Source organism: Rhipicephalus microplus, chromosome 1, assembly GCF_043290135.1.
Source record: "Rhipicephalus microplus isolate Deutch F79 chromosome 1, USDA_Rmic, whole genome shotgun sequence".
In the NCBI taxonomy this organism is placed as follows: Eukaryota; Metazoa; Arthropoda; class Arachnida; order Ixodida; family Ixodidae; genus Rhipicephalus; species Rhipicephalus microplus.
The window spans coordinates 188,560,673-188,704,851 of record NC_134700.1 but is presented as its reverse complement, the minus strand read 5'-3'; the positions used below and the strand labels follow the sequence as shown (position 1 = coordinate 188,704,851).

Sequence of the window (144,179 nt, the reverse complement as noted above, 5' to 3'; positions counted from 1 at the left end):
TGGTACAAAACAAAAAAAACACACTTTTTTACATTGCACGCCTAAAACTTCATAGTCTGGCGTCACAAGGCTGAATATTAGCAACATCGTGCATGAAAGCTTGTTCTATACCAGCAATTGAGCCCATCTCTAACACGACGTGTAGGCTGTTATGCCTGCGAGTCCACAGCGAACGGCCGTGCCTCTGGAAAAGGCAATCTGTGTCAAGGCCACCCGCGAGCCCGCCTGACGCGATCAACAACTCAACGGCGCCTCTCTGGCGTGCACGTGCAGTGAGTCAGCCTCGGCAAGCGACCCGTCGAGTAAACAACTGGCGTCTTCATGTCTGGGGGTCTGACGCATTGCGCGGCGACCCCATTGGAGGAGTCTGCCCTGACGACCAGCGGCGCTTCTGATTGGACATTTTGGTTTGACCCGGTGCAAATAAAAGAAGCCCTGCGGCGCGTCGCGATCGGCGGTCCTAGGTGAAAGGCGGTCCTAGGTGAAAGCTGACATGTGTGTCGTAGCGGACCCGTTTGAGAGCAGACCTATGTGTTAGAGAGGAGAGCTCGGCTCTTCGAGCCTCTGTCGGCCCCAGTGCCGAATTTGTAACGCCTCTGTATATATGCTGTACATAAACCTTGCTTAAACTCACCGTCGTCTCGTCCGCTCGTCTATCAGCTCTGCGCAGAAGCAGTCGCGAGCTGAGAAACCTACGCTACCAAACGGCAGGTGACCTTTCCGGTGGAGTTCGAAGCAGTGGCGCCTTCGGGACCGTGTTGGCGTCGCCGTCTTTCGTAACAGTGGTTGGCAGCTGCGGGATCGGCCGGCGTCAGCGACATCGATGCGGTGAGTGCCTGATGTTTTCCCCTCAGTTCACCAGACTACTCTAGCTCAGGTTGTAGTAGTTTAGAGAAGGGCTGTGTGAAGCATTGAAGTGAGCTTTGATCGTTTCAAGCAAAGTCGAAGTGCTTTGAAACCAAAGTTAATGCGGAGGGGGTAAACACGGGAGTGTGAAAAATTGCTTGCGCGTCTTGCTAATAGGCTTATAGTGGGTACGGCAAGTAGATTCTTAACAGGGGCAAACAGCAAGAGGCTAGTGTGAACGATGGAGAACCTTAAAGTGAAGGAACTCATCGAAATTTGTGAGGAACTCGGCATTACTTTGGGCCGTGCGAAACGAAAGCAAGCGATCCTTGAGATCATGAAGCAGGAGAAGTGTCGGCTGAGGAAGTCGATGAGGCCTGGGTGGATATCAAAGCACGCCGCGAGGAGGCTGAAAGGCGAGAAGCTCGCGAACGTGAGGAGGCTGAAAGGCGAGAAGCTCGTGAAGAAGCTGAAAAGCGCGAAGCTCGCGAAGAAGCTGAAAGGAGCGAAGCTCGCGAAGAGGCTGGAAGGCGCGAAGCTCGCGAACGTGAAGAAGCTGAAAGGCGCGAACGTCGCGAGGAGGCCGAGAGACAGGAGCGCCTCGAGTTGAAACGAATAGAATTGGCAATCCTACAGTGTTCGCAGGCGCCTAGCGTAGCTTCTCCGACGATTAAGGTCAGCGGTTTTAGAATGCGGGACCAACTGCCACCGCTCGTAGTAGGCGAGGACATGGCGAAGTATCTCGTCAAGTTTGAACACGTCTGTGAGCGAAACGCTTTGGAGCGGTCTCTTTGGGCGCAGAACCTGTTAGCTCTTCTTCCCGGCGTAGTGTCCGACGCGATAACTTGCTTGTCGAGGGAAGCGTTTGAGAGCTATGACGAGGTTAATGAAGTGCTCTTGAGATGTTATAAGTTGTCACCCGAGGCTTTCAGGCAAAGGTTCCGGTATGCTGAAAAGGGGAATGAGTCACACGTTGACTTCGCGTTTCGTCTTAAGGCCGATTTAATTGAATGGCTCAAGGGCGAAGGTGTTTATGACGACCGAGATAGAGTGGTGGAATGCGTTGCATTGGAGCAATTCTACCGCTGCATCGAGGATAATGTCAGGCTTTGGCTGCAGGACAGACTTGGTGAAGTACAGCTAAACAAGGCAGCAGAGTTAGCTGAGGAGTATTATACTCGCTGAAAGTTGCACAGCAGGGCAGTGCGCGTTGAAAAGGATGAGAGAAAAGAGGGCTTTTCAAAGAAACCTGATCAACGGAGACCCGCTCCGCACCGTAATTTCAAGAAGGACCCGTGTCTTACGAAGGACAGTGTAGGGGAAGGGCAAACAGAAGCGGAGAAATCGAGTGAGGTTTCTACCACACAGGCATTTGAATCGGAAAACAAACGGAAGCCGCTAATCTGCTACAACTGCAGAAAGGAAGGACACATCGCGAGAAACTGCCAGGAAAAGTTTGCCTTCGCAACGATTCGAGAATCAGAAAAAAACATGCGTTTGTTGGAGCCGTATCTCCAAGAAATTCTGGTGAATGAGAAAACGTGCCGAGCACTTTGAGACTCAGCGGCAACCATGGACGTTGTCCATCCTTCATTGGTGTCTCCGGATGACTTTACAGGAGAATGCGCGTGGATCAGGCAAGTCGCCGAGGAGCAGAGTGTTCGCTTACCAATCGCCACGGTTGTCATTGAAGGCCCGTTCGGTAAGCTTCACACCGAAGCGGCTGTGTCTGCCGCGCTAAATGATCGTTTTTCTTATCTTTTCTCCAACAACTCAGAGCAGCTTCTCAAAGAGCAGGGCAACTCGTTCTTCCCCAACTTAGCGTGCATGGCCCTCACGCGATCGCAAGCGCGGAAGCTATCGCGGCAGCTTGATCTGGCTCAATGCAGTGAACTCTCAAGTGACCTTGTCGGCGGGTCGACGGAACCCCAGAAAGGAAATTTTCCGCATCAGTCATGTGAGCAGTCACGCGAGCGGCCCGTTGCGGAAGCGGCCAGCGCGGTATGCGTAGGGGGAGACGACATGGCGCCATTGATTCAGAGCGAGAGCGTTGCAACGCTCTCGCCTGTAGCGGAAAGTTGGAGCGAGCTGCCGAGAGTTGATCGAGAGACGCTCATTCGAGAGCAGCGTGAGGATCTCTCGATTGAAGCGCTAGTGGAAAGCCACAAAAACGCGGCAAAAGTGCTGTCGAAGGAGCACTACGAGAAATCTGTGAAGAAACGCGCTTTTGAAGTAGGAAGTCAGGTATTGCTGCTGCAGCCGTTCAAACAGAACAAGCTTGAGGTTGATTGGGAAGGGCCTGCCAATGTAATATCGAAGCTTCCCGATACGAATTATGAGGTGAAATTAGGAAGGCGGCAGAACAAAATTTACAACTTGATGAAACCCAAGGTTCAACATCAAGCGGTCGTAAATCAGCTGTTGAATGCTTCAGAGGAAGAGGGAGCAGAAATTTGGAGTTCTTGTGAGGTAATCGAAGGGGGATCGAAAGTAATCTGGGAGCAGATAAACCTAGAGCCTACGTTAAGTGAAGTCCAAAAGGAGGACCCGAGAAAGATTGTTTCCAAGATTGGAGACGTGTGTTCGGACCGTCCCGGAGACACGACGGTGATCGGACACGATATAGAGCTAACTTGTGAGGAGCCGATCCCTAGCAAACCGTATCGTTGTTCCCCTCTGCAACGTCGCAAGTACGAGCAGCTGTTGGTACCGCATAGGTATCGTCGCCTTAAAGTGGCCGAGTGGCCGGTTACTGAGGTGGTGCATGTTGCTCCACAGCGCAACTTTGACGTTCGCTATCAAAACAAAAAAGGGAAAGCTAAACGCTAATGCAGGTGCATTGAGCAGTGCGTTCTAGCTAGTACCTTCTCAACCTTTCGGTTTCTCGCTGGCAATTCGGGGCAAAATTTTGACCTCATCACGACCTGGGCTGAGCGCTCTCGTTCAGAGTGATCTCAAGGGGCCAACTTTATGTGGTATTCTAATTCGTTGCGTTGTTGTAAGTGTGAAAAATTCAAGTTCTTACTCTAAGAGTCTTGTGTCCCACATGTGCCTCTTGATGTAGAGGGAACAAAATTCCGATAGACACGTAGATAGGTATATGTTGTACTATACTTTGTCTGGTGTTCTGTTGGGTGACCGAGGGCACTTGCTTGTGTCGTGTGTTGTCTGTTGTCGAACCGTTCTTAGCAAGTTGCAGAACCATCGACAAGTGCTGAAACCGAAGATGGTCAGAAGAGACGAGCGAAGTTGGCCAGCAAGTTGTGGCGACAAGCCAGTGGAGCTGGGGGATCCGTCCTCAAGAATGGGACGTGTTCCTGGAACAGAGTCTGGAGCTGCATTCTCCCCATGGCCCTGGAGGCGAACCTGGAGGGACCTGGCGAACGAGCGCGCCTGTCATCCGAGCCCCATGGAAGCAGCTCGTCTTTTCGGCGCATTGTCTGGCGGCGGGGGTGCTGTTATGCCTGCGAGTCCACAGCGAACGGCCGTGCCTCTGGAAAAGGCAGTCTGTGTCAAGGCCAGCCGCGAGCCCGCCTGACGCGATCAACAACTCAACGGCGCCTCTCTGGCGTGCACGTGCAGTGAGTCAGCCTCGGCAAGCGACCCGTCGAGTAAACAACTGGCGTCTTCATGTCTGAGGGTCTGACGCATTGCGCGGCGACCCCATTGGAGGAGTCTGCCCTGACGACCAGCGGCGCTTCTGATTGGACATTTTGGTTTGACCCGGTGCAAATAAAAGAAGCCCTGCGGCGCGTCGCGATCGGCGGTCCTAGGTGAAAGGCGGTCCTAGGTGAAAGCTGACATGTGTGTCGTAGCGGACCCGTTTGAGAGCAGACCTATGTGTTAGAGAGGAGAGCTCGGCTCTTCGAGCCTCTGTCGGCCCCAGTGCCGAATTTGTAACGCCTCTGTATATATGCTGTACATAAACCTTGCTTAAACTCACCGTCGTCTCGTCCGCTCGTCTATCAGCTCTGCGCAGAAGCAGTCGCGAGCTGAGAAACCTACGCTACCAAACGGCAGGTGACCTTTCCGGTGGAGTTCGAAGCAGTGGCGCCTTCGGGACTGTGTTGGCGTCGCCGTCTTTTGCAACAAGGCATGAGGAAGAAAGTTTGATATTAGGGAATGGTAAGAACGTCGTCAGCATAATCGTACAAAGTTTGTGGCAAACAAAGTCAACTCGCCGTATTTATTCCTCGCGGACTGCGCATTGCAGTGAAACAATTTTAGATAGTCGACATGGATGGAATTATCCAGTTTATCAAGCATGCTTATATAACAAGCATGAAGAATGCAGAAAGTAGCACTGTAAAGCGTGCGATCGGCGAGTAGGCGTTTGGTCGAACATTTTTTCTTGGTAAGAACCACATGCAATCCACACAGTATGTGAGGTTTCCGTACGCTGCGTGAAAACTTTCCCTGCTTAGGCTCACGCAAAACGCCAGTTAAGTTCCCGTTTTTTTGCTATGGTCAGCCACGCAGCTTCCTCAGCCTTGGGCAAAGGTGCTCATTAACATAAACAGGCCGCTTTTTTGTAGCTGATGTCTGCTGTAGTGAAACTACTTATTTTTGCCCTTTAGACGATAGCATCTCACTCATCAGGGTTGTTGAAAACAACTAAATTTTAGGCTCAAATTGGGCACTCCACTTAGGTAACCGGTAGCAAACTTCAATGCATCTTTGCTTATCGGTTCACAAATGACGGTATATATGTTGATTCAAACATGATGTCACAGAACGAGCGCTCAAAAAAAGAACGCGCCGCCAAAGTCTCGCGATGAAGCGCCAGAGTGACGCCGCGAGGTCAGCAATAAAAAAAAAGAAAATGAAAACAAACATCCAAAGACCCCCGGGCACGCGCCTCTCCCCTCGGAAGCGTGGCTTCGCCGACGAACCTCCTCACCCCACATCGGCGGCCGAGCAAGCACTCGAATTTTCTAGATGGAAGGGGGCGCGGTGACGCCGGGTTGAGTCATCCATCGCGGACGGCCTTCAAAATGTCTCATCCCCTACCCAGCCTTCGCTGCGTATCGCGCCGACGAAATGACGAGAACTTTCTGGAATCTCGCACGGAGGATATTTAATCGAGCAGCCGAGGTGAGAGATCAGGAGAAGACGGGAATTAGCGCCAGAGCGCGTAGGGATTCCGCCGTGTAGTCTGCGAAGATTTTGTCCGTAGAGACAAAGCAGGAGAAGAAGAGGATTTCCACCTGAGGGGTGACGACTCGAGCTACAGGCAAGAGTGTGTGTTTACCGCTATCGAGCGAAGACGCGTGGCAACAGCTGCGTGTGTGAAGCCGACGTGTTTCCGGCGAAGAAGTTTGAAGCTTGCAGAGTGGCCAATTGAAAACGCGAGGTTTCCTGGAAGAGAAACTTCGGCGAGGTTTCCTGGAAGAGAAACTTCAGGGGCAGCGGAACGACAACAACGCTCGACTTTGAGTGAGTGATTCTCGGAAGAGCATCATCCAGACTTTTGTTCCAAGAACTTTGGACTGAATAGGTTTTCTATCTCTTTAGTCTTTAAGTGTCTTGGTTGTTTAATGCATGCGACTGCATTGTAGTGTGTATTGTTGTCTGTGTCCGTTGTTTCGAGTGTGGCTGATTGTACTGTGTAGTACGTTGTTTGATTGGTGACATATTGTACTCAACTATTGTGGAGGTGCATTCTTGTGTATTGTTTTCGATCTGCCATTTTTGAGAATATACTTTTTGTGTTGTTTATCAACTCTCGGTTCTGACTTGTTCTTTGGGCCACAGCCGGCGTCCGCTGGCGCGCCAAAAAGGACCACTTCTAAATTGTCCACGCTTTCATGGTGCGGTTCGGGGGGCCGATACTTCGGCCCTTGGAATTAGCCCGGCGATCGCCTTCCTAATTAACGGGACCTGTGTGACAATTAATCTGGCGTCCGAGACAGGACCTTTTCGTGCACAGTGTGCCCAAAGTAGTGGGAAAGAGCCTCGAGTTTTGGATAGTGCTATCGGAACAATTTTGTGTGTTGGTCAGTGTGATCGTTCACGAGAGCAGGGGAGTGTTCCGATAGACTGATTTAGGCAGATACTTTTTGCACGCGGCAAGGTTTTATTTGCGAGTTGCGAGACACAATGGATCTCGAAAAGTTAGTCGCTCTTGGTGAGAAGATGGGGCTTTCTGGCGCCGAACTACGGAAGTGGGTCACCCAGAAGGAAAAAGAAGAAGGAAGAGAGGCAAAGGAGCGACAGCTGAGAGAAGAAAGAGAGCAGCAATTGAAGTTGGAGCTGGAGAGAGAACGACTGGCAGCTGAGAGGGCGAGAGAAGAAAGAGAAGCGGAGATGGCTGAAAGGGAACGGCAGCGACAGCACGAGATGGAACTCGAGCGGCTCCGTTTGCAACAGCGAAGGGAAACTCCGGTCCAAGCTAGAGTAGAAAGCAGCGAATGAGAGGACCATGGCTTCCGCTTGAACCCAAGCAAGCTGCTCGTAGCCTTTGATGAAAGGAAGGACGACCTTGACGCGTACCTTCACCGATTTGAGACGATTGCAATTAGCCAGAATTGGCCGGAACATCAATGGGCAACTGCTTTGAGTACCTGCTTGAGTGGTGAAGCGCTCAGTGTGTACGGTAGGCTGACGCCGACCGATGCAGCCAACTATGAAAAGGTGAAAGCTGGTTTGCTGAAGCGATTTAGATTTACTGTGGAAGGATTCCGGGACAGATTTCGGACAGGAAAGCCAGCTGATGGTGAGACGGCTACGCAGTATGCCGCCCGACTTAGCCATTATTTCGACAGATGGATTGAACTCTCAGGGACAGCGCAGGAGTACGATGAGCTTAGAGAGCTCCTAATTAGAGAACAATTTCTTACTAGCTGCCACCCAAGCCTACCGCTGTACTTGAAAGAGAGGAAGGCTGAGTCACTTGAAGGAATGCTTGAATTGGCTGATCAATTCTTGGAAGCGCAAGGTAAAACTAATTTGGCCAAGGTCAAGAAGGAGTGTCCCGAGGACTCGAAAAATTCGGCACCCGAACCAAAGAAGCGTGCACCGGCCGGAGAGTGTTCCGCGATGTTTTCTGTGTAACCGAGTGGGTCATCGCGCGAGCAACTGTCGTACTAACTTTACAAGCCCTACGGTAGTAAAATGTTTTAAGTGGGGTAAGAGTGGGCACAAAGCAGACGCTTGTCGGAACGGAGTGAGTCAAACTCACCAGGTATCTTGTGTGCAAGCGGCACCGAAATCTGATAATAATGCCGTCACCGATGGATTCGTAGAGTTGAAGAATGGGGAGAAAATTCCTATTGTGGGTGCTGTAATGTCAAAACAGCCAACCGGTGTTGCGAAAGGAATGCCAACGCTGCCTGGAAAAGTTGCGGGCAAGAAGGTTACGGTGTTAAGAGACACCGGTAGCTCCACTGTTATCGTGCGGAGAAATTTGGTACGGGAAGATGAGTTAACAGGCAAAACTAAACCAGTTTGCCTAATTGACCGTACGGTTCGGATGCTTCCCGAAGCAGAAATTGAGGTTGAAACCCCGTATTTCAGCGGGAAGGTTACTGCTCTATGCATGACGACCCCCCTGTACGACCTTGTCATCGGAAACATCGACGGGGCGCGAGGACTGAATGATCCGGAATGTTTGGGAGAAGACCCTAAGATAGAACCCTCGCCAACCCAACGACCGCGAGATACAGTGGAGGAGCAACCCGTGACGGATCTCACTAGAGCCCAAGGTGAAGCCGCGGCGCAAGAGACAGCGGATGAGAAGATGATCGTGTTGAATGAGTTCACGTGCTGGGCAGCTGGACGTACGTCGGCACGACCTCAACCGACAGACAGTGTAAAGATGATGGAGTCGGCCAGCCAGGCCCAATGTCGGGATATGAACAAGCGGGTGAATAACCGGACAGGATTGGTTGAGCGTCATGACCCGCTAGCAGTGTCGGATGTGACAACGAGGGCTGAGACGCCGCCTCAGATACCGTCGTTGGGAGGGGCTCGCCGGAACGAAACGAGCAAAAACAATAAGAGATCGAGAGAGCACCGCAAACAGGGGCGCAAGCGCTGCTCGAAATGCACCGGATAGGTGTCGAAGTCGATTGGAAATGTGTTTGACAGTGCTTTATGTTAAGTTAATGTGGTTCTTATCCTGTGTCACAACTGTATGTCGAGTGAGTCCAAATGTTTGTTACGGTGATGTTGATTTGATTGATTGATTCATTTGTGGGGTTTAACGTCCCAAAACCACTATTTGATTATGAGAGACGCCGTAGTAGAGGACTCCGGAAATTTTGACCACCTGGGGTTCTTTAACGTGCACCCAAATCTGAGTACACGGGCCTACAACATTTCCGCCTCCATCGGAAATGCAGCCGCCGCAGCCGGGAATCGAACCCGCGACCTGCGGGTCAGCAGCCGAGTACCTAAGCCACCAGACCACCGCGGCGGGGCTTGTTACGGTGATGTGATTGTACAATTGTTGTAATGAGAGAACTTTGTACATATGTATTGTCTGGAATATGTGATGGAGTGTTGTACTCATGTACCTGTGGTTATATTTCATGTGTGCGAGATTGAATTACAATGGACAATTGAATAGAGTGATCTACTGTGAATGTGACGTGTCATGAGCAACGGACTATGTTCCAGTCTTTAAGGGTGTGGGGACTGTTCGCGCTCGTTTGTGTGGTTTTGAATATTATGAGATAATATTCTTAAAGTGGGGGGCAGTGTCACAGAACGAGCGCTCAAAAAAAAAAGGACGCGTCGCCAAAGTCTCGCGATGAAGCGCCAGAGTGACGTCGCGAGGTCAACAATAAAAAAATAGAAAATGAAAACAAACATCCAAAGAACCCCGGGCGCGCGCCTCTCCGCTCGGAAGCGTGGCTTCGCCGACGAACCTACTCACCCCACATCGGCGGCCGAGCAAGCACTCGAATTTTCTAGATGGAAGGGGGCGTGGAGACGCCGAGTTGAGTCATCCATCGCGGACGGCCTTCGAGCCGTCTCACCCCCTACCCAGCCTTCGCTGCGTATCGCGCCGACGAAATGACGAGAACTTTCTGGAATCTCGCGCGGAGGGTATTTAATCGAGCAGCCGAGATGAGAGATCAGGAGAAGACGGAAGTTAGCGCCAGAGCGCGTAGGGATTCCGCCGTGTAGTCGGCGAAGGTTTTGTCCGTAGAGACAAAGCAGGAGAAGAAGAGGATTTCCACCTGAGGGGTGACGACTCGAGCTACAGGCAAGAGTGTGTGTTTACCGCTATCGAGCGAAGACGCGTGGCAACAGCTGCGTGTGTGAAGCCGACGTGTTTTTGGCGAAGAAGTTTGAAGCTTGCAGAGTGGCCAATTGAAGACGCGAGGTTTCCTGGAAGAGAAACTTCGGCGAGGTTTCCTGGAAGAGAAACTTCAGGGGCAGCGGAACGACAACAACGCTGGACTTTGAGTGAGTGATTCTCGGAAGAGCATCATCCAGACTTTTGTTCCAAGAACTTTAGACTGAATAGGTTTTCTATCTCTTTAGTCTTTAAGTGTCTTGGTTGTTTAATGCATGCGATTGCATTGTAGTGTGTATTGTTGTCTGTGTCCGTTGTTTCAAGTGTGGCTGATTGTACCGTGTAGTACGTTGTTTGATTGGTGACATATTGTACTCAACTATTGTGGAGGTGCATTCTTGTGTATTGTTTTCAATCTGCCATTTTTGAGAATATACTTTTTGTGTTGTTTATCAACTCTCGGCTCTGACTTGTTCTTTGGGCCACAGCCGGCGTCCGCTGGCGCGCCAAAAAGGACCACTTCTAAATTGTCCACGCTTTCGTGGTGCGGTTCGGGGGGCCGATACTTCGGCACTTGGAATTAGCCCGGCGATCGCCTCCCTAATTAACGGGACCTGTGTGACACATAAGAGTGTCCTTAGTTCCGCCAGTAGCATCTACGGCGAGGCTAGAACATCGGATGTGTTTTTCGAAGGTCGCAGGTTCAGCCTCTGCCGGCGGCGAAAAATCTTTTCGTCCACTTTTCTCTCTTTTTTTCAGGCATTTTATCTTTACTACTAATGATTACCCTCTATTTTTCTTGGCCTCACTCTATTAGCTCTCACTAATATTTTGTCTAGCAACAATAACGCGCCTTTAGATATAAATTCTGTTGTGTAATAACTAAAGTACCACAAGCCCTAGTTAACACAGGGTAACAATGGCTAGCCTTGGCAAAATAGTGCTTAATCGGTAACACTAATTGTGTATTCTGTCTATCGGAACGTAATGATCGAGTTTTCTACAAATCTTTCTAAGGTACTTTTAAAGCTACGAAAACGCCCCCGAACCTTATGTTGAGTACTCATGAATTAACACATGATTTTTCGTTCCTTGTTTGTTTTAGACATTTCTCGCTTTCCCTTATGCCATAGCCATGTTTGATGCCGATGATGATGGAGACCTGGACTGTTTGTTTGTCGTAAGGCTACACATTGATGAAAATACCAAGACTGCTAGCTATATGTGGCTACTACCGCCCGTGAATGGGCGCCCTGCGTGAGTTCAAATTCATTTTAAACAATAACCTGAATGAATCAACAAGCAGATTTCTGACAAGAGGTATGCTTTAATTAAGCCTTTTACTATGAAATATCCTTCTGTATATACTAATGCTAATGCGTTTATTTTGTTTTCCAAGAAACAAACAATTTTGATTGAGTAATTGATGGAATGTATTTTGCAGTCCAGTGTGTGCGTGTGTAATTATCTTCTGGTTTGTTACAATGTAACTACTCTAAATATATTCATGTGTATAGCACCTTGGCTACAGCTTTTTGTTACGTTCCGCAGCACAAAAGAGAAAGAAAATGCATTATTTAAATTGTACAACCCAATTTCACTTTATTTGTGTGCGTAACATGAAGTACTCTACCGTTGCAAAACGTGTTCACGACGACGTTTTTCATAATTATTTCATACTTTGGGATGTTAAAAACTATCAAGTATTACAAAAATAAACTATTGGCAACTGCATAAGACATACTTTTTGAATAATGAAAAAATATCAGTCAATAAAACATTTGCACTTTGAACTAAACGTTTCATTCACTTGGATGTCGCTTCGTCTTTATTCATTGGCTCAATTATTATATGTGGCGTTTAAAATGAGATCGAGAACCCCTATCTGCCCAGTATTTGTAGTACTACTTTAATTGTTAAGCTCAAAAACTGACTTGGACAGTTTGAATGCCACCCGTAGCATCGTATACGCGGGCATGCTAACCTGCTGCCCGGCTCGCTAGCTGACGCGAACTGAAGTGGAACCGCTACAGTTACTGACATTACCAGGAGCTGGACTCGTTATGCCCACTCGCAAATTGCGGGAGATTATAAATTTCAGCCCTTTCATTTCCCTTCTTTTAGTACTTTCATATTAGGATCAATCACCATCTACATTCTCACTCGTCAGTGCTTGTTTTCTTCACATGCTTGTGAAAAGCTGATTGGTGATCACTGCGACATTCTTATTGTTATCGTTATTTCGGTTATATCAATAGACTTGAACTCATTCTTTTGAAATATACTCTCCATGGGAGAATAAAAGTAAAGTGTGGAAATGTACTACTATCACATATACTTGTCTTTTGCCTAAGACATGCGTGCGAGCATAATGTTTTGGATATTTTTCAGAGAGAACCACACCTAGTACTTGAAAGAAGGATTGACACCTGACAAACCTGTTTTCACCGCGGATGAGGGTAACTGCGAAACACGTAGGTTTGTCTGTTATAAGGAAGCCAATGTTCTGCAAGAACTTGATAAAGGCTGCACAGTTGCCGACGAGCTCACCAATCTTGTCATTTCGGCCAGGTTGCCTCGGAAGTCTCTTATAATTAGTTATAATAATCAGAGAAGACGAAGAAGTGTGTTTTGAATAGGAGCTACTTCTGCTAACTCCGACGTAATTCAGTTGTAATTTAAGTCTGTTGATCAGTTTCCGCTGCTCCCTTGGAGGGGATGGAAGTAGACCACCCCGGGCGCCGGCCGGCACCAGCCGCGTCAGCGGCGACCGCCTCCAGGAAGCGGATGGGACAAGCGAGCGACAGCGACAGTGAAGATACTCATGCTTACTATCTCAGCAGTGAGGACTTCTCAGATGACGGTTTCCAACCTGTGCTGAGCCGCAAGGCGAAGAGAAGGAACATGAGGACATCCTCATCCTCAACTATTCAAACTGTAAGTGAAGCGCCAAAATCGAACACTTATACCATCCTGTTTCTGCCTGCACTTCCTACCATCAGCATGAAACGCCTTAACAGACAGTCTGTGTCGAGGTCTCTGGAAACGCTCGTGCCAAATGAGATCACGGACATAAGAGTGAACGCCAGAAAGAATATACTGGCTGTGGACGTTTTGCACGCAAGTGCGTTGGGCGTTCTGCGCAGTGTAACTGACTTGTACGGCAACCAGGTGCGCTCTCATGTTCCCTTGGGATGTGATGTAGTAACCGGCGTGATCTACGACATTGATGTCGCTATTTCCAATAAGGACTTACAACTTCTTGTCAAGTCAACAACTGATACTCCAATTGTTGATGTCACCCGGCTAGGCAAGTCTCGCTGTGTGAAGATTGCGTTTAAGAGCGCATCACTCCCCTCTCATGTGAAGGTGGGGTACTTCAGACATGCTGTGCGGCCTTTCATTCCGAAGCCTCTCCAGTGCCGTAAATGCATGAAACTTGGACATGTGAGCAGCGTCTGCGAGAATTCGGTGGTATGCCACCGCTGCGCCGAGCACCATGAAGCGGATAAGTGCGTCGCAACTGTCAAGAAATGCTCTAATTGCAATGGATTCCATGAAGCCACATCGAAGGACTGCCCGCGGATTCAGAAGGAAATTGCCATCTTGAAGGAGATGGTGCGCGATCACTCATCTCATCGAGAAGCCGCAGCTAACATCAGAAGGCGTCGTTCACGTCGACGTCGGTCTTCGAAGACGCCCGCTACATCCTCGACACGTTTGCGTGATCCCTCATCAGAACCACCTCCTTTGCCTCCCAGACAACATGCCGTGGGAAAGGCTGTAAAGGACAAAGCCAGTGAGCATACCCTAACTGCGACAGAGTGGCCTACACTTCAAAGGGAAGCAGCATCAAGCGAACCGAAGGAGCTTCATGACGGCCAGTCCGTGCTCCCGGTTCGAGATCTTTCCAACCAAGACAGGCAAGTGACTGCAATCGTGCCGGTTCGAGATCTTTCCAACCAAGACAGGCAAGTGGCTGCAATCGTGCAATCATTAATTGCCACGATTTGCACGCTACTGAGCAGCATACAATCTCCGTCTGCTAAGAGTGCACTGAAAATACTGGATGCACTGAATCCAGTTCTTGCTAACTTCGTATAAGCACAATGGCTCAACAAAATCTCATCTTCCGCACTGAAGTTAGAAGGGCGTCGATTTTTCAGTGGAATGCCAGAGGCATGAAGTCCCGTATCTCGGACTTTCGCCAATTTGTTCGGGCCAATCAATTCCCTATACTTGTCATATGTGAACCAAACGTATCAACGCCTTATAGATTGTCCGGTTATGAAGCTTTTTGTTCAGCCGTTTGCGAAGAACGAAGCAAAGTAATTGTTTACATTCGCACAGACTTGACTTATCTCTCGCACCCAATAAGTTCAAATGACGACAATCAGTACGTGTATCTTCGTGTGAAGAAGAATGCAGTTTCGTTCACGCTTATTGGTGGATATATATCTCCGTCATCGCGATTTGACTGCAACAGATCAAAAGACATCCTAATGAGAACCGATGGGCCTTAGATCATCACCGGTGACTTCAACGCCCATCACATGCTTTGGGGGAGCACTAGGATGAATGCCAGGGGCCGGAACATTGTTACATTTGCTTCCGATTACGACCTTTTCATCATGAACGATGGTACCCCCCCATATCTGCGGGGTCTCACGTATGGCAGTTGCCTTGACCTGACATTGGTGTCACGGTGCTTCTCTCACAAAAGTTAAGTGGTTTTGCGATATTGAGACTCATGGGAGTGATCACATACCCACCTACGTGACGATCGATGGTATCATAAAAAATTTCTCTTCCGGTGTTGCAATTGGCACTGACTGGTCGATGTTTGCATCGCGTGTTGAGAACGCTTGCCAAGAAGGCCGCGCCTGCAGCCTGGAAAATACCATAGTGGAAGCGATGCAAGCGTCCAAATGTAAATTACCATTTTCGTCTAAAGTAACACAGTTTGACATTGAACTGGAAAAATTACGAGCTATACGAAGGCGTGCTGAACGACGATACAGACGCACAAGATCAATTTACGATCTGAGAGAAGCAAGGCGGCTCCAGAAAAAGATTCAACGACGCCATTACAAACTCGAGAGCGAACGCTGGAAAGCATTCTGTGAATCTCTAGACCCTCATAAACCGCTGTCATATATCTGGAGAACAGTTCGTGGTCTTCGCTCCTCTCCACAACAACGGCACCCTTTTAAAGCTTTGGCACTCCATCATGGAAAAACAGAACTCGAGGTGGCTGAAGAATTTTGCACGAGAGTTGCCGGGGATATTATGAACGAGAGCATCGACGCCATGATCGTTCCTGAGACGCGATTACCAGAAATGGACACTCCGTTCACCATGGAAGAACTGGAAGGTGCGTTAGTCGCTTCTACGCGCATGTCGTCGCCAGGTCCTGATGGTATTACTTGTAGTGCGTTGGGACACCTTGGACAAAAAGCTAGAAAAGAACTTTTAACATGCTTCAACAACTCCTGGATCAGCGGCAGTGTTCCCCGAGAACGGAAAATAAGTCGATTAATACCACTTTTGAAATCGGGAAAATCCCCATTGGACTTGACAGCGTATCTCCCTATTGCCCTCGCAACTCGCAAGCTGCCTCGGAAAAGTGATGGAAAGAATGGTTCTATTTCGTCTCGAGTGGTAGTTGGAACGATACACCAAATACCCTTGCATGGCAGGCTTTCGTCGGGGCCGCTCCTCCATTGACTGTGTCCTTGATTTATCGACATTTGTTCAACAAGAAAAAAGTCGCAAGCGCATATCAGTGGCACTCTTTTTTGACGTGAAGGGTGCATATGATAATGTAGCTCACGATGCCATCCTCACTTCTCTCGCAGCAATGGGCATTGGTGGACGAATGTTTCAATGGATAAAAGATTATATAACTGGCAGGGGTTTCTTTGTACAAACATATGAGGGTACAACTGCCCAACATTACACCTACTGCGGAGTACCTTAGGGAGGTGTTTTAAGCCCCACATTGTTCAATGTGGCCCTCATTGGTCTGGTGAAGTTTCTGCCAAAGTCGGCGTGCCTATCCATATACGCCGATGATATTTGCCTCTGGAGTGTTGCAGTTACTCGCCCTCAGGTGCGTGCACGAATACAGCGGGCAGCAACCCTCACAACAGCCTACCTTCAGAACCAAGGCCTAGATATATCAACTGTGAAGTGCGCGTTGATGGCGTTTACACGCAAACCAATGACGCCATACCCTGTTTACATCAATGGGCAGAGCGTCAAATATGCACGGACGCATCGTTTCCTGGGCATAATAATCGACAGAAGTCTTTCGTGGAGCCCACATTGTGCGTACTTGAAGAAGAGACTGCTATCTATTGTGCATATTATGAAATTCTTGTGCGGTAAAGCATGGGGAACTTCTTTGGCCTCCATGCTACAGCTGTACAGGGCCCTATTTCTGGGTCTATTGCGCTACAGCTTGCCGGTACTGACTAACACTTGCAAATCGAATACTCATTCATTGGAGAGTTTGCAGGGTCAGGCACCGCGTATCTGCCTAGGACTGCCCCGATGCGCTTCTACTTATGCCACAATCATGCTTGCCAAAGACCATCCGGTCAGGACATATATAGTTGTGGATTGCCTCAGAGCGCACATTCGACATGCTAGCCGTGTCCCCGACCACCACTTGGCCCTTCTACCTTCCGGAAGACCACGTACTACGTTTTCAGACGTCATAGCCAAGCACCTAAACAGCATTCCATCAGGATATACGCCAGCTGCGAGAACGGCATGCCCTTTGTGGTGCTTCGACCAGCCGCAAGTACGTCTAGAAATTCCGGGAATCAAAAAGAAAAGCAGTCACTCCAGAGTAGCATTGAAGCAAGCAACACTGCTATTATTACATGAGTTGTACTTATACCGAACGCAGATATACACTGATGGGTCCGTCTCACCCAGCAGCTCATCAGGTGCCGCTGTAATTCCGGCTGCAGAAATGACAATCAGGTTTAAGTTGTCGCATATGACTACATCTACGGCATCAGAGCTTGCTGCTATAAGGGCTGCTTTACAATATCCCGTTCAAGAACGTCCAGGAAAATGGGTCATATTCTGTGATTCGAAGGCAGCGCTTCAGAGTTTGCAGTCTGCCATGCGTAGGAGGAGCCATGACCAACTGGTACAAGAAATAAGACATTGCCATCATGAAGCTCTAGCACGAGGGCATGATATTATATATCAATGGCTGCCTGGACATATCGGTATTACCCGAAATCAATTAGCCGATGATGCAGCCCGCTCAGCCCATGAAGAAACCCGTGTAGTCCCGATTCCTCTATCAAGGAATGATGCGGCAAGACAACTTTACCTGCTGGCTCGAGATCCCACACGCACGTTCTGGTCGTCTACCAGCTTCCAAAGGTGTCAATTTTATGAACTGGATCCTTCGCTCAAGCTAAAGCTACCATCCCAACTTTCTCGCTCCGATGCGACACTGTTATGACGCCTTTGGTTGGGTGTTGCATTCACAAAGGCGTACTCCTTTCGCATTGGTATGGCAGACACTCCTACATGTGACTACTGCGGAGATGAAGAGATCATCGAACACGTCCTGTGCAGCTGCGCTTGCTATGACACACAGCGATGCCAGCTCCGGATGGTTTTGAATCAACTTGACCCCGGACCATTTTGTGTGCAGAAGATACTAGGACCTTGGGCATCTGCCTCAGTTGCGCAGAAAGCAACTAAAGCACTGCTACATTACCTAAAGTTAACAAACCTGAGCGACCGCCTGCAGACTGTGTGTACTCCCCGAGTGTGCTCGTGATTGTGTGTTCCTTCTCATCTCTCTGCAACCCCTTTTCTCCCATTTATCCCTTCCCCAGTGCAGGGTAGTGAACCGGATGTGCGTCTGGTTAACCTCCCTGCCTTTCCTTGCATCTTTATCTCTCTCTCTCTCTCTCTATAATTAGTTATCTGCCTCAATGTCTGGATTCATTCTTAAACGAAAATTCGGCAGATCCCACGTGCCTGAGAATTGACGTTATGCGAAGCATGCGGAGGGAGGATGACCGTGTTGCAGTTTTTTTTATTGAGCGACACGTCATAAAATGAGGCTAAAGATACGTAGAAATGTTGCATGCACAGACATATGTTGAAGAGTTGCAGATGTTTATATAAGCAGTTGTTCGCACTTGCGTTACGATGACAACTGGGACATGCTTATTAGGAACACCAGAAGCTGATACAAAGCGATGATGCTGGCCCTGGACACTGCTCCATGAATCAACTTTAGCACATGGCAAAGAACCACAATTGGCATTAACACGACGTGACAGCTGTATAAAAGGATTTGATTTGATTGATATGTGGGGTTTAACGTCCCAAAACCACCATATGAATATGAGAGACGCTGTAGTGGAGGGCTCCGGAAATTTCGACAACCTGGGGTTCTTTAACGTGCACCCAAATCGGAGCACACAGGTCTACAACATTTCAGCCTCCGTCGGAAATCAAAGGAGTACAAATGTAATGTTTATAAAATTGCGCAGGCAGCACTGCAACCGCTATTGACATTTCCCGAAGATTAGCGTCTATTTGAAAAGTAGTTCCGAGACCTTGCGTAGCTGTGCGGGAAATTGCTTCATTGCCCCGGAGAATGCTTGGGTTCGATTCCAGCTGGGACACTGACATTTATTTTTTCCATTCATGGTATCCACGCTACCGACATATACCGACGTTCTTTACGCTCGTGCGTTAAAATTGCCGATGTGTGTGCTCGTCGTTCCAGTTTATATACTGAGTGTCATCTAAGGCACATACTCGCATACCAGTGGCACATACTCGCATACCAGCGGCACATACTCGCCCATGGCTATGTGCCTCTGTCTGGCGGAAAGTGTTTGACGACGTACGCGACGGGATTGTGACATTAGTCATGTCTTGACTAACGCGTCGTATCTTCACGTCATCTTAACCTCCCTTTGCTAATTTTGGTTCACGCCAAGTTAATAGGGTGACCACGGGAGCACCCAAACGTAAGCGGATAGATAGATAGATAGATAGATAGATAGATAGATAGATAGATACGCTCAAAGTCACCGAAGTTTGTCAAGAAATGCTTCGCATTCAAAACATATTTTTGCCTGCAAGCGCACATACCCGATTGGTGAAATCGGAGAGATTAAGTACCATTCTGCAAGCGAAGCAGAGCCCTGAAGGGGAGGGGGCCCGTGGGTGCAGAGTGAGAAAACCCTGCGAAGAAGGCAGGCAGGAGTGCGTGGTAATGTGATCGAGTATGTGGAACATCGGGGAAGTAGAGGGTAAGCGGAAGAGCACCGGGTTTTTGTGGGGATAGTGTGCTCAAAGAATGCACCAAGCCCTCCTCTCGGTCACAGATTCAAAAGGATCGAGGAGAGACGCAATCGGGTGAAGTGCTGAACCGAGTCCAGCAATCCTGAAAACTTTGCCAAGTGCCAATAATCTTGTGGACAATTGCAGCGTTTGCGAATGGAAACACCACCTTGTATTTGTTTTTAAGAAAAACGACACCATTTGACGACAATAGCTCACAGTGCACTCAGAGATATGGGCGAGAAAGGAACACACAAAGACTTTCTAAATAGCCTGGTTAAAACCTCGTCACCATTTAAGCAAAACATTTACCTAAACATGGTTCAGAGCCAGTAGCATCAGAGAACAAAACTAGTATGCTCCCATAGTAACCCTCCGCCCCTCAATTTCTTCGTAACACGACAGCATTAAAAAAGTCGCTTTGCAGAAATTCCGGCGTTGGCATCGTCATGAGTGTCGTTGGTTGGGAGCTCAAACTCATCATATTGTCGGTGACCAAGAAATCAAGAAAGATGCAAATAAAATAACCAAAAGTTCCCGAGTCCGAATGGGCATTGAACCTGTAATATCTGCGTGGTACACAAGTGCTCTACCACAGAGCCACAATATTCACTGGAGCTGCTTCGAAAAACAAAAAACAAAACAAATATCTGTATGATTGTTAAGTAGTGGAAGTAATCTCCTTAAAACATATCAGACATTGCGCGGCAGAAGCGTGGAGTCACGCCATACCTCAAAAGATGTGAATTGAGCAACTAGTGGGTGTTTTAAAAGCCCACCTATTACAAAGCACTCAGACAAATTTAATCATCATCAACAACGAAACCATCGACAAAGTGAACAGCTGTGTAGGTTCGCCAGTAGTGGATCTTTCATGAATTCGCTAAATAAATAATTATGGTGTAGTGGGCACTTAGCACTATTCTTGCAGTAGGCATTCAATTTTATTTTGAAATGGCCAATGCTACTTGCGCAGTTTTTTATTTCCTTGCGCCTCAGTTGAGGCGTGCTCCAAGAACCAAATCAAGCTAGCAGTTCAGGAGGCAATCTGAACTAGGCCGGATTATACTACTGTGTTCTGCTCTTGAAAGTGAAGCTCAAGGGTTCTCTAATTTATTTTGCTCACATAAAGCAAACACCAATACTAATTCTGTCACGTAAACTAATTTATTTCTGAAAAGCAACCTTCTGTTCTCACTTTCATTTCTTACGGACAACTTTCTTCAGTCTCTTTCAATGAAGCTCTCATAAAATCGCTGCGGAGGAAGGCAGTTTATGCCCTCATGAAAGCAAGTTTTCTTGGTGAAGAGATGCGCCCTGTTCAACAATTTCCTATCAGTTTTATTCCAGAAGAAAGATGGCTTGTATAAACGGGTTCAACAAAGCTGGCCCAAATATTTATCAATGTAATAAAAATGATTGCCATCGCTTAGTCAGTTGGTTGGTCAGTCATGAACTTTATTGAAAGCTCCGCAGGAGTTTGAGCCGTCGCGGGACTCAAGAGGGACCCCGTAGCAGCCACGATCATAGGCGACGCCCTATTCTGGGTGGGAAAGTGGTCACGTTCCAACAGTTCTAGAGCCCTTTAGACTGTCCTTAAGATTGTTGTGAAGCTCAGAGCCCCTGAGTGCTTCTTCCCAGTCAGAATCATTGTTGAGAGCTCGCTGAGGTAACGCAGAATATTGCAGAGTATGTGCGAGAGTGAACGATAATTTTCTGTGCAGGATGGGCATTGGGGAGTTGTGCCGGACCTGTAATATATATTATCATCATCATCATCATCATCATCATCATATCCATCATCATCCTGACTACGTCCACTGCAGGACAAAGACCTCTTCCATGTTCCGCCAGTTAACCCGGTCCTGTGCTTGCTGCTGCAAATTTATACCCGCAAACTTCTTAATCTCATCTATCCACCTAACCTTCTGTCTCCCCCTAACCCGCTTTCCTTCTCTGGGAATCCAGTTAGTTACCCTTAATGACCAGCGGTTATCCTGTCTACGCGCTACATGCCCGGCCCATGTCCATTTCCTCTTCTCTATTTCAACTATGATATCCTTAACCCCCATTTTTTTCCTAATCCACTCTGCTCTCTTCTTGTCTTTTAAGGATACACCTACAATTTTTCTTTCCATTGCTCGCTGCGTCGTCCTCAATTTAAGCTGAAACCTCTTTGTAAGTCTCCAGGTTTCTGCTCCGTAGCTAAGTACCGGCAAGATACAGCTGTTATATACCTTCCTCTTGAGGGATAGTGGGAATCTACCTGTCAAAATTTGAGAGTGCTTGCCGAATGTGCTCCAACCCATTCTTATTCTTCTAGTTACTTCAATCTCGTGGTTCGGCTCTGCGGTTATTACCGGCCCTAAGTAGACATAGTCTTTCACAACTTCAAGTGCACTATTACCTATTTCGAAGCGCTGCTCCTTTCCGAGGTTGTTGTACATTACTTTCGTTTTCTGCAGATTGATTTTAAGACCCACCTTTCTGCTCTCCTTGTCTAACTCCGTAATCAGGAGTTGCAATTCGTCCCCTGAGTTACTCAGCAATGCAATGTCATCGGCGAAGCGCAGGTTACTAAGGTATTCTCTATTAACTCTTATCCCTAACTGTTCCCATTCTAGGCTTCTGAAAACCTCCCGTAAGCACGCGGTAAATAGCATTGGAGAGATTGTGTCCCCCTGCCTTACACCCTTCTGGATTGGTATTCTGTTCCTTTCTTTATGAAGCACTATAGTAGCAGTTGATCCCCTGTAGATTTCTTCCAGAATGTTTATACTTACTTCATCTACGCCCTTATTCCGCAGTGTCTGCATGACGGCTGATATTTCTACTGAATCAAACGCCTTCTCGTAATCTATGAAGGCTATGTATAGTGGTTGGTTATACTCTGAGCATTTCTCTATTACCTGATTGATAGCATGAATGTGGTCAATTGTTGAGTAGCCTGTTCGAAATCCTGCTTGTTCCTTTGGTTGATTGAATTGTAATGCTTTCTTTACTCTGTTAACAATTATCTTTGTAAATAGCTTGTACACTACAGAGAACAAGCTGATTGGCCTGTAATTCTTCAAGTCCTTGTCATCTCTTCTCTTATGTATTAAGATAATGTTAGCGTTCTTATAAGACTCTGGTACTCTTCCCATCAGGGGACACCTCGTAAATAGGGTGGCTAGTTTTTCTAACACAATCTGTCCTCCATCTTTCAGCAGATCTGATGTTACCTGATCCTCACCAACAGCTTTGCCTCTTTGCATGCTCTCCCAAGCTTTTCTGACTTCTTCTATCATTACTGGTGGGGTTTCATCTGGGTTACTGCTAGTTCTTATAGTATTAAGGCCATCGTTGTCTCGGCTACTGTACAGAACTCTGTAAAACTCCTCCGCTATTTTAACTACCCTATCCATATTGGTAGTTATTTTTTCTTCTTTGTCCCTTAGTGCATAAATCCAACTTTTTCCTATCCCAAGTTTCCTCTTCACTGCTTTGACGCTTCCTCCATTTTTCAGAGCGTGTTAAATTCTATCCATGATATACCTTCTGACATCGCATACCTTACGTCCTTTAATCAACTTCGAAAGCTCTGCCAGTTCTATTTTGTCTGTTGTACTTGACACTTTCATGATTTGACGCTTCTCAATTAGGTTTTTCGTTTCCTGTGAAAGCTTGCCAGTGTCCTGTCTAACTACCCTGCCTCCAACTTCCACTGCACACTCCGTAATGATACTCGTCAGATTATCATTCATTGTATCTACGCAAAGGTTGGTTTCCTCACTAAGAGCCGAGTATCTGTTTTGCAGCGACACTCTGAATTTCTGTACTTTCCCTCTCAGGGCTAGCTCATTGATTGGCTTCTTGCGTATCAGTTTCTGTCGTTCCTTCTTGAAGTCTAGGCGAATTCGAGACTGTACCATTTTATGGTCATTGCATCGTACCTTGCCAACCACTTCCACATCTTGCATGATTCCTGGGTGTGCACTCAATCTTTGTAATATATATATATATATATATATATATATATATATATATATATATATATATATATACATATATATATAATTTCAATGACCTAACTGCCGAGCTGTTTTCCTACCTTATACAGTAGATCTCTCCATAACTCCTAGGTCATGAAGCTTTTATAACGAACGTGTTAAGCAGTTCGTCTTACAGAATTGTGGTGTCGGCTTAGGTGTCACTGGTTATGAGCAAAACGTTAGCATTGTCCACGACAAAAAAATTAGAAAAATAAGTTTAAAATAAGTAGTCAAAACGTTCAGCTTGAGCGACAAGCGAGGCCACGCTGTCTGCAATGCAAAGAAGTGTTCTACATGAGAGCTACGCCACTGCTTGAAACTGCTTCAAAAAAATAATAAGCACGCTATACATATTTTATTTCTCAATAGTGTCAACTCTCTTGCGAGATTTTTTTACAGAGATGGCAAGGAAATAGTAAAGTAAAAAAGGACATCATTAGAAAATACGCAAATACAGGTTAACTGAGGATCGAGTGGTACACTTGTACAGATAGTCGTCCAAAGTCTCTTCGAAGTTTGAGAAATTGTTCTGTTGAACAACACACAGCGGCAATTCATTCCACATTTTGATTGGGCTAGGAAAAAGGGGTATCTGAATGTATCGGTATAAGTCCCGTATGCTTTAATTGCCCTGCTGTGGTTGCTTCTTGAACTTTGTGTACATAGTGGCAATAAGTATACTTCTTCGCTAATATTTAGGTTTCCGCTTAGTGTATGTAATAATAGCTTCAGACAGTTTTTCAGCCTGCGTGTTTCTAACAAGTGCAGGCCAGAAGAATGGAGCATTTCTGTAACTGATTCTGTCCTTCGATACCGGGAGAATATAAATTGCACTGCGTACCTCTAAACTTTTTGTACGCCTTTTTTAAAATAATATTCATGAGAGCTTCATGCCACAGACGCATACTCGTGAATTGACGTTACAAATGTTTCGTAAGCAGCAAGTTTCCAATCGGCTATTGCACCCCCTAGTTCTTTCGCAGCAAATTAAGCCTCCTGTATACCTTTGAACAACATTGAACAACATTGATTTGAACATTGATCTTAGATATTTTATTTCAAGAGTATTTAATAAACACTTGTCCCTAATTGCACATGAAAGTGAAAGATAGCAGTTTTTTGTAGTAGTATTTGGGTATGTCAATTCAGAATAATTAACTACCATGTTTCATTTGTTCGCACCACTCTCTGAACGCATGTAAAGGGCTGTTAATTTTAGTTGAATTGTCTTTGTTTCATGCTGTCAAATAAAATAAACAGTCATGTGCATGCGAATAGTTTAAGTTGCACATCTGGCTCCATGATAGCAATAATATCACTTATATACACCAAAAGTAGAAGGCGTCCTAGGACAGATCCCTGCAGGAGTCCCGATAGCACTGACATAGAGTCGGAGACACGACCATCATTCTTACCTACTGGTTACGATTTGTTAAGTATGCATTAACCTAGTTTCTAACAATGGCATTAAGTCAGAGTGTTTCCAGCCTATATGTTAGCTTATTGTGGCGCCCCTTATCGAAGGCTTTGGCAAAATATATGACTATTACACCACTCTGCTCCTTGGTATCAATAGCCTTAGCAAAATTGTGAATCATCTGCATACGATTTGTGTGGTAGTAGAGAGGCTTGCTCTGAATCCGTGCGGGTTGGGGTAAAAAGTTACTTTCTAAGTAAGAAATTATATGTATAGCTGTTATGTGTTCCAAAAGTTTACGAGATGGATGCGAAATATATAGGCTGATGATTATTCATATTTGTTCGGATTGCTTCGTTAAACGCTGGAATGACTACCGCACTGCGCCAGTCTTGTGGCACAGTATGTGTTTTCAGTGATGTTTCATATGTAAGTGCCGGCTGATGCAATACCCATTCAACATACCTTTGGAGAAACTCGGTCGGTATGTCATCTTGTCCGTTCGCTTTTTTCACTTCGAAATTTAAAAGCAGCTTAAACACGCTCTCCTGAGAGATATTGACGTCATCATCCAGTTGGCTATGCGTGGCACGTTGCGAACTTAAGACGACATCATTATCGGTCGCCGTGCATACTTACTGAAAGAAGCGATTAAAGCGATCTACAATATCTTTTTTGTTCACCAGCACTTAATTCTTTTTATTATTACCGTTACCTATTCCTACCTATGTGAAGGCGAAAATACTGTAGGCCCGTGTGCTCAGATTCAGACACACAATAAAGAACCTCAGCTCGTCGAAATTTCTGGAGCCCTGCACTACGGGGTCTCTCGTAATCATACGGTGGTTCTTGAAGTTAAACATTACAAGGCAATCAATCAATCAATCTTTAATTTTTCATTTTTGCTTTCACCGAAGTATCACCAAAAAATTTGTGATGGCGTCATAAAAAGGTGGCTAAGCGTGTCACTACAGAACTTTTCTTAAAAGTGTGCAGGCGAAGTTGAGAAACCTGACACACTTATTTTTTTTCTGTTTATGCAGCCTCTTAATTTTTCTTTTCTTGTGAATTATATCTATCATTATCCAGGGACATAATGGGCGTGGGTAATGAATGCCATGTAGGGAAAAGAGCGCTTTCAAAGCACGTAATATTGCGTGATAGAAATGCAGAATCTCGGCAGGTGTCAAGTAATGTGAGCTCACCACGAGTGGGTGTTATAATGGCATACCCGTTGCGAAGCGCTCTGATGTATTCAATTATTGTCGTCAACAAAACCACGACCGAAGTGACCAGCTGCGTGGGTTCGCGTGTGGCCACACGGATGTGTAGTGGACTCTTCGGTGATTAAGAAAGAGAAGAATCATGAAATTGTGATATGGTGGGCACTTCGGAACTGTACTTGCAGTAGGCACTCTAGAATAGTTTCAAATGGCTAAAGTGAAGCGCACCGACATTCGTTTCCTCAAGACGTGGTTGATGCATCCACTGAGAAGAGATAATAATAATGGTAATAAGAATTTAACGTCCCAAAACCATCACACAATTATACAGACGCTGTAATATAGGGTTTCGGAAATCTCGACCGGCCTGGGGTTCTTTGAAGTGTACCCAAGTGTAAGTACGTGGCCCACGAGCATTTTCCACCTCCATCTAAAACGCAGCCACCACGTCCGGGGACAGATTCCGTCCTTTCACGTTTGCAGCTCAGCACCATTACTACTAGAGCACAGCGATGATTCACTGAAAATTGAAGCTAGGCTATCAGTTTGGAAGCTGGTGTGCACGAGGCCTGAATACGCTATCGCATTCCGCTCTTGAAAGCGAAGCATCTTCCGAGTTTTATTTGAAATTTTTCTTTTGCAGCCCTGGTTGTCATAATAACGCCCCGGTAATCTTCCACTTGAAAAAAAGTGCTGCAAAAGTACCTAAATGACAGTCGTTATACAGGTTCTTCGTAATGTTTCCACGTATTTTTTTCAGGTGCCGATGGTGAGCAAACGGCCTATTACATTTACACTAATTATGTGAATTGCGCGGTAGCAGACATCCCGTTCAAGAACAAGCAAAGTAAGGCTGCGTAATTAATTGCACGAACCTATAGTGATTGGTCTTAGACAAAACCGATAGAAACGTCGTAACGCGACACAGATTGTCATAACAATTACTCGAAGCCAGAGGACCATGTTGTGAGGAAGATCACCATTTACTTTTTAAAGAACTCCCTAGAAATTTCTAGATAGTAAAACAATATTAAGGAGCTAGTCATTCCTAGAAATTAAAATAAACCCATTAGCCAGCACAATCAACGGCGGTAATTCTGTATGTGAGGCATCAATCCCACCCGGTCCTTAGCATACATTCGTCGTCCTTGCATAAGGATTCTGTTCAGCAAACTATAGTGCTTCAAGACAACATCACACTGAAGTTCGGCTGCTCAGCTGTATCGAAATAAAACAGATAAAGGAAAACAATCTCCTCAAGTCCTACAGATCCTTAAAAAAGTGAGAGACCTAAAAGAATGGCAGCATACCCAGAGGGTGAATGATGGAGAGTGGGGTGAAGCATCCGTCCGTACATTCGTTCTTGTTTCCGTCCGTCCATGTGTCCGTCTGTGTGACCGTCCGTGCGTCCATCTGCTCGTCCGTGCGTGCGTCTGTTCGTGCGTTCACACGTCCATCCGCACGTCTGTCCCTGCGTCCGTCTATGCGTCCATCCGTCCGTGCTGTCATCCGTTCGTTCGTCCATGCATCTGTATGTGTGTCCATTTGTCCATCTAGTCAACACTCCAAGTACCACCACCTCGCATCTTTTCATCTTATATGCATGCGTCTGTGTGACCATCCATGCCCCCATCCACCAGTATGTGCGTGCGTCTGTTCGTGCGTCCACACGTCCATTCATGCGTCCGTCCCTGCGTTCGTCCATGAATCCGCCACTGCGTCCATATAAGCGTCCATCCTTCTATGCAGTCATCCATGCGTCCGTCCATGCATCTGTCTGTGTGTCTGTTCGTTCATCTTGTCAACACTCCAAGTACCACCATCTCGCATCTTTCCATCATATATTCCGCATGGATGGATGAATGAATGGATATGGCTGTACCCTTTAGATCGTGCGGTGGCTAGCGCCAGCAAGCCGTAATACTTAATGAATGAAAAACTAGATTTTTTTCCCTTTAAATAGTGAGGTTCAGGATTCGTACTTTGCAATGAAGGGTTTAATTTTCACTCGTGCCTTGACTTTAGCTACCAATCAGATAACCTCCTTGTAGTTAATTCTACCAGCTTAAAGTCTATCTTGCCCTTCCTGTCCCTAAACCCCAGTACTTTGAAAAACTCTGCGCCATCATCCTGGACTATAGGGTGAAGCCCTTTACAGAACATTATCAAGAGTTCGGCACTTTTCTCTTCCTCTCCAGACGCACTGCATACTGTGTCTGCCCCTTTGTATTTGGCCCGATATGTCTTGGTTCGTTATACTTCCGTCCTGGCCTAAAACTGTAGAGAACTACCCCTAGTATTATCATAGATCTTTTCCTTGGCAATTTCCTGCTTAAAAGTTTGATAGATCTCTAGTACGAACTTCTCAATCATGCCCATTCTCCACATATCGGTCTTAGCTTCCTTCACCTTCTTCTTAACTAATAATTCTTTTTGGTTTGGCCCCCTGATGTTTTCTAAGTATTTACTAGTCAACTTCCTGGTTCGCTTCCTCCATTTTGTATCGACATTCTTCATGTACAAGTAGCTGAAAACCTTCCTAGCCCAACGCTCTTCCCCCATTTCTCTCAATCGCTTCTCAAATTTTATCTTGCTGCTAGCTTCACTGCCCTCAAATGATGTCCATCCCATATCACCCTGTACTCCCTGATTTGGTGTATTCCCGTGAGCTCCTAATGCAAGCCTACGTATTCCACGTTGCTTAATTTTTAATCTTGCTTGAACTTCTGACCTCATGCACAAGACCGCATTGCTGAACGTCAGACCAGGAACCATAAGCCCTTTCCATATTACTCTCACAACATCATACCTATTGTAATTCCACAGTGCCCTGTTTTTCATCATCACTGCATTCCTGTTACCTTTCGTCATCACGTATATTTCGTGTTCCTTAAGGTACTCGGTCCCATTGCTTATCCATACGCCCAGATATTTTTATTTATCTGTTATCGTTAGTGTGACCTCCTGTATTCTAAGCTCACTACCTTCATTGTCATTAAAATCATGACTGCTGATTTTTTCTTATTGAATCTGAAATTTCACCTATCTCCCTCATTACCGCAGATGTCCACCAATCTCTACAAATTTTCCTTGTTGTCGGCAATTAGCAATATCATCTGCGTACGTCGATGCTGGTAGTGCTTGTTCAATGAGTTTTCTTTGTTTGATGATAGAGAGGTTGAATCCCAGACCACTTCCCTCTAATTTGGCCTCTAATCCTTGAAGGTACGTCATGAATAATAAGGGTGACAGGGGACACCCCTGCTTAAGCCCCCGTTTTACCTCTGCAGGCTTGGATACCTGTTTTTCCCACTTTATACCTACCTTGTTATCTTTATGAATATTCTTTAAAAGATCTGTGACTACATCTTCCACGCCTAGTGTGTTCAGTATTCTCCACAATTCCTCTTCAACCACGTTATCGTACGCTGCTCCCTTGATATCTAAAAATGCTAGCCACAGGGGCCTGTGTTACGTTTCTGCTATTTGGATGCACTGCGTCAGTGAGAACAGATTGTCTTCCAACCTCCTGTGTTTCCGAAACCCATTCTGCTGTTCCCCCAGCACCCCCTCATCTTCTATCCATGCCTGCAGCCTTTCCTTTATAATCTGCATCGCCAGCCTGTACACCACTGATGTCACTGGTATAGGAGAAAGTTGTCTATGTCAGCTTTGTCCTCTTTCCTTTATAGATCATGCTCATCCTGCTAAGTTTCAATCCTTCGAGAACTGCACCATCGATTATTATTTTGCTCACTGCCTCTCTCAAAGCCTGCTTAGACTTCGGACCTAATGTCTTTATCAGCATAAATGGAATGCCATCTGGGCCTGTTGATGTACTACTAGGAACCCTTTTCTCAGTCCGTTCCCACTCTCGTTGGGAAAATGGAGCCATTTCGCCACTTGATTCATTCTTGTCTATTGTGGTGCATAAAGCACTTCTTTTTTGAAATTTTTCTGTCACCCTCGTTCTTATATATTCAATAGTTTCGTCCCCTTCTAGCCTAGCACCTTGAGCTGTAGTTATAAACCTCTGCTATAGGCTCGCCTCACTTCTTAGGGAGTTTAGATGGTTCCAAAATTTCGCAGCTGCCTTTAGTCAATTTTATGTACTTCTGCCAGCCACTGAGCTCCCTTTCTTTCAATATTTTCATTGATCAGAAGGGATGCATCGCTTTTACAGCTTAGAAAGATTTCCCATTTTCTTTCAACATCATCTGTCGGTTCGCCCAGCTGCTTAGCATGTCTGTGTTCCCTAGAGGCTTCCTGACGTTTTGCTATGGCTCTCTTAACTTCCTCATCACATCAACTTTTGGGTTTGTGTCTTCTTTTCCAGGGTGACTTGTCACGTGCCTTAGCAAGCTCTACCTCAAACAGTGTAGTTAGATTAGTGTATGTCCACACTGTTCTTTTATCCTCAGTGATTACTTCCTCAAACTGTTTAGTGGCTATTTCAATTTGCCTTTCCGAATAAAACTTTTTCTGTAGTTGCTCATATTGTCTCCTTCCCTGTTTCACTGCTCTTCCAAAACTTAGCTTGATACGTTTGTGATCACTACGCAGACTTCTGGAGGCACCTTCATCTATGTGCATTCCCCCTGAGCTTATTATACATCCTATGTGACATCAGTGCATAATCTATCGTCGACTGCAGCCTTCCTACCTCCCATGTTATTTGCCCTTCACGCTTCTCGGTACTGTTGCAAATGATCAAATCAAGCCTTTCACAGATATCCATGATCATTTTGCCTGTGGGGTCGGTATACTCATCCATATCTTCTATGTGCGCATTCAAATCTCCCAGTATAATTATCTCGCCCTCTCATCATAACTACTGAATGTCATTTGATATACACTCTACTATTGCCCGGTTTTCCTCTCTGGCCTTTGCTCCCGTCCACAAGTACACGAAACCAAGGAGTGTCATTTGCCTTGTTACTTTCCCTTCTAGCCATAAATGTTCCCTGCACTCCTGCTTGACCCTTTACCAGTCTGTGCTTTTAGAACGAATGCCCCAATACCACCCCCTTTCTGCTGCCTTTTGTTCTATTACAATATCCCCACGCGTAGTCCGGACTGTTAGGAGGTTGTTCTATGTCCCTGAGATGTTTCTACAAAACCGTATACCACAGGCCGCTCCTCCCTTAGCTGTTCTTCTATCTCTGCCTACCTCAGCCAGTTCCCACCACCCTGCAGGTTAATATACCCTATGTCTGAATTGGCTTGGCGCTGGTGGCTACGTCTATTTCTGCCCCGTACTCTACCTATCTTAGATACTGGTGCCACTTTCGAAACGTATCTGTCCATACCACCTGTCAAAGAGTCTTCCTGGCTATTTTCCTCGTTACTAGCTATCCTGCACTCCGAAGGGCCCGCCTGCCCCCCAAAACGCTACTGCGCGTCTTGCAAGTCGCCAACCCACCTCATAACCTATCCGCCCAACGAAGTGAATTCTGTCTCGTTGGAAACCCCCCCACCTATGCACCTCTCTGTTTGTTTCCACCACCTCAAAGCCTTTGTCTCGACTCATCCGCCATATCTCTTGGTTTGCTTTGACAACCGCTCTTTGCAGGTTGCTATCACACACCGGTACCTCCGGTATCGTGCATATCACTACCTGTACCTGAGGAGAAGTGGCGCGCATGTCATCGATGCCTTTCGCCAGTGTGGTTGCTAGTCCTGCTGTATCTTCATTTAGGAGATCATTTAAACCACCTGAAATTAACACGAGGTTTCTCCTATCAGCTGTAGGTTTGAGTTTTGCGCTCTCTTGCCTCATGACTTTCCAGCTTGCATCCTGGGAACGCCCCTACTGCAAGCCTCTTCTCACCTGTTACCCTCTCTTTGATGGCTTCTGTGGATATAGAATTCAGCACCGCCATCCAGCGGACATTCCAAGGACTAAACGAGAGGTGGCACACGCACACTTTCTTATGGCTTGCGCTTCTTGTATACTTCCCACCTCCAGCCCCCTCGAGTTCATGGTATATACTAGTTCATTGTATTCATGGCACTGCGGCCCAATGCTCGCTAAACCTTTTTAAAACTAAGGAGGTTGCGCCCAGTGAGTATAACCTAGCAACCCTTTCTTGTCAGATAGTGCTCAATGTACATGCCAGTCGCTGCTAATTGGGAATGAGAGACTTAAGAATGCGGCTTTTAGTTAACGCGCACAGTGCGAATTTTTTATTGTTCAACAACGCACAGGAGAAATCTCCCACCGGCACCACCTTGCAGGTCAAAGCGTAAGACTGATTACGCACTACTACTAGGACGAGGGACGAACGAGTGCTGCTTTAAGGAGCTTCACCCCTAAAAAATTGCTATTGGTCTGGTTTTCTGCACACTTTGTACCAGTTGACAGTGCTTCAATCAATCCGGATGAGGAGGCGTATTCGGCTGCACGAGGTTTGACTGACCATGTGTCGGCTAACGCGTCATCTCCTGGGTAATCCGAGCCTCTCTGCAGGTACAATGAAATATGCAAGCAACATTATCTCTCAAGAAGAGTGCTGCCCTTGCCACACTCCTAGCTGTGCAGAGCCCTAGCTGTTACTCTGAGACTGCTCCAGACAAGAACCTACCCGAGCCCAGCGGCAATAAACACAAAATACCCTGAACGATTCTCGAGACCGCATTGCCCCTTGTGTGGCGAATATGTGTACTTCGAGCATGCCTTGTGGGGTTGTGCCTTTGCCGCCCCCCCCCCTTTCCAGCAAGAGCTGATTAAGGTAAGGTCAAGGACATCACCTCTCAAATTCTGGCCGCCCAGAGGGTACACGTGAGGTTAAACACTCAGGTGAAACTTGACTGCCCCTAAATGGGCCTAGCCAGGTGACGCTGAGTTAACTCGCGTTCATTGTGGACCTAATAGAAATATTTCACCCAATCACCCTATTACCAGTAATAGCTACGTTTCGGACACCGAGAGTGACACGTGAAAAACGTGTTCTTGAAAGTTAGGTGCAAAGCCCAAAAAGTATGCCAGTGCCCATATTACCTGGACTTATGCCTGCATACAAATCATACCAGTCCTTTTATCTCTGACAGGCTTGACGGAGGTGGGGAAATATTGCTGCAAAGCAGTACGATGAGCCCAACGTTTTAAATATATTTCACAAGCCGTCTGAGTAAATGCACACGCGCTCGCAAGGCATTTAACACCTCAATCAAACAGCCAAAATGAAGGTCATTGTTATGCTTATCTCTAATAGTAACTTAGAAGCGTGTTGGTTTGAGCTAGTTGGCATAGATTGACGATTGTTATAGCGTGAGATCAGAACGACAAAAAAGTCTTCTTTTTGTCTCTTTGTCATTGTTCTGATCTCGCGGTATAACAATCGTCGTTATAGTTAACGTCAAATTCGTCCAAAGCTCTTCACAGTAACAAAAAAATGATATTACGAGCATTTACGACTTACGAAAGGAAACTCGGGTTACTCTCAAGCATAGGAGAAAAGTGTATTTGTTAGCATTTGTAAGTACAAGCATGTCTGGCCAATGTGATTGCGCATTAGAGCTTTGTCTTGAAAGTACCGCCTCATCTGGCCACTCCTACTCAAACTTTTTGACGTTTTTTGATAATTTATGACCAAAAATATGGACCAATACTAACGAAAATCATTTTAGACATCTTTTAGCGAATCTGTGACTTCAGTGACCATGTTTGCTAGCACACTATACCAGTTAGCATCAGCTAAAATGTTGGCTAGTCACAGGCGATTGGTGACTGCCATTGAATAGTATTTGCTAAAGTTAACTGAATATTGTGAACAGCAACGTTTCGTCTCTGCTGTTACAATACCAACATTGTCTTCATTCAATCTTAACACGATGCGTTAGTAACGGTTTTATTTCTAAATTCGTTACTGCTACGCAACAACAACCACACACACACAAAAAGAACACGCTATGGCCACGCAGGACGTACTTCTCATGCTGCAAGAGACGTTACTTAGAGTAAGGAGCAAAGACCTCAGAGCACAATCCTAGCTCTTGACTTAGAGAAAGCTTTTGATACCATAAGCCACGCTCATATACTACACGAGATTCAGGAGGCAGGCTTAGGCCGCCGTTTCTACGAATACGTCCGCTCTTTCCTAAGAGCCAGAACGGCCACACTTAAAGTTGGGGATCTCAAGTCACATACCTACAACCTAGGCCCGCGCGGCACCCCGCAAGGGTCGGTGCTCTCACCGTTTCTTTTCAATTTAGCCCTCAGGCAGCTTTCGCAAAAGCTGAGACACATCGAAGGCGTAGAACACGCGCTCTACGCCGACGATATTACTATTTGGCGTACTGGAGTGAGCGATGGACAAATCGAAGTGAGCCTTCAGGAAGCAGTCAATGCAGTACAAGCATTTTTAAAGCCCACGGGTCTCAGACTATCGACATCTAAGTCCGAGTTGCTGCTTCTGCCACAACAGTACGGCCGTACCAAAGCCGAACCTACCATACACCTCTCCACAATGCATGGCTCGGTTATCCCGATAGTGTCGTCGGTTTGAATTCTGGGCGTTACCCTACAGGAGAACGGCAAAAACGACTTAACCATCACACATCTCACCAAAAAAGCTGAGGCAGTCATGCACCTCGCCCGACGCGTCGCTAATAGACACGCAGGACTCACAGAAGAAAGCTTACTACGCATCTTTCATGCGTTCTTAATGTGCCACGTTCACTACGTTGCCTGCGCTCACCCGTGGAGCAAAGGCGATAAAACTAAAGTAGACAACCTCATCCGAAAATGCACAAAACGAGTACATGGTCTACCCATGTCCACAAGCACGCAGCGCCTGCTATCCCTTGGGGTACATAACACGTTTCAAGAAATCATCGAAGCACAAAGAATGTCCCAACTCATGCGCCTGTCTTCGACAGCTGCGGGTCAGGAACTCCTCTCACACATAGGTGTTCCTATCCCAACTCAAGTCAACGAACCAAACCATTACCGCAACACCCTCACGCTAAAATCACAGTGCTACCCTTCCCCATGAACATGCACCCGGTGCACAATCAGGCTCAAAGAAGGGCACGAGCTCAATCCTTACTAAAAGTGGCCAGCCTACACGCGACAGACGTGGTTTTCGTAGACGCCGCTAAATACGTGGACAAACCCTACTTTGCAGCTGTGGTGGTCGCCCCGGACGGAAAAGCTCTTAATGCTCTTACCGTAAAAACTCAGAAAGCCTGCGAGGCTGAACAAGTGGCCATTTCCTCTGCTCTAGCACTCCCTCAGCGAGACACAATATTTACCTACTCTAAACCCACTGCACTGGCATACCGCCGCGGTACACTTTGCCAGGCGGCTATAAGAGTTCTAGCATCTGTTCAGATAACTGTAGACAAGCATATCCACTGGTTCCCAGGTCATGAAGGGATAAACGTTCAACCAGGGGTCCCCAACGGTAATGAGCTGGCCCATAACCTCGCGCGTGATCTTACGTGCCGCGGGGGGTCGCGGTCCGGCTCACTGGCCAGGGACACCAACACGCACCGGGAGCCACTCCTATCATATCATGAAATTTGCTCGCACTATAGGTTATTTAGAAAGGAATTCCCCTCACCTCACTCAGCACTAAATAAAGCACAACTATTAACGCTTCGACTGCTGCAAACGCACAGTTACCCCAGCCCCTATATCTGCAGCAAATACCTACCAGATATAAGGCCAGAATGCCCCAAATGCCGAAATTCAAGGTGCGATTTAAGTCACATGCTGTGGCAGTGTCCTGTGCTAAACGCTAGCTTCGGGTCACCTGCAACAGAGGACGACTGGGTAAACCACCTCAGGAGCCCCGACAGGGCTCTTCAACACCAGGCCGTCCAGAAGGCCCAAAAGGTGGCTGGCGAGCTCCGACTCCCAGTCCCCACATGGGCGGAGCCACCGGGCTGGCCCCCGTAAGGGGTGCCCAGTCCCCTTCAGGACCTTTATTAAAGTTATTTCTCTCTCTCTCTCACTTCTGTGTCACACCTTTTGCGCACTATCCCTAGACTGCACGTGCACCTACGAGGAACCTCGACACAAATAGCTCGCTCTCAACGTCACCAATATTCAGGCACATGTCTTTATATGATCCGTCACTTCCGCCGCGGTGGACCAGTGGTAATAATTATTGCCTGTTGACCTGGAGGTCGTGGGTTTCATTGCGGCCACGATGTAAGATTTCCTCGTGGAAGCGCGCACTGCTAGAAACTCCTGTACTGTGCGATGTCAGTGCATGCTAAGAACAACAGACGGTAAAATTTACGGAACGCTTCTCTACGGCGTTTCCCAATCATATTACAGTTTTTGGACGAAAGAAGTCAGATAATAAAATTAATAATAATATTGTTAGCAATATTATTATTATTTTTTATGACGATGTTGATGATGTTTTGCTATAGTGCGTTGCAAGATTATTACGATATTAGACAGGCGGACTGAGGCAATTTGAGAGACGTCCAAATTCTTTATGAAGAATACGCCAGCAATAATTACATGATAAGCTACGGAGTTTATGATTCAATTGAGGGTGTGATTTCAATTTTGTTATCTCAATGCCACTTTTACTAATAAGAGCTTACTTAGCTTGTGTGGGGTTAGCTTCGGCTGATATTTCTCTTCAAAGAGCGTTTGGATTCTGAGAGACGTCACAGAAACTCGGGTGTTCGAAATTGAAATTCAAATGCAGTCTCCCAGAGTGGCGTGACTAACGCAGCTGCCAGTTGAGTGGGCGGCTATTTAAATTGGATACCGCATTTGATCGCGTGATGCAACTTGTGTAGAAAAAAAAATCACACAACGATAATGTGTAGTTTAAATTATACAGTTCACCTCATTCCAGGCGGCCTGCTTTCACTATATATTTCTAGCTATTCAAGCGAGAGAGCCAAAGAAAGAGTGCAGTGTTTAAGTGTAAGCATGCGGTTCCTGTTTTTCGGTTTCATAGTGATTCTTTCTGCGTTGATGCTGGACGTGCCTAAAGCGTCGGGCAAAGCAAAGCATCAACTGGAGCACGACACCCCGGATGCATTTAAGGTAGGTATGCAAGAAAGCGGGTGGCAGTAAAACGCAAATGTGTCTATAGTTAATGCTGTCACGCATGGATATTATTATGGACACTGTGGTATACACACTTGTATTTTACGTGGTTCCAATGAAGCGAATGTTTTGTGGAGGTGCCCGTGTGGCGAAGTACGCGATTGCGCAATCGGGACTCATGTGTGTTGCGTTCTCAACTGGTAGTCTCCTTCGGTTCTCGGTGCTTACCTCCACCCCGTCTTTAGAAAACGAAAGCCTGTGTGCTTAACATTGGCCCTTTCAAATTATCGTTGAATGCCTATCACAAGTACAATTGTTAGGAGTTCACTACGCCATAATTATTTTTTTTTTGTGAATCAACGAAGGGCCCGTGGCGCGTTTAGAGCAACACGCGAACCAACTAATCCATTCACTTTGTTGATGCTTCTGCTGCGGATCACCATTGAATATGTCCAAGCACTTTGTATACAGTAGATGGGCTTTTAAAACCCCTACTCATTGCCGAATTCCCATCGTTTGATGTCTCGCACGAATACACGCTTCTGCTCGAAAATATATGATGCCCTTCCCATGGATATATCAGTACATCGCTGAAGAAATGTTCCAAGTAAAGAAGAAAGAGCGCCTCTGGCCCTTTTTTATTTTATGTTTCGGTGTTTTAACGATTGAACAAGCAATCCCGCTAACTGTTCTCTAACTTGAGAAGATAGTCGCTGTTATGGTAGTAATGTTGACGACGTCGCATTACTAGTTCTATGAGGGTAATAATCGAAATAGGTAAGCGTCACGTCAGTTAAGCTACTAGTGGTACAGTTGCACGTAGTGATTGTTGTAACAAGTATAAATTAGTTATTACCACATTTATAAGTGTTCAGAAAATATTTCATGCTATAGCTTGAAATCAACAATTAGTAGGCAGGTAGGCAGGCAGATAGGTATTAAAATTTCTAGAAGTGTGAGTTCCAAATTTTTACGAAAGAATCTCGTTTCAGACGCATGAACAGTTTTTTGGGCAAATGAGTTTAAATGTGTAGTGGCGAGCAATGTATTGAAGCTGATGACTTTCTACTGTTCTTCTACACAAGTTTTTTAATGCAGGGCGAAATGTGGTAGTCCATTTGCTACATGAAAACTCAGTCAACCTAAAAGACACTGCAGTTACCATACCCCAATCACCGCGCTCACTCGTGTACTACCAGCTCTCGTTAGCACAAAGCAGCGTACGCTTGGTTTGGATAAATAGTACTTAATATTAGCTGGTGACGAATAAGGTTGCCCAATGCTTGGAATGCACTGTTTACTTGCAATACAATGCATACTTGTACAAGGTAGTAACTCATGTTTACTTTTATAGCACACAATAAAAACAAGGACTCAAGGGAACGACGCGGACGCAGTGATATGTGTTAAACAAGGTGGGCTTGGTGTCTGTGCCACTGCACGGATCACTAATCAATTCGCTCCCGCTATGCAGATGGTCCGTTACGTCATCGCTCATCTGCTGATACCTGCGCTTGCGCATGCGGTAGCGCCGGCGGAACATGGCTTCAGCTGTCCTGGAAGCGACGAAGGCAGCGCATGCCCTCTGCCTATCGTCAAATGCCTGGCTCGACCAAAAGAGGGACTCTGGGCAGCTGAGCTCAACCAAGCCTGGACGGTTGCATCATCGTCGACATCCACGAGCCCGACACCTATAAAAGAACAAGGACCTTCATCGGAGCGCTGTGGGCTTGGTGTCTGTGCCACTGCACGGATCACTAATCAATTCGCTCCCGCTATGCAGATGGTCCGTTACGTCATCGCTCATCTGCTGATACCTGCGCTTGCGCATGCGGTAGCGCCGGCGGAACATGGCTTCAGCTGTCCTGGAAGCGACGAAGGCAGCGCATGCCCTCTGCCTATCGTCAAATGCCTGGCTCGACCAAAAGAGGGACTCTGGGCAGCTGAGCTCAACCAAGCCTGGACGGTTGCATCATCGTCGACATCCACGAGCCCGACACCTATAAAAGAACAAGGACCTTCAACGGAGCGCTGTGGGCTTGGTGTCTGTGCCACTGCACGGATCACTAATCAATTCGCTCCCGCTATGCAGGTTGGTGAGCCCTACGTTGTCTTTTCGAAAAGATCTGGTAATTACTTTCTGGTACAGCTGCCAAGCCCGCATTGCTGTATGGTTATTATTGCCGAGTGTGTCCATGTAATTCGTGCACTACTAATTCTAGCTGGAGATGTTGAAACTAACCCTGGCCCTTCAAATATCTCTGAGAACCTTCTTGCTGAATTGCGTAAGCTGTCTACAGGTCAAACACAACTAATTGCAGAAGTACAGGGCTTGAAGTCTCAGCTCGGTAACACCGATAAAACAATTGGCGAACTGAACAAAAGATTATCAGACCTTGAAAGTCATTATCAGTCTCTGGTACCACTTCGAAAAGAAATAGAAGTCCTGCGCGTTAACACGGAGCAGACCTCCTGCAGAATCTTTGCACTAGAAGCCCGTATTGATGACGCTGAAAATCGCTCAAGGCGAAACAACCTAATATTTTACGGTATCCCGGACCCTTCCGCATCTGAAACATTCTCTGAATCGGAGCGGCTGGTAATGAATCTTTGCCGGGACAACCTACAGGTTCACTTAGAACCAAGAGATATCGAGCGCGCGCATCGTCTCGGTCGACATTCACCTGAACGCTCCCGGCCCATAATCGTGAAGATTGCTCTGCACAAGACAAAAACTGCAATATTATCGAATGGTCGCAAGCTTAAGGGGACAAGTTACGGCATAGGTGAAGACTTCTCACGCTCAGTCCAAAATGCTAGAAAACAACTAATTGCTTTTGCGAGAAGTAACAACAAGCCATTTTCAATGCACTTCAAAACACTGCACATGAATCAGAAGCGCTACATTTTCGACGCCGAATCAAACACCGTCAAAGAACTATCGTAGCAATCAAGCCACCGGGAAAAAAAAACGACCGCTGTTGCGGTTACTAGCAAAACTCTTTCACTTTCTGTTATTTACACTAACATTCGCAGTTTCCTACCCAAACGGGAACTTATATCTAGCACTGTATCATCCTCTGAAAGCAATGTGCTATTACTTACCGAAACGTGGTTAACTGATGACATCCGTGATGACGAAGTTCTGTCAGAATTACCAAACTTCCAGTTGTACAGGAATGACCGCGCATCTACTCGTGGTGGCGGTGTACTCATTGCTGTTCACGAGCAATTATCTTGCTCAGTCGTACATATTAAAACAGAGCTAGAAATGCTCTGGGTACTTATTAAGGCACGTCCTCAGTCCGTTGTACTGGGCGTTTGTTACCGACCACCCCGTGCTAGTTCCAATTTTAGCAACCAACTTAATCAGGCCATGTGCCAGCTCACGTCTGCTCATCCAAACGCGCACGTACTTTTATTCGGTGATTTTAATTTCCCACAAATAGAATGGCGCACCAGCAATGTGCATTCATCTACGGGTGTAGGTGAAGCTAATGCGTTTCTTGATATTTGCCTAAACTTCAACATGACCCAACTAGTCGCTGAGCCAACACGTGTATCGCAAGATACAGCCAGTGTCCTGGATCTGATACTAACCAACAATCCTGAAAGCCTGTCACGCATTCACTATCTACCCGAAATCAGTGACCATAAGACAATTCACGCCACTTTTTCTTTTCAACCGCTTAAACGAGAAACCTACAAAAAAACGATCCATCTATATGACAGAGGGGATTACGAAACGATAAACGAAGCTCTTAGCGCATTCTTCCACACTTTCCAAGCAACTTTACATCAACACACAGTAGATACGAATTGGACCCGCTTTATCGGTAAACTGACGGAGCTAACCGATAAATTCATACCTAAAGTCAGCTTCACAAGCACCTGCAACAAACCCTGGTTTACTAAAAATCTAAAACGCCTTGAAAATAAAAAGAAACGTTTATTCCGATCTGCCAAACGTGCAGGTCAACCGAGTGTATGGGATAGGTACTATGAGGCTGACCGCAATTATCTTTTAGCCCTGCGCAAAGCAAAAAACTTCTTCTATAACACAGACCTACCCAAGCTACTGCAGACTAATCCCAGACAGTTCTGGAAAACACTTAAGGCTGACAAACCGCGTGACACTGTACTAACCTTTGAATCTGGTGAAGCTATTACTGACGGGGAATGTGCGAATCTATTCAACGCTTCTTTTGCTACAATTTTTACTGATGAATCAAGCACACACTCCCGCATACCTTCACTTGGCTTTAATTGTAATCATGACATGCCAGCAATCAATTTCTGCGCAAATGGAATATTGTCTATAATAGAAAAAATGAAATTGTCATCCTCTGCGGGCATGGATGGTATCAATTCCAAAATTCTAAAAAATGTTAAAGAGAGTGCTTCGCTCTTTCTTGCTCTAATATTTTCCCAGTCCCTTTCTTCAGGAATCATCCCATGTGACTGGAAGATAGGGAAGGTCGTTCCGGTCTTCAAATCAGGCGATAGAAACTCTCCACTTAACTATCGCCCCATCTCCCTAACAAGCGTCCCCTGCAAGATCATGGAGCATGTCATCTACTCCCACATAATGAATTTTCTCGACAGCAATAATTTTTTTCACCCTTCACAACACGGCTTCCGTAAGGGGTTGTCGTGTGAAACACAGCTGGCAGCCTTCTTGCATGACATTCATACTAACCTCGACGCTAACGTGCAAACTGATGCCGTTTTTCTTGATTACGCTAAAGCATTCGATAAGGTGCCTCATCAACGATTGTTCGCTAAACTTTCCCAACTAAATTTACATCCCACCGTCATAAAATGGATAATAGAGTTCCTTACTAATCGATCACAACGCGTCGCTGTAAATAACCACCTGTCTACTGCCATCCCAGTAACATCAGGTGTCCCTCAAGGCTCCGTCCTTGGCCCGCTACTATTTTTAATCTATATTAACGACTTACCTTTGCATGTAACCAGTAATATACGTATGTTCGCAGATGACTGCGTTGTCTACCGCACAATACTAAACACCTCTGACCAGTTAACCTTAGAGAACGATCTTACTAACGTTTCGAAATGGTGTACCACTTGGTTAATGACACTAAACGTAAGCAAATGCAAAACTATGTCATTTACGCGTAGCAATAATCCGCTCATGTTTCCGTACACAATCAACAGCTTACCCCTAGAACTGACTAACTCTTATAAATACCTAGGTGTCACCGTGACTAGCGATCTGATCTGGCGTACGCATGTCCAAAACATCATTTCATCGTCTAACAAAACCTTAGGCTTTTTAAAACGTCACCTCAAAAGTGCTCCAATGCAGGTAAGATTACTTGCCTACACATCACTAGTGCGACCGAAATTGGAATACGCATCCGCCGTCTGGGACCCGCACCAAGCATACCTCATCTGCGCTCTAGAATCAGTTCAAAACCGTGCAGCTCGCTTCATTCATTCTTCGTATTCATACGACATCAGCGTCACATCACTAAAATTACTATCCAATCTTCCATCGCTCGCTCTTCGTCGGCGCATTTCTTCTCTTTGTCTTTACCATAAATTTTTTCACAGTTCAATCCTGCATCAACCATCTTACATCAAACCCGCAACACGCATATCAGCCAGGACAAGCCACACGCAGCAGGTTTCATTAATGCGCGCTCGAACATCAACATTTCTCGCGTCATTTTTTTCCCGCACAGCAAAAGACTGGAACGACCTCCCTTTTTCCATTGTCGACATAATATGTCCATCTTCTTTTGCACAACATGTCACTGACCATCTTCTAACAAATAACCTTTAAGTGCTTTTTTGAATTACATGTTGGTTACGTGTGTTATTTATTGTACATGCATATTTCCTTGTAATATGAAGAAATGTATATAGTTGAAACCCATGTATTGATTACGTTTGTTAAATATTATTCCCACCCCTTATGTAATACCCCCATTGGGGGTCTTTAAGGAAAATAAACTGACTGACTGACTGACTGACTAAACAGCACAAACATTGTTCACTGAATCTCACTATAACGTTTGGAGTGTCTCATAATTTAATTAAAGTGTTTCGAAAGCTACCAACCCTTTAAACGCTGCTGAAGCGTGACTGAGCCTTATGTTGTCGTGTTCCAATCTCCTCATTTATGAACACTTATATTTTCCTTCTATGTTTGTTGTAGACATTTGAAGCATTTCCACATGCCGTGGAAGCTTTTGACGTGGATGGTGATGGAGACCTGGACTGTTTGTTCACTGTAAGGCAATACCTTGATGAAGATAGGAAGATTGCTACCTATTCGTGGCAACTAGCGCCAGTGAATGGACGCCCAGCGTGAGTTCACATACATTACGAATAGTACACGAATGCAGTGTATTATGCAGTGAAGTGTGGGTACATTTATGTTCTGTTATGATATGACTGCTCTGGCGAGATACATGTGAATAGCATCAGGAGATACTCTATTTCTTTGTGTTCCTTAGCAAAAAAAAAAAAAGAAACGCGAGAGAATGGCTGCCCTGAGAAAATAGATATTATTTCATTTCGCTCGCGTTGGTGCTGAGACGCAAAACAAAGTTGCGGGAGTAGCTTTAAGAAACATTTTAGCCACATCAATAAAATTTATATTTAATACAAGATGTAAAATACAATAAATGAAAAAGGTGCTTATTGGTAGCAAGTGGTTGGCCCACAGTACGAGCGCTCGCGCTCTGTGCCTCTTTGCTTCTTGTGTGTATTCTTCCGCGTTCTAATTACGCTGAACGATTATATAATTGGCTCTTTGCTGCATATGCCCTTCAAAGGCGGTAGCGACGTTTGTGTGCACGACTTGTTTAGGCTAATTATGTTGACCTGTGGGCAAATAAGAGCAAGATACGTTGCTCGGTGCATTAATCAAGCATTCTTTATAGTAAGTATGTCTTGAAGTAACCTAAATGCGCTGTGAATGAATTTAACCGATTCCTCGGTCGAAGGCAATGCAATGTTCCACGACACGTTCAACGGGCCGCGTTCCAGAACCATGTTCAATAAACGTATTATTTTTCTTTTATCAGAGTGAATACAAAAAAAAACCTGAGTGCACACAGTTATGGAACCAGTGATGTGTTTAGCTTTGTGCCAAAACAGAACATGCTGGATTACAGTATAAATATTTATTTACTTGCTACTTACAATGAATTACCGAGACTCACAAAGCACAACACATTACTTCGCTTTCTTGCTTGTAATGAATATTTAGCGCATTGGAAATATACCTTGTGAATTACACTGATTCATAGACCATGAATAATATTCTGCTCCTGGAGAAAATACAGTTGTTACAATCGAATCAGAAGAATCAGAGGCTACTCAAATTTCTAGTTCTTGCTGAATTTGCGCAAAGACTAGACTATGAAAAGCCGAATGACATCTCGTATACACAGGCACTCGCTGGTCGGTCGGCCTGCTTGCAAGCTCCGCAGCGGTCAAGTGCATTGGCTGCGGTTACCGAAATAATCATGTGTGTGGCGGCATGATACTTTTGGGGCCTCACTTGTACACACACTCATAGGACGTGGAGCGAAGGGTGGCGCATGCTTAAAACCCGCGAATTCGAATTTGCCTGTAACGTGTGAGATATCGTCAATGTTAGTGTTTTGATTCCTATAACTTGAACTAGTTCTGTATTTGCAATGATTACTTGTGTAGACATTCTGATAGAGCACTTTTTTTTCTGATGGTTGTGACGAGCAGATTATTGGTCAACGGTACATTCTGATTGTCCTCGTATTTTAAGTGTACGCAATGGACGCAACCTGTCTAAATCCCCTAGCTCCTTGAGTAACAGAAGAATGCATCACGACGTATTTTTATCCTTTATGTTTGTATTTTTGACGCACACATGAAAGCATACTCTGTAAAACATTTTCAGAAAGAACCACACCTACCACTGGAGAGAGGGATCGACACCTGACAAACCTGTCTTCACAGTGGATGATGGTAACTGTGAAAATTGCGGTGTTATAAAATAATGAGACGTATTTTTATGGGGCTGAGAAAATCTGGACCAATCGTGACCTAATCACCAGTGTCAGTTTTGCCAATAACTTGTCACGGAAGACCCCATCCGGTTATCTCAGCTGCTATTGCACAATTACCTTCGAATTCATTGCTAAAAGAACGCTAACGACAAATGACAGTTTTGCAAGAGTGAAAGATCCATGTATGACAACGTCTGAAACAACTATATTATCAACAGTAGGGCCTTACCTACTTAAAAGTTAGCTAAACGTGTTACACGACGTGCTCCACCAATGAAAAATTTGCGAAATGATCCCGACGTGGGAGCGTCTGACTACAATTATTCATTATTAATTAAATTCTGTCTGCAAAAAATAGCAACTTAAAATTTTAGGACGTCAAGCTGAAACAAAAATTATTACATGATGCTTACCTAACTTTTGTGCCACATACGGCATGCAGAATACGCTGGAGGCACGCCTTTGGCCCACGCCTCAATCCGCTGGTTAAATAAAGTTTGCTCACTCACTCACAGGAGAGGGCGCAATTCGCCAGTCTGTCCCCCACGTGTTCCGTTAGAAACATCCTGTGGAAGCTGGGAATTCCTCCAATGGAACTCAAGTCTCGCTTCCGCAGCAATGCTCGCCTACAGCGAGAACTTATTTTTGTCCCCATCCTGCGAAATGTCCATCGCGAGCATAACGAGGGTAGACGGCGGGCCAGGTTGAGGCCACTATATGTATATACTACAATAGGCTCAGGAACACGCCAGGGTCTGTTGATTTATCCATGCGGCCCGGTATCCCGAGGGGAAGGCGTATGCAGCAGTGAGCATCCACTATGAGAGCGGTATCCCAAACTCCACAACGGTCCGGACGACGATGGCTGAAGTAGCAGAGCAAGTGGCGATCGCGTTGGCCTTGGTAGACAACAGGAGGTCCACAATTTACAGTCACTCGAGATCGGCGGTCAGAGCATTTGCAAAGGGTACAATACCGGGACCAGCTCTGCGGATTCTTTGAGACAAAGACATCAAGCCACACACACTTGTTTAGTTTCCAGCTCACAAGGAACGCATTGAAGGAGCCCTGTCCAATCTCAACGAGTCAGCAACACATAGTTGCGCGAGGACCAGTAAACCACGTCGGTACCGGGGGGGGGGGGGGCGGTTCTGATGTTTCGGAAAACCGGGATTCTCTCAATGCTTATCGATTGAAGACTAAGCCGACCTGAGACACTGACACTCAGACTAGTTCAAGTGGGGACGTATTCTAACCCCGCGCTTTTGCACAAGATTTATCCCGAAATACAGCCAAATAATACATGTTCTTTCTGAAATGATTACAGGGGTCGTGAAACGGTCGCTTTGGAACAAAAAAATTGCCCGCAGCTTCCCTCGGGGGAACACTGAGGAGGATGCGGAGCATATATTTGGCAAGCACCTAACGACAGTGGGAACTTGGATGGGAACGTTCACGATTTGGCCCTTGATTCCGTACTGTCCGTTGCCGTGAGTCAAGCGTCGTATACTCATGAACGGGAGTCGAGGAGTGATGAGTCGTTCTTCAACCACGTTCAACTCGGGTAGATGTTCGGGTCGGGGCGGGTAGCGGTAGCCGTAACTCACGCTAGCCGAGGGAACTCGACCGGCAATGAACGACTGCTTGCACGTAGCACACACGACGTAGTCGGCATAGTCGGTGCCCTTTCCAAACGTATCGCAAAGAACCGACAACGCTTTGGAGTTGTTCTGAATGCTGCCGATCCGAGTTAAGTTGTTATCGAACCAAAGACGATCACACACCTTGCAGGTGTGGCCGAAGCTTCGGTCGAGGAAGTCGCGCTTGAAGCGAGCGTTGGGCGTGGCATACTGCTTGGCGCGCCACGCCGCTACCTCGGCGCGCTTGCGCTCGCGGGCAGCATCGGGATCGGCCTCTCGTCGCCGACGCTTGCACTCGGCTTCCCGTTTTCGAAAGTCCGGGTCCTCTTGTCGACGCTTACGTTTCAAAGCGGCCGAATCCGGTGCTGCTGCTCGACGCTGACGTCTCTCAGCGGCTTCACGTTCTCTAAGTTGAGAATCTTCCGCTCGACGCCGACGTTTACGTTCGGCGTCGCGAGCTCTTCTCCGCGCTGCCTTGTCTTCGGACGACGACTTGGTTGCGGTTCCGCCGACACTTTGGCCGGCACTGGTCGAAGGGACGTCGATCATTGCGACCTCGGACGTCGACGCGCCGTACAAACCAACCGACGAGCGGCAACTGAGCGAGCGAGCACCGACCTTGAGTATATATACAGCGCGACGGCGCATGCACTGTCAGCTGTCGAATGTTCGAGAAGGGGGAGAAGCGCAACGGCGCATGCGCGCGCGTCAGCTGCCGATGTTCTCGAAGCGCGACGGCGCATGCGCGCGCGTCAGCTGCCGATGTTCTCGAAGCGTGACGGCGCATGCGCGCTACATTATACAGCTAGCGAATGTTCGTGAAGAGGAGAAGCGCACGCGGTGTGTAGAGGAGGAAGGGTGCACAGATGGTGGAGGAGTGAAGCGCGCGCGGTGTGTAGAGGAGGAAGGGATGCACAGATGGTGGAAGAAGGAGGAGGAAGCTTGCGGACGGCGCCGCACTACAAGCCTCGAGTATTAGATGCTCCGCATCTAAAATGCGGCACCGACGGCAGCCATACGTGCTCGAGTGGACCTGCATAGACGCTTTGAATATTCAGGAACGCGGAACTCTACGGCATATCGAGCGCGCGCAAGTGGAGCTCATCGGCGTCTGCAATACGCGATCCGCGTCCCATGGGAACGCTGCTTAAGATGAAGTCACCTGGAGAGCGCCGATTGCGTATGGCAAAGACGCTGATGGGTGTCCCAATTGCACGCACTCGCAAGTACCGAAGACTTCTGCGTTCCTCGATAGACAAAGTATTCCTTATGACGACGTCACCTAGTTAGTGCGCGTGGACGCCGGTGGTTCCGCATTGTCCTTTTAGAACCAGCGTTTCACGAGCCCTTTATCTGTGGTATGTAACGTTGCGCATACAATCGGACGAACACAGGAAGTAAAAGAAATAATGTTTCCTCTTCCTTTCTTTCAACCTTTTTCAAATTTTTGGGACGTGTGAGAAGTGTTCATATATTTACAGCGACCAAAGCAATAAAGCCAGCTGATAGCTAGCGCTCTTTTCTATTTGCGCTTCTTTAATTCCTGAGTTCGTCCGATTGTATGCACAACGTTACATACCACAGACAAGCACAAACTCGCCCAGCAAGAAGTTCCTAAATACACGACGCCTTTAAGCTAATTTAGAACACCTTTTCTGGCGATGCCCCGCGTGACGCTGTGAAGTCATCGGGCCGTCCAAATAGAAGGATGCTATTGCCAGCTCCGGACTCGAACAACAGTTATGTGCAGTAAAACGTGCTCATGACATCGCTGAGTGACTTGGTTTTTCTGTTTCGACATGGGATCGACCGGCAACGTGCTAAAGTGCGTTCTGAAAGAGCTAATAAAGTTCATCCATCCGTGTATTTATGTCTCCAATATTTACTAATATTTTTCAAAGTTTTTTACTGTTAATCCATAGCAAATAATTTTTCGGTGGCAACACAATGCTTAGTAAGTAGCTTAACATACCTTGGAATTATGTTGAATAATCATTTCAGCTGGAAAAAACATGTAGACTCTGTCTGCAAAAAAATAAAAAAAAACTTGTGACAGTCTGCTATACGCTTTTTAAATATCACCAGTACTTCGATGCCGAAATTTTAAGAACAATCAACTTCGTCCTTTTTCACAGCCAAGTTTCGTACTAAACTGAATTATGGGGCCGTATACATATGACTCATACCTCAACCACTTAGGGTTCCGCAAAAACATGGTATTCGATTTATTTGAAATGCAAACTATATTGTCTCATCTAAACCACTCTTTCGACAGTACCAGGTAATGCCTCTACAAATAGTAATAAATAAAAAATCTACATAATTGATGTATAGGTATCTAACATCCAATATCCCGCTTCACCGCTGCCTTTCTATGCATTCGCAATTACAAACAAGAGCCCATAACTGCGGTAATTTCCAAAAACCCTTGGTTAAAATTGGTTATAGAAAAGGGGGCTTAATAGTGTAGGAGTGCAATTGTAGAATCACCTACCACTGCAAGTGCAACATACTGCTTTTATATTGATGCTTAAACGTCATAACAAAGAGCTCTATTAGACTACTTATATGTTTAGTGAAATGATGAAAAGTGACATTATGTTCAATTTCTTGTATGCTGACTAGGAATGCTATTAACAGATATACAGAAATATAAATGTATTATTATGCTCAGTATGCAAACCAAAACCGTTGTGTATTAGTCAGATCTTTCTTCTTCAATGTATTCTGTAGCTGTGTATAAGTGATATGCTCCTCAAAACAATCTGCATCTTGAGCTAAAATACCATTCATTGTATAACTCTATGTACTGCCTGTAATATATCTATGTTATAATTGCATCGATTCATACTAATGTTGTGCTATAAATCCAGATGTTGCTAACATGTTATTCATTAGTGCAATTTGTTTATTAGTAATACAGTTCAAAGTTCAAATCTCCTGAGCTATATATGTTGAGCCATTTCACTGGCTTTACTGTTTCCTGTTGAATACCGTAAAATTTTGCAATATTTGCTAGGTCTTGAAAATTGTAATGTAATTTTTTTGCTAAAACTTTCTTCGTAATTAGGCTACAGTGTTCCTTCATCACCGAGGCAAGTGCGGTGATGTTACCGAAAAAGCCGTGTTTTTACACATCTCTTTGAAAATTTGTTTTAATATATTCGTTCATTTTTTTCAGGTGCCGATGGAGAGCAAACGGCGCAAGTTATTTACACTAATTATAAAAATTGCGCTGTAGCAATTATCCCGTACAAGAACAAAGAAAGTAAGGCTCAATCAAATGTACAATTCTACAGTCATTGGTGTTCGCTCAGCAGAGTGCAGGTGGGAATGTTGCAACATAACACAGCCCTCGGTAATCATCGCTGCACCGCAGTGGTCTAGTAAAAAAGGTAAAGGCTGCTGACCCGCAGGTCGCAAGATCGAATGCCGGCTGAGGCAGCTGAATTTTTGATGGAGGCTAAAATGCTGTAGGCTGGTGCGCTCAGATTTGGGTGCACGGTAAGGAAACCCAGATGGTCGAAATTTCCGGAGCCCCCCACTACGGCGTCTCTCATAATCAAATGATGATTTTGGGACGTTGATCCCCACAGATCAATCAGTCAATCATTTGAAACCATCATACAAAGTCGAATGATAATGGTGCCATCAAGACTATGAAATATTATTCGGTAATTGCTGAGTTATTTTCGGCTGTTAGTGTTGATAAGGAGGTAGGCATTGCTAACTATGAAATACAAATAAGTTTATTTGTACAAAGACATTACTGGCCACCGGGAGATGGCAATCTTGAAGAATGTGGTGCACAACTTTGTGTGCCAGAGCAGTGACAATGTTACCGTTGGTATTACAGGTATCTGCACACCCTTCCCCCTTCCCCTAGAGCAGGGTAGCAAACCGGATGCTCCATTTTATGGTTAACCTCCCTGCCTTTCCCTGATTTTATTCTCTCTCTCTGCACACCCCTAAATCGTGATTGTGAGAGCATTAGCCACCACAAATTTTGAAGGAGGATTGTGAAAAATCAGGAGGGGGAAGCATGAATCAAGCCTCAAGCTAAGCGTGCTTGCGTCACTATCGCCCACGTCTTCTGTTAAAGAAACTGTACTTCGCTATCCAAGGCGTCAAGAATGCTCGATTCTGACTTTCGGCTGTACGACCAAGAAAAGAGGAGGCCAGGCACTGGGCTAAATATTTCATAAGGGCTACGTCATGGCCGCACAGAGTGACGCGCTTAGAAATGAGCTTTGTAACTTGTGAGGAAAGCCCAACATTGAGAACTCTTAGTTTCCATATTTTCTGTTCTCGTAGATGCATGCATATTCGTTTACCAGTAACTGACTTGACCAGGGTATAAAAAAATTGCCCCGTAAGGCCAATGACGAGCCTTTAGTCAATGATAGCCAGCACTACAGTTCATGTACTGGCAAAGTGCGTATGCTATGTATAGATGTATAAAATTGGGGTATTTACGATTCAGGAAGAACCACTCGAGTAAAGCTCAAGCATAGGAAAATAATGCATTTATTAACAAGCTGTGCTACTACCATTGCTAGCTACCAAAATATCTGCGCAATGTGCTGGCGTTTTAGTGTTTATTCTTTAGAGGAATGTATTGCTTGGCCTCTTCAACTCACGTTGTTGTTTTTTAACGGCGTATTGCCAGTTCTGACAGAAAATATGCACCATTGCCAACGGCACCAAAACATAGCTCTCTCTGAATGACTCCCTTTCCTTGAACAACCATGCTTAATCTACGGCCCCTCTTTAGCATGGGCTCAGTTGTACTAGTGTTTCTCGTCAAAACTGATATAGGCTATAGTACCAGCTAACAACAAATGACGGTGATAAATGATAGGGAATATTCACTATCGCACATTGTAATGACGAGACTACTTTAATTCCATCTCAAGACCATATGAATAAGTTCTGGGCCAGTTTTTGAAGATGTTCTGTGAGCAGGAAAAGTGAAAACAGGTTTTGCCTCTTACAGGCTGTGGCTTATGGGTCGACAAAGACACCCTTCACAGCATCCCGCAAGAATGCATGGACCAGTTCGAGGACAATTGCGACATGACCATCCCCGTCTTTGACGATGAAACATGCAAAGATGTATTGAACGGCATCTAGCATCTCTTGAGGAAACGATGAGCCACCGTAATGGCGAAGTCCATGGTCAGCCTCTACTTAATTCGAACACTCTGATCTTTTCTTATCCAAATGATGATAGGGGTACTCCTCATATTCTACACAATAGAGAGTTTTAGTACTGCGTACACTGCGTACGTGGCGGCGTTGCGTACGTAAGGACGCCACGTTCTGCGTAGTGCGCATGCGCAGACCGCAACGCGAACGTATCGCAGCTGCTACGTACGCACGCATGAGATGCGTGCGTGCGTACGTATGAGGTGATCGCGCCGCTCTCGAACAAGTTCGCGACAGCGCGAGACTACGTTTTGCAAAATGGCGGCATCAAAGGCAAGCACTGACCGGCTCTGGGGCTTAAAATATGGCCACAATCTAGCTATAACACTTGGATTGGCTCACATTGGCTGTCAACAACACGTGCTTCGATTTTGATTTACCAGATGGCGCAACACACTTAACGCTCGTTGCGTACGCGGGTACTACGGCGTACTAAAAGCCGATTAGTGGCAAACGACGCCACGTAACGAAAGGCGCTTGCGTGATGCGTACGTAGCACCATTCCGCAGTACTAAAACTCTCTAATAATAAACATCATCAACCCCAAAGTGACGACAGAAGACGGAGAACACCAATAAACACTCTTTCTAAGTACACACCTTTTGTTCATGAGATCTTGTATCAGGTCCCCAAGTCAATTGATGTAGGTCAATCGAACTTTTCACCGGTGCTTGGTCTTCCTGCGGTGGTTCTGACGTTTGTTCCGCGCTCTTGTCAGTGAACTTGTCACCTTCGGTATACTGCTTTCGACGATTGCTTTCCTTTGGCAGGAAGATCTATTATGTAGGCAGACTCGTCCACAAGTTTCTGGTGTAACTGTTGCTCAGAAGTTTTCTCAGTTACTTTTTCTTGGCTGCCTTTTCTTTGAGAGCATCAGCACTTTAAACTCTGCGTTGGTCTGGGCCAACCAAGCTCGCAGATGCAGCGTCGGTAATAGTTGCTAAGCGTGCGTAACGCTCATCGTGGGAACTTGTCACGTGCTGTCGTGATTAGGAAGTGAGGAGAAAGACGTGTATGTAGTCGCGAGGAGGCGAGCGCGGGGGCCATCGAAAACTGACGCCTTGGGTGGTGAGCATTGTTCGAATCTAGTGAGCATAGTTGGAATCACCGGAGAGGCGACTGGAGCGGCGACCGGAGAAGTGTACACTGGCAATGCTGGTGTATATGCCGGCGGCCACCGGACAAGATGCGAGTATAGAAAGCTTGACCCCCTGAGAATTCAGTAATAATGAAAGAATGCTTGAAACACCAAGAATTCAGAGCTTATTACCGAATGTTGATTGGCTCCCAGTTGCAATTGTGTTCTACGTCTACTGAAATGGGTGCATGAAAGTTTATTGGTGTCAGGGATGACCAAATGAATAAAGGCAATTAGGTTGATTAAAAAACTGTATTAAATGTATTTGCAAATGACAGGAGAGACAAGAAAAAGTCAGAAATTTCATGATTGCTCGGGGATTGTTCTCGTCTCTCATGTGCGTGTCTGCTGCGCCATCTATTACTCCCGGCTCTACTTCTCCCTCGAGTTCGCCACCTGAACTTCACTCCCGAGAAAGTCTTTGCCACTCGAGAGCACTAAAGAAAGAGGCGTCGGGAAGCTGCGAGACAATGGTAAAATTATTAGCCCATTGGCTTCCACCTTCTTAGTTGTATGTGATTGTGCAACACAAAAAACTACGCTTGCTCTTTTTTTGTTTCGTATGCCCCCATTTGCGTTGATATAAACGGCATGATTTATTCGATGAAAAGGCAGTCCTTAGTGAGCAATATTTCACGAAACAGTCTGTACTTTGTTTTAGACAGTTGGTTACACCTGTATGGAGATAGCGCAAGTACACAGACTTGGTCTTCTTGTACCTGCATGCTACCTTTATCTTTCGTTTTATGCAAGTTTCGACCTAGAAGCTTCCAAATTAGCTTACAAATCGCTTTCCAGCGCTGGGCATTTTATTTGTTAAGGGTGGAAATGAGCGAAACGCCCATACGAAGAAGCGTGCGTATACACGTACGAAGCTTTCTGGAGTGACCTAGACCAAACTGAACCTCTGGTTCACTGTTCCCGAGACATGAATTATCTGCTGATCTGTACATAGTTGCGCGTCATCAGAAAACTTAAGCAACGCGTAGGATGAAAAACAAAAACCCAAGAAGATTAAGTGTAATGTTAAGGGCACCAAAGAAAAAAATGGCAGATTCCACGTAGAGTGGGAATCGCTGATGGGCGAAGCACGAATGAGAAAGGTTGATATGTCATTTTGAAATCAGCACAACGTTACGAGGTGGAGGTCAATGATGCCGTACATGACTTCCGTGTCATGATTGTTAGGTTAGAATGTGTCCTTTACCTTCGTCGCCCGCCGCGGTGGTCTAGTGGCTAAGGTACTCAGCTGCTGACCCACAGATCGCGGGTTTGAATCCCGGCTGCGGCGGCTGCATTTGCGATGGAGGCGAAAATGTTGTAGGCCCGTGTGTTCAGATTTGGGTGCACGTTAAAGAAGCCCAGGTGGTCGAAAATTCCGGAGCCATCCACAACGGCGTCTCTCATAATCATATGGTTGTTTTGGGATGTTAAACCCCACATATCCATCAAATCAATCCTTTACCTTCGTCATCCATTCACGTCACGTGATACCAAATGTAGTATATGTGGAGCTAGCAAAACGACCGCGAGCGCGCCATGAGCGTGGTATGTTGTGATGTTCCTGCATGGCATGCGTGTCAGGATTATCATGTTTGCACCAGTCATATACTTGAATGGTGCCCCTATAGATAGATCTTGTCCGGTGGGGCACGCCACCGCAACGACAGTGGTCACGAAAATGCCCTTCTTAATGCAGGTTTTCTTCCTGTTGTTCGCACCGTTGCTCCGCCTTGGCTTCCTGGGTAACCACCCGTTCCTCGACTATTGCCAAAGCGCGCCCGTCACGATTCAGTCGCTGGCCTGGAATGCCTTTTCACAAGAAACCCCGAGGATGCCGTTTCCGTCGGCCGCTCGCTTCTGCGTCTGGCAACACCGGGTTACTACAAGTGAGGGGCGGCAACATCGCCTACAAATAGCGGCACCAGACTCGAGCGCCTTGGGGCACGCCACCGCAACGACAGTGGTCACGAAAATGCCCTTCTTAATGCAGGTCAGTCACCTTCCAAACGCGGCCTGCGTGCGTTCTGGAAATCGCTGTCTTCTTGCGGTGTCGTGCCCCACTTGTGTTATTGGTACATGTAGGGTACTGTGTGAAATGTTGTGGTCTCTTTGTAACAATGCTCAGGCGGTAATTATGCCCCTATTGTTGTCGGGTGACGTCGAACTAAACCCAGGACCTGTTTAACCACCGACAATGGAAATCATTGCAAATGCAATATCCCGCATAGAAGCATCTCAAACCTCGGTCCTGACAGAACTGTCACTAATCCGAACATCCCAGTCTAGCATTGAGGCGCTCGTGACCACCCTCTGGTCTCGTGTTGACACCCTAGAAAAAATTGTGCAGTCGACTCAGTCTAACGAAACAGGTCTAAAGGCAGACGTGAAGGACAGTTTTGCCAAACTTTCTGCGGAAATCAGGGTTCTTACAGATAAGTGTGATGATGCTGAAAATCGCCTACGTCGTTCTAACCTGATTTTTTGTGGTATCCCAGACACAAAAGGCGAGTCTTGGATTCAGTCCCAGGCAAAAGTGATAAAGGTTTGCTCTGAAAATCTCGGTATCTCCATACCAGAAGACGACTTGGAGCGTGCACATCGGCTTGTTCGATACCAGCAAAAGAAAAGTAGACCTATCATAGTAAAATATGCAAGATTTAAAGATAAATAAAAAATTCTTGCAGTTGCGTCCAAGCTCAAGGGCACGACTTTTTCAATTCGCGAAGACTACTCAGCTAGAGTTCGACAGGCACGAAGGAAACTATATGACCATGGCATGCTGAGCGGCAAACCCTTCAAGCTACGCTTTGACAAGTTACTACTTGAAAACAAGCAATTTTCGTACCATGCAGAATCTGATAGCGTTGTTGAATTGCAGTCGTAGCAGTCATTTCTATATCTCAGGCATGCGCGTCGCCCACTTCCCCCCCAACCTTGCCTCGCCCCTATGAATGATCCCGTTTGTCAATGTATGGCAGTCTTAATCGCTAATGTGCGTAGTTACCTGCCTAAGAAAGACGCTGTTGAATCCCTTCTTAATGACAACAACACTGACGTTGCAATATTTACGGAATCTTGGCTTCAGCCGCACATTGCTGACCACGAGCTATTACAAGACGGCCAAGCGTACGCTGTTCACCGGCTTGACAGGGTGGGGCGGAGGGGGGTCGGAATATTGATTTTTGTTAAAGAAAGTGTTCCTTCTTATGTCATCAAAATGAACTGTCAACACGAAATTTTCTGTGTGAACATTTCACTAGCTTCGAAAATGACTGTGATTATTATTATTGCTTGTTACCGCGCTCCTAATTGTGATGCCTCCTTCATTTATGAACTAAATACAGTTCTAGTACATCTTTACTCTCGTTTTCCTTTTGCTAATTTCATGCTCTGTGGTGACTTTAATTTTCCAGATATTAACTGGACAAATTTTGAGTCAGATAACCGCCAGTCCAAAGATTTTCTTGAAATGACCCTGACGTTTAACCTTACTCAGATGGTTAATACACCAACCCGTGGGGCAAATATCTTAGACCTCGTACTTGTTTCCAACCCTGATACAGTTAAATCGGTATCATCCGTTGAAGGTCTAAGTGACCACAATTTAGTGCTATTTAACCTAAGCATCCCACGTCCTGTACGACAGCGCTCAATAAAACACATCAGGGATTACAACAAAGCCAATTTCACAAAAAGAAACTCAGAATTAAGTGAGTTCCTTGATTACTTCCGTCGGTCTGCTTCACTTCGTTCAGTAGACAATAATTGGCTGTTATTTAAGAATAAGTTAACATCGCTTGTAGAGTTACATGTACCCCTTGTACGCATTCGCGGTGACCTGGGAAAACCCTGGTTTTCGAACACACTAAAGAGGTTGTTAGAGAAAAAAAAGCGTCTTTTCCGCGATGCGAAGCAATCGGTAACTTCCTCAAAGTGGGAAAAGTATTTTACGAGTCTGCGTCAATATACTTCTGCTTTGAGGCAATCCAAAAAGAAGTTCTTCCGCCACAACTTGCAGACCATTATGCGTGTCAACCCTAAAAAATTCTGGAAAATCCTCACACCTAGTAAAAGCTCCAATAACATTTCTTTGAGTTACCCTGATGGTTCCAATGTACCAATTGATGAGCGATCAGATGTAATCAACTCGTACTTTTCATCTGTTTTCACTAATGAACCCACGCTAAACGACTTTGATCCGCCCAACCTTTCTCTTTCCGATATGCCTCCTATAATCATTACTTCTCAAGGAATCTTGAAGCTCATTGAAAAAATGAAGATTTCTAGTGCCCCAGGACATGATGGTATTACAGCCAAAATACTAAAAGGCACGAAAGTGTTCTCCAGTTCTATATTAGAAATAATTTTGACGCAATCAATCACTCACAGTTCACTTCCGACGGACTGGAAAATTAATAAAGTAGTACCTGTATACAAGTCTGGCAGCCGCTCGGATCCCTCCAACTATCGTCCCATTTCGCTTACAAGCATTGCCTGCAAACTCCTAGAACATATAATATACTCACAAATAGCATGTCATCTAGGTAATCATTCCTTCTTTTTCCCCAATCAACATGGTTTTCGGCCTAACCTATCATGTGATACTCAGCTCTTTGAATTTCTTACTGAGCTTCACTTAAACTTAGACTCATCCTTTCAAACTGACGTCATTTATCTTGATTTTGCGAAAGCTTTTGACTGTGTCCCCCACCAGCGACTTCTGGCCAAGCTCTCATGCCTACAGCTGGACCCCCTAGCGTTGTCATGGATCCGATGCTTCCTGACCAATCGTCTCCAATACACGGTTGTCGGTAATCACTGTTCAGCCACTACTAACGTGATTTCTGGAGTACCACAGAGATCCGTTCTTGGTCCTATGCTCTTTCTCATCTTCATAAACGACCTTCCTAATGGCATTTCATCTTCTATTCGACTTTTTGCAGATGATTGCGTTCTTTATCGTCGCATCGCACACCGAACTGACCATGAAATCATTCAAAGCGACTTACATCAAATCGAATGCTGGTGTTCCAATTCATTAATGAAACTCAATATTTCGAAATGGAAAGTTATGCAGATATCCCGTAAGCGCTCCAACAGTAATTACACGTATTCCTTAAACTCGATAGCTTTGTCCCTCGTCGAATCTTATCGTTATCTTGGTGTCACAATAAACAAAAAATTGACATGGTCCGATCATATCACCAAATTAGCAGCCGACACTACTAAATCACTTGGTTACATCAGACGTTCCCTTTCCTTGTGTCCCTCATCCACGCGAAAACTGGCTTATGAAACATTTATACGAAGTAAGCTTGAATATGCCTCAGCTATTTGGAGCCCTCATCAAGCATACCTCATTAACACTTTAGAATCTATACAGCACCGTGCGGCCAGATTCATCTCTTCTAGGTACGGCCGTGATGAAAGCATCAGTGCCATAAAGTCATCATTGGGACTCGAGTCATTGTCGTTCCGTCGGAAGATTGCAGGGCTGTGCTTGTTCCATAGGCTTTACTATAACTTCCCACATCTTCACGGTAAACTCTTTATCCCGCCAAGCCGCACATCTCGTCGCCTTTTTAACTCGTGCAGCGTCCAGCGTTTGCACGGTTCTACGTCTTCTTTTATACAATCTTTTTTGCCAACAGCCATTGCAGAGTGGAACACTTTGCCAGACTGTGTTGTCGTTGAGCGAAACCCTATTGCGTTTAAGCAGTTGCTCACTGATCATCTTACGCTGTAAAATTCTTTTACACTGTTCTTTCTTTTCGCCTTTATATGCCTGATTCTAATTGTAACATTTTTTTGTGCTTTTAAATAAGTCTGCATTTCTATGTATTATGTTTCAGTAATGTGATCCGATATGTTTTGTAACTCTTTATGTAACCTCCCCCCCCCCTTATGTAATACCCCGAGAGGGGCCTTTAAGAGAAAAATAAATGATGATGATGATGGTGATGATGATACTTCCGCCATCAATAGACGTCACTACCACCAAATTTGGTTTATTTGGAGTTAGGAAAATGGCCATGAGTGCAGAAAAAAGGGCCCAATATACTCCTATGTAGCGTTGACGCGTGCGCACGCTGGGCACAGCGACGCTACGTTAGCAAAACGAGAGCACTCTATAATCTGACGACAGGCGCGACCAGCGCGATCAGCGTCCGTCGGCGCGGCCCGATGGCAACAGGTGCGAAATGCCACATGCTGTATTTTGCACCGATGCGTTACCCAGACAACACTACGGCACCCTCTTTTCGTGATGGAGGGACGCCGGACGCGCTGAAACGCGCATGCGTCAAAGCAACGCAGCGCGGCACGCGCCTGCGAGTATACGGCAGGACCGGCGCTTGGCGTCGCCACGCCGGCGTGAAGCGTCGACATGAACGCCAGCGAGCACACGCACCGTGTCACGTCGAAATGTATTGGCGCCTTGACTGTGGCATGTAGTCATGTTTTTGCATGACACACATCTCACGATTATCATGTGTGCACCAGTCACATGCCTTCGTCATCCATTGACGTCACGTAATACCAAATTTGGCAAGTGTGAAGCTAGCGAAACGGCCGCGAGCGCATCATGAGTGTGGCGTGTAGTCATGTTGTTACATGACACGCATGTCATGATTATTATGTTTGTATGTGTCATTTACCTATGTCATCCATTCGCGTCACGTGATACCAAGTTTGGTACGTGTGAACCTAGCGAAACGGCCGTGAGCGCATCATGAGCGTAGCATGTAGTCATGTTGTTACATGACACGCATCTCATGTTTATCATGTTCGCACCAGGATCATACTTTCATCATCCAGTCACGACCCATAATACCAAATTTGGTATAAGTGAAGCTAGCGAAACGGCCGCCAGCGCATCATGAGCATGGCATGTAGTCATGTTGTTAAGTGACACGCATCTCATGATTATCATGCTTGCATCAGTCACATACCTTTATCATCCATTCACGTGCTGTAATACCCGATTTGGTAAATGTGACGCTGTAAAATGGCCGCGAGCGCATCATGAGCGTGCCATGTAGTCATGTTGTTACATGGCACGCATGTCATGATTTTCATGTTAGGGTCTGGCACTTGTGTTCGCTATGCAATAATGTCATACCATATCAGTTTTGCAACATGCCATGTGTACGAAACCACCGCAAGAGCTGCAGGACAATGAAATGTTGAGAGAGAGAGAGAGAGAGAATAAACATTTATTAGTAACAATTGCACACTGAGCCTTCTTTGGGTGGGGCCCTCAGTCCAGGGCTCCATTGCCTTGCGCGACCCTGCGAGCCCGCTGGACCAGCTGCTGCTGTTCCTACCGGCGTAAGCTTGAACATCACATTCATGACTTCCACATCATAATTTTCATGTTATGACTAGGCAAACACGTTCTTCAGTCATTTTACGCCATACCAAGTTTGGTATCAATACCATTATCGAAGCGGCCAGGACTGCTGGATGTCGTAGGCGGCTAGATAGATAGATAGATAGATAGATAGATAGATAGATAGATAGATAGATAGATAGATAGATAGATAGATAGATAGATAGATAGATAGATAGATACGCTCAAAGCCGCTGAAGTTCGCTAAGAAATGCTTCGCATTTAAAACCAAACGGAATTTGGCAGTATTTTCTATACCTCAGACTATTACGTGTTGACATTGTGCTTCAAGTATGCGCAATATTTGAATAGATTTTAATTAGAAGTTATACTAAATGTCTGTGATATTGGAGCACCAGCTGACTTAAAGTCATAGTGAACTGACGGTCAGGATAAGTAATGAAAAATAATTTACCGTCTTTGATTAGGATGAAGGGGAGTAAAAAGCCTTAGGCTAGGCGGACGGAGTTTCGGCTCCCTGTGTGTAAATATGGACACCTGTGCTGCCTATACTTTTCGAACTGCAACTTTTTCTAGGGACGTATATTGTTTCCCATATTAGCAGCAGACGCCTTTTTTTTTTTGCTATTTCTATTGTGTTAACCATGTAGCAACCGCTGGAATCCCTTTAAGTTCACTGATTTCACACAAATTTACTTAGTCGTAGCTTTGGGCATGCTAGATGAGCTGTCTTTCTGCATAAGCTTGGTTTACTGTGATCACCCGTTGTCGCAGGCTCTCGTGCCGATTGCCGAAAAAAATTCAGATACACCTGAATCCGCTGTTTTATGACGACACTCAAAGTTCAAGAGTTGATTGTGTGCTCTAAGTCGCAGAACTTTTGCCCTGTATATTGCAATCCAACCATCTAGAGATCGAGGTGAGGCAACACAGTGCTTAATTGTAGGTGTTAATTTCTTAGGCAGTTAACAAACGCACTGCACCATAAAATTAAGGTGTAAGTTCGAAAGTTCAAAGAATTCTTGACTGTTTTGCGAATACTTCCGGGTACTTATACTACCAAAATATGGGCGAATCTGCACAACTATGCAGTAAGCTACCGTGTTCTACCACGAATGAATCGCGAAGCATGCTTCAGATAAGCGAGAGAATTATCACAGTACGTTGTTTTCGGATACTTACCGTGCTTTGAATACGTCCGTCGTGTTGTGCCTTGAGTCGATGCTTTGCTTTAGCTGAAGCAATAAGCACTTCTAAGAACAATGCTGAAAGAATAAGTAAAACGGAAGAAAACAGTGATTGCATGCTTTTCCATAAAAGTGTTATCTTGATCCATATCAAGATAACACAAGATAACACAGAGCCAATATTATCTTGATCCATAAAAAGGATGTCAAGGACTTGAAAAATTACAGCCCGATCAGCTTACTTACTCTCCTTCTTCAACAAACTATTTACAAAAATACTAGCTAATAGAGTTAAGGCGACAATAGAGTACAATCAACGAAAGGACCAAGCATAATTTTCTACCGGCTACTTCATAACAGACCGCCTTCATACTATGAATCAGGTAACAGAGAAATGAGCGCAATACAACCTATCCCTATACATAGCCTTCAGATTATGAAAAGGCGTTTGACTCAGTTGAGACATAAGCAGTAATGCACAAACTACGGATCGAGGGCATCGAAGAACCCTACATAAACATACTCGAAGAATTATACCGTGGATCCGCAGTCACCATTGTTCTCCATAAAGAAAACACAGAATCTCAATGAATAAACGTGTAAGGCAGGGAGACACGATCTCTCCAATGGTATTCACCGTGTGTTTACAGGGGGTTTTCAGGACCACAGATTGGGAAGAGTTATGAATAAGAGTTAATGGAGAGTATCTTAATAACCTGCGATTCGCTGATGACATTGCGTTGATGAGTAACTCAAGGGACGAATGAGAGCTCATGATTAGTGAAATGAACACGGAAAGCAGAAAAGTAGGTCTGAAAATAATATACACAAAACTAAAGTAATGCGCAACAGTCTCGGCAGAAAACAGCACTTTGTGATAAGTGGACAGACACTGGAAGTTGTACAGAAATATGTCTACTTAGGACAGGTAGTAACCGTGGAGCCAAACCATGAGAGTGAAATAACTAGAAGAATAAGTATGGGGTGGGTCACATTGAGCAAGCATTCTCAAATCATGAATGTGTCGGTTTTAACACGATCTGCCACTATCCCTCGAGAGGAAGGTATATAACAGCTGCATCTTGCCAGTACTTACCTACGGAGCAGAAACCTGGAGGCTTACAAAGATGCTTCAGCTTAAATTGAGGACAACGCAGCGAGCGATGGAAAGGAAAATGATAGGTGTATCCTTAAGAGATAAGAAGAAAACAGAGTGGGTCAGGGAACAAACCGGGGTTAAGGATATCATAGTTGAAATCAAGAAGAAGAAATGGACATAAGCAGGGCTCGTAGCACGTAGGAAAGATAACCGCTGGCTATTAAGGGTAACTCATTGATTCGCAGAGAAGGCAAATGCATGAAGGGGAGACACGAAGTTGGGTGGGTTGATGAGATTAAAATGTTCACAGGTATGACGTGGCAACGGAAAGGACGAAATCGGGTGGATTGGCGGCTCATAAGAGATGCCCGAAAAATGATCTCATAAAAGCTTTCGCTTAAAAAAAAGCTGTGCTGAAAATGGCTTGACCAGTTGACGACGCCATAGAAGAAGCCCAAAAATAAAATAAAAAGTCGGAGTGGTATCAGCACAGTGGTAAGCATGGCAATATGGCAGTTCGGTGGGTGTGTCTTAGAAAAAGGCACGTTCCAAACATTGCAAGAGTGGGCTGATCGTTGACGTGTATGATTACACGTGCCGTTTTCTAAGTGGCCGCATCGCTATTGCGAAGTGTTGTCCACAATTAAAAAATAAAGCTGAGTAGTATTCAGGGACACAGAACGCTTCATACTCAGCACAGAACTCATATGTTTCTTTCCTCCATATATACAGCCCTATTGCGAATCACAACAAGTATATCACCCGTGCGGCCACATAAATGTTGATCCTATAAAGGTTTAACTATACATATTCTGTGTTTTTCCCTATTTAAGTCTGTACCATACTCTGGGCTATGTAGTCACCTGCATCGCCTGTGTCGTTGCCTGCATGGCCGATTTTGCGAGAAATTGGCAAACACCACGAATTCGGTGTAATAATGTGGCTTCGGTTGTATGGCATACGCTCCAGCTGAGTATTTGCGGATTGATTCAAGTTCGACTACTGAATTACGAGACCGCGATGCTATGCGGGAGCCTTTAAGCCGAAACCTTGCCAGAATCGAAGACCAGCTCGAGCTCTGTCTTCGAGGCAGGCCAGATCATGCAAGTGCACCCTGGGCTCCAGAACTTTGACATGACGTTGCGCAAAGACCTGACACGCGAACATCATTGTTCTTTAAAATTCAAGCCATGTCTGTCTCTTCATCCACCATAGTGGTAGAGTGGCTAAGGCACTCATCTGCTGACGCGCAGGTAACGGGATCGAATGCCAGCCGCGGCGGTGTCATTTTTGATGGAGGCGAAAATTCTTGAGGCCCGTGTGTTTTGATCTAGGTGCAGAGTAAAGAACCCCAGGTGGTCGAAATTTCCGGAGCCCTCCACTGCACTGTCTCTCATAATCGTATGGAGAGTTTTGTGCCTTACAATTACTATTATTATTATTAGTCGGCCTCTTCATTGCTCAGAGTGCAAATGTATCCCTTGTTTTGATAACAGAACCACATTTTTTCAACATGGTGACCAGTCGGCTAGAGAAGTAGCACGCACTGTTTGCATTGAAGTTTTGGGAGATGAGCGCATACGGCCCTCGTTTTTTTTCCGACCCTTTTCCCCACCCTCCTACAGGGTAGCAAACCAGTTCTTCTAGGTTAACCTCCCTGCCTCTTCCTTTTATTTATTTCACTCTCTCTCCTTCCCGGATAGGGAGATTCTGATGGAGAGTTCTTGCTGTTGATTGGAGTAACCTCGTTGAAATAGCGGTATGTTTGTATGTTGTCTTCTTGAATATAAACGTCAGCTCATAGCGCCTGTAACGGGTCTCATGATGTTATTGCTTTTTTTCTGCGGGATTCTATAATACAACACATATCGCTAAATATTAGGCTAGACTTATTATTACACGAGTTAGAACTCAGAAAAGCTATAGCTCCCCGAGTGGCGTGCAGTACACACATTTCGAACAAAAAATGTAATGGTAGAATTTTCTGACGTCACGGTTAGCAGCGTAAATCTGAAAAAAAAATTTTCTGCTGCAATTAAGCAAAAGGTACTACCAGTCCAGTGGTTATAAACTTCAATCACCGAGGTCGATGAAGAGTATTGAATTTTGTAATTTTAGCTTCAATAATTTTAGCGTCATATGGTTCCTGGCTTGCGCGCATGGCAGGACATTCGTAGCAGAGAGCGCATTACAGGGACTGTAGCATATGACATGCAACATAGAAAGTTGGGAGTTAAGGTAATAAGAATGCTAGCGTTTCTTTGTTTCATTTTTTCACTTTTGTAAATATTTAGGTTACAATGATTGGAACAAACAAATGCGCACACAAAGGTCCCAAAGTCAATGACTGAAACCGGACGTTCGAATGTTACACTATACATCACCCATCCTGCCTTTTCGTCCCTTGCGAGCCGTCTTTTTTTGTGCTCATCATTTATCTTCCGACAGTGCATCAATTCGCACAGCAATCCATTCTGTTTACACTGCCCGAGACATAACACACGATAGACGCTTCAGCGTTAGGTCCAAAATTGGGATCACAATTATAATACGCAGTACTTATACACAGAAATAAGACAACTACTGGACCGTCGTACAATTTTTCCTATCATCATTTGCCTTTACAAATCCCTTCTCATATCAAAAATGTGGTCCAGCTCACTGAATGTGCCATTCTTGGGGAGATGAAGTAAAAAACGGTAGAGATATTCTGGTAGGACAAAATGAACAAGTGTTACACATTTTTAAAATGTTTTACAGTGATTTAGCGTACCATCAACTCTAGGGGACCATCATATAAAGCCAACATTCCCCAGCAAATCATCTTAATATAAATAATCCTAAGAGGTCTAGTGAAAGCAAATGACAGTGTATTGTAAATAATAGTCGGAAGAGTAATGTCGGAGTCGACAATTGTTATTCCTAGTTACGTTCATAACGATGCGGCGCACATGTAATAGATTTTTTTTTCATCTTTTTTTCGAATGCAGCTTAGGAGGATCGTGCATTGACACATAGTTTGAGTCAGTGTGACTGAAGCATGAAAGTAGGGATATTGTATAAGGACTCGTTTTGAGTATTATACAGATTCAATCAAGCCAGCACAAAATTAGGTCAATTAAACAGAATGCAGGATATTTGCGATTTCGTAACTGTAGCATCAAACAAAAAAATTAGTTAGTCCGAGTCCCGCAGTGGCTTTCGTTGGCTCTGCTCTGGAAACATCAAACACCCCTTTCTCCAACAGAGTCAGTCCGCACCAGTAACCCATACACTCCAGTTGAAGGAAGTGTTACTTAGGAACATTTTATATGCCTTGATTGCTAGCGGAAAGGTAAGATAGTGATTGAATCTATTATTTCACTTGCGTTGAAACAGTGGGAGTGAGTTGCATGAGATTAATCACCAGATTTCGGGCTCGGTTGCTGTGTTAACTACTAGTAATGCAGTTGCAAGACAAGGTAATGTGCCCCAGCATTTGTAGCAAACCACATGCCTCCCATAATAACCATATTTGTTACTTTAGCTTGTAATATACAGTGTACTTCAGAACTTCGAACAGCGTGCATAGGCAAAAAAAAGTGGCAGCATATCCACGGAGTGAATGATGGAGAGTGGGGCGAAGCATTCGTCCGTCCATTTGTTCTTGCTTCCGTCCGTCCATGCATCCATTTGTGTTACCGTCCATGCGTCCATCCGCCCGTCCGTGCGTGCGTCTGTTCATGCGTCCGTCCCTGCGTTCGTCCATGCATCTGCCCCTGCGTCCGTTCATGCATCCATCCATGCATCTGTCTACGTGTCCGTTCGCCGATCTATTCAACACTCCAAGCACCACCATTTCGAATCTTTTCACACATATTCCCCATATAGAAGCACCACCATCCAGCGGACATTCCAAGGACTAAACGATAGGTGGCACACGCACACTTTCTTACGGCTTGCGCTTCGGGTCTACTTCCAACCTTTAACCACCTCGAGTTCATGGTAGATACTCGTTCATTGGATTCATGGCTCTGCGGCTCAACGCTCGCTAAACCTTCTAAAACCAAGGAGGTTAGACCCAGCGAGTATAACGTAGCAACCCTTTCTTGTCAGAAAGTGCTCAATGTACATGCCAATGGCTGCTAATGCGGATCGCAACGTGCGCGTTAACTAAAAGCCGAATGCTCCTGTCTCTCATTCCTCATTAGCAGCCATTGACATGTACATTGAGCACTATTTTTTATTGTTGAACAGCGCACAGAAGAAATCTCTCACCAGCACCATGTTGGAGGTCAGAATGTTATACTTGTTACACACTACAATGGCTATGAGGGGCGAACAAGTGCCGCTATAAGGAGCTTCGCCCCTAAAATCAGATATATGCATGAAAGAACAACTGAGGCCATATCATAATCAATATAAATAGGATAGTTGAGGTGGCGTAGGAGTTCTACTGAGACCTGTACAAAAGCCGAAGCAACCAGGTTGATAGAGTAAGAAGTAATGATAGCCCAGAGTAATTTGACATTCTACCAGTAACGACAGGGGAAGCAGTGAAAGCCCTAGAAGAAATGCCGATAAGAAATGCAAGTCACTGGTGAGGATGAGGTACTAAAAAAAACCTGCTTAAATATGACGGAGAAATTGTGTTACAAAAACTGGCCAGCTTATATACGAAGTATCTCTGAACAGGAAGCGCACCAGATTCTTGGTAGAACGCCAATACAATTTAATTCTATTAAAACGAAATGTCAAGGACTTAAAACTACAGGCCGATGAGCTTACTGTGCGTTCTCAACAAACTATTTACAAAAATAATACCTAACAGAATCAAGGCGACATTAGAGTTCAATCAACTAAAGAACCAAGCAGGATTTCGTATATGCTGCTCCACAATATACCATTCTCTTACTAAAAGTCTGATAATAGAGAAATGAGCGGAGTACAACCAGCCCCTATACATAGCCATCGTAGATTACGAGAAGGCGTATGGCTCAGTCTAGACATCAGCAGTAATGCAGGCAACACGGAATCAGGGACATCGAAGAACCCTACATAAACATACTGGAATATATCTACAGTGAATCCACAGCCACCATAGTTCTCCATGAAGAAAGCGACAGAATCCCAGTAAAGGAGGGTGTAAGACTGGGAGACACGATCTCTCCACTGCTACTTACCGCGTGTTTACAGGAGGTTTTCGGGACCCTAGATTGGGGAAAGTTAGGAATAAGAGTTAAGGGAGAGTATCTTAGTAACATGTGATTTTCCGATGACATTGCCTTGATGAGTAACTCAGGGGTCAAATTACAGTTCATGAATACAGAACTAGACACGAAAAACAGAAATGTATGTTTGAAAATAAATACGCACAAAACATGAGTAATGTGCACCAGTCTCGGCAGAAAACAGCACTATGCGATAGGTGGAGAGACGCTGGAAGTTGTAAAAAAACATGTTTTCTTAGGACAGGTAGTAACAGTGGAACCGAACCATGAGAGTGGAAGAACTAGAAAAATAAGGACGAGGGGGATCACATGCAGCAAGCATTCTCGAATCATGAATGGTAATCCTCCACTAACCCACAGGAGGCGCGAGAACATACCGTGGCACCACCACCGGGCCTGCCTGGGCGCCAAGGATGGAATCCCTCGCAGAACAATTTTTGTTAGTGGTGACGTTCCGCTGCTACGGCTATTCAAAAATACGTGTATTCATGATGATGCAACCACCTTTATTATTGTTTTCCAAAATGCTAAAGAATGCTTTTACTCTCTACGCAGGAATATGGCAAATGCTACCAAGAGGGCACTCGTTAGAACGTCCACCTTTCTGCTTTTGTTGGCTCATGCTCTTGGTGAAGTGAGCCACCGGTTTGACGACAACGTCCTCGATACTTTCGACGTAGGCAAACTCTTCTCTATTCATGCTTTGTGCAGGCGGAGTTGCGGGATGATTTTGTGGCCGAGTATTGGGTTACCCATATTACCAGCTTTGAGCAGCTCATGCTCTTTGAGAACAAGGAGCGAAAGAGGAGCATGCGGAGGCTCGTGTGATCAAGCGCATTTCTCTGATGTTCAATGCTGATTTAGCTTGTCAGGCTCATGCGCTTGATTGTATACGTAACACTAAATTTCATTGCTTAAGCATTACAAACTTCAACATTAAATATGTGATTGCGCGTGGTGTCTTTCCAACATAGCAGTACCTGCTACGATGGAAAATAGCACAGACATTACCGCAGAGCAAATATGGAGGCAAGTGACGAAAAAGTATTAGAATTAGGAAGAAAATTTTCATTTGTCACATGATTAGAAGGGAGCATTTCTAATACAGATCTTCACTGCCAAATAAAATCAGTGGTTTCCATTTAGGAGCCGTGAACTAAGGGCTCCACCAAACAGAAACAGATGTCTCCACGAAAGCAGTAATAATGCTTATACTTGTTAATTATCCATGAAATCGATAGTGTTCAGGAACGCCTAACACATATTTATTTCGACATGGCAAATTAGTGCTGCGTTATTGAAATTCGATGCTGTAAGTGGATGTTTTCTGTAATTTGCGAAGGAAGCCTAATATTTCCACTCTGCAGCGGCTGTTGCATTCGCATTGCGATTACTTATAGCTTTCGCTAACAGCAAACATTCATTTAAAACGAGAAGTATTTGCGGTTGTTGTGCTTATAAAGAAGAAGTCGCTTCTTAGTGCTTTCCGAAAAAGAAAACAAGCAAGAACATTAATAATGAGAAAAAGACACACGCAATGGTGACAGAGACACGCAAGTGGTGTACATTTTTGTGTCCGCGTGTTTTTTTGCTTCTCGCTTGCATGTGCCCTTTCTTCATTCTTAATTTTTTTCAAGAATGATTAGTTTGTTATGCGTCGCAAAATAAATATGTAACGCCTGAAAAAAAAAAACAGAAAGCTAACTCTTTTTGAACGAGACCAGAATAGCTATGTTTTTATGCGGCGTTTATGAAATTACGTATAACTGGTAGACGCATATGAGAGAAAGCGAGAAATGGGGAGATAGAAAATAGAAAAAAAACAAGACTTCATTTCTTTGACAATGAAACCACTTCCGGAGGTTTGTCGCCACTATGGAGCGCTTTTATTACAGCGAAAGACGAAACCGTATCAGATCAGAGCTGTTTTGCCAAAAGCATGAATTCGACATTCATGAATATGTTTTTTTTTTCTTACTTGCACTATCATTGCTCTTCATTTTTTGAAGGAGTCCGTTGCAGAGGTTTGTAGTAGATAGAACATTATATAAATGGTACGCATGGCATCTGAAAAATGTCTGACTTCTTCTATACCCCATTTTAGTGAAGGCTATCTGGGTGCCGCCATAAGCCCCTCTGGGCTGTTGATAACATTCGTTACCCCCCGAAAATGCAAGGCTGAAGCTGTGACTTCAGCTTTTGTGCTACCGTGCAATAATCCAGAAAGGAGAGGATCCTTCTCTTCGTGAAAAAGGTCTACAATGTGCATTTCATATTGCAGATATTGCGATTTTTCGACCGTGGCGTAGCCATATACGACGTGGACGGTGACGGAGACCTCGACTGCGTTACTGCTATTCGAACCGAATTTATTGAGGAACCCCTAGGAGCAACATATGTTCTGCTCTTCAAAGGCCTTGGCGGGAACCAACCGTAAGCTTAAACGATATAATGTAATGAACAATATGCATAAGTGGTACTTGCAGGAAAAAAGCCAGTTTCCCGCATAACGCCTATACTTGACAGCGATTTCAGAATGACCACGTCAGGAACACAGTGCCACCAATCAGGACACATCTGAGTATAAGATGAAGCTATGTGGACGTGTTTTCCTGAATTTCTTGACACAGTATCTCACAGGATATTTTGTACAAGCGCCTAAGATTGTTCAAACGCGATCGCGAGAGCCACATTCTTTTTCCTCCAGCCATATATCGATCCAGGACTCAGCTCACTTCTGAAAGCTTTTTAAGCCTAACGTGTTTGTGTACAGACTCCAGGATCGTAGGCATTACAAGTTTTTTCATCCTCAGATTTTTTTGCACAGGCTACAAGACCAGCCTACCCATGATCAAACAACGTCACGCGATGGCCTCGACATGTATGTGACGTCTTGTTTTGAAGTTACGATGGCGTCATAACATCATGTTATGTAAACATGATATAATTTTTTAGAACAATGACCGTACGCACGCACTTACGAACACGCACACAGACACATTACCTTGAGCATGACATGTCTATCAACTGATCATAATTACTTACTCATTGATTTATAAGTGTTGACGCCAATGCTGGCCTGGCGAAGTATTGTCACGTCTCTCCAAATCTCGAAGTTACCGACGTTAAATTTTCGTGTTTGGTGAAGGAATTAAATAACTAGTGGAGGTGAGATAATTTTGAGCATGGCGTTCATGTGCTTCACAACGATGTTGCAGTCCACATAGTGAGTGCTGTGATGGGTACAGCGAAAAAGATTGGCTTCGAGGAAGTGAATTTTTCTTCTGTCAGCCTATAGGCCTATTGGCCAGTCAGTTCTCTTTTTTTCTAAATCCAAAGAAACTAATAGAAGAAGAAAAAAGGCCCCATATCTGCACGTTACACTGCAAATGTCGTCGAAAGACGATAATCTTGCGTCTGGAGAGAGCGAACAAAACGTTTATGTGATGTTCTGCGCAAGTAAATCGGTGAATGATATTCTGGAGGCGCTACGTCAGAGTGTCTCCAGCGTGCAGCGGAGGCAAACGAGCGCATCGAGTCAAGTTACACGTGAGACATGAGCGCTATCTGGAAGTTCGCTTGGAAAACGAAGCGCGAGGCGTGTGCGCTCGTCTTGGAGGCGATAAGGTGCGCAAGGCGACGGGTAGGTGCCGCAACCGTGTCGTCTTAGCTAAAGCCCCTAAACCTTCATAAAGTAGCCACGTGCGTAGTTATTCGCGCGCCTCCTCTCTTTTCGCCATCCTCCCAGCACTCCGAGATTGGGACCGCGTCGGTATTGGCCAGGTGCCATCACGTGGGATCGCTAGCAGTGTTCGTTTGTTTACAATCGCTCGCAACGGCCATATTTGCTCTGAAGGCGCGGACTCCTCGGGGCGCAGCACATCTGTTTTGACGGATACGAACTTGTATTTCGGTGCGCGCTGTGCTGTGATATACTTTTCCCCCAAGAGTAACGTCACGGTTCGTTGCCGAGTGTAGTTGTTGCGTCTTCTGCTACATGTCACAGTTAATTGTGGAGGAAGTCGTGATCTATCACTTGGGTTTCATTAACGCTTCTGAGGGGGCTGTTTTTTTTGTCCACAATAGATGCTTACGTGTTCTGCTTGTCGTTACACGCCGACTGGTTTGAACTCGTGGTAATGCTTTATGCGCTTTGAATGTACACGGAAAGCTGCTCGAAATTCTGATTATGGAACATCAGAGATTTCGCGTTTCTGTTTTCAATAAACAAAACTGAAGTGCAGCAGGTACTTTCCATTATATTGTGTGGCGTGCTCGTATACTTCAGAGCAAATTGCTCTCTGTGGCTCTTTTACATTGACCGATCAGCCGGGAGACTCGCGATGATAGGGCACGAAGCTATGCAAAGTGTGCATGCCTTCGAGTCATTGGGCGCGTGTATCGTTTAGGAACCTTAATCATACGTGTCATTTCGTGTGATAGCTTATCTGCTATTTTGTGTGAAAGTTTATATCCGCGAGTGGAGCTCTCGCGAAGTAATCGCGTACGGTGGCACGCTAGTTCATTCATATGCTACCTCATTATTTAGGCGATATAGTTCGTATGTAAGATAGGTCCACAAGGCGCACTTCTTAAATAGAATTGGTGCGTCTAGCCACTTCACTGAACAACCACACCTGCTCGGATGCATCAACTTTGCGCCTTCTGACACAATATTAGGCCTTTAGATGCCTCACCAAAGGCGAAAATTGGCCGTCAACAATATCGCCATCCCGCGTCGACAGCGTCAACGCGAGTTGTTGCTTTCATTGGATGACAGCGCCTGTGAATGCTCTTTGCACATATTGTGTACCCTATACACGGTGAAGCTTGCACTACCAGTTCGATGAGAAAGGAAAGACAGTCCCATTGTTCCTTCGTGCGCTATCGCGCCAGGTAACAGAAAGGTTAGCCATAGCAGCTGCACATCTACGTTTGGGCGATGTTATTTATAGTGTAAAGCTTATTTGAAAAGTGCTAAACGACGGGCCAAGAAAAAACGGTTCTTCTCACTAATGATCATATTCTTAAGTTAAAGAACATACTAAAGGGTGATGCGCACAAAGATAACAGCCGGTCACTGCGATGTGGAGTGACTCGATTAAGGCCTGATCACAAGTATGCGTTGCGCATGGCACTAAACAGAGCTGATATGGGATAACGACTAACGCTACGCTCGTTAAGATAATTTTAGGATGAGTTAGACGACTGGCGTGAATACTCTCCGCCCACTGCCTGCCGGGCGCAATCTTCACGAAAGGGTGCCTGCTACTCAGGAGCAATGCAGGGGGCGCCACGTTTGAAATGCGAGAGCGGAGAAGAGGAGACCAAGGAGAAACGCGAGCGGAGGAGGAGTGTTTCACTACCTTATGAAGGCTAAGGAGCTTTAGTCTTAGCAACGCGTTGAAAACACTTGCCTTTTCGTGCAAGTGTTTCAGCGCAGCGTAGCGTGATGAACGCTACGGTCCTTAGAATTACTTACGTATGCCTTTGCTAGTATAAAGACATACATACATAAAATTTACGTGTTGTTAGGGTGCATCAGATATTCGCAATAATCGCTTTTTAATTGAAAATCACACAGGTATGAACGCTAAAACTTGAGCAATATTGGTGGGCGCTGCAGATGGGGTCCGCGGTTTGGGGTATCGTTTTGTGTCGTTTGAGGTACCGTTGAGGGTGGAGTCGAACAAAGAGACAAGTAGACAGACAGACAAGATTTTTGCGTCGAAGGTCTCTAAGAAAAACTATTGTCTTTAATAAATTGAGAGACCCTTACGCTTCGCCTTCAAAAGTTGAACGCGATAGCGAAACGCGGCTAGCCTTCTAGTGCGTTGAGATGGCATTTCCTTGAAGGGGCATAAAGAGTGTCACAATGCCTCACAGATGGCAGCACATTATCTAGCGTTTGCTGTTTGCTTGATCAACACCTCTGGAAAGGCAAGATATGTTTTCCGCTAGATGGACATAGTTGTCCATAGTTCGAGCTGTTTAAAAGTTTCTGTGTGTTTTTGGCGGCGATGGCTGCACGATCCGGGCCTTTTTCGACGTAGTTTGATGGCCTCCCGAATGCGCCTACAAATCGCCCATTGGGCTCGTTTTTGTTGTGATACCTGTCGAACAAACTGCGTTTAGGAGACTTCATCCACTACATGGCTCCATCTTCTTACTCCATATAGAGTTCATTTTTTGCCTTGTGATAGTTCTGTGCCAAATTTGGATGTTATATTTTTACTTGGTCTTCATTTGGCGTAGTATGCTATCATACAGACACTGTGATGTAAGAGTTCTATCCGTTAATGAGTGTTTCGTGGAAGCTGTTATAAAAGTGCGAGATGTGTATAAAACTACCGACTGTGTTGAAGATGTAATATCTTTGTTTGATGCGTTATCACACATGGAACACCTGCGAAGGTGATTATCAGACTAGCTTGACTTGTAGTCCAGAAGGCAATAAAGACAGAAAAAAAAACATTATGGCTTTGTGGTAGAACGCCTGCTTGCCACGCGAACGACTTGAGTTTGATCCTCAATAGGACCGAAAGTTTTGTTCTTTATTTAATGGCTTCTTAGTCGATTTTTCGCGCACGGACGAATTTCCACTCCTTACCAACAGTGCCGACGCCGAAGGCGGAATTAAGGCTATACGAGCTCTCTAACGCTGTCGTGTTAGAATGGTGCTGCCCACAATGAGATAAAGAATGTATGCCAATCGACATTCTGAAGACGATAGCTTACAATTTTTCCTTTAGAAGTCTGTAAAGAGCTCAAAAGTGTGAAAATTGTGTTCAATCGAACGTGTCATCATACTTAAAAGCGACAAAACTGTTTAATTTCTACAGCCATTATAATTGGACTGGAGATGAAAGCGGCCTAGTTGGTACACAACTAAAAAGTAAAAAAAAAAGAGCAGGGCGAATACAGGACGAAGAACTGGTACACGAGGATGGGCACTGACATCCATCTAAAACTCCTTCCTTTATACTTCCTGCATTTTTGCCTGTATACTTGATTCCTTCAAGAAGAATTTCAGTTGACAGTCTTCCATCTTCCTTTGTCTTGCGTTCCAATTGTTTTTTTTTACTTTTTAGCCATAATATTTTAGTGATACCAAAACTTTCTAAAATTAGACTTGTGTTTTCGCTATAGACAAGCAACCATAAGTCGATGTAACTGTTAACTAGTTCCTTGCTCTATAAAATAACAAGAGTTGATCTGCATAAAAATTTTGAAGATTCATGAAATATACGTGCAAAACACAGTGAACAACTGCCCGCGGTCACGAAATGCCTGCATCGCCACCCCATTATGGCACTCGCAATAATCGACACGCTCTAGAGGTGTTAAGATTCCTTAGAACTAACGGATGTTAAAATTTGTTAGCTCACCGAGCTCAGACAAATTACGTTTTGTGCGTTTAAAGTGCCACTAATTTTAGACTTACTGAATACCAGCATGTTGCTAAGAAAAGGATGCATGATCAAAGTTTGGAAACATGTGAAACGATCTCGTTTATTTTCGAGTCAGCGGATATTCACTTCATACCTATTGAGCTTGCGCGCCACGTTTAGTTTACATACACAATTTATTGTTACATTTTCTCATAATGTACACCCTGGGATGTGCTAATAATAAAATATTTTGGGATTATTTCAGACGCAACATAACGATTCACGCCACACCAGGACCGACACCTGACACAGATCGCTATACGATTGATGATGGTAAATATTGCATTCTTGGAATTGTAAAGCCCTTCGTGTAGCTTCCTCTCAATAAGTGCTGTTGTATCTATTTAGTGGTAGAATTTCATTTACGAAAACTGCAGAAGGGAATACTGGCTTTACATTTTTAACACTAGAGTTTATAACGGATGCAGAAATGTTCAAATTTTATGTACTAAGAAGAAGTGACGATCACAAAGCTATTGCCAATTTTACAAGTAATCGTTACTGTAGGGCAATACTGGTAATTAGCAAGTAAACAATAAACACGCCAATATAAGTCCAATGGTTGCACATGTAAATGAAAGGCCCTTTTGAGGGCGTGCATGGTCTTTGACGATTTCTTGCACACGTTGCTTTAAGCGTTGCCCAAGCAACGCCGGAAATTTTATTAAAAAGAAAAAAAAAGGCCCCGCAAATATAATTCCACATTTGTGGTAGTGAATTTTGGTGCAATCCAGGTAGTCAAAAATGCAACATGGCGACTCACCAAGCTGTATAGGAGCTGTCGCAGTCAAAATGCCACTCAATTTTTTTTTAATTCTTCAGCAGTATTCGGTGCGTTCATGAATATATATAGTCTGCCGAAGAGCTGATGATTTGCACCCCACACGAGGACGCTAGCGTTCTCCTGTTTGGACACGCCAGGGTCATCATAGATGGATACCCACGTGATCTTCTTTGTGAAGAGTACGATGTTTCTCTTTGGAAGCTTCAAGCTTGTGTTCAGAAAAGTTTCAGCCCTCTCATAGTTGACGACGCTCGTGAATGTGCTCAGAACCTTGCACAATTAATGTGTGATGGTGTCGCGGTTGACTCCATTTTTGTACCATGTTCTTTCAAGGCGTTTTTCAAGGCGAAATGGGCACCATGCAGCTTGTCTTTACTGCTCTAATTGTTGAAAAATGGCGCTGAATGAAGGTGGCTCGGCAATTAGAGTAGAGAAAAACAAAAGGACGAGAACCGGCGCATTCAGCATGCTGTGGCCGTTGGCAAATCAAAAGGTTTATTGACTCAGACAGATAAAAAGAAACACGTCTATGCTAGGGAAACGTTCGCTTCTGCACACCATGATGATGATAATGATGATGATCCTTGATACTCTGGCGCACACCCACAAAGGGGGATCGGCCAAGAACCGAGCGGCAGGATCTTAACTAAAAGGCTTATGGTCCACGCGTGAGCTGTCCACTCGTGCCAACGCTTCGTCGTCTTTTCTCTTCTATACATATTAAGTAAATGACAGCCCTTTTTTGTGTGCAAGGGATGATGCGCGAAAATATGACGACTTTTTAGTTAGCCGAACAATGATCCATCCATAGGGATTCGCAGTGTTGCAGCTCTATTGGTCAAGAAGCTCGGCTTCCTTGTCATGTCCGCAAGGTTCCCGTACTTCAGAGGCAATTCCTGTGGCTTGTAGCTAGCTCAAGCGGGGATGTCTTTTGTGTCTTTTTCTTCAAGGTGCCCGATTGTTTAAAAGCCTTCTGGTAATATTGGGAATACATGGAGACAGTTCTCTCAACCAAAGGTGAAGCGGTTGAACCATCATGAAAACTCGCAAGCAGCCGAGATGAATGCTTCTGAGTATGACTAGATGATCATGCATGGCCATTATTTGCGCTTCCTGAATACACGTAAACCCAAAAACGTGACAGCTGTGAGTCATCTGTGTATTGTTAGACAATAAACCTGGCGTACATACAGATAAACAATCTCAAGAAGAACACAGAGGTGTCATCTAACTTGCGATTCTGAAGTGAGATGGAGTCTGGTAAGTTCCTAGAAGAGCAACTGATTGCTTTCCAGTCAGTTCAGTTGGCAGTGTGCTGTCTGAATCCACACTAGTCCAAGACAACGATATTCTTGAGTCATCTGTGTGTTTACACGAAGTAGAAGTTACGTATATAGGGAGCAACAATCTCAAGAAGAATGCTAAGATGCCACCAAAACTATGACATTGTATTGAGGTGAAATTTAGCGGAAGCCTGTAAAAGAATAACTGAGTGACTTATTGTCAACCCCAATGGGCTGATACGAAACAGCTGCTTATGGAGCGGGCAGGCCAGGGGCCTCTGCGTTGGTAGATGACAATTATTTGAGAAAATGTACAGTTCGACACACCTTCGAAAACAAAAACCGCTTTGTTGGTGAACAGAGTTGGGCAATAAATACGTGATACATCTAGTGCTCCCGAAACTTCACTGCTTACAAAACAATAGAATTCCCACGTCCACGTGGTGTCTCTCTACCTCAGGCAGTACCATTGTAGCACTAAACGCATAATACAGTTTTTATGTATGTATAATAACAAGTGCACCAGTTTTGTCCACACCTCACGTGCTTCATTCATGATCATGCTGAAATTTTTTTTCTTTGAACACTTTTTAGATTATGATTTAGTGCAAGAAGGCCACTTTTACTTCACAAACTACAAAAACTGTGTCGTGATGGAGCATCCATATGGAGGTAAGAAAAACTGTGCTTTCCTCTTTTGCTGAAGTACAAAAAGTTTGCGTGAGTCATTGCTGTGATAAGTGGCGAAGTAGATTGATATGGATGAGGTAGGGCAAGATGCTTGTATACTAGAACACGCGTGAAACCTACACTCCTCCAATGTCAAGAAGTACACGGAATCGCATCATTAGCAAACTGATAGCACTCTAGATTCGTCCGTCATTTTGGTTGCGAAGTTGGGGGGCGTCATAATAAAGATTTTAGAGAGAAATGTGGTCTCGCGATAAGTTGGAACGTCTGTGATGGTACTTAATGGTTTCTCTGGAAGGGGAACAATAAGTACCTCCTGTAGAAGATATTCCGAGCATAATTCTCAAGGTAACTGTCTGCTATCTGACAAGATAAGAGATAGTGAGGTTTCGCTATCTGACAAGATTCTGTGACTGAAGTCATAAGCGATTGCTAACGACTTTATCCGCATAGTTAAGTGTTTACTACAATAACTCATTAGTCATATTGAAGAGGTCCACTAACATTCTTCTACCTAAATGAAGTAACTGAAAGGGCGCCAGGTAGATACTGCAAAAACGACCCTGAACGAAACGTGCAAATAAATGTTATCCAGAGAAAAAATTGACGCCGTTGCTGCACGTTTCACTGCAAATGTCGTCGAAAGACGATAGTCTTGCGTCTGGGTAGAGTGAACAAAATGTTCACTTGATGTTCTGCGCAAGAAAATCGGTGAATGGTATTCTGAAGGCGTGCGTTAGAGTGCCTGGAGCGTGCAGTAAAGGCGAACGAGCACATCAAGTCGCGTCACATGTGAGACATGAGCGCTATCTAGCAGTTATCCTGCAAAACGAAGCGCGTGGAGTGCGTGTCTATCTCTGAGGGGATAAGGTGTAGAACGCAAGGAGACCGGTAGGTGCCACCACCATGTCGTCTTAGCAAAGCGTTGGAAACACTTGCTTTTTCGTGCAAGTGTTGCATGGTCAGCGCAACGTGATAAACGTTATGGGCCTTAGAATTACTTATGTATGCCTTTTCTAGTAAGATACACACATAGAGAATATTGTCGTGTTGTTATGGTGCCTTATGTATGTGCAATAATTTCTTTTTGATTGATAATTGCACAAGTATGAACGCTGAATATTGAGAAATATTGGTGTGCGCTGTGGATGAGGTCGGCCATTCGAGATATGATTTGGTGCCCTCTAGGGTACCGTTAAAAGTGGACAAACAGACAAATGTACAGACAGACAGACAAACAGACAGACAGACAGACCGAAATTTTTACGTCGAAGGTCCCCAAGAAAGCATTGTCTTTAAAAAAAGGTGAATGAAAAGGTAACTTGCCGCTGGCAGGGACCGAACGTGCCACTTTACAATAGCACGACTGATGATTTACCGACTGATCTACGGCCGTGGTCAACCCTACGTCCACTTTAGAAAATGTATATGTGCACTTAAACATGTGAGTGTCAGTTAGCGCCACCAGTTGTCAACATATAAAGAGTGCAACACTTTTTTCCCATCTTATTGTCACGTAGCACGTGACATTTTCACTAGCAGGCAGCTGACCAATAATCCCTCACTTACTATCTGTAGGTTTCAACACTGCCTTAACGAGACTCTTGCTATGAACGAAGAAAAGAAGTTCAAATTTAAGGGCTTGTTTTCTTCGTAAAACAACGTAATAATAGAATATCACAGCCAATGATGCCGAGAAAAGTATAGGGTACAATATTAAAGGTATCTTCAATGTATGTAAAGATATAGATGTGCACAAAATGACCAAATAAGGCTGCATCGCCTCTTAGGACTCCATGCACCTTTAAGGTCATGCTCGAATGTTTCACCCACGAAGTGTCACGCAGATTCTCGGATACTGAAAATGAAGTTATCAACATAAAAATATGTGCATATGTATGAGCGGAGTAGCCAAATACATGGGGGGACGGGCATGTTGTCTCGCAAGAAAGCATTACGAGCGTGCCTGCACTGTATAATAATGACATACGTGTTTTTTCAGAGGGCACTGAAGATATTTTTCACGATAATTTAACACTGCTACCAATTTCTCGCGAAGCACACTAAAATGAATTGTTCAGGAAATAAATTTTATTTGTAAATTACCATGTTTTCTTTCTCTTGTAAAACTTGCTTTTTCTTGTTTGTGTTTTTTCTCTCCACACCTAGTCGCGCTTGTATCACAGCAAGGATATATCAATTTTTAATCAATGTTCGATAAAAAAGACGCATTTATCCTTGCCGAACACCAGGTACGCCGTTAACATTATTTATCTTTTTGTATACCATTTAAAATGAAAAAAATATTGTAAAAATTTTATCAAGAATTTTATTTTCATTATTAAACCCTAGCTCAACCAGTCACGCATCAATCGTTGGCGGCACGTTGATGTCTATAGTGATAGGTTTCCTATCACTTTCGTATCACTTTTCGTTCCGACGTTTCAACCATTATGGATTGTCCATGATAGTACTATGCTGCTCCGCAAAATCATAGTGCCGGTTATTTTGTACGCTGTTACGTTTACCTGAGCGCAATTGCGAAACTGGGTTCGATTATCTCCGTCCTACTCATTCATGGGCGGTATTTGTTTTATTCTCCCTCACAGAGTGCTTATTGTGGACCATGACGAAAACTTTTCATGACATCCCCGACGACTGCATGACCATGTACAAGAACATATGCAAGGATGCGACGAAGCCTTATGACAAAGACAGCTGCCCCGAATTATTTCGCTAGGAACATAATTTGTTGGGAATAAACTCACACTGATAAACTGTAACTTTTCAGTAAGATCAATAAAAGAGAGCTAGTTCAGCGAAATTTGAGAATACTTCGGCACAATGCTAAACCCACACAAGACAATGTAAGCGTAACACTGATCGTGTTTGGTTTAGAACCAACCAGTAGCAGTTACGGGAATAAACACTCGCGTGTTTGAATTTTGAACTTGATGAATGCCATCTCTTAACATGGTACGAATTTCGACGGTGTTTCACAATAAAAACAAACAATATGCAAGGTTGTTATCCGCAACTGAATCATACCAATGTATGGTTTGTCCTCACGTGGCACACTTTGACGTATATTTAGATTCTCTTGCATTTAGTGAGTTAATTATGACAAAATATGGATAACGCATATTATTTACTTTAGGGCCAAGTTCATTTGCTTTGCTTTTCTTCAAGCAAACCATGCCATCGAGAGAACCCTCGGTATCTCGATGACGTAACGGATGGAAGGACACGGTCATTGGATTGTATGAGTAATGTTGCGGTACACAGTTACCACGTTTGTGATTGTGTGGCATAACGGGCTTCCGCTGCACTGTGCAGAGTGCTAAAGTTACACTGTAGGTGACGCAAGAGTGCCCATGAAGACACTAAAATAGCTCAAACTTCAAAGAAAACCAGGAGAGAAAAGACTGAAGGACATGACGCTCTCACGTAGCCTGTTGCTTCGCTGTCATTTCTTTATTATTTTCGAAAAACAGACACGTCAAGTTCTCACAAATATGTCTGACAGCTGTTCATGCACGAGTGCCTACTAGACAGGTGGCATCAGTAGGGTGCGATGGCACTTTCCTCCATCCCCCGAGTGGATGCGACATTAAGAACAGTGTTTAGGATCCACCTATTTGTGATCCCCACAGCCACTACGAATAGCTGTTCGTTCTATTTTGATGTATCAATTTACACCGCAGCTTCAAAGAAGTACAATAGAAACTTTTCATAGTTATAAAAGCACCGACCTATGTTAATGTATGTTGCTTGTTTAGTGCCGTGACTGGTGGCATAGTAAATACAAACTATGTGCGACATCCCCACAGATACTCCAAACAAATAATCACAATCAGTGACGGGGCTTCGTTTGGAAGTGTGTTGAGGTTTCAATGTTCCCTTAAACGGATCGAATGATGTGCTGTTCCCGGGCTGTAGCCTTTTACTGTTTAGATGATGAGGCAAGGAGGACGACTGGAAGGATTTGACAGGCACAAATGCGTGCTGCTTGTGTGGCGTCTTTTTTACTCAGCAATGGTGGGTGAAGGATCACGAAAACGTTCTCATGAGTGAAGTGCCCTAGATGTTATCAAAAAAGCCTTTGCAATTTAGTTCGTCGAAGCGCATGATTATATTGTCGCAGTTGTCCTCGGAAAGGCCGAAACATTTTGGCGGGTAACTGTGCATCACATCATTCATAACACCCAAGTCGCAGTATGGGAAGAAAAGCAACTCCCTCTAATGTTTGTAATATTTCTAGAAAAATCACACACACATTAAATAAATTGAAAGGAAAATACACTGGCACACTGAGAGAAGACAAACAGTAAAAGTGCGTCCACTGTGTTTGGAAAATCAACAGGATATATAATTTCTGGAAAGATGAACGAGTGCAAACGCCACTCATAAACAACAATGAGCGTGTGTGCTCATTTCTATCTATCTATCTATCTATCTATCTATCTATCTATCTATCTATCTATCTATCTATCTATCTATCTATCTATCTATCTATCTATCTATCTATCTATCTATCTATCTATCTATCTATCTATCTATCTATCTATCTATCTATCTATCTATCTATCTATCTATCTATCTATCTATCTATCTATCTATCTATCTATCTATCTATCTATCTATCTATCTATCTATCTATCTATCTATCTATCTATCTGTTTGTCTATCTATATAACAGTTCAGTCTAGGTACTTTTCTAGTCGGCTCGACAACTTTTATAGTAGCACATTTTGTTGCAGGGAATCAATGTATGCCCAACACGATCATTTAAATTTTCGTAATTTCAAATGTAGCAGTTGTATGATGAAGCTGTGTAGTTGCTTTTTTTTGAAACTTCAAGGAATATATCAGCCAATAAGAGTGTCGAAACATACATTAATAAAAATTGAAGAGGTTGCTCTCTAATTCTACCTACATAATAGGCATGCATAATTTTTTTTCGAGTTTGATGAGCATGATTACGTTGCAAGACAATTCTTTCTGACGCATAAGGCCCAGACATATACTTTTGTCCTTTCCTGATACTATACGGTATCCCTTGCAATGAGACTGAAAACTATGGCTAAGGCGTTGTTTATGAAATCGAGCGACTAAACAAAATAATAGCGAATGGAGGATCTAGGCAGTCAGAAAGCTATATAGAGAGGACACGTATACAAGATAAAACACAAAAAAGTCACGGCTTTGCCGCAAAAGCTAAGCAATGAACGCGATAGCAACAAATTGAAAGGTCACGCGCAGAATGGCAAGCAGATTGAATCGAGCCCCACGTTTCTCATGCACAAATGACGCACGTCACGTACTCACAGGTACAGATGAACTCGAATAAGCGTCTCAGTTGTCACTTCGCTGTGAATAAAAAGCGCGCCCTTTTCGCAAACGGAGGATGTGCAACGATTTCTGTGACCTTTGTGCTCCCGGTAACTAGAACAGAATCGTTCCGACGAAACCCAAGGCCTAGCCAAGACGTATGATTCTCCCTACTGCAAGATAAGGGCGCGCGATCAAGCGTACACCTCCTTATTCTCTACGTGGGGCAAAGTACGCGTGAGAGATGAGAGCTACCGCGTGCTCACTGCACAATCTTGTTGATAATGCTGAAAACACAATAGTTCCTCCGCCGTGATGCCCACCAACAGAGGTAAGTGGTAGATATGAATAGCCTGCCGTTTGAACGATGAAGCAGGTATCCCTCAGTGTCTCAGTAGTGAACGCCCTGCATTGACGACGCGGAGGACCCACGTTCGATTCCGCGCGCCGAAGTCTTTTTTCTGGGATTTTTTTTTCTTTCTTGCGTTTTCATATATATAGATACGTATACATATACGGTGCATGACACCGATGTCGACGATCACGCCGGCGGTGAAATCCAGCCAAGAATGTTCATAGAAATGTTATCGCAATAAAAGCTACTGCCTCAGACCTGGATGCTTCCCGAATGTTGTATGGAATTTAGTGGATTCGTCGATACTGCTTCGAAGTGGTTTGCCTTGGTTCATAGGCTCAATGTTACATATGGGAGGAAATTCAAGCATTACTGAGGATCTCCTAGTTATCTTCCACCACGACAGAAATAGAAATAAGGAAATGTAGTTGGTGTTTACGAAGAAGTTAGAGTCGCTGGCCCAGCGCAACAGACGAAAGCACACATTGTGCGCCACATCTCGAACTGAGTAGCGCCAGGCATTTATTTTCTTTTTGCATGGTGTCAGCCATGTCGCTCTGTACCACCTGCTTTAGCCTTTTCCTTCCGTGAAATTAGACGAGAGGATTAAAGCTTCGTGCACGCATGACACAATGCGGGAGGTGCTGTTCGACGTTTTCAGTCTCGTTAGAACACGTACGACCCACTTTTTTCTCGTAATATATTGGTCATATTTTGGTGAAAATTGTTTCATACTATTTTCAAGCACGCGATTTAGATGTTACGTAGACATATTTTCTGTTGTCATGCAAAAAACATACCCAATTAAAAAAAAATTCGGCAGGTCCCACTTACCTAGGAATCAACGCTACGCGAAGCATACGGAAGAAAGGTGAACGTGCTGCAATTTTCTATTGAGAACATGTCACGAAATGACGCTTAATACATGTACAAGCGTTTAAATATATATATATATATATATATATATATATATATATATATATATATATATATATATATATATATATATATATATATATTGCACATACTTGTTACGTTGAACATACATGTATGTTGAAGAGTTGCAGATCTTTATATAACCAGTAGTTTGCACTTGTGCAACGATGCAAACTGGAACATGCGTATTAGCAACACCAGAAGTTGATATGAAGTGCTTATGCTCGCGAGGATGCTGACCTTGGACACTGCCACATAAATCAACTTCAGCGCATGGTAACTAACCACAATTGACGTTAGCCCGACGTGACAGGTGTTTGAAAGGAGCACAATTGTAATGTTTAAAAAATTGGGTTGGCAGCATTGCAACTGCTATTGATGTTTTACGAAGATTAGCGTCTATTTTCAAAGTAGTTACGAGACCTGGTGTAGCTCTGTGGTAAAATGCTTCATTGCCACGCAGAATACTTGGGTTTGATTCCAGCTGAGACCCTGACATATACCCTATGCATTCATCGGGTCGACGCTGCCGTTGTCGGGTATGTATAAACGCTCGCGCGTTACAATTGCCCATGTGTGTTCTTGTCGTTCCTGGGTACATACTAAGTGTCAATCACCTGTGGCACATACCCGCATACCAGCGGCATATACCCGCCCGTGGGTATGCTCCGCTGTTTTGTGGAACGTGTTTGACGACGCACGCGACGGCATTGTGACATTATTCATGTTTTGGCCAGTGCGCCATACTCGTCGAATCATCTTACTCTCTCTTAATATATATATATATATATATATATATATATATATATATATATATATATATATATATATATTGTGAGAATTCATTGTACGTCATCTTCCTCATCTATCAATAACCATCATCAGTCTTCAACCCGTTCCTCTTCATGATCGGCGCCATCTTGCTGTTGCTTCAATAAAGCGTCAGCTGCACCGTTGTATTTCAAGTGGTGGAAGGTGCTTCCCGATCTCTTCGACCTCTCTCCATCCAAAGCCAGCTCCTGGAGCTCCGTTCGGGACGTCGCTTGCGCCAGCAGAGCACTATGGCCCAAGAGCAAGCCCAACCGAACCACCCACCGGCGCAACCACCAGCCGCCAACCCTAGCCCGGTCAACAACCCCCCTCGGGAGCCTCCAATCTTCTCCGGTCTGCCTGGCGAAGATGTCGAAGACTGGCTCGACAACTATGACCGCGTAGGTGTCTACAACAACTGGAACGAGGCATCGAAATTAGCACGCGTCCAGTTTTACGTCTCTCAGGTTGCCAAGACGTGGTTCCTGAACCATGAGAGCGACTTCCGCGATTGGTCTTCCTTCAAAGACCAGCTCCGACGCATTTTCGGTACACCGACCGTCCGTTCAGAAGTTGCTCGCAAGAAACTGGCAGAACGCGTTCAACATTGCGGTGAGTCCTACACTTCCTATATTGAGGATGTGCTTGCACTTTGGCGCCGTATCGACGACACCATGCCAGAAGGTGATCGTGTCCGGCACCTTCTGAAGGGTATCGGACCCACCGCTTTCAACGCCCTCGTCGCACACAACCCTTCGACGGTTTCCGACGTCGTCTCGGTATGCCAGCGGCTTGATACCTTGCAGTCAATCCGCCTACGACCCGACTTCTCTGAGAACCCCCTGGCAAACAGTATGGAGCTCCGATCCATCATTCGAGCCATAATTCGTGAGGAATTGCAAGCCTACAATTTACCTCCTTCTAACAACGTTCCCGCTCAACCCGCCTCTAGCGATCTGCGTGGAATTATTAGGGAAGAAATGTCAGCGTTTCAAAGCACCCACCGTGCTCCACCATGCGCCCAACCCCCTTCGTATGCACAGATCGCTGCAATGCAACCCTCGCCGTCTCAAGTACCACCACCTGTACCTGATCACGAACATCTCGCACCTCTAGTCGCCCGTCCACCGAACCCTACCTACCATTCTTCCTGGCGGGCCCCACGTCCTATTTGCTACTACTGTGGAATTCGAGGACACCTTTCCCGGGTCTGTCGACGTCGGCAGCAAGATGAACGTCGTGGTTATGCCGCTTTTGAACGAGACGACACATGTGCTCGTCGTTACTACTGTTATGCCGACAGTCCTTCCAACCACCGATCACCGTCTCCTGTGCGCATTTCCAACACGACCAACAATACACGTGCATCCCGACCACGCTCCCCTTCGCCACTCCGACGCTCTGTTTCACCACTTCGGCCTGTCTCTCAACTGGCTGCCCAGCGATCGGAAAACTAAACAGTGCAGTTTTTGGAGGGAAAACTGCATCGCGGCGAAATGACCCAAGTCCTCCTGAACGACCGTCAAACATGTTATTGGTAACTGTGGAAGGTGTGCGGGTGTTGGCTTTGGTGGACACGGGAGCAACTATTTCAGTTATGCGTGCCGACTTGTGTTCTCGATTGCGGAAAGTGAAGACACCCTACCTTGGATCATCTTTGATTGGGGCCAATGGAGCAATAATTAGACCATCGGCCCAATGTACAGCGCGTGTCTTCATTGATGGTATTCTTCATCAAATCACCTTCGCTGTCTTAATTTCATGTGCTCATGAACTAATTTTAGATTGGGACTTTCTCTCATCAGCATCTGCATTAATTTCTTGCCGTCAACGTGTAGTCGAAATGACCGAGACCGACCACTGCAGCGAACGCGTCGACGAAAAACCATTGCGTTTCTTCACAGCTTCCGAATCCATACTGCTCCCGGGTCAAGAGCAACTCATCACCATCACTTCTCCGAATATTGCGAATGGTGACGTCCTTATCACCCCTTCCAGCAGCTGTCTAGCTCGCGGCGTTGTAGTCCCCTCCAGCCTGGTGCGGTTCAAAGACAGTGCAGCGATAATCATTGGCCTGAACCCTACCCCAGAGCCCGTCCTCCTACCCCAAGGTTCTGCAGTGTCATGTTATGTGGATACCCAACCGGTATCTTTGGTCTCTCTTCACGCCTTGACACCTCAGCCACAACAGGCCCAGTCTGTTATTTCCTCCTCCTTTGCTCCCGGGATAAATCCTGACCTTTCTGCTTCTCAGCGTGAGGCATTGCTGAATTTGCTCAGGAAACACCAGGCCTCCTTCGACGCCAATGCTTCGGCACTAGGACAGACCACAGTTGCGCATCATCGCATCGACACTGAAGGTCAGACTGTTGTACGCCGTCGTCCCTACCGAGTCTCCTTGGCCGAGCGCAAAATCATCGAGGAGAACGTGACCGATATGCTAAACAGAAACATCATACGACCCTCTACCAGTTCTTGGTCATCACCCGTTGTGTTGGTACAAAAGAAGGATGGATCGGTACGATTTTGTGTTGATTACCGCGCGCTCAACAAGATTACCCGAAAGGATGTATATCCGATGCCCCGTATAGATGATGCACTTGACTCATTGCAAGGCGCCCAATACTTCTCCACCCTTGACCTTCGGTCCGGGTATTGGCAAATACCAATGGACGAAGCAGACAAAGAAAAGACCGCCTTTTCTACGCCGGACGGTCTGTACGAGTTTAACGTAATGCCATTCGGTCTATGTAATGCTCCCGCCACATTTGAAAGGATGATCGACACTGTTCTTCGTGGCCTCAAGTGGAAAACTTGTCTATGCTACCTCGATGATATCGTCGTGTTTTCTTCCACTTTTGATGATCATCTGCAACGCCTAGATCAAGTGCTCACATGTCTCTCCAACGCTGGACTTCAACTAAACACAAGGAAGTGCCATTTTGGCAACACAGCTATAAAAGTTCTAGGACATCTCGTTACTAAAGATGGCATCCAGCCCGATCCGGACAAAATTTCCGCAGTCCTCAAATTTCCGCAGTCCTCAAGAGTGGCGATGCGCCTTTAGCTTACCCCGCATACTATCTCGTTCCAATGCATAACCCCAAACTATCTGTTTTATAAGGTAGATATGTCTTCAACCGACTCTTTCTAGTTATTGTTTTTGAAGTCTGTCTGTTTAATTTGTCTTTAAACAAAAAAAAAACTTCAATGAGACAAATTCTCTAATCTCATTCCTGGTGAAGGCCTGACTGCGGTGGAAAACTCACACAAACGTTTCCTGTCTTCTTACAGTGACTGTCTTCACCACCACTTTTGAGGATATACATAAGAATGGAAATATGGCAATAGACTTGTTCTCAGAAAAAAAAGAAACTTCCAAGTGGATGGCTTCAAAAGCCCGCTATTATGAGTCAGGTAAGGTTTGTCCCGGAAAGTAATTCGTTTCAGTCTGCTGCATGACAGACAAATGAAATTTCGTCAACGCAGCTGTGAGCTCAAATGCCTCTAAAGGTTCATTGCTCGCACAGATGTTACACTCAATTAAGCGAGCACCTCTGTGAAACAATCATGTGGTCCGTAATAATGGTACGCAAAGTTATTAGGGCAAGAGCCGCAGATTCCTCATGAAACGCGTAAATTGCCTCTGGGCGTAGGCGCCATCGGTGTCAAAACCAGCGATTAAAATTTTATCAACACGTGATGACTTCGTCTCACTACGTTCTAGTACGTCACGTAACACCAAAAGACATCTGACATCTCCATGCACAATGTGACGCCATATTGGCGTCACACTGCGTGACTTCACATGATCTCGTCATCACATGAAATTGTAGCTTGGTAAAAAGTGGACCGACCACAGATGCCATGCTGAATCCAGGTGAGATCTGGAAACCTTGAATTGGCTCCGAATTTATATGCACAACGTAGCTAGCATTTAAATGAGAATGACGCAGCGAGCAATGACAAGCAGAATGATGGGTGTAACCTTAAGGAACAAGAAGAGAGGAGATATGGATAAGTAAACAAACCGGGGTTAAAAACATCATAGTTGAAATCAAGAAAAAGAAATGGACATGGACCGGGCACGCAACACGTAGGCAGGATAACTGCTCGTCGTTAACGATCACAGACTGGATTCTAAAACAAGACAAGCGAGTGAAGGAGAGAGAGAAAGTTAGGTGTGTAGATAAGATTAAAAAGTTTGCAGGTATAAAGTGGCAGCAGCAAGCTGAAGGACCAAGTTGACGGGCGGAACATGGAAGAGGCCTTTATCTTGCATTGGACGTAGTCAGGCTTATGATAATGACGATGATGGCATAATTAATGGTAGGCCCATTTTTGTATATAGGGTATGCCATCGCTGGTTGCGCGTGAGAGCAATCAATGGGCCCTTCTCATTTGATGCAGCAAACTCTTGTTTCTTTAAGGTGGGTTGTTGTCAGGGGTGCTACCTGCTGTATTCGCGCACGCAAATGGAGGCAACTATTAGCCTTCCTGCCTCTCTGAAATATGGAGGGTGAGTAACAGCATCACTCCAGAAGCAAATGTAATCTGTGGATATAGATAGGCAGACCGACTTCAGTATAACATTAACAAGACCAATGAGGACAACAGCGAAAAATGAGGAAAATGATACGCCTTCCTGAAAAACTGAGCAGTACTTGTCATGTACAGATTTACCCTCATCGAATCGCACAAACAAGGAGTGGCTAGTTTTAGAGTTGATTGCCTGCCCATCCAAACATTCTTCCACCAATGCCTGCTGCATCGACGACAGTGAGGATGGTAATATGGGGTACATTACCGCATGTACCCTTTCTCTCAAGGAAGAAGGTGGATGTTTGTGTGTATGTGTGTGTGTGAGAGAGAGAGAGAGGGAGAGAGAGAGAGAGTGCGTGGGTGTGCGATATATAAAACTAGGACAAAATGCCATATAGGAGCATGCTTATTAATCCCAGAAATGAAATAGGGAACGAATTCGTTAATGAATACCCCGGACTCTGCTTCACATATAATAGCTCTTCTGCGTAATATTTTCTTGCATTCTCATTAATTAGGACATTTGACGCATACCTTACGTTACTATGAGTCACATGGCTTTTTTTTATTGCGAAGGCTCGGGAAATAGCTGACACCATCTCTCCAACAGGGTCAATCATCTCCAATTCATAGAATTGAAGCAATCAGGACAATTGACGTCGGCATTACAGAAAAACGCTTCATTGGGATCTACACTCAGCTTCAAGGTAAAGTAGAAATTCCTTACTACATTGACTGGCGTTGGGATACCGTAAGCATTTTGCATGAGAGCAGCTCACAAGTTTTTTTTTGTTTAGATCTTTTACTCACATTTACTATAAGTATTCGTTAATGCACGAAAGCCGCCGAAGAAATCAAATGTGTTAACGTTTAGAACCGCTCCTACTAGCTCAACGCTATGCATTTGCGCACTTGAGTGCCAAGAGTACTTCCACTCCCTCAGCGGGAATGCCTTCGTGAAAAAGGGATATACTTCACCTGTTATAAATAATCATGCATAGGAACTATTCGAAGTTTTAAGATATTGTGGTGACACTGAAGTAGTGTAACAAATAAAAACATTGTAGTTTCGTTTAGTGACTATGGTGCAATATTTATTGATACGCGGATGTAGCGATGAATTAGTGTGAGTGCTGATATTGGCTTGGAAGTTGAATGTGACATGCTAACTTGATCGTTTTTGTAGCAGGACTACACGCACATACCGCAGTATCTATTGAGAATTGCTAACCATGGGCGCTTTTCGACCTCCCGAAAGCCTGGAAAACGTGTTTCGCTAAGCAGATAAAATGTTGTCATGATTGGGGTTGCTATGAACAAAAAATTAGGTGCCACAATTAACACGTAGTTTTTTTATGGTATACACCAGGAGTCCCAAGAACGTGGCCAGTGACACACACGTGAATGTATCCGTCGCACAGCTGCATTTTTATTTGGCTAATAATTACGTTTGTGAATGACACAGGCAAGACTGACCCGAGGCATTCGTTTGGTGAAGCACCCCATGTGTTCAACATTTCTTAAAGCATAACCGTGGAACAAAATCTATAGTTCTGAATTGGTACCCAGATTACAGTGATTTGGTGATTTGTACTACAATAATAAGTCCTGGGGCCGAAGTTCCTTCAAAAATGACCCAATATCATGGATATGGGAAAGTATTCACTTAGAGCGGTAACGTTTGCTGAGAGTCACCGTTTGAGAGTCACAGTCTGAAAAAAAATTATGGCAGATTGCACATACCTTGGAAATTGATGTTGTGCGAATCATGCGGCTACAAGGTGAATGTCTTCCATTTATTTTTTTATTGAACGAGACGTCATGAAGTGGCGAGCAATATACGTACAAATCTACACACACACATATAAACAATAATGAGCCTCAAATGCTCTATATTAGCATTTGTTTGCAGTTGCGTAATGATGCCAACAGCAGCATGAATATTAGAAACACCTCCAGCAGTTAGCTGATCTGAAGCGCTGATTCTTACGCTGAGGCTCATGAGGATGGTAGCCCTCAACACTGCTACACAAGTCAGCCTCAGCGGATGACGCCTAACTACAATTGACGTTAACCCGACAAGACGGATGTATCAAAGTAGTACATATGTCATGCCATAATATTTGATAGCCAGTACTGCTATCAGAATTGCCGTTTCATGAACATTAGAGTATGTTGGGAAAGTATTTCCGAGGCCTGGCGTGACTTTATGGCATAATACTTGATTGGCACGCAGAACGCTATGTTTAGATTTCTGCTGGAAAAGTGGCATTTATTTTTTGCATCCGTCTGATAAACGCTGGCTCTGTCCCCCTTTTCTTAACCATAAAGCCTTGAAATTAACTCATCTGTGTTCTTGCCGTTCCTGGGTAAATATAAAATGTCAATCACCCGTGGAACACACCCGCATGCCAGTGGCAAATACTCTCCCTCAGACATGTGCCACTGTTTTTACAGCAAAATCTGCTATGAGATCACAACTCGGGTCATGCGCAGTTATCCGCCACCGCCGGTGTCCATCAACACATCGCGTGAAATTCGAAAAAAAAAACCCGAGGCCTAAAGACACAGTGGGGTTCGAAACCCGGGACTGCTGGGTGCCAGCCCAGTATTCTACCACTGAGCTAGCTAGGACAGTGCTTGTGACTTGTTGGCAAGCCTAGCATCAAAGACACAGTGGGGCTTGAACCCGGGTCCTCTGGGTGCCAGCCAAGTATTCTACACCTGAGCCACACTGGTGCTTGTGACTTGTTGGCAAACTTGCCTTAAGCAGGCTTGATGTCGGGAAAACAATCGCGTTAATATGATTTATAGAGCGTTATAAAACAGCGAAAGAACAACCAGTCGTCGCACAATGCGAATAGCGTAATGAGTGGGCCGTCCAATGCACCAACCCATTACAAAAAGCTTGTTCTTGTTCCAGCGAAATTGACATTTTGTGACTCCCAGCCGGCACTTCAGCTAATTTAAAAATATACATGAAACAAGTCACTGCATACAGTCCCCTAGTGTGTGACATAATAAATATGTTGAATGAGGCATTTCAATCCGGACATACCATTGCGTTGCAATGGATTCCCAGTCATTGTGGCATAGCTGGGAATGAATAAGCTGATTCAGATGCGGAAATGGCTCACAGTAGTGGCGAAGTAATATCAATTCACTTTTCCCTATATGACATCAACGCCTTGCTATCTAAAGGTATGAAGACATCTATGCAAGCACTATAGAATGATCCGGATTATCGCCACGAGCGCATTTACAGGCTTGACTGTTGTCGTGCCTTTCGGCTTCCGTTCCGAATAAGGAGAGACCAAGAAACGTATACTACATACACTGCGGCTGGGTGTCGCATACATGCGACGATACTTATGCAGGATTGGGCAGGAGCAAAATTCTAAGTGCAACTTTTGTAACACGCCAGAGGCTATTAATCACATCCAGTGTGTGTGCCCTTTATACGCAATTTAAATACAATCTCTTAAGCGCCTTAGGATGACCTTGACTGCCGACCCTTTTCGGAAGAGAAACGTTTGGGTGCTGGGAATGTGTGGATCACGCCCAACGCAGTTCAAAAGGCATGCTCGCATTTCTAAGCAAGACAGCTTTAGATTCCAGTCTTCAGAGCATCTGCTAATGTAGAGACTTTTGTGCGTGTATTACACCGAACGAGACATTGTGTGCAGTGACTCATTGTGCTATACCCCAATCACCCCTCATCATACCCTCCTCTTTCTTTGCCTTTTCCCCTTACCTCTGTGAGGAGTAGCAGGGCCGGAAACACGCTTTCAAGGCTTTCTTCTTCTTCTTCTTCTTCTTCTTCTTCTTCTTCTTTTTCTTCTTCTTCTTCTTCTTCTTCTTCTTCTTCTTCTTCTTCTTCTTCTTCTTCTTCTTCTTCTTCTTCTTCTTCTTCTTCTTCTTCTTCTTCTTCTTCTTCTAACTCTGGCGCATACCCACTTCAGTCATCATTCCTCATCGTCGTCAGCCACTGCATCAATAATTGGCACAAAATTTCTTTCAAGTGTTTAGCGGATACCATGCTTATCAGAAGAATGACAAATGATAGCACAGGGAACACCGGCCTACTATTCAAAAAATTATTAATAATGACCTAGTGCAATAAAGCAAGCTTGCTCGCAGTAGTTACCCAATGAGAGTTTTGAAAAGGCTCTGAAAGGCCGCTCTTTTAACTTTCGCTGCGACTGTGCTGCGTTTTCCGCGCCGGCCTGACATTTTGGAAAGTGTTTCACGACGTACGCGACGAGATTGTGACATATTCACGTCATGACCAGAGTGTGGTGTTCGTCAAACCATCCTAACTTATTGTACTAACTTTGGTGTTCCCCAAGTTAAGGGGGTGATCAAGAGAGCAACCAGACGTAGGCGGATAGATAGATAGATAGATAGATAGATAGATAGATAGATAGATAGATAGATAGATAGATAGATAGATAGATAGATAGATAGATGCCAAAAGTGCTTGCAGTAAGCAAAAAAATGCTTCGCATTTAATACCTTCCCTCCTTGTTTTTGCCTGCTTGTCTGTCTGGGCTTTTGCGAGACTACATCGCCTGACCGCGGCCCGCTGGCTGAGGTGAATTTCGGACCCCTGTAATAGAGCGTGATTTATTTGTCGTGCTCTGTTCGTGTGCCGTTATATTTATCTGTAGCAGCATAATCTTCCTTCTCACTAGAAAGTTTCTCCTCTACATCACCTACTCATGGCGCTTTCAAACTACATGCATTCATGATGACGTCACTGATGTTTCCACGTAGTGTTAAACAACGCTTTTCACTCTTTCCACAGGGACATGGCGAATGTAACTAAGAGAGAATTCAGCACACTTTTGGCGTTATTTCTTGTATTAGCTGAAGTCTTCGGTGAAGGGAAGGACCCCTCGGATACCACTGTCGTAGACGCTTTCAAGGTATGAAAGTTATTTGTTCTCGTTTTTATTGAGAAATAGTTGTACGATCAATTTGCTGCCTAGAGTTAGGCATGCCAGACCGAAAGCGCAGGATTTATCTTCTCTCTTCTGAAAGAGGCAGAGACTCTTTGTGCGGGCGTTCGCGTGAGCGCGTTTGTCCGTACTTTGCGTAAATGTGGGCTTGCCGGCCTTAAGCGTTGGTTCGTTAACACAAATGTCAATTGCAATGCCTCAGCATCCTAAGGCTCAGCATTAGCGAATAAAGCACCTCGTGGATTGCCAGGCACTGGTCACGGCACCTTCTAACGTAACAAATGGAAAATCAAGCGAACAGATGAATAATAAGTGATATTACCTATATAAGTCAGAATAAAGATAACAATTCTGGTTTACACATAATATGAAAAGAATATCCAACTCAAATGGCCAAGGCTATAAACTACAACATGGCTTCCATCAACGAAGCCAAAGCACTCTGGCAAGCTATAGTTGGCGGACGAGAGCATGGTGAAGAGGCTCTAAAGCCAAATAATCTCACCCCCGTATTTTACGCTGCAGCTGCTCCTTTTTATCATCCTGAAATGAATGTAAAATACTTTAAATATAGCTGCATGCAAACAGAATTTATTGAACTGATAATTCAATATAAAAGCGGACGACAGAAAGGAGTATACGCTTTCGTACTTCACTTACTCCATGACGTGTCAGCCTAGAGTTGTCTTGCTTTAATAAAAACACGGCTTAAATTTTGCTGTACCATAATGCTGTCGCATATGGCGGCCTTTGTGCCCTGGGTAGGTGCCGCTATCTCTGACAGATTCGATGCCGCGCAGTTTAGCACAAGGCGCTATGCGCACATATGCATGGTCGAAACACACCAGAAACGAAGAGCGGCTCCTACTAGAAGGACATTGAACACGAGCTATCACAATAATAATAATAATAATAATAATAATAATAATAATAATAATAATAATAATAATAATAATAATAATAATAATAATAATACACAGCTTTGCGGCAAAAGTGAAGCAATGAACGCGATAGCAACGAAGTGGAAGGTTACGCGAATAATGGCAAGAACATAGAAACGTGCCCCGCGTTTCTCGTTCGCAAATCACGCACAAAACGCACTCGCAGGTACAGAAGTTGTTACTTTGCTGTATCTGAAATGCGCGCCCTCGCCCCGCCGTTTTGGTCTCAGCTGCTTACCCGCAGCTGCTTACCCGTAAGTACTCGGCTGCTTACCCGCACGTCGCGGGATCGAATCCCGGCTACGACGGCCGGCTTCATTTTCTATGAAGGCGGAAATGCTGTAGGCCCATGTGCTTTGATTTGGGTTTACGTTAAAGAGCCGCGGGTGATCTGAATTTCCGGAGCGTTTCTCATTAATCATATGGTGGCTTTGGAACGTTAAGCCCGACATATCAATCATCAAGTAAAAGCGCGCCATTTTCGCCAACGGAGACTGTGCAGCAAGTGCAGTTATGTTTCTGCGCCCTGTAGCTACAACCGAATCGTTCCGGTGGAAGCCCAAGGCGCACGATTATCCCCACCGCGAGATGAGGGCGAGCACGCGTGAGCATTCACCCGGCGCCTCTCTCCGCGGGGCAAAGTACGCCTGGAAGAAGAGAGGGCGCGCCAACGCGTCGTGACGATCTGGCGACGCGCGTTCATTGCTCCATCTCGATGGTAATGCGTAAAACACAATAGTTCCCCGAGATGGCCATCGGCTGCGGTAAGTGGTAAATATAAATAGCTTGCGATTTCAACGTTGAAGCAGGTGCTCCTTCGTGGCTCAGTGGCTCACGCCTTGCACTCACAAGCAAGTCGACCGTTCGAATTCGCGTGCCGGAGTTTTTTCTGTATTATTTTTCTTTCTTCAATTTTCATGTATATATAGAGATACGCATACATATACGGTGAATGACACCGACGCCCATGTCGACATCGACGCCAGTGGCAAAATTTAGCCAAGACTGTCCACATGATTGCTATCGCAATAATAAAAAAAATAGACACCACGAAGGCTGAAAAAAAGATACTAGATAAGGATGCACTAAAAAACTGGTTCTGACTGACGCAGAAAGAACGGGATCAGAAACGAGTAGGTTGAAACACGGAGCAGTAGTATATGTTACCATTTAATACTTAGTGGACCGCTTCTAGAAAGGTCGCTGCCGTCAATATTTGTGCTCTATATCCACGAAGAAAGTATAGTCATGATGTGTGCACTAGATACCAGGAGATAAGTCATTCGCATTGCATTAAGTGTACGCATGTCTCAGAAGTGCGTAAATTCCTCTTATGCTTTCACATTGCAGGTCTTTCGTACTTTGCCGCACGGCACAACCATATTTGATATGGATGGTGATGGGGACCTCGATTGTGTTACCGCTGTTCGTACCGAATTCAGCGAAGATCCCCTGGAAACAACATATGTTCTACTCTTCAAAGGCCTCGGCGGGAAAGAACCGTGAGCTGCAATTATAACAATTTAATGGGGCGATAAGGACAAATTTAAGGAGAAAGAAGGACAAGAACAACAAGAGAGAAACGCAGGGAGCTTAACCATGCACATGGCCAGTTCGCTACCCTACGCTGGGGGAATGGGAAAGGGGTGTATAAAGATGAGCGAGAAAAGCACCAGCGTGGCTCAGTGGTAGAATACTGAGCTGTCCCGCAGCGGACCCAGGTTTGAGTATCAGGAGAAGAATGCAGTGAATATCAAAGGAATCATTTACGCAATCAATCGATAAATTTGACGGTGAAAATTACCTTTCATTTTATTGCTATATGGTTGAAAACTTGTTTTGCCTAATTTCTGCTGTCGGCGTCATTGAACCTGAGAGACAACTCAGCGTTGTTAGCGAGCGAAAAACTGAAATACATTCCAAATAAATAAAGAGTCTTGGTTATAGTGGGAATCAAACCGACGTCACCTTCACGGCAAGCGAGTATTCGACCATACATTCATGTCAATGCTTTAAATGGCATCGAAAGAAAGACATGTATGAATGTTACATAAGTAAGCAGTCTCAACGTATATGACATTGCGGTGCAGAAGCGTAGTCTCCATGCAGGCCTCAGTATGTGTAAATTGTATAGCGAGTTGACGATTTGAAGGCCCACTCTTTTTTACCATGATTAGTCGTCATCAACAGGAGCAACATCCTTATCAAAATATGCAGCTTCACCGCCTAGTAGGCTTTAGGCTCACGTAGTGGGCACTTGTACAGTTTGCAAAAGGAAGAATTATGGTGAAGTGGGAACTTCGCAATCGTCTCTTTATTTTAAGATAAGTTGAAACGGTCAATGTCATATGGTATAGCTGTTGTTTAAGCCCACGAAAACACTGCAAACGCCAGTCGAGATGCTGCCATAATGTTTGTCTTACAGAGCACAACTCATCTTTGAAGTCTGCAGAGGCATCGAATCTCGCGGTTTATTGCAAAGAATGAGCTTGCTATCCTGTTTTACAGGACACATGAGTGGTTTTTTGTATCAGCAATCGGCTAACCCACGATATGACCGAAGCATTTTATATAAAAAATAGCATCATCATCATCATCATCATCATCATCATCATCCTGACTACGTTCACTGCAGGACAAAGGCCTCTCCCATGTTCTGCCAGTCAACTAGGTCTTGTGTTTGCTGCTGCCAATTTATACCCGCAAACTTCTTAATCTCATCTGCCCACCTAACCTTCTGTCTTCCCCTAACCCGCTTGCCTTCTCTGGGAATCCAGTTAGTTACCCTTAATGGCCAGTGGTTATCCTGTCTACGCGCTACATGCCCGGCCCATGTCCATTTCCGCTTCTTGATTTCAACTATGATATCCTTTAACCCCGTTTGTTTCCTAATATACTCTGCTGTCTTCTTGTCTTTTAAGGTTACACCTACCAATTTTCTTTCCATTGTTTGCTGTGTCGTCCTCACTTTAAGCTGAAACCTCTTTGTAAGTCTCCAGGTTTCTGCTCCATAGCAAAGTACCGGCAAGATGCAGCTGGTATATACCTTCCTTTTGAGGGATAGTGACAATCTACCTGTCGTGATTTAAGCGTGCTTGCCAAATGTGCGCCACCCCATTGTTATTCTTCTAGTTACTTCAATCTTGCGGATCGGCTTCACGGTTATTACCTTCCCTAAGTAGACATAGCCTTTTATAACTTGAAGTGCACTATTACCTATCTCGAAGTGCTACTCTCTTCCGAGGTTGTACATTACTTTCATTTTCTGCAGATTTTTTAAGACCAACCTTTCTGCTCTCCTTGTTTAACTACGTAATCATGAGTGCAATTCGTCCCTTGAGTTACTCTGCAATACAATGTCATCGGCGAAGCGCAGGTTACTAAGGTACTCTCTATTAATTCTTATGCCTAACTGTTCCCATTCTTGGCCTCTGAAAACCTTCTGTAAGCAATGGTAAATAGCATTGGAGAGATTTCATCCCCCTGCCTTACACCCTTCTTGATTGGTGTTTCGTTCCTTTCTTTATGAAGCATTATGGTAGCAGTTGATCCCCTGTATATTTCGTCCAGGATGTTTATATATACTTCATCGAGGCCATGATTCCGCAGTGTCTGCATTACTGCTGATATTTCTACTGAATCAAACGCCTTCTCGTAATCTATGAAGTATATGTATAGCAGATGACTATATTCTGAGCATTTCTCTATTACCTTATTGATAGTAGGAATGCGGTCGATTGTTGAGTAGCCTGTTCGAAATGCTGCTTGTTCCTTTGGTTGATTGAATTCTAATGTTTTCTTAACTCTGTTAGCAATTACCTTAGTAAACAGCTTGTGTACTACGGAGAGCAAGCAGATCGGCGTGTAATTCTTCAAGTCCTCGTCATCTCCTTTTTTTATGTTTTAAGATGATGTTAGCATTCTTCCAAGACCCTGGTACTCTTCCCGTCAGGAGTCACCTCGTAAACAGGGTGGCTATAGTTTTTCTCACACAATCGGTCCTCCATCTTTCAGCAGATCTGATGATACCTGGTCCTCATCAGCAGCTTTACATCTTTGCAAGCTCTCCAAGGCTTTCCTGACTTCTTCTATCATTACTGGTGGGGTGTCATCTGGGTTACTTCTAGATATTATAGTATTAAGATCGGGGTAGTCCCGGCTATTGTACAGGTCTCTGTAAAACTCCTCCGCTATTTTAACTATCCTATCCATATTAGTAGTCATTTTGCCTCCTTTGTCCCTTAGTGCATACGTCCAACTTTCGCCTATCCCAAGTTTTCTCTTCACTGCTTTGACGCTTCCTCCGTTTTTCAGAGCGTGTTCAATTCTCTCCATGTTATACCTTTTTACATCGAATAACTTACGCCTAATAATCAGCTTCGAAAGCTCTGCCAGTTCTATTTTGTCTGTTGTGTTTGAGACTTTCATGCTTTGTCGCTTTTTATTGATGTTCTGCGTCTCCTGTGACAGCTAGCCAGTGTCCTGTCTGAGTACCTCACCTCCAACTTCCTTTGCACACTACGTAATGATACTCGTCAGATTATCATTCATGGCTCCAACGCTAAGGCTGCTTTCCTCAATAAAAGCCGATTACCTGTTCTGAAGTGAGACTCTGAATTCCTCTACTTTCCCTCTCAGTGCTAGCTCATTGATTGGCTTCTTGCGTATCAGTTTCTGTCGTTCCTTTTTCAAGTTTAGGCAAATTCGAGACGGTACCAATCTACGGTCACTGCATCGTACCTTGCCAAGCACTTCCACATCCTGCACGATGCCTGGGTGTGCACTCAGGATAAAGTCTATTTCGTTCTCATTTTCGCCATTAGGGCTCCTCCATGTCCACTTACGGTTTGCTGTTTTTCGGTAGAACGTATTCAATATCCGTAAATTATTGCGTTCTGCGAATTCTACTAGTAGCTCTCCTCTGGCATTTCTAGTACCGATGCCATAATCTCCCACTACCTGGTCTCCAGCCTGCTTCTTCCCTACCTTTGCATTAAAGTCTCCCATCAGTATAGTATACTGTGTTTTTACCTTACTCATTGCCAATTCCTCGTCTTCATAGAAACTTTCAACTAAAGCGTCATCAAGGCTGGATGTAGGCGCGTAAGCCTGTACAACCTTCATCTTGTATCTCATATTGAGTTTAATTACGATACCTACCACCTTTTCATTATTGCTATAGTATTCCTCTCTGTTTCCAGCTATGTGTCTGTGAATAAGGAACCCCACTCCAAGTTCTCTTCTGTCAGCTAAGCCGCGATAGCAAAGGATGTGCCCAGTCTGTAGCACTGTATAGGCTTCATCTGTCCTCCTAAACTCACTGAGCCCTATCATATCCCGTTTAACATCCTCTAGCTTCTCAAATAGTACAGCTAGACTTGCCTCAGTAGATAAGGTTCCAGCGTTAAACGTTGCGAGGTTCAGTTTCCAATGGCGGCCTGTCCGGATCCAGAGATTCTTAGCACCCTCTAAAAATATCTCGCTCCCGACAGGCCGCCATGGTGTATATCTACTAGATAGACACCATGAAAGACATGTTGTGACGAGTACGTGCCTTTTTTATCTCCCTGTTTAGGGCTATTCAGAAGGCTGATTTGCTCGTATTGATTTCACATACCTCTTGTTATAACGAATACCGGTTATGAAAAAGTAAACTATAATATTCATGTTACTTCTTCATGCAGAGGTTATACTGTACCATGTTGAAAGGGAACGATAAAAAACAAGATAAATTTTAAGGTCGTCCAAAGTATCACAATAGGCATGGGTTTGACCATGGTGACTGTTAAACGTACGAAAAAAATATTACTGTAATTAGGCTATGACGTGCGGCTACATGGCTTTTACCCGAATATCGTACAATCTTGGAATACGCAGTATTTATACAAAACCTCACTACTGGAATTCCCATACAAGAGAATGACTCTTGATACACTCTTATTTTTTTCTAAACCCTTAAAGAGCACGGTACATAGTTTGCTGCTTTTAGAGTAAAAATTTGTGGGTATACTGTAGCTTTAGGCAGCACTACTTTTAGGACTGAATGTTTATAAAATTACTGTATAATATGTCTTAAAATTTATTTCCTCAGTTTAAAACAGTGCCAGTCAGAAATGAAAACAAACATATGGCAGTATTGCGTGTGGCCCATACAGAGCTTCTAAAATAGACAAAAACTATTTGTATGGATCATTATTATTATTAAGAAATTGGTGGCAGAAAAAAATAGGCACCTACACAGCGGCATCTGCATGTATAAAAAAATGTGATAGCCTGAGAAGCCCGACCCAAAAAGTGAAAATTTAATCACTATTTCTTGTACTATAGGTGGGATTGCCTGAACAAAAATAATTATGATATATTGACGAACCGTCAGCTTTCACACGTTTCACTGCAGTACAAGTGCTTTTATGCACAGCAACGCTGAGATGTGGTCTTCGGAATTATTCCCATTCTAGTAGATGTGTGCCAGGTACCGAAAATTGTTGCATTGGTCCACGTGTGTTGGGTCCTTTCTTCATACGAAAACCGATCCACCGCATGACGTTTAATAGTGGGCGACATTTGGCTACGTAATTTTGCTCTACCCAATTACGAAGACGTCAAAGCAATTAAAATACGTGCATGGCAGAATAATTCCTCATCTTTTGTGACTCTGTCCTCAGCTTTTTCTCTTAAAGGGCCTAAACACTGGAATCGCGTAGTAATCTGACAACAGACTAAGTTCAACACGAGTTTTGCCTGCTACAAGAAATTCTGCGAGGAATGTTCACAGAAAACGTACAACTTGACGTAAACTTATCTTATTTTCACTTCTAAAAACGAAGCGTGCCCCCGTTTTCAGTCTCGCTGCAGTAACTAATAGAGAAAAGAAAAACAAACTCCGAAAGGCGTGACTTTGGATGTGTGCATGGCAAATGTAATGATTGCGCGAACTTTCTGTATTAAAACTCCTCAAGTGCTGGTGCAAAGAGAAGAGAACTGAAATGCTTTTCACCCTCCACTCCCTTGTGTACAGGTGGACGCCGTGTGTCGGATTTTTGCGACGCGGATCACATTAACGACATGACAGAGTTACCTTTAGACGCAGCTGTACGTTTCGGTTAAACGTGCGCCGCAAAAGCCAAGGCACACATAAGAAATGTTTTAGTTGGAACAATTTATTTGTTCACTACAGAAAACACGTACTACTTCTTACCTGACCTCGTTATAAAGCACAGCAATGAGCATGTTCACAGCTAAGATAGCAAAAATTCGTAGCAAGGCCCACTCCAGGTTAATTCTTGTGTTTGAATATGGTTTTCGTTGAGAGATCACGGTGACAGCCGTATCAAGTGTATTAAACACTGTATTTGGGGAGTTGGTCGGAGAGCCTTGGTAATATTGAAGTTCTAAACCACCAAGAAAACACTATCTTACATGTCATATGCTCAATAGCACAATTAGGACAATACATTAAGTTTGAATGCATGGTTTATTTGATATTTTCCGAGCCTCTACCCAGCAGGTTTCATTCATTATCAAAACGTTTAATGAATATTTCAGACGTAACGTATCGTTTCACATCAAGCCTGGTCGAACGCCTGACAGAACACAGTTTACCGTTGATGATGGTAAGTCAGAAAGCAACGTAATATAAATGATTGCATCTATTTGTGCACCGCTGTTACGTGCTTGTAACACTACTACAGTCATCAAAAACTCTAAAAGAAAAAGGCCAGAGATTGTCTAGACTAAGGTAACTTTCGCAGCTAATTAGCACGATTAAGGAAAACATTGAATGAAATTGTTTAACGAAATGAGTTTTACTTATAGGAGCATCCCCTTCGCTCATGATGCTCACATTAGTTTTCGGAGAGCACGGATGTAGTACATGACCTTTTTTAAAAAATTGCAGAAACCCTCGTCTTTTTCTTAGCTGAAAATTGTAGCATCAACATGCTACAATTTATTGCTCACTTGTGGCTGATCGTATTTTCATCATAATGCTGTCACGTGCGAATTTCTTTGTGGTGATCTGGTGATGAGTGGCAGAGGGTGGTTTCTTTGCGAGATGATGGATTTCCCTTCACCAAATTGAGATAGCGTGTATCCAAAGCCCAGTACAGCCATTCAATATCTGCAGTCAATCGATACGGCTGTAGGCCGATTGCCAACATGTTGGCCATTGGTGATACTTTGTAAAACGGAAGACTTTGACACACCTTGAGAGACTCCCATCTGTAGTGAACGAAGTGGGGTAATTATTAAAATAGAAGTCCTGTAGCCTGGAAACTGCTCCACTACACAACAATTGAATATTCTCATTCTTAGTGTGCCTGACCTTCTCAATCCGTCCTCCTATAGTGCCGAACACTATCGGTATCAAGGATGTTTTTAGCGAACGCACCAGTGAACTCGGCGCAATGTGGGTTATTTTCGTGCTGAAAATTTTCCTCGTTCAACATTTTGCAGATTACGATTTTGTTCAACATGCCCGTTTTCACTATACAAACTACCAGAACTGCGCCGTCATGGAGCAACCTTTCAGAGGTGTGCGGGGTAAGAACAACCATGATTGCCTTGTTGCACTGAAAAAAAAAAAGGTTCTTCTGTGTAACATTGCATGGCGTTGGCAATAGACTGGCACCGAAGAAGCACAGCAAGAAATTTGTACTACAGTGCCTAAAAAATCTGAAATACAACTTGCCTAATCAAGCAGCCCGCAGTACCTCAAATTATATTAAGGATCTTCTAAATGCGTAAAAATGTTTATAAAATGCTAATCTATTATTCTTTACCAATGGAATGTTCGATAAATACTGATGCTACAGTAAGTGTCGTATATTCAAGGAACCATGAAGATTGAACTATAAGAATACAGAAAAATGTTTCACAATAATAATGATCAACCTTTAGGTATGCAGCACTTGTCTATACACTTCATCTCTATATATGTTGACTTCTTGACTACTTTTTTGTTGTTTTCATTGCCGCTTTGCTTATGAGTGCTTGTTTATTTATTTACAATACAACTTCAAGATATAGTATGAAATGAAATTGTGAAATAAAGTCCAATGTGCTGTTTGAATAAATCTCGCAACTGCGATCCTTATATGCAACAACAAATCCGAGCCACCCACTGATGCAGTAGAAAGTACAAAACAGGAACCTTAACTAGAAACTCGTTAATATGCCACGTTCATGTAACTAAATTCTGTGATTCTGTCCAAACTTGGCAATAATATTCTCCGGTGGTCTCTTTTGCACTGAGGCGCAGAAACTGTTCCTTGCACATTTTTGTTTTGCACAAGCAAATTTGCCCAAACTATCGCGATGTCAAAAATTTCAAGAAAAAAAAACAACACACGACGTTTTAGCTCAAAGTTGTGGCCAGTACTTTAATCAGGAGGCACTGCGGTGCTCGTACAAATTTCATTAAGCTAGTAAAGCGGGGATTTTCTCCTCCATTTCGGCAGCGTGCCTGACCTGCTTGTACGTTCTTCGAGAGGCCACTTGGACGTTCATCGAGATTCCGGCTACTTTTGGCTCTGTATGGTGATGTCTAATGTGTTTCCACGAAAGACAACATTTCTTGGCACAAAGACGAATCGTCTGTCATTTTGTAGCACTTCTGCACTCCCTGTGATGAATTGAGAGACTTGCATTACAACACATATGTCCTTGTTCGTGCTATTTATGTTTTTTCTTCTATTCATTCCACAGAGTGTGTATTGTGGACTACGCAAGACACTTTTCGTGAAATGCCCGAAGATTGCATGCTAGAGTACCGGAAGAGCTGTAAGGATGCAGTGAAGCCTTATGATGAAGAAAGCTGTGCTGAATTTGTTCTCTAGGACATCCTTTGTTGTGTATTTGTCATCTGCTCTGACAAGGTGTCAATAAATTCATTGATTGAAGGCCAGCCAGAATGTACTTTATAAACAGTTAGGCACAATCAACTCCACACATGGAGCTGCAAGTGGGACAGCCAGCATTTTTGTTTAGCACTTTTAAGTGAGAATTTGAGAAAAAAATTCTGTGCTGAAAGTCTCATGTGGTGTGCCTCTCTATTTCATCCCCATACTCTCATATATGGGCGAATCCGCAAACACTCAAACTTGTAGCGTTTTTTTCTTTCGTAAAAAAGTTTCAACGCATGGTTAGAAAAAGGAAAACAGTCGAGCTGTGGATGACGTGCATTTCGCTGAATGTGATACATTTTCAAAAATCTTTTCAGGTGAATTATCGCTTAGTACAAGTAAATCTGAACCATAATGAGTAACAATGTTTTATACATATCTTTTATGCATGTGTATACATCTGATCTATAGTGAATTGTTCATCGAAGTTGAATAAATTATAGCCACTGGACTCGCAGTGTACTGAAATAGAATGGGCGCTGCAAACAACTGCTGTAGCACTTGAAGCGCACTTGTAAAACTAACACTCCTCTTTCCCGCCTGATATTTGTTTGTTGGTAGTTTATCCGCCGCAACATTCGCCGACATATTCCAGAGAGTTTGAATGAAGCAATGTGCCCATAAATGAGAAACGTGGTGGTGGCAACCTTGAATTTCTTAATCAGAACTTATTCAGGCAAAATTTTTACTTGGTTCATAGAAGCGAAGTACCTAAGTAACTGCAGACTAACATGATTTGTCTGATGTTGGTGATAATGCTGATGGAAACACTAATTAGCTGTGGCTTCAGTGAGGTGCAGCCAGGATTCGATTCCGTGACTAGCGAGTCAGCAACCGAGTGCCTTTGCCGCTCGGCTAAGGTTCCGAGTGGCTAAGGCACTCCGTGGCGAGTGAAAAACATGGTTGAGCACTCCTTGTGGCAATTGATATAACATAATTTTAAATGATGCCTTCGCAGAAACAGTCAAGTTTTTGTTATGCATTGGTCTACCGGGTGCCTCAGCTATCTTTAGCCAGAGTTTAAAAATATGCCGACACATGCAATTACGACGCGACAAAATTTGTGTGTCTGGCCCTTGCCGGGAGTTAGAGCACTTTTTGTGTTCTAAAATCTTGTTTACTTGAATAGGTTTAAATGACCAGCTTTTGAAGGAACGAATATGGATAAAAACTTTCAATGAGACAGTTGTAGATCAGTTTGCAAAACGTCAGATTAGACAGTTCAGAACTTTACATGTGTTAGTTATTGGTGTTTTTCTGCTGACTACAAATGCCCCCGAAAGACAAAAAAAATTCCACGTGACAAACCCACTGGCGCATGTACGTGCGCCGTAATTCTGGTGCCCCTTGCGTTCCGTGTACGAACGATACGCTTCTCTCGCATTAGTTCATGACCGCGATAAACAGTCACAGCGGTTATCACTTTTGTGGTCGATAGCAAAACGTGTTCATCGCAAACCCACCACCATCGTTGCAGCCCTATCGAGACAGCGCAATCGGGCGAATGCTATGGTCGTTCCTACGCGTAACGTTAGGGAGCACTAGAATCATCATGATCATTGGCGCACTGGCGGGTTTGTCACGTGGTATTTTTGTATTTAGGGGGCATTTGTTGTTAGCAGAAAAACACTAATAATTAACAGATATAAAGCTCGAAAATCTTCAATTTGGTGTTTGGCAAACCGATCTACAACTTTCTCATTGAATTTTTTTATCCATCTTCGATATTTTAAAAGTTAGTTTATTAAACAGATCTATAGACACTTTTTTAGAACACAAAAAAAAATAGTCAACTACAAGCAATGGTCAGCAACATGCATTTGGTCGCGACGTAATTGGGTGTGTTGGCTCTGGCTTAAGATAGCTGGTGCACCCTGTATAAGAGGACCACACCGCGAAAGTGATACGTGCTACTTTAAGGGACAAGAGGCTGGCAGAGTGGTTCAGGGTACAAACGGGTGTTCAGAATATCTCGATCGAAATGAAGAATAAGAAAGTGGCATGGGCAAGACGTGAGTGCTGGTGTGCCCGCCCTTTTGCATATTCAGGCAACGCGTGGTCGCTAGGTGACGAAAACGACAAGGTGCGCGCTCCCCAGTAAACAGGTAACCTACGCCTGTACTGATGCGTATACCATACAACACTCCAGGAAATTGAGAGATCGAGACCACAGCTTCAGTCATGGAGGCGGCAAGGCAGTCTACTTCTCCCTGGGATGTCTCTCGACCGAATGCTGAATTCACGAAAGCGCTCCATGTCAGCGCACCACGGGTCGCGATGAATTAACATAACCAAGAGCCTAAAAGCAATCACACTCAATCTGCTGTGTCTCACAGTGTTTCAGTTAACTTCTGCTAATCCCTTGCTATATTTAGGTGAACAAATTGCACGTGTACGACGAACAATACAGCTCTTTTTCAGGACAATTATAGTACTGGCACCTTTCACTGCCTAGTTCATTGCTATTGGATATTTAACGCTGCGACTTGTTATATTTAAGTGAATAAATTGTGCGTGTATGACGAACAAGACAGCTCTTTTTCAGGAGAACTAATAACACTGGCTCCCTTCACTGCCTTTAGTTCAATGTCATTGGATATTTACTGCTGCAACCTCGAAGGCAGAGGGAACAAATGAACAGTGGTGTTGTGATAGCAACCTCTACAGGTACTAGATGACAGACATACGTCCGTCATAACGCGATTCTTAACTTCACCTCATGTTTACATCACTAGCAATCAGAGTGCAATTATCACAGGGTGATGAACCTATTCCCCAGGAATGCGGGTAAATATTCCATACAGATTGTCACTCAAGAGGAGAACGCACTGCGGCACTCGTGTAAGCAGTCTATATCAGATGTAATCAAATGTCGGGCAATTACAATTTCGACATTTTTAACGTCTATATGCAGGAACTATCAACGTGTACCTTTCTACGAACACTATGGCAATTAGTCTCAATATCTAAAAACAAAAGCAATACAATCAGATGCAGTATTCTATTTTTTGCAAAGAAAGTAATTAAAGCATTATATTAGTTGTGAATATATGATATCAAGGTTGCCAAGTTGTAAATGAAAAATAAGCAAGGAATTGAGGGAAGCTAGTCAGACCGTAGCCGATGAAGCTAAATAACGGTAAAATTAGCCAAAATTAGCCACGCATGTGTGGAAACCTCGGTGACATTTCACTTTAAATGAAGAAATCTAAGACCCTTTTTTAAAAAAAGGAAAACAAATACACCAATGATCATAATTGAAAATTTTGTTGAAGTGCACTAAAGACCGACGGCTGACAAGCACAGCGATTGCTCTCATAACTGAAGATATGCTGGTTCGAAAAAAGGGTGTTTAAAGCGCATGCATGGGTCTTCGCGCGTGTGCAACAGAGCAGGGTGCAACAAAAGCACTCGTATTGGGATTACAATTTTTTTTGTCTTAATTGGCATTTACGCCACCGCGGTGGTCTACTGGCTAAGGTACTCAGCTACTGACCCGTAGGTCGCGGAACCGAATCTCGGCTGTGGCGGCTGCATGCAATTGGGTGCACGTTGAGCCCAAGGTGGTCGAAATTTCCGGATCCCTCCATAATGGAGCCTCTCATAATCATATGGTGGTTTCGGGACTTTGAAACTCACGTGTCGCTCAATTTATTATATTTCACAAGCACTACGTCTCCAGATACGCGTATTCTTTATTGTGCAGCACAATCGTGGCTTGACTAACACAGCCATATTCCCTCTTTTGAATGCGGTGTGATTCCACTATCTCACGCGTCAGCTGATCCTTATGTCGAAATACTATTTCTGTTTCTTTAAACGAAGAGTAACATGCACAGTTTCTAAAGGGATCTGCAAGATGAGTGTTGCGTAATGTTTTAACAGATGCGAGGTGTTCTATAAGGCGGTCATTCACGCATCTTCCTGATTGTCCGATGTAGACTTCTCCACAAAACAGTTTCCTATATACCACCCCCTTTACGCATTTTACGAACGCATTTACTACCCCCCCCCCCCTTACGCATTTTAGCGCCGCAGTGGGGGCACTAGGATGATATGTTCAGGGGAGTTAAGTGCAATAAGGGAGTTCCTCGGGGAGATGGAGGGGGGGGGGGGGCTTCGAAGTGTTCAAATTCGTGCATTTCGTTTTACAAGTACGCTTGTTGTGAAAGGGGGCCATGCGGAAATTATGGGCGATGGGACTGCTATACACCACCTCAAGGACGCCCTCTGGCAGCGGCATGTCTTGCGAGTGGTGTTGGGGACGTAATAAGCATAGGTCTTGTTAAGCACAGCCCTCAAGCACCCGTCCTTGAGTTTCGCATCGTTGCTATGGGGAGTATGATTAAGAACAGCAAAGACAGATTATATGTACACTCCATAGTGCACTCAAGCTCAGGAGTTATTACTGAATTGACATCGGGTAAAATAACGTGTTTCTATCATTCCTACTCATGTGAATGTTGCTACCTCGCACATTCACATAATCAAACCTTCCCGGGACAGTTGGTGTAGCAGTGCGCACCTGTGCAGTTCGGGTCGAGGCTTAGCGGCGTCAATGATCGAATGTTTTTGTGGTGTAATTTTAGATTAGAGGTTCTTGCAACCTTCGATAATATTCAATCTGAACGTGTACATGATGTTTTTGATATTAAAAGTGACCCCATCAAGTTATTTTGAAGTCCGCTAATGAGACTAGGCATCAAGAAAGGAATATGCAAAGAGCCACGACTGATAAAGAAACAGTAAATACTTGGCGAGACAGTGTCAGCTGACTTCGGCAGATAAATAATTCAGACAAGTCATTTATATATCGCAGGTGTGATACAAGTCATCTGGCTCGGCAGCATCATTTTCTATATAAAGGTCTAGCTTGTTGACCGAGATTTCAAAGGAGCCTTCAACCCGAAGAATCATGCAAGCTGTCGCTTTGATTTCTGCCGGCCTCTACGTACTGCCACTCGGCATTCTGTTCACTGTGGGAGACGCGAAACACGAGTTAAAACATGACGTCGCAGACGCTTTCGAGGTATGTGCAGTTCAGATTGAGCGATATTTATGAGGAATGCCTTGGCACGATTGCGCGCAGAAGACATTCTGATGTCAAATGACTTTGCATCTCATTCGCCTGGCCTACCTTGGTGGATTAACAAGTATGGCGAATAGCTGCAAAGCACGAGAGCATAATTCCTGCTCGGGAACATATATGTCATAAGTTGTGATACCCTAAAGAAAGCACCCTTGTACTATCATTTGGGCGCATTATAAAGAAGCCAATAAGGCAAAATATATGCGAACTGTCGCTCCACTTATCTCCTTATAGTCATGTTTGGTTTGGCACCTAAAATACAACCGATGTGTGCGGTCATCGCACTTCACTTTCCTGGCTGTAACTTATCATTCTTGTAAAAGCGACTTTAAGCGCCCCCGGTCTGCCGACATATGTCGTGCAAATCGATAGCACTTCATTTTAGTAGGTTGCATTTAGAATCAACCGCCATGAAGTGGTGCCATGCCTAAGGTTTTGTAATTCCTAAAAAACGCAGTGAATAACCTGATCGCCACCGCAAAGTGTAATCCGAAGGCATTGTACACAAAATGTTAGTAGTCGATCCAGAGATTGCCTAATAAGAGAAACCCGGCTCGTGAAAATGTATGTGTTGCAGCATGCCTCGTTAATTGCATTGTTAGCGCCAAGCAGTACTATTATGGCCATTTCGAGTATTCGAAAAAAAAAAGAGAGCACCCCATAGCACTGCGGATATTATGCGTGCCGAGACTTTAAAACTCACGTGTCTTGACACGTGAGTTTTGGAAGCGGTCTTGACGACAGCGACGTCCATTGATGTCCACTTTGCCGATAGTAGTGGCGACGCCTAGGCTATGGTATGTCGCCATGGCAGCGTCACCGCAAGACGAGCCAATCTGAGCCACTAGGCGCTCCGTCTCGCACACATTCATCGTATGAAGCCCACCCGTGGTAATTATGAATGAATATGTCGTAGTGGTATCGATTGTGTATGTCGAAATGATCGATAATAGTGCGAAGATTGAGAACATGTTGATGTTTCGATACGCTGTGAATTTTGGCTCAGTGTTGAGCCACGCGTGATCATCGGCAAGCACGGCAAAACACTGAAGTGACTATAAGGCATGCAAACGTTCCGCACCGGAGCAAATAACTAACCCCGCTCCGTACCGGAACGCTTGAACACATAAAGGCAGCCGAGCCACCCTTTTTAGTGGTCACCACATAAATTATATTTTTATTTGCATGTATCAATAAAACCCCAGCTATACAAGTGCATGTATCAATAAAACACCAGCTATACAAGTGGCTTGCTGTACGTGAGCTATATCACTGGGAGTGATCCAAAAAGTTTAAGGTGTTGTCTAGGAGCCCCTGATGTGTTTGCTAATTATACCCTGGCAATCGTGACAGTACAAGATACAGAAAAGAATTGAACGCGAGCGAGAACAAGTTCTTGAAACATGTGGAACGTATTCTTGTCGTGGATAAGTGACTGTCATACTGTGCGTTTATGTTTATTTATCAGAAGCACAGCTCCTTAGGCTCTCCGTCACCGTCAAAGCTCCTTGCACCGGGCAAGTGCGCTGAGAAAAACAACATGCGTGTGATTCTGGCGGAATAGAAGCATAGCCGCGGCGGCACATGGCTCTCGCCGCACACTCATTCGCTCAGTCGTTCCAGCCACTGCGTGCAGCAGATGCTTTCTCCACTCGCTCCACACTCCCCCGCCTTCAAAAAAGCCAGCAGCGAGATCAGGCGCATTCTAGTTCGGGTCCCGTTTGTAAGAAACTTCGCTCATAAGTTGTATTTGTGCACTGAACGACTGCTATTTTTTTGCAAAAACAAAATGCTTCATTTTGCCTTTTGAGCGATTTATGGTATGTGTAAACCATAAAATGGCAAGCAAGTGCCCCCCCCCCCTCATTACTACGATGAAGAGTAAGTTGACTAGATTTGGGGAAGGGTGTTTGCTTGGTCTTGGACCAATTAATGACGCTAATTTGGCGACTATTTCAGATCTACCGAAAAGAGGAGGGTGTGCTTCCTAGGCATTTTGCGGTTGTTAAATTTGCTAAAAGAAATTACCATAGTGTTGCCTTTAGGAACCATTTGTTATGCCAAATCTGTATAGAAGAACCTTCCTAATAAGAGGCTCTGTTCATTCTTTAGATGTATCGCAGTGGTAGAGCAAGTACTAATAAACAAACTTAGAAATGTTTCGTATGCATTTATCTCTTGTAATGACATAATTCTGACGCCCGATGCCACACACCAGGTATATGAGAATTTCCCCTCTGCTGTGGCCATTTTCGACCAAGACCTAGACGGGGACTTGGATTGCGTGCAATCTGTTCGGACATACTTAGACCCAGAAGCCCACGAAGCGACGTATGTCTGGATCCTCCAAGGCCTCAACGGGATGAAACCGTGAGACAGTGTTCTATTTTTACAGATGCATTTACGTTATATCAGCATACATCTTCTTTCAAATCTAGCACTTCGGGCAATGTTTTTCGATTTCGCTCATTTATGGCCCCATACTGGTGGTTTACGTATGCCAAAAATGTCGCAAATTTATTTTACCAGACTGATTGGTGCAGATATCTGGCCCACGTCACAACGGACTATTTTTACACCCATGTGTCATAAAAATAAATTTATAGAGATACTGCAGAGAATCAAATACAATTGACTGTTTGTGTTTGTAAGATCTGCAAGCAGGTCTGCGTACAATCAAAATATGCATGAGAAGGCTCACTGTAAACGTGTTCGGACAAATGCAGGCATACTGGTAAAATATCAAATGAGGTGTCACACCAGCTCCGATTTTGTTGTATGAAGAAGAAGCGAAAAGCCTACACTGTTGTAGCTGACGTTTTCAGAACGTTTGCTTGGCCGAGCGATGACTCTGTTGCTCCTGAGAGTGCGCTAACAAGCGTTATCTTCTTTGTCATTACACTAAGACAATTCGTTTTAAGGCAGACGTCTACGTCATCCGGCTTCCTTTTTTTTTTTTTTTTGCTAGCGTTTACCTCCTGTAGACCCTAAAAAATCTTCGGCACAGCATCCGAAAAAGTTCGAAACATTCCGAAGCTTCCGAACATTCGGAAAACCACGCTGCGACGTCACACCTGCGAGTAGCCTCTGGTACAGATGAACGATTTCACTGTCATTGTAGTGATTTTCGCCGGCACGCACTTGCGGAGCGTCAAAAAAGAAACAACCCTTTTCTTGCCGAGGTATGTCGCTCGCACTACAACGAGAAGCGCGTCCCCCGAGTGCCCTTTTTTGAAAACAGCGATTCAAGAATTATAGGCAGTAAAAGTATTTTGATTGATTGATTGATTGATACGTGGGGTTTAACGTCCCAAAACCACCATATGTATATGAGAAACGCCGTATTGGAGGGCTCCGGAAATTTCGACCACCATAAGGTTCTTTAACGTGCACCCAAATCTGAGCACACGGACCTACAACATTTCCGCCTCCATCGGAAACGCAGCCGCCGCAGCCGGGATTTAATGCCGCGACCTGCGGGTCAGCAGCCGAGTACCTTAGCCACTAGACCACCGCGGCGGGGCGCAGTAAAAGTATTTTAAAGAGCAACTTGAATTATAAAGAAAAGAAGCAACAAGGTCCAGAAGGGAGTAGTTAATCGTGTGAGATTTGCAAATACCATTGGGACGTTATATGTAACTAAAAGCAAAGCATACAAAGATATATATATATATATATATATATATATATATATATATATATATATATATATATATATATATATATATATATATATATATATATATATATATATATATATATATAAAACTTTTCCTGTACATTCCTTGGCATTACTGTCTGTTAGATCTTATTAATATTGTGTCAAAACACGAAAAAACGAGCTCTTAGGTATACAATTCTTTCCCTTGTATATATATATATATATATATATATATATATATATATATATATATATGGCATGAGGAAAGGCAGGGAAGTTAACCAAAAAGCAAGTGTCTGGTTTGCTACCCTGCACTGGGGAAGAAGAAATGTGAGACAGAAAAGTAAGGAAAGGGGAATAAAGAGAAAGAGAGCGGGACGGAAGCGAAAACACTCAAACAGACTAAAACGTCACAAACGTTCCACGAGGTATGTCGATCATAGAAACATTAGGAGAGGAGGGGGGGGGGGGGGCTTCGTCGCTTTTTGGCGTGAAGCTCGATCTTTCCGGCATTCAAAAATTAATTTTTCGGAAAGCAGCTGGTCGTCGAGGCGTGCAAACACTGACAGGAAATGTCTCTGACAGCTGTACTGAGGGCACTGAGACAAAATATATTCGATGGTTTCGTCAGCACCGCAATGATCACACGCAGCACTGTCTGCCCATCTAATGCGGCAAGCAAATGCGTTCGTAATAGACACCCCAAGCCACATGGGACAGAGAACGCTTGTCTCAGATCTGGGTAACCCAGAAGGAATGGAAAGTCCTAGGCGTGGGTCCAGACGGTGAAGACGGGTGTGTGGAAATCCGGGCGTGTTGCGCAGAGACCTGGTGACATTGTGCACGAGCGTATTATTCCTTTCTGCAGTGTCGCCTCTTGACAGCGGAATGCGATCCATCATGCCATTTCCGTGAGCGTTCTTTGCTGCAGCGTTGGCATGCTCGCTATGGATGATTCCGCAGTGGCCTTGTAACCACTGAAAAGTCTGAAAGCATTGAGAGGCACACACAGAAAGTATACCGCTCCCGATTACATATATACAAGAGTATTTATGTACGTACATGCTCAGGAACAGCGAAGACAGGTGTACGTGATTTTAACGCCAGACCGTTAACAAAGAGCTTACATCAGCAACGTTCACCATACGAATGCAAAAAATAAATACCAGGGTCCTAGCAGGAATCGAGCTCCAGCATTCTGCCCGACAGTCAAACAATTTAACACAGAGCTATACCAGGCCTCGGAACTGTCTTTCTCTTGGACGTTAATGCTCACGAAACATCACTTGTGATTGCAGTGCTTGCTATCTAGCTTTATAAACATTAAATATGTACTCTTATCTTACAGGCCTTACGTCAGGTTAACGTCGACTGTGGTTAGGTGCCATCCGCTGAAGTTGATTGATGTAGCAGTGTCCAGGGCTAGTATCCTTGCTAGCAAAAGCGCTCCATGTCAGTTTACCGCTTCGGTTGTTGCTGATACCCATGGTGCTGTTGGGCTCGTTACGCAGCTGTAAATAAGTGGTTATATTAAACGTATGTGACTGGTAAACGTATATCTATGCGTACAACAATTGTACGTATATTTAGCGTCACTTCGTAATTAACGTTTTGCTCAATAAAACATTGCAACGCAGTGCCGTTCCATCCGCGTGCATCGCATAACGTCGATTCGCAAGATACGCTGGATCTGTCTTTTTTTTTTTGCCCTGTAGCCGTGCAAGTTCTGGACTTTTTTGCACTAGACAAATGCACTGAAAGACCATCCAAAATTTTCGGCACAGCGTCTGGAAAGGTTCGAAACATAGCGCTGCGCCGTCACACCTCCTACTAGCCACTGGTGCATCAAGCAATGTCACTCTCATTGAAGCAATTTTCGTAGGCATACAAAAGCGGTGCGTAAAACGTGAAACCACCCCTATTGCCGAGGTATGTCGCGTCCACCTTTCCCGCCGTTCATCTTTTCTAGGCAGCGAGAACGTCGCCACGTTTTCGCCATTTCCCTTGTATCCTGACTGACACTCAGGTACGCCACCGCGGCTAGATAGGCCGCATCCTTTCTCACCTTCTGGCACAACACACTAGGTACAATGCTTGGTCGCACCTGAAAACTGCGCGGTGACTCACCGCAATATTTTGCACTGACACCTGCACCCACCTTTTCTGTCGCGTGCCCGCTGTCAATAGGTGGATGTATGGATGGATAGATGGATGCTATGAGCGACCTCCCTATAACGGGTTGGTGACGTGTGTGCCAAAAGGCTCGAAATTAAAAATATTTTGTTTTATGTTGACCTTTTCTCTTATCTACTTCGATTAAATCAGTCTTATTAAACTGAAGAAAAAAATATTAGACGGTTCTTCTCTCTGCCAATTCTGGCAGAATGACCGAACTTTCCCCAAAATTTCTGGCTTTTTTCTTTACTTTCCTACCATCAATATTCTAACCTCCTTTTAACTGCTTCTATCGCGGGCGTGTTCAGCTTTCTACGGTTCTCCCTAAAACCCAAGACTTCATGTAGGCTCGTACCCACACGTATACCTGGGTGGACATCGCCCCATTCAATCAGAACATGTTTCACCGTTTTCTTAGCTCCCCCACATTGTGTACATTGTAATTCTTCATTATTGAATGTTGCTTTATGATTACACGTTCTAAGCAACCCGACCTTGCTTCGAACAGTGAAGCGCTTCCCCTTTAATTATCATAAAACCTCTCCCTCCCTATTTTGTTCTTGCCCTTTCGGTTGTTACTGAGAGCCAGATTCTTTTCTATTACTGTCACTTAATAAACCCTCACTGCCTCTCTATACTGAACTGGACGCAGCGCCACCCCGCGGTCACCGTTTACAGCGTACGAGGCACCTCCGTAAAGTTACGGCAAAGCTTCACTACAATAAAGGTACCGAGGGAATCTGGCAATGCCGAAAAAAAAAAAACCACACGATGGTATTAAGAACCTTGCTAAGGTTCAGTGTCGAGGAAACTACGAATGGAAAACGAAGAAACATAGCCAGTGAAAATTCCGATAAAATACCTTTTCCATTGTAAACAGGAAGAAGGCTTTCTATAAGGCAAACATGTAGGACATCATAGTTTATCACAACTCAAAGATAATCGTATTTCAATAGTGCTATTGACGCTGAGCATGCCGGGCTGGCAGTGAAGTGGCTGCTGTGTGATTTGTCAGCGGAACTTCCGGTGACGTGGAAGAGATGAAATTTTTGCAAGTGCGCACCAGAACGAAATCGGACCAGGAAAATCAATCTGAATTGCTTTAGTCGTCCCGTTATTTCATGCGTCTGATGTTCCGTACTTATCAGCTTTGTTTTCAAACTTTTAAATGAATCGCAACACTATTTCCCATTTTGAGGTGTCTTTAGGAAGCGCTAGATATATGATTGGTCTTACGTGTCCGCTGACATTGCGGTTTTCTAGCGAACAGTGGGGAAAAAAAACATAAACTGCCAACATCACAAACAATATAAAGTGATCAAGCTAAATGAGAAATGGCTTGCCACTGATTGATTGATATGTGGGGTTTAACGTCCAAAAACCACTATGTGATTATGAGAGACGCCGTAGTGGAGGGCTCCGGAAATTTAGACCACCTGGGGTTCTTTAACGTGCACCCAAATATGAGCACACGGGCCTACAACATTTCCGCCTCCATCGGAAATGCAGCCGCCGCAGCCGGGATTCGAACCCGCGCCCTGCGGGTCAGCAGCCGAGTAAATGGCTTGCCACTGCACACCTCAATATATTGCTGGGTCGTTCATCACTTGTTGATCACTTGTTCTCCTTACGAGCTTTTGTTTTACCGTAATGAAGCAGCCGCACATTGAACGCACCTGGCATGAAAGTTTTCCATATGTCTCTTGAGGTTCGAGTATGAATATCTAGAAAAAAGTCCAACTTCTGAAACTCTAAAAAAGTGTGTGCTCAAGAGGGTTATTCCCCACAACTTTATAGGCAATAATAAAGAGACCGTGGGTTGAAAGCTAAAAAGTTATTAAAAGACACTTTATTGAGTGAGCCTTTTTTTGTTACCTTATTTGCAGCCAGCTAATTGACCTCGATGCAGGGTCCATATGTAAAGACGACAGATGTCCTATCATATTAGCGTTCGCAAAAAATAAGTCGCCGTTCCTTAAAAAAAACAAGAAAAGAGCACCCTTATATAGAGCATTGCCAGTTCGTCCAGCAAATGCACATATATTACACCTTTATTATTTCAGAGAGAACCTCACGTTTCACTTGAAGCCAGGCGCCACAGCTGACACGTCTGTATTTACGATGGACAATGGTAAGTATTATGGCACTTAATATTTTTGGTGACCTAGGCGGAGCAGTGGCTATGCGCTGCCTACCCGAATATGCTAGTAGGATATGTACCACTTTGATGACATTTAGAAAAAGTTGAAAGGCAAGAAGCACACCTACGATGTCATTGCACGTTCAAAAATCGCAGTTGTTCAAATTTATATGAAGCTCTCCCTGACGGCGTGCCCCTTATTGATATTTAGATTCTGGTGCATACAACCACAGAATGTTTTCATATTTTATCAAATATTCGGTGTTTTCAACGCGTACTAGCCATATTTGGCATGAGTGACCATTCGGCGCGGCTGCTACAGACCTCAACGTATTGTGAACTCCACGAGGCAAGTCACAGGGCGCCAATTTTAATGCGACAGCGTAAACTAGCGTGTTTCACAGAAATTTTGGGGCTGGTGTTGGTGATGTCTCTGGTTGTGAGCGCAGAACCAGCATTGTCCATCACCGAAAATTTTAATTAAACGTGACTGAAAAAGGAATAACAAAGCTTCGGCTGGAGTGGGACTGGGCATTCGAACTTGCGATGTTTTGCTGCGTGGCGCGATTCGTATAGTCCTTCAGCCACCAAGCATACACCCTTGAGCTTACTAACGGCGATCTTTTTATACATACTATTTAGTTTTGTAAACACACACATTATTCAAGTCCAGTTGCGACATAAAATCTATGGCATGGTACAAAAACTCAAGGCTACACTTTTAAACGGCATCGCTTCGCCCTGTGGCCATGTTCACGCAAGTTTGTCAGCCCAAGGAGAATTTTCCTTTAATCCTCCTATTGTCAGCCCCATTGATAGATTTGAACCCCCAGGCACGGGCTGGGGGAGAATTCTTTCAAGGGGGGGGGGCACACCATCTTGACACACCTTTCCTCCATGAATACGCCCCTGCCCAGAGAGCGTTCTTAATTTTGTTGTTTTTTTTTTGGCAGACTAGGTATATAAAGTCTGTTTTAACACACGAATGTTAGTGTAAGGCAGTGTTTACTGAAGCATCTGCGTTCAGCAGACATTGAAAGTAAAACCTGCAGAAGGTTCAAAAAGGAGTACACCCCCAAATAGTTCATGGTGACAGCTGGTTTACACAAGCGCAATAGCCTCTTCACACCAATGTGGCGCAGACGTTGACATCATTAGGCCTCATGCAGCATTAAAGAAACCAATTTTATGGGTAGAAAAAGTTATAAATATCCTGCTCAGTCAGTAAAAGCAGCTTTCCTCTGTTTCACGGTATCAAACACTGAAAAACCACACCAAAGAAGCTGTCTGGTAAATATTACCATTAGAAGATGAAAGTTTTAATTCTCATTGCAGAGGCATACAACATGAGTGCTGCAGAACGCTGTGTGATTTTTTTATTATGAGCAGCGAAATTGTTTTTACGGTCCGATGTACCGAAATTGCAACTTCTCCCTCAAAATTCGCTACTCCCGAGATTGCACTTCTCGTTTTTGTTCGCATTGTTAGTGCGAGTCTCTCAGTAATGTCGCGGCTTTTTTTGTTCCTCGAGTCTATGACAAATTCGTTGTCTGCATTACCTGTTTTCTTTATTTTCTTAAAAATGAAAAAACTACGTTCAAGGTTACTCAGTGTTTTACAAAAATTGCACCATCTAACATAATCTAAATGAGCAACTTTTCCCGCAAACTTCATCTTCTGTGTTATCACTAAAACAAAAACAATGGGGAAAAAGAAAGCGAACTGCTACAGTACCAGCGAAAGTAGTTGAAATTAAAGTGCCCCGTGTAGACATGATGTTGTAACTTGCAAATAAATCTAGGGTGCGCAAATTAACACGACTGGTGCATAGAGATATTGAGCAGGCACAGGTGCTGTACAACTTTCTAAAGTACTTGAATTTATCGTATAACGTCCTTCAGTATGAACGCATTCATTTCATTTGGCTGAGTGATGTTTCAGAACTATGCACAACTTGCCTACGCGTCTTTGTAAAATAACTAATCAGAGTACCAGGTCACGGAACTTATCTTATTACCTCGTCAAAAGCACGTGTGCAACGAAGTTAGGTTTGCTTGTTGTTACCCTGTGAGTCGGCTTTTTCACATAGCAGTTGCATCATCATACGACGAATTTTTTATAATTTGGTGAAGCACATGAAGAACTCTTAAGAATTTTCGCCATCTGTGCTAAGACCCTAGGCAAATATTTGTGGCCCGAATGGTAAGTGTTGTTTCCGTCAAGGTCAAAGACAACCGTTTACGATTACCAGAAACGTTATTTTTGATATTTAGTATTTTTTGAAGACAAGCACACGTACAACAGCACAGAAAAACTGTAAAATCCGAACGAAGTCTTCGAATTTAACAAACGCATCACAAAGTATAGTCATTGAAACAGAACTTTAGTATTTTCTGTATATCCTAAATGAAGGAGACCTCAGTCGTGCTAGAAGACATTGCAGTTGTAATATGCTGACTTTTATAACATGCCTCGTGTTAATTAGACAACTAGTCAGAAATCCATATACTGGAATGTTTGGTAAAGAGTAAGCCGATGTTACATGTGTTCTTCTTTTGCAGATAATAATGAGCAAACTCTGGACTTCTTGTACACCGATTACAAAGACTGCTTGATAGTGGAGATTCCATACAAAGGAGCAGAACGTAAGACATGTCATGCTATCATTAAAAACAATCATAAATTAGCCATGTTATAACTTCTTTAGCGGGAAATCTTAATTAGGTTTATAGCAAGTGGTTCCCGTGAACAGCGAATTGAATTGCTACATGCCGCAGTAATTTTGCAATGTGCCCATAAATTACTAACGAGTGCGTATTACTTCAATGCACATCAATTACTGCTACACAAAGCTGCAGTGACCACATTAGAGCTGCGTAAATAAAAGAGTCGGGTGTAGCTTGCACCAGTGGTGAAAAGCTAAAGGTATAGCAAAGCTGATCGATTTTTAGCTGGTCTTTCCAGTACGAAGTGATGCGAAGTAACGCTGTGGCATTTGAATTACTTCCAAATAATGGTAAATTCCAGTCGAGTTAAGCGCGGTCACTTCTTGCCATTTCAGTCATTCAATGTCATGAACGTCTTAAATGAGTCGAGTTCAGCAGGGTCACTTGCGAGTGCGCTGCGATTGCCGGGAAGCGGCTTCCTCATCGGCAGTACGAATCAATTTCGGTCTCCCCATATGTACGTGGGGGGCTGCATGCCACGCCACGCGCTGGCTCTGTGTAAAACGAAGGAAAGCGCGCGCAGTTTGCTGGGATGTCACCACTGCCGCGATTGAGTGGTCGCGTGCAGTGTCTCGGCGGGTAAAAATCTCTGCAAATACTTTTTTTGAAAATATGGTGTAAGTGTCAGAGATTTCAGCTGAAAGAAAGTAAAAGAACTTCAACTAAAATAAAATCATCTTGTTGATGCAGGCAAGTGGAAGTGCCATGGGTGCTCATATATCTTTCTTTTGTTTGTTTCTCATTATTCCATACTTTCTTCCCAAACACAATGGTATGTGTGAGCAGTTGTGACCCGCAATATTTATGAGAAGACGGCTGGGTTATCACAAGCAGTCACAATAGTATAAATGCCAAGGTAAGGTTTAATCGCTGAGAACCAGAAGGCCAACTCCTTAGCCCGGATGAACAGCAACCGAGCCACGCAGTGGGAAACCTACACAACAAATGTTCGGAACTGACATCAAGTTAATTGTATACGACATGGCTCAACGCTACAGACTGCCCCGCAGAAAATATTCCCTATCGCTTAATTCAATCACACGTGCCAGAGTAGTTTCGTATATATAAATAACTACAAACAAACACCTAACCGTGGCACTCGCGACAGCACTTAAGGGACGCCCCACAACACAAGCAGCAACGCTCAGACTTCCACGCCCCGATGAAGCTCCACCCCATCGCTTGAATGAGCCCCCGCACCATAGCACTACCAAGTTAAACCAAAAGGAAACCATGAAACAGTAGAAAGCCACCCTGTCGACTGTGAACTAGGGGATCCAGGTGAATCTGATAGCGGGAAGGGCACCGGTTGCTTTCGAAGTAATGGATTGATGACTCGACCTATGGTTTCTTAAACGTTTGAACAAATGTTTTTGAGGAACTACTTTTAGTCACCCAGCAGCGCACATGCAGTACTGAAACAAGGATGAAATATAGTTCTCATACAACGACCATAAACATGGTCATACACGTACATCCGAAGTTAGCGAAGGTGCGATTGCACGTGTCCGCTTGTTATGTAAAGATACATTTTGGTTTTGTGTGTGAAAAGTTTCTTTTTTTTTCAGAGTGCATGTTATGGGTCGCGGATGCTCGGAAGGACGACATTCCGCAAAGCTGTGTGGACTATTACGAAGACAACTGCGACGCCGAAAAAACATCTTATCTCAAGGATGTGTGCAGCTCCTCTTGAAGCATGCCATTGCGAACTGGATCACTTACAAGTCTAACTACAGCAATGCCCATTGGAAGTTTATTACAGAGCAATTAACGTGTTTTTCTCTTGCTAACAAAGAAAATAAAAAAGCTTCTCCAAGCAATACATGGTTTATTGTGGTTGACATATTTCTCTTTTTGAGTAAATAAAGAGTAGCACAGAGAGTGAAATCACATGCCGTGTAAGCCACAATATGTGACTTTTTTTATTCTAGACAAAAACCTGGCTGATGTGCAAACAACGCTCGCTGTTTCACAAGGCATAGCTAACATATCCAGACCCTGAGTATACTTCCCGTCACAAATTTGCTCTCCCAGAGCACGTATTCACTGCCGTTATTTTGGTTTTAGTTAATTGCTTTTCGGTTATTGGTTTTGGTCATTTGCTTTGGCTATTTTGCTTTTGAGTAATCTTTTGGTTATGTGCGCTCTGAGAATATTTATGTTGTTTAACTATCAACGGCCTGCTGCGGTTTTTTTTTTCCTGCGATATGAGATTTTTTTAGGTTCTACACCTATGTATTACCCTAGTCGGTCATCACTGTTATGAAATAAATAAAAAAACGCATACGAGAAAAAATAACTGGGTGGAGAAGGGGGGCGAAGTGCGTAAGGTAGGGTGTTTCAGCTCCATTTACGTGAAAACTGGGGAGGAGCGAAGGACGCAATGTGCGCCTCTGCTCCCCAGAGTAAGACCCACAGTCCACTTTTAGTTAGGGGAGTACGGTAGGGTAGATAGTATATGTTGCCTTAGTGGTAATATGTTAAATACAACTGCAAATATTCTCATAAAGTTTTACGTCCTATGAAAAATGCAATTGGGTATGAAGCCACGCCATTTTTTTGTGCCAGGTTGCCTATCTTTCCTATGATTCCTCTCAAGTGTGAAAATGGGTTCACTTATTGAATGTACATTTTCTCTGCTACCACCTCAAGGAATGTAATGATATTAGGACACTGGCCGAGACCGTCCTCGGCACGCAAGGCACTGAGAGAGTTGTTGCGCTTTCTGCGGGCAAGTGGTCTTAGAGACAGACTGTAAACAGCGTCGTGGATTGTCTGATGACCTTCTCTCTCTCTTTTTTTACAACGTCTCTTTTCTCTCATCCTTTATCCCCCTTACCCCCTTCCCCAGTACAGGGTAGCCAGCCGGTCTGAGAACTGGCTGACCTCCCTGTCCTTCCTCATTTATTCCTCCTCCCCCTTAAGACTCATAGGTTACATCTGAAATAGAACAGTACACGCAGATAACCTAAAAGGCTTTGCTCATAATAGAGAGTTCGATAATTGGGGCACCAAGACACTGGATCCCCAAGCTGAGTTGCGTAGGTTGCGCTTGGATTCCGAAGATCGGCACAGCTTGAAAATTAGATTGAATGCATGTTACGTAGGGTCAAAGCCAGGGGCGCCATACGTGAGGATGTTAACATTATGCGAGAAGCAGGCCATACTGCATCGTGGTACACGTTGCGTGTGAGTCGTCTCGCATACGAGGCAAGGCGCCTTGGAGACCCATGCTAGTTTTTGATTTATGGGCCTTGGGCAAACACGAGCGCAAGAGCCCAAGAATATTTTGACTACTGTGCATGTGCCATAGCGAGTGGCAAACTTCTTGGGTCCCGAAGCTCCTTGACGCGCCAGTTCTCAAGCTCTCCAATAGGTACTCGCTCGGGGAGCGTAATGTGTATCATGGCCTCGTCAGGCCCATCAAACGCGATTTCATAGACCGTTGCTGTATAAGACAACAGGGGCGAGGCTCTAGTATTGAAAAAAGTCACAAACAACACCCTTCAGAACAGTGCCAGATCAAACGACGTTTAATTTCCTCGCATGCAAGCAGCAATATATGCTTTGGATGAAACTGTTTGGTGCACACGGAGATAATAGGTTGTAAATTGCCAAAGTAAATCTCTCTCTTAATATTAATAACAAATCGAGACAGAACATCTGATGTATTAAAACAGTAGCGAAATTCCACAGTCGTTGTCCTGACTTATGCGACGCCATGCTGTCGGAGTAAGGAAGCCCAGCAGAGAAAGTAGTGAATACGTCAACCTGTGTGGCGAGGTGGGGAGACAGGTCGGTGAAAAAATCTCATAATAGCTGTGTGCTTTTGTAGACAGACAATTCTACATCAAGTGAAGTAGACAAAAGTTGAAATAGTAATTGAAATGTCGAGTGTGCGATGAACCCTCCTTCTCTTTTTCTACACGTAGTTTGGAATTGCTTTTTGTCGCTTTCACCTCTTTAAAAATATGCTCAGGCTCAGGGACGAACCGCACATCTGCTCTCTTTTGGACGCTACATGGCGGTGATAGTACTGGCCATGTTCATCCCAATGTTGGCGTTACAGTTTCTCCTACCACTCTCATGCCATGCAGCGAATCCTCAGTCCCAGCCAGATGTCGTTGATGCCTTTAAGGTAGGCAAATGCTTTCCAACTATTCGATGCAAAGACCCGCTAAATGCGACACAGCCGAACCTGACTATAGCAAACTTAGGAAAACTGAAATGTTCTTCATACTGAACTATTCTGAAGCACAACGAACTATATCGAAACGAACTATTCTTCATATTGAACTAAATCGAACAACGGGCAGCGATAAATGCCGCGAGAAGTTGGCTTTTCCTTACATATGGGTGAAACATGTGGCTTCAGACGAAATATATAGAACATCAAGAAAGGACAGCAGAAAGAGGCAGACGAGCACCACCTGTCTCAGATTTAATGGTCAGCATGCCTCACTGTGCTGCCACAAACCAATAAGTACACAATGTCACAGTTCGGCACGCGTATTGCCTCCCCCGGACAGCAAACCTAGGTCCTAACTCAACCATAAACAAGTTACCCTAGAAGTTATAATCAAAAAGTTTTGGCATTTCGCCATGAACGAGGCCTTTTCCGCATGTATTTGGGCGACAGAGCGGTGAGCTTAAGAGGATGCTGTGCGAAACTAGCGCTCACCTTGACGTGCTTTTCTGCCTTCACGATTCCCCGTCGCGGCACCACTGGTCCGTCAGGCAGGGTCACCGTACGATTCTCCGCTCGTTTTGGTAATGCGGCAGATACCATGAAACGAAAGAATCTGCTGTTTGCCACAAAAACCAGCGAGAATGAATACAGCCACATTCGCGGCAAGGAAGCCTCATGTCACTGCGGTGTACGGCGTCTCACAAAGCATGCCAAGAAGCAGGCCAATAAACAAGGCAAAAATTAGGCTGAAGGTAAACCAGACGTTTCCGGCCCCCGTTAAGCACGCAGAGTTGTGTATAAAAAAAATGGAGGCGCTATTTACATTGACACCATTTTTTGTCGCATCAAACCCTTTGCTTCATGCAATCTCGTATTTATATTAGCGTACGACGTAAAAAAAAATAAGAAAGATGCTGGGTAGGCATGGTTCTTACATTATTTTGGGACAGTTTCTCTAACCCAAGCTGTCCAATGAAATCTGCAAGGTAGATATAATTTCATGTACGTTGCATATTCAATTGTTTGATATGAGTAATTCATTCTGGTTGTTTGACAGTTCGATATATCCGCGTTCTAACGTATACTGTAACTACCAATCCTGATCTCTTATTTTTTTTTATAGCCCTTAACTAGACTCAGGGGATATGGTTTCAGCAAGAACTTGTTGCTGCTCATCCTTTCGCGGTTAAACATTTAGAAGAGATTGACAAGAAGGTGCACACATGAGCACGGTGCTTTCTCGCCTCTGCTCGTAAAAACTATAATATAGTCCTTATAAACTTAGCATATAGACTTATTATTTAGACGTTGCTGAAGCGCGTTCTCAAATACCCGGTAATGTTTTCTTATCTATCCGATAATTAAAACCACTCCATATAATTGTATACTACAGGTTTCAACAGTACTTAGCATAGAATCTTTGTACAGAATAATTAGACAGCTTGCAGGATAAAAAGAAACGGCCCCTGTCATGAGTTGTAGGACGCAGTAATCACGTAATGCGGACGCAAAATCGGCATTTTTACGCACAAGGTATGTTTCTCGACTGCTAGCATCTAAAGAATTAAACTAATTGCGCCTTTTTGTGATGTGGAAAAGTGTGAGCATTACGGTTACACATGAATGCATAGAAATTATTATATTACTGTATGAAATGGTTGGCATGAGTTTAAGTGTCATCTTCATCATTATCAGCCTGACTACGCTCATTGCAGGGCAAAGATCTCTCCAATGTTCCGCCAATGAACCAAGTGCTGTGCTTTCTGCTGCCACGTCATACCTGCAAACATATTCATCTCATCTGCCCACCTGATTTTCTATATCTCTCTGAAGCATTTACCTTCTTTTTGAATCCAGTCGGTTGCCCTATATGACCAGCAGTTATCTTACCTACACGCTGTGAGCCCAGCCCGTGCTCATTTTTTTCTTCTTGATTTCAACTATGATATCTTTAACACTCGTTTTTTCGCTGACCCCCTCGTCTCTCCTCCTGTCTTTCATTGTTTTATTACCTTTATTTTTCATCGCTCACATCATCATTCTCAATTTATGTTGAATCCTTTTTTTAAGCTTCAATGTTTCTTGCTTTGTAGGCAAGTATCAGTACAATTCAGCTGTCAAATATACATTTCTCTTTAAGAATAATGGTGAGCTACCATGCGTGATATGATAATGCTGGCTGAATGTGCTCCACTACATCCTTATTTAAATCATTATATTTTTCTAGTGGTTTGGCATTGTGGTTACTGCCTGCCTTAAATAAACGTACTCCTTTATTACTTGGGTCTCATAACCTGTCGCAAATCGCTGTTCTCTTTCGAGACTGTTACACATAACTTTAGTTTTACGCATATTATTTTCGAACCTGCTCTTCTGCTTTGTTTGATCAATTCAGAGATTATGAGTGGTGGCCTTCTTTTTTTCGAAAGCATCCAAATTCACTTTAACTGAAACTGAGAAAAACGCCCTTTTTTTGCTAATTGCCAGTGACAATATGGTCGGGCCTGCCAAAACAACTGTTTGCCGGCATGTGTCTCTCGCCTGGAAACCTCAAATTTTTATTTGGCCTTGATCTACATAGCCCAAAATTTTCGGTATTAACAAATAAATTTTATGTTTGGTACTAATGAATTTTACCATTAAATATGCGCACTAATTAGCTCTTAAAATAAATCTAAAGCGATTCCAATCTACGATAAATCAATATTCTGCAACAAAATAAACAACATTAATGTGATTCTATTGGTGCCGTGCTTTATTGAAAGGGAGTAGTGGTGGTCATTAGATATAAACGGCCAGTTGTCCTTCAAGGGCGCACTGTTCTAGACTGCCAAAACTGTTTTCCTCTTCTTAGAATGTGCTGAAGGCCTTGAAAACTGCACCAGCTCTTCTTCTTCTGAGTTTGCTCAAGGAATAGGTCTTCAAGCAATAAACTTGTAGCCAACATTTTCATTTAGTTGGTCATTTATTTAAAATACCTCATTTTGCTGCGAAAAGAGGACGTGATTCTTGGTAGTAAGGGCTGCAGCGCGAACACGAAGTTGCTAGAAGAAACAGACGAAAGGGGAGGCAAAGAAAGCAAAGAGGGCAACACGAGCGCTGCTTTACTCTTTGCTTTCTTTGCCTCGCCTTTCGTCTGTTTCTTCTAGCACCTTCGTGCTCGCGCTGCAGCCCTTATTACCATGAATTCAAACCAACTAGCCCAAATGGCCGTTCTTCTTCGACGTGATTCTTCAGCGCTAAACACGAGAAGAAACATTAAGAGGCACAAAAAAGTAGCAAAATTGGCCAATTACTCTTCGTATTTGAGTTTTGCACTACAGAATCATGGCCTTCCGTAAGTTTCAACTTGCGCTATGTAGGATAACGAATTGTGGAACGTAAACAATGTCAAAGCAAGTACGATTTAAATGAAATCATTCGCGTGAAAGCATGTTGGTAGTATTGGTCAGTATCGTGGACGCAGTGCCAGTTCAATGAATGTGTCTCACTTTGAAGAAAACAAGAGCAGCGTGTAGTTTATGTTTCATTATGAAGTTGCTTTTTGAGTGCACTTGACTATCGGGAATCGTCCCATTGCGATTCGAAATGTTTCATACGCTCAAGGTATTTAGGCAAGCTTTACGCTCCCGTTATATTTAGACTAGTTTCGGTTTTTGCACTTGGCTTTTATTTTTTGAAAAAAAAAAACGTCACAGTTGTAACTTGTTTCTTTTATTAATCATCGACTAAACATAATCAACAAACCACAGGTTACAATGCTACTCTCCATTAACTGGCGCGCGCAGTTATGCTATACCATGAACGACGTACTTGAAGCCGCATAACGAGAATTGAGCGAGTTGTTTGTACAAATCCATGGAAGTTAAGCAGGCTCCGAATGAGTCGCTTGCACTGAAGGTGGGCACAACTGACAAGGTCTCCCGAAAACCAAGCGCTCATACAGTATTTAATGTAACTCCCGTAGTGATACCTACAATTTGCAACAAATCTTTGTTTTCTGACCTTAGTTCATGAACATTTCTTACAAAGATTTATAGACCAGTACTACACCCTCAACGGCGGTGATCGGTAGCCCCACAGCACTGGAGCAATCGCTAACCAAAGTGAGCCAACGCGTCAAGTGGCTCCTCGCCTTTTTTTATATAGTTCGAGCTCCTACACGAAATACGCAAAGATCCGGGAAGGCTATCACTGACAATCGCATTGAACGAATCCTCCCTAAGAATTCGGAACCCTTCAGATTGTGCATTCACGATTGAGTAATGGTGCCACTATTCCCAATTTTGACGGTTGCCTAAGTGGTTCAGGCCACTTCGAGCAGATGTGGTAATGCAAGGTACACCAAGAAGCACGCTCCGCCAACTGCACTCACACCCCCCTGCCTCCCCCCCGCCCTTTTTGGTTGCATATGCGCGCGCTGAGACGGTACACCTACGCGATTTATCTTGATAGCGCAGTGTGCAGCCTACTAGGTTCGGCAAAATCATGTAGAAATAGAGCTTTGTGCATTCCAACATGGTGATATATCCTTGATATTTTTTTTGTTGGCGATTCCTTATGATTGCTTTGCATATACTAAGCATATGCGGACTTGAGTGTTATCACTATGTTGTTGTTTTCTATATTACAGGCTTTGGCTGCTTTTCCGTATGCAGTTGCCATGGCGGACACTGATGACAGTGGTGATCTTGACTGCATGATTACATATCGAACAAAATTCAGTAAACAACCACCAAGATTTGAATATACCTCTTCCATCAAGGGCCGAAATAAGGTTAAGTAAGTGGCCTTTTTACAGACAGCTATTTCCCAGGGCTGGGGTTGCGCTCTCTGTGTTAAACAAGCGACAACAATTGAACCATTGTATGTGCGATACAAGGCTCTCTGACTGCCTGTTACAATTTCAACATGACCCAGATGTGTATCACGTGAACAAGGACTGTAAACATGAGAAGCAGTTTGCAGATGATTAGATGCAGCCTAGAAATTTAGGCTACCTAGAGCTGAAAGCCTGGAGATGATAATTGGATTGCTCACATAGTGAAAAAAATACTGTATTGAGGTTGTCACGGGCTTGATTTGTCCAACCAGTAGTTAAACTATGGCAGTCGGATGCCTCCAAGTACAAGAACTGAATGTTCATAACTGCGGCAGCAGCGACCCTCGGTGAACGTGCTTGTATGCCATCAAGGACATCGTTGGGGGAAGGGGGGGGGATGCTAACAACAAGCAGCACCTGCTCCTAGCATCAGCATCCAGTCCAGTCAAAATTCAAGTCCTGCTGGGCTGCGGACAGGTTGCCCCTTTGCTTTGATCGCAAGTGGTTCATGCGAATTATCCATGCGCAGCATGTGGTTTGTTCTTGAAATAGCGTAGGACATATAGCTCCTGCAAGTTGTGGGTTAACACGAAAAAAGATACGACTGGCATGTGAGCTAAAGAAGTCACGATTGAGTATGTACTCAAATATATTACTATTTCTTGTTGGCTGGCTTTGAGTATTCGCTAGATCATGGAACAAATGCTTGTGTAAGAAACAGTCCTGATAGACCCCATTTCACGTTATCAGAATATGCGCTTCCGGGAAGCCACGTTAGGTGGGCTCTCTTTATTAATATGAAAACACTCTCAAGTGCAAATAAAAAGAAACAAAACTCGGAGACTATGTTGCGGTAGCCTTTGAATTGATCCGCTTCTCTTATTTAGAAAAATATTCGCAGCGGGGATGTAACAGGAAGCATTTTCAGTGTTTTTTCGTGTGTGCTATGAGCATGTTTTAACTATCGCTTTTCGCTATCACACACTATAAAGGTTGTGTTGATTGATGTTCTTATTTTGACATAACCTTCATCGAATGTTCACTATTCGTAATTTTGTTTAATTAGTATAAGGATGGCAAGATGGCTTTGCAAGAGTGCTTTTTTATATTATTACAGCAAGTATTTACTACATTAACGCAGGTTCGGTTATCACTGCACACATCGCACTGGAACCGTTCGCTTTGCTTTGCTTCCATAGATACATGGCACGTACCAACTTTGGAGGATAGGCCAAGAATGCAATGTAGAGAGTGTTAAATGTTATTTTAGGTAAGCTATGACATTTAAAACCAAAAATAAAGATATGATATGGCAGTAATACGTAAAATATTCAATTTAACTACAAGTAATATGATTTTGAGCCTGTATTCCAGACTGCCGTATAACCTGACGGGAATAATTTTGAAAACTTAAGTTTTCAGTTAACGAAATGACGAAGAATTTTAAATACCAGATTAAAATGGTACTCGTTGAGTAGATATGATGAAATTACACGCGTCATCAAAGGCATCCTTGTGGTAGTATCCCAAACCTGAGGCACCAAAGCTTAAAACATTTTCCTCCGATAAGGCCAAGCCTATTTTTGTAAAACGAATCATTAGAAGTCGAGTTATTTTACGAGAATATCTTGCGCAGGACAAAAAGTAATCTGCGATATTTTCCAGTTCTCCACAGAATTGGCAGAGGAGTGATATCGTCAGACCAGCCCTGTACCAGTAAATGTTTAATGGAGGGACACGACATCGAAATGTGGTGATCATGATTTCATCCAATCGGGGTCAATACTTCACGTAACAATATCATCACTGTGTTGATATGTTTGAAGTCTTGTGAACCATGCCTCGCGGTGCTGTATGCGTAAAGATGCACGGAAATTTCGAACTTAAGAGGCGTGTTTTTTTATATGTGCGACATCTTTTATTCAAACAACAAATGCATGTGGTAATCAGGCATGACATAGCAAGCCATATTATTGACAAGTCCTCAACATTGAGTCTACGTGTATATAGCATGTCGTGGTTCCTTCTAGACACTGCATTTGTGCGAGAGAGTAAATATTTATTATCTCGTTTACAGCGGCACTATAACCTACCACATCAAGCCTGGCCCCACAATTGACATAACAGAGTTCACTGTCGATGATGGTAATTACTGACTTCATAATTATTCTCACATAGAAATACCTTTTGAATGAGAGTAATAAATATTACTTCGCGACGCAAAAAAAAAACAAAAGAGAGAAAGCGTCACGCTAAACGCTGCTCAAGTTACCAGCAATATTCGGCTGATTTGTTGCCACTATAGTAAAACGACGCCTCCGATAACTATGCTGTACCAACATAACAATAACACCTGCTAAGTAGAGCAGGAGATATTGCAGATGGCACAAGCACGCAAGTCTAGTAGATTGCCATTGAATTTTCTGTTGCAATGTCAAGGTCTTTGCTTCATCTTTTTTTCGCGTATTTGTTTGATGCATCACTGTTTATCGATTCCTTTTTTACCATAAAGAAAACTAGCAAGCTTGATATGCCATTCACCTTAATTTTTTCACTGAAATCAATACATAATGTAGCAGTAGTAACCGAGTTGTTTATGCATTGGAGTTTGATATATGGAAGGTGCAGATCTTTTCTGGCGTGTGAAACTCAAGAGAACTTTTAAATGCGAAGCATTTTTAGCGAACTTCTGTGACTTTCAGTCTATCTATCTATCTATCTATCTATCTATCTATCTATCTATCTATCTATCTATCTATCTATCTATCTATCTATCTATCTATCTATCTATCTATCTATCTATCTATCTATCTATCTATCTATCTATCTATCTATCTATCTATCTATCTATCTATCTATCTATCTATCCGCTTAAGTTTCGGGTGCTCTCGCGGGCAACCCCTTAACTTGGCGTGAACCAAAATTAGCATGGGAGGTTAAGATGGTTTATGACGCACTTGTCAAGACATGGGTGTCACAATCCCGTTGCGTACGTCGTCAAACCCTTCCCGCCAGATAATGGCAGGTACCCACGGGCGGGTATGTGCCGCTGGTATGTGGGTTAGTGCCACAGGTAATTGACACTTAGTATGTATACCCAGGAACGACGAGAACACACAAGGGCAATTTTGAAGCACGAAGTGTTAAGAAATACCCGACATCGGTAGCGCCGACCCTACGAATGCAAAGAATAAATGCCAGAGTGCCAGCTGGAATCGAACCTAAGCATTCTGCATAGCAGTGAAGCATCTTGCCACAGAGCTACGCCATGTCTCGGAACTTCTTTTCAAAGTCTTTAGACGCCAATCTTCGTGAAACGTCAATAGTGGTTGCAGTGCTGCCTATCCAATTTATAAACAGTACATATGTACTCTTTGAATACAGCCATCCCGTCTAGTTAATGTCAATTGTGATTAGTCGCCATGCGCTCAAGTTGGTTTATGTAGCAGTGTCCAGGGTCAGCATCCTTGCGAGCATCAGCGCCTCATATAAGCTTCTGGTGTTGCTAATACGCATGTTCCAGTTGGCATTGTTACGCAAGTGCAAGCGACTGGTTATCTAAACATCTGCAACTCTTCAACATATGTCCGCGCGTACAACATTTGTACATATATTAGCATCATATAATGACGTGTCACTTAGTAAAAACATTGCAACACGGTCACCTTCCCTCCTGATGCTTCGCGTAACGTCGATTCCCAGGTACGTGGGATCTGCCGAAATTTCAGCATTCAGAGCTACAAAAAATATTTGAACTTTATTATTGTTACAATTCATTAATACAAATCGATGAAGATACCTATGAAAGAGCATTGTCATGTCTCGCGCTCCTACTGCTCTATGTCTCTTCTGGCTTCATGCAACACGCGCACACACACACACACACACACACACACACACACACACACACACACACACACACACACACACACACACACACACACACACACACACACACACACACACACACACACACACACACACACACACACACGCGCGCGCGCGCGTTTGCATACTTTGATTTTCTAAGAGAATTTATCTTCGTGGTTTCGAAAGCAGAAATATGTGGGTCAAACTAATGAAGACGGGGTGTATAGAGCCACGCTCGCTTGTTTCTCTTATCTCATGTCTCGGTCTGTTGTGAGCTCACATGTCATGCGCAAAAGCAAAACATGCTTGCAGATATAAAACAAAAATATTTAGGTGCGCGATTTTCAGTTTAGACAAATAATTTTTCGCCTGCTCTTTTTCAACCAAAGTGGGTTCTCTGGCCACGTTAACTGTGTTCATGTACTGCCTTAGCTTCTCTTGCGCTTTGTAGACACTAATTGAAGCTAATAAAGACATCTATAAGAAACAACCGAATTCCGCGTGCTCTCTTGGGGAAGTGAACACTCTACCACGTTTTCATGCATTCAGCAATTTTTTATTTCATACCACGCAGATTATAGCCATGTGTCGCAAGCCCACTTCGTCTTCTCAGACTATAAGGACTGCATTCTCATGGAACTTCCCATATATGGCAAACCAGGTAAGATGAATAATTTAACACGCTCAGCATTTTGAGTAACATGTAATGATGGTAGTCGATTGAGGGCAGATGCACAAACTCACCAGGTCTCACTAGTAGCACTTATCACCAGTGTCATGGCCATGAACCTGCTGATATTGTGATACGAATGCAAATTGCGAGTCGGTTGCGCACGTGGTGCTTTACTGAAGGACAAGATCGCAGCTGTATTATACCCTTAACTGGAAATGCGCAATTAACCACGCAAGGCTTGAAAACTGCGAAACAGGACGATTATGAAGACTATATCTATTGCTTCTAGGTTGTGTTTGTGCCTTAGTTAGGTGATAAGGGTTGTTTTTAAATGACTTCTTGGTCATTGCTAGGAATTAACTATAGGTGATATGCGGGGTTTTTTCTACATTGACCAAATACAGGTGCGAGTTAAACCACAAGCGGTCTGAGACACGGTACCTATATCCAAGCTCCAGAAACAAACCCGTGTTGAAACCAATCGTTTGCATCTCAAACTTCAGTTTCCTTTCGAAGCTGTCATCGCCATCCCCATACTGTAGTGTTAGGCTTGTTTGTTTGTAGTCTGCCCATTTTAAAGCGAAAGCTGCTCACAACTCGGGTCACGTGCAGTTGTCCGTCGCCACCGCCGGTGTCCATAACCACACCCCACAAAATTAAAAAAAAAAGACTAGCACCAATCACAGTGTGGCTCGAACCCGGGTCCGCTGGTGCCAGCCCAGCATTCTACCACTGAGCCACGCCGGTTTTTTTTTCTTTATTGACTGAGCCACGCCGGTGCACGGACTTGTTGGCGAACTTTTCTTAGGCAGGCTTGATGCCGCGAAATCAATTGCGTTAATACGGCTTATAAAGAGTTTTAAGAGAGCGAAATAACAGCCAGTCATCGCACAATACGAATAGCGCAACGAGTGGGTCGTCCAAAGCTCCAACTCATTACAAAAAGCTTGTTCTTGCTCACCTATTAACTGTGGCGCATGCCCTCATCAGCCATAATTCCTCATCGTCGTCAGCCACTGCATGAACAATTGCCACAAAATTCCTTGCAAGTGTTTAGCGGCTACTACACTTCTCGGAAGAATGACGAAAAATAGCATCGCCAATGCCGGCATGCTACCCAAAAAGTTTTATTATTAATGCCATAGTGGGCGTCAAGCAAGTGTGCTTGTAGTAATTACCCAGAGTGTATAGAAAAAGTTCTGAAAATCCGCACTTCTTGCTTTCGCTGTGATTGTGCTGTGCCTTTCGCGAAGGCCTGGCGTTTTTTATTCTGTTATTTTTCTGTTTCAGTTAACCTGTGGTGAGTACTGCTAGTACTCTTCGGACTACTCATCGTAAACCGTTCCGTATTTTGTTCAGGACATATCTCATTTCCTCTGAATAATAGATTCCAATAAATAAACGCTAACAATTCCAGATCAGACAATTCTGGTGACACTACATGTACGCGCTTTGCACAAGAATACACATATGACTAAAGGCATTGAGACGGCGTCAACGCCACTCATAAAAAAAGCAGGCTGATAATGCTGAAGTTTACCTGTCGTTACTTAATTTTGTCCTGACGCTTAGATATTTCGAATTTGATTCGTCCTACTGCCTAAAAGTTTTCCGCAGCAGCATGGAAACCCTTGTTGCGCCAACATGCGCCAACATTTTTATAAGATACTTAAAATCAGAACTTTTAAAATCATCTATAGTAAAGCCTTCTACCTACTCTTCTACATAAACGGCATGTTTATTATATGGGAACATGGCATGAGCACACTTAGTGCATTGGTTGATCACTGGGACAAGTCTCACTCTAGTGTAAATATACCATGCACAATTTTCCCAACAAATAATCACCTTCCTAGACACGACAATACCTATTGAAGCAAGAAAATTAAAGATGGTGCCTCAGGGAAAACCGAAAGACAGCCAACAATACCTAGATTACACTAGTCACCACCCTTGACGCTGCAAACAAAGAATTTTCATCGGACAAGTGATACGTATAAGAGGGATCTGTATTGACGACGGTGAATAGGTTGACCATTTGAGCAACCTGAAGGAGACGACGACGAAGAGCCGGTGTGGCAGAATGACGAGTGTTTGAGTTCCATGGTTTTTTTGTGAATAATTTTCCATTTGCCTGTCAAGCGCGGTCTCCTGCTGGTGTGCGATTGAGGTAGAGCCCTACGGAAGACTACCGGACACCGAAATGACCTCGGGTGTTGCTTCCAGGAAGCGCTACAGCTCCGAGAGCGGCACTGACAGTGATGACACTGAACCCTACTACGTCAGCAGTGATGAATCAAGGGACGACAACTTAAAGCTCGTAGGAAACCACAAGGGAAAGAGACTTTTTGAGCACGTCACCCAATTCGAGTGAGCCCACCATGCGATCTTCGCGGAATACCGAGGTATTAACCATCATTTTTATGCCAGTTCTCGCTAGTGACAACATGAGGCACCTTAACCGACAAGCAGTGTCTGCACAGCTAGAGGAACTGGTGCCGAATGAAGTGAAGGGAGTAAGAGTGAATAGCCGCAAGAAAATCCTAGCGATTGACGTCAATCATGTGACTGTGCTTGACAGATTGCATGAAGTACCGGAGCTCAGTAATGGAATGAAAGTCTGCTCTCATATACCGCTGGGAAAAGAAGTGAGCACTGGGGTGATATACGATGTTGCCGAAGCCATTACCAACTTGGACCTAACAGTCTTGATTAGGCCGGCTGCGAATGATGCCATTATTACAAGTATATGTTGTATCGGGACATCACGATGTGTAAGAATTACATTTAAGGGCGAATCACTTCCATCACACGTAAAAGTGGGTCACTTCCGGCACGCAGTTCGCCCTTTTATACGGAAACCCCTTCAGTGCTGGAAGTGCATGAAGTTAGGTCACGTAAGTGGTGTGTGCACGAACTCTACCGTCTGTTCCCGATGCACTGGGCACCACAACAAAGACACGTGCCAGACAACGACTTTGAAGTGCTCAAATTGCAATGGGCCACATAATGTCTCTTCGAAGGACGGCCCTTTTATTCGAAAGGAGCTAACAATACTGAAGAAAAGGGCCAGAGATGACACCTCACACCGCGAAGCAGCTGCATCCATTACTCGATGACGGTCCCGTCGCCGCCGCTGCACCAAAGCCACCAAAATCTTGTCGCTTCGTGAAGAACATCCAAAATCACCTCCACCTCCCCCACTCTGGCCAAGCGCTGTAGGTTCCAAGAACAAAGGCGCTTCTGCTAGCAGTGGAGCTGACGCTTCATCCTTATCACCCAGTCAGAACGCAGCCGTTTTAAAGGAAAATGATGCCTCTACCAGCAATGCAGGTGACGCTTGGCCCGAACTCTTAAAGATGCATACGCCTGATGAGAGGAATCAGACTTCGACAGGGAGGGACACTTCATCAGTACCTCATAGCTTGACGGACGAAGGACAACTTAAGGCATGGTCAGCACCCTATAGTCAGCGCTATGCGCGTGCTGCTGAGTGAGATGCAGACACCGACAACTCGAAGCGTGTTGCAACTGCTTGACACCATGACTCCAGTTCTCGCAAGCCTTCAGAAGTCTGCTGCTTGAGAACGCAAGTGGAACCATCATGGCTTCTCCATCAGAAAGATTTTGGGTGCATGGAGCCACGCATACAAGTTAATGCAACGAATGTGCTCGATTGATGAAGACACGGATGTGACTCACCATCTGTGATGTTAAGCACATAGCCGCCGTTTTGTCGATGGCATGAGTGACATTTCTCTCCTTCTTTCTCACTCTCCTTCGGACTTTTATTCCCCTTACCCTCTCTTCAGTGCAAGGTAGCCTACCAGGCTTAGTCATGCTTAACCTGTTGCCTTTCTTTCATCTTTATTCTCTCTCTCTGAAGGAAACATTAGTTGAACTTCGTTCAACGAGTTGTTTCCTTCAGAGAGAGAAGTTCAACTAATGAAGCTCAACTGAAGTTCAGCTTCAGAGAGATGTTCTAAACAAGGTCCTTCAACGAAGCGTGTAGGCTTGATAGGAAAACAACTCCAGCTAAAATGACTCCCGAAGCTGAACCCAACCAGCTGCCAGCATTTAAACCAAATACTCAGATGCACTCCCAAACATAAACATTATCCTTCGTAAACATTACCCAATACTGGCAAGCAACGAGTGCCTTAAAAAAGCGTTTCCCCAAGTACCAAAGGTGATGTATCACCTCAAGAAAAATTCTGAAGACATGCTAGTCTAAGCAAAAGTAATCCCGCATTCTACTTCCCAAGTAACACCTTGCTCCCGTCTAAAATGGAAGACTTTTGATTTCAAATACCTTCCACATGACCTGAGAGTTAAAAGCACCGGGAGTAATTACGTACATCGTATAAAATTTAGTTTTACCTGCTCTAGTGTTAACGTTATCTACGTAACTGAATTTTAACATTTCCTTAAACGGTACATAGGCGAAACAGGAGAGCGTTTGATTGTTAGAATAAACGGTCATCGTGCGAACATGGCAAAGAAATGACCGAAAGCCGTGGTTCCGCAATTCAACGCAACAGAACCCAACTTCAGCGATCTCGAACTGACGTATGTAAATACGTCAGTCAATCTTCCGGTCTGCAAGAAACAAAAAAAAACATACAAAGTCCTACCTTATTCACGAATTCACCACACTCGAGCTAACAAGTATAAACTTTTCTAAAAGTACCCTTGAATGTATTTGCTCTCGTACATACAAAAGAAAATCAATGCGAGTTAATCTTTCTGTCTAGGAGTTTGCAATATACCATCGCTAACTTCTGAAAACCAGGATTCAGCAACACGCATACATTCTTACCTCTCCACCACTTGATTATTTTCTTTCCATTCACGGAAAACCTGATCCCTTTTCACCCATACAACTCGTCGAAGCGCAACCAACCCACGCTCTCCGCCTCCCGTATATGCAATGTTGCTTTCACCCCTTCTTAGTTAAGATGGAGGAGAGGGTACTAGCTGAGACAGGGTAGCGCTAAATAAAACAGTTCTGCTTTAAGAAAAGTGCGCTTGTGAAAACGTCGGCTCGACACAACCCCTGTTTACGGATTTTCTTTATTCGCAAGACCCCATCTTCTCTTTCCTGTCGTGTTTTTGATTGCCTGTTAGAAGTAGTCTCTTTTTTTGGTATTTTCGATTCGCGCTGTGCAAGCTAGAGCAATACTCAGCCATTAGACAAGGCAAAAAACCTCCTATGATGTGTTCACTAGTGCTACGTTGTCTGCTCAGCGTCTCCTCGTAGTTTTGCTGATGCCAGGAAAAATATCTAGCAACTAAAAAGTGCGTAAATACTTGCTCTAAAATTTTTAGGAATCGCAAATTCTAATAAGTCAGGTTAAAAGTGAATTTAGTTATTAGGTCCCAAAGCTAGCTGCGAAGTGCCGACTGGCTGAAGAACATTGGTAACAGCATGCACGGCTTACTGCGTTTCACAAATGTTTCCCTAATATGCCTTGACAACGTAGTATTTGTCGTATCTACAATCCGGTTATAGAAGAGTAGGAAACTGCCGCTTCGATTCTCTCTGCTTGTATCTCTGTCTTGTGTATGTTTCTTTCTTTTTCTGTGTGCCTATTTTTACTTTCCTTTGTTCTCTTTCATGCTCTCTTGCTATGCTTCTGTCTCTGTCTCTGTTTCTTTCTTTTTCTTTCTCTCTCTGTGTTTTATGTGTCAATCTAACGTTTTGTGCCTTTATTTTCATTATTTATCTGTTTTTTTCCTCTTTTCCTTTTTATCATGCTCTGTATCTTTTTTCCTCCCTTTTAATGTCTTTTTTTTTACTTTTCAATCTTTACGTGCCTATTTTCTTTGCATATCCTAATATTTCTTTTTCTCTTCCTTTCGGTCAATTTGTATCTTTTTAAGTGCTTCTTTCTCTGTCTTTTTTATCTTTTGATGTCTCTTTAACTTATCTCAATATTTTTGTTCCGATTTTCTCCTATAGCTTCCTTTCTTTTTACTTTTTCCTCTCTTCCCTCCTGTGTATATTCTGTCACTTTTCTTCTCTCTCTTTTTTTATGAATACGATTTCTTTTGAAACCCGTACACACTTTACAGAGTAGAGGAGCTAACTTATCTGAAGTGTTTTGAAATGATACTCAGAAATTACGTGGAAATATGACAGCTTTGCTATTTAAAAATTACCGTGACGCTACTAGGACCAAGGAATAAGTGTGGTAACCGAATGTGTTACGAAGTACATGCAGCAGCAAGTACTTTTGCAGCATATCTTGTTTAACGTCAAATAAATAAGACCACGGCGAATACTACTCATCCCGGTAACAAAACTGTTAACGTCCTGTCTGATGTTTCAACCCATAATGAGAGAGGGGGGACAGAGCACATTTTGGAGCCATGTCCTGATGTATGCCGAGAAAGCGCTCGGCAAAGCGTCCCGGTGCGAAAAGGTTGCTTCTGCTGTTCGAGCAATGCAGCCCATCCCCCGTCCCCAATCACGATCGTTCACTCGCCGAAAGAGCACCGTAGTTTACCTTCCTGCTTTAGGAGCCATTGATAGCAGAACTCAAACACAAGGCGATGTTATCGCAAAGGCTTTTCGTGCGACATAGATTGCCAGATCGCTTCATCTCTCTCTCAACGTACACGTGCTTTCGTAGAGCATACAATGCGTGAGGCGAAGTTATTGATTTGAACTTTATACCAAGCTTAACGGCGAGAACAAGAAAAGTCGTTGAAGGTGTGCACGTAACTGTTATGGAAGCTATCGCAAGCGTGAGTTGGAATTGACGTGGTCAGCAGTGTTTGTACGAGAGCTGTCATGGATGCTACTACGTAATATCGGCTGGAGTCTGTATCGAATTTCATGGATAGGTAGGATATCAAGTGCACATCGAATACATCGAGTACTATATCTTGTACAGTGCACATAGCAAGTTCGCATGGTATACTCGCATTGCCGTAACCTGAAAAGACATCGAGCAACTAATAACTTTTTCGGTTGGGCAATAAGAGCAAATCAGGTATGGAACATTGTCCTACTGAGCCCAGCTCAGGTTCACTTACACGTCCTAGCCTGAATTACATCAACTTAAAGCTAATAACAAACGAAGAAATGTACGCTTTTGTTTGCTTGCTTTTTTTAGCGTATCCTACTCTTGTCGAGAAGTAATCATTTCACGTGGCTTACGGTCGCAAGCATGAAGACCCGTGACGTCGCATGGCGCATAGTTGGTGCACCGAGGGCCTGGAAGCTCCTGGAGGGACGTGTCACTAATGTGCTAGCGCTTCGCTTGCGTGAGATCACTCGCTCGCTAGTACTGTCATTCACCCGTCCATCCATCAATGCGTGGTTCATTGGTGCGTCTGTCGATCTGTGTTCGTTCTTCTGTAGCTCATGCTATGTATACCCCTGGCATATTCGATCTAGGCCACCGCGAGTTTTTCGCAGTGGTCCGCCTACCATTTCATGGCGTATTTCCGTTATAGAAATACGTCAGCAATATAAACATGACCAGAGGGCAAAGAAACAATGTAAACAAAAATAATCTTTTGCGGGGAGTAGAAACCCCAACCTCTGGGTTCACGAAGAGTGTGTGTGTGGGGGGGGGGGGGTTAACCCTCTACGCCAATGCCAAAGCCATGATAGAGGCTACGCAAACGCCTTCTTTATCTTTCTCAAAGTGCTCTTATTCACAGGGTGGGGTCGACGTTTGTAAACAGAATAGTCAAGTTACTTGTGGCTTCCACGATTGACTCGGGCAACACACTGTTGCTACTACCATTACATTCGGCATGTTTCCAATAGAATAGAATTATCGTATTTATTTTAACCCAACACGAGGAAGTCGCTTGAACCCAAGCTTCGCTTGCATACTAAAATATCGCTCTTTGACACTCGCCTGGCAGTTGCACCACGTACCTTGCTCGTGTTGTGAGAAATCGCGCTAGAGCAAAAGGTACACACTTGGGTGTCATAATTGCCCACGGGCTGTTCTGTGTGGTCCTTCTAGTTATGACCGCATTCACATTTTCGTGTGTTCCCGACTTTTAGCACAAGCCCAATATACTGCTTCTACGAGTGTTCTACCCTAATTCTGAATCAATGACATAATTTGTAGCTACTGCCAAATTTTTCGAAAATAGTTGAAGTCTATTCCGTCACCATCAGGTTTACTACAGTAACAAAGTTCAAAACGTCAAGCATTTCTAGTTTTGCGGATATTTTACTATATATGACCTTTTTATATGACTTGAACTCAGGACTCACTGAAGCTGTTCTTTGTTTATTTCTTTTCAGAGTGTGTACTGTGGACAAAGGAGAAGAACGCTGATAATGTTCCAGCCATTTGTAAACAACAACTTGAAAAGAACTGTGAAAATGCTACAATATCCTACGACGAAAAAACGTGCAATCCAGTTGGTTTGTAACTAGGCGTATGAAGACATCACATTTTCAAAACACCAGCGTCAAACTACGAAGACGAAAACGCACTATAACTCATGCTTTTGTACCTCGTGTTTCAAAGCATATTTCTATAATGTAATGAAGATCGACGTTTTCCCAATAAACTTTAAACTAGGTGAAAACCAATCGTGTGAAATATGTTGGTTCGACGACTAATCGAAGCCGCGTGCTGTCTGGCATCGTTTTTATAATATATTCACCGTGTTTCCAGGGTCGACATAAATGCATGACGCCAACCTAAATCAAGCGTATGCTTTGCAGCCGTCCTACCACGGTGGTCTAGTGGCTAAGGTACTCGGCTGCTGACCCGCAGGTCGCGGGATCAAATCCCGGCTTTGGCGGCTACATTTCCGATGGGAGTGGAAATGGTGTAGGCCCGTGTGCTCAGATTTGGGTGCACGTTTAAGAACCCAGGT

At 44.2% G+C, this 144,179-nt stretch overlaps 6 protein-coding genes across 9 annotated transcripts; all 6 read left to right on the top strand.

Moving 5' to 3' along the window:
- The first annotated feature begins 36,955 nt into the window (after window positions 1-36,955).
- On the top strand, window positions 36,956-52,071 carry LOC119178134 (uncharacterized). The gene is made up of 5 exons (XM_037429297.2): window positions 36,956-37,123; window positions 43,314-43,465; window positions 45,045-45,112; window positions 49,975-50,061; window positions 51,790-52,071. Exons 1-5 carry the CDS (start codon window positions 37,007-37,009, stop codon window positions 51,924-51,926), a joined length of 561 nt encoding a protein of 186 aa, XP_037285194.1. The 5' UTR covers window positions 36,956-37,006; the 3' UTR covers window positions 51,927-52,071.
- Window positions 38,881-40,657, top strand: LOC119173322 (uncharacterized). Its single transcript, XM_037424192.2, has one exon. The coding sequence runs from the start codon at window positions 38,904-38,906 to the stop codon at window positions 40,071-40,073; it is 1,170 nt and encodes a 389-aa protein (XP_037280089.2). The 5' UTR covers window positions 38,881-38,903; the 3' UTR covers window positions 40,074-40,657.
- A 13,912-nt stretch (window positions 52,072-65,983) lies between the features above and the next one.
- On the top strand, window positions 65,984-81,021 carry LOC119178485 (uncharacterized). The gene is made up of 6 exons (XM_075871949.1): window positions 65,984-66,113; window positions 68,545-68,665; window positions 70,271-70,422; window positions 75,646-75,713; window positions 78,102-78,179; window positions 80,807-81,021. The coding sequence occupies exons 2-6, from the start codon at window positions 68,549-68,551 to the stop codon at window positions 80,935-80,937; spliced, it is 546 nt and encodes a 181-aa protein (XP_075728064.1). The 5' UTR covers window positions 65,984-66,113; window positions 68,545-68,548; the 3' UTR covers window positions 80,938-81,021.
- Window positions 81,022-89,428: 8,407 nt separating this feature from the next.
- Window positions 89,429-105,977, top strand: LOC119178339 (uncharacterized). 3 transcript variants are annotated; one of them, XM_075888887.1, is made up of 7 exons: window positions 89,429-89,509; window positions 90,782-90,878; window positions 94,979-95,099; window positions 97,424-97,575; window positions 103,619-103,686; window positions 104,528-104,614; window positions 105,779-105,977. In XM_075888887.1, the coding sequence occupies exons 3-7, from the start codon at window positions 94,983-94,985 to the stop codon at window positions 105,907-105,909; spliced, it is 555 nt and encodes a 184-aa protein (XP_075745002.1). In that variant the 5' UTR covers window positions 89,429-89,509; window positions 90,782-90,878; window positions 94,979-94,982; the 3' UTR covers window positions 105,910-105,977. The 3 variants fall into 3 exon arrangements, with proteins under 3 accessions (XP_075745002.1, XP_037285424.2, XP_037285425.2); XM_037429527.2 differs by lacking the exon at window positions 89,429-89,509 and having other exon boundaries at window positions 90,763-90,878; XM_037429528.2 differs by lacking the exons at window positions 89,429-89,509; window positions 90,782-90,878 and adding an exon at window positions 90,879-90,922.
- Window positions 105,978-110,820: 4,843 nt separating this feature from the next.
- LOC119178271 (uncharacterized) lies at window positions 110,821-123,586 on the top strand. Of its 2 annotated transcripts, XM_037429467.2 has the most exons (5): window positions 110,821-111,004; window positions 113,283-113,434; window positions 118,964-119,031; window positions 121,602-121,685; window positions 123,335-123,586. In XM_037429467.2, exons 1-5 carry the CDS (start codon window positions 110,891-110,893, stop codon window positions 123,457-123,459), a joined length of 543 nt encoding a protein of 180 aa, XP_037285364.2. In that variant the 5' UTR covers window positions 110,821-110,890; the 3' UTR covers window positions 123,460-123,586. The 2 variants fall into 2 exon arrangements, with proteins under 2 accessions (XP_037285364.2, XP_075744999.1); XM_075888884.1 differs by lacking the exon at window positions 113,283-113,434 and having other exon boundaries at window positions 110,875-111,004.
- Window positions 123,587-125,747: 2,161 nt separating this feature from the next.
- Window positions 125,748-143,889, top strand: LOC119178273 (uncharacterized). Its single transcript, XM_037429468.2, has 5 exons — window positions 125,748-125,904; window positions 130,589-130,737; window positions 132,855-132,922; window positions 135,222-135,308; window positions 143,596-143,889. The coding sequence occupies exons 1-5, from the start codon at window positions 125,788-125,790 to the stop codon at window positions 143,724-143,726; spliced, it is 552 nt and encodes a 183-aa protein (XP_037285365.2). The 5' UTR covers window positions 125,748-125,787; the 3' UTR covers window positions 143,727-143,889.
- The last annotated feature ends 290 nt before the right edge of the window (window positions 143,890-144,179 follow it).

Coding starts and splice junctions, on each gene's coding strand:
- LOC119178134 (XM_037429297.2), top strand. CDS start 37,007: ATGCGGTTCCTGTTTTTCGGTTTCATAGTGATTCTTTCTGCGTTGATG. Junction 37,124..43,313: donor ACACCCCGGATGCATTTAAG/GTAGGTATGCAA, acceptor TGTTTGTTGTAG/ACATTTGAAGCATTTCCACA. Junction 50,062..51,789: donor CCCGTACAAGAACAAAGAAA/GTAAGGCTCAAT, acceptor TGCCTCTTACAG/GCTGTGGCTTATGGGTCGAC.
- LOC119173322 (XM_037424192.2), top strand. CDS start 38,904: ATGCAGATGGTCCGTTACGTCATCGCTCATCTGCTGATACCTGCGCTT.
- LOC119178485 (XM_075871949.1), top strand. CDS start 68,549: ATGGCAAATGCTACCAAGAGGGCACTCGTTAGAACGTCCACCTTTCTG. Junction 68,666..70,270: donor ACGTCCTCGATACTTTCGAC/GTAGGCAAACTC, acceptor TTCATATTGCAG/ATATTGCGATTTTTCGACCG. Junction 75,714..78,101: donor TCGCTATACGATTGATGATG/GTAAATATTGCA, acceptor AACACTTTTTAG/ATTATGATTTAGTGCAAGAA.
- LOC119178339 (XM_075888887.1), top strand. CDS start 94,983: ATGGCGAATGTAACTAAGAGAGAATTCAGCACACTTTTGGCGTTATTT. Junction 95,100..97,423: donor CTGTCGTAGACGCTTTCAAG/GTATGAAAGTTA, acceptor TTCACATTGCAG/GTCTTTCGTACTTTGCCGCA. Junction 104,615..105,778: donor ACCTTTCAGAGGTGTGCGGG/GTAAGAACAACC, acceptor TTCATTCCACAG/AGTGTGTATTGTGGACTACG.
- LOC119178271 (XM_037429467.2), top strand. CDS start 110,891: ATGCAAGCTGTCGCTTTGATTTCTGCCGGCCTCTACGTACTGCCACTC. Junction 111,005..113,282: donor ACGTCGCAGACGCTTTCGAG/GTATGTGCAGTT, acceptor GCCACACACCAG/GTATATGAGAATTTCCCCTC. Junction 119,032..121,601: donor TGTATTTACGATGGACAATG/GTAAGTATTATG, acceptor CTTCTTTTGCAG/ATAATAATGAGCAAACTCTG.
- LOC119178273 (XM_037429468.2), top strand. CDS start 125,788: ATGGCGGTGATAGTACTGGCCATGTTCATCCCAATGTTGGCGTTACAG. Junction 125,905..130,588: donor ATGTCGTTGATGCCTTTAAG/GTAGGCAAATGC, acceptor TCTATATTACAG/GCTTTGGCTGCTTTTCCGTA. Junction 135,309..143,595: donor TCCCATATATGGCAAACCAG/GTAAGATGAATA, acceptor ATTTCTTTTCAG/AGTGTGTACTGTGGACAAAG.